This window comes from Schistocerca serialis, chromosome 9 (assembly GCF_023864345.2).
Source record: "Schistocerca serialis cubense isolate TAMUIC-IGC-003099 chromosome 9, iqSchSeri2.2, whole genome shotgun sequence".
In the NCBI taxonomy this organism is placed as follows: domain Eukaryota; kingdom Metazoa; phylum Arthropoda; class Insecta; order Orthoptera; family Acrididae; genus Schistocerca; species Schistocerca serialis.
The window spans coordinates 407,509,621-407,653,799 of NC_064646.1; the positions used below are offsets into that span (position 1 = coordinate 407,509,621).

General features: G+C 41.1%; 3 protein-coding genes and 1 pseudogene across 4 annotated transcripts; 2 read left to right on the top strand and 2 right to left on the bottom strand.

Annotated features, from left to right (window-relative positions):
- Window positions 1-20,057: 20,057 nt before the first annotated feature.
- Window positions 20,058-20,175, top strand: LOC126420314 (5S ribosomal RNA; annotated as a pseudogene).
- Window positions 20,176-41,397: 21,222 nt separating this feature from the next.
- On the bottom strand, window positions 41,398-76,531 carry LOC126418629 (trafficking protein particle complex subunit 3). Of its 2 annotated transcripts, none has more exons than XM_050085473.1 (4): window positions 76,382-76,531; window positions 64,140-64,334; window positions 63,879-64,061; window positions 41,398-43,233 (listed from the first exon to the last, which is right to left on the bottom strand). In XM_050085473.1, the coding sequence occupies exons 1-4, from the start codon at window positions 76,418-76,420 to the stop codon at window positions 43,114-43,116; spliced, it is 537 nt and encodes a 178-aa protein (XP_049941430.1). In that variant the 5' UTR covers window positions 76,421-76,531; the 3' UTR covers window positions 41,398-43,113. The 2 variants fall into 2 exon arrangements, with proteins under 2 accessions (XP_049941430.1, XP_049941431.1); XM_050085474.1 differs by lacking the exon at window positions 76,382-76,531 and adding an exon at window positions 76,278-76,372.
- A 24-nt stretch (window positions 76,532-76,555) lies between these two features.
- Window positions 76,556-116,356, top strand: LOC126418627 (uracil phosphoribosyltransferase homolog). Its single transcript, XM_050085472.1, has 6 exons — window positions 76,556-76,843; window positions 76,932-76,974; window positions 77,064-77,213; window positions 77,377-77,521; window positions 77,790-77,920; window positions 113,799-116,356. The coding sequence occupies exons 1-6, from the start codon at window positions 76,701-76,703 to the stop codon at window positions 113,871-113,873; spliced, it is 687 nt and encodes a 228-aa protein (XP_049941429.1). The 5' UTR covers window positions 76,556-76,700; the 3' UTR covers window positions 113,874-116,356.
- Window positions 116,357-120,159: 3,803 nt separating this feature from the next.
- On the bottom strand, window positions 120,160-120,567 carry LOC126419658 (c-Myc-binding protein-like). The gene has a single exon (XM_050086848.1). The coding sequence runs from the start codon at window positions 120,565-120,567 to the stop codon at window positions 120,160-120,162; it is 408 nt and encodes a 135-aa protein (XP_049942805.1).
- Window positions 120,568-144,179: the final 23,612 nt, after the last annotated feature.

Consider the following 144,179-nt stretch of genomic DNA (forward strand, 5'->3'; position numbering starts at 1 on the left):
TAATGTTCCTTACTGTCAAAATTGTTGAAGAGTACTAGGAATTTAAGCAGATGAGAAAGTTCCGCTTAGAGTATGCCTTATCTACACCTGTTTCCTCAGGCTCACATACATCTCAGCACTGTGTAACACGAATGCTTGTGGTTGGTGAATCACAAAGGCATAGCAAGAGGGGAAATACAGAACAAGCGAAGCTGCTCACTGAACTGACCCAACTGTGCACTGCAATGAAATAGCAGTTCTTAAATTTAAAAATTCCTTTTGAAGTCTTTGTTAAAATACGTAATCAAAAATTACTGTGGGGGTTCCCCTCAGAAGCCAAGTGGTCTCTTGCTCCAACTGATGTAAAACATTTGGATATCTATACTGCACTCATTTCTAAAAGACAGCCTTTGGTGCGACGGCCTCACTGCCCACAAAATAATGTTATTCATATCGTCATGGCAGTAGTAAAGTATGCTGGTAACTGGGTACTGTAAATTTTGTAGGCCTGCCACACCATGATGACTTGCTGCCTTGTGGAAAGTGCCATCTTCAACCCACAGGGTAGGACCTGGGTTGCTCGTAAGTGACTGAGTGGAGCTGCTGCGTGGCAGTAGCAGTCGTCATGGGCCAGCACAGTGCTGCCACTACTGCAGTATTGGTTAGTCTTCGTGTTTTGCTGTCCGTGTTAATACATATTGATAAAACAAATATGGCGCTAGAATAACTTGGGACCGCTCTCTTGAATGGACACGTAAAATTTCACTTTAAAAATAATTTTGTTTGTAACGGGCAACCAACAGATGCTTAGCGTTGCATGAGAGACGTGTTGAGCAGTATTTGTGGAGACTGACTCAAGCTACAAATTGCAAATATCTGCCGAAGCACAAGAGAAAACGACCCTGGTGACTTAGTGAGACATCCTGTGTACATATATTCATTAAACAATTGGAAGACCAGTTTGGAATAACAATATTATGAAAAGCACAAGTTGTACTCACCAAATAGAGGAGACATTAAGCCACTGAGGGATAGCAAGATAGGGGTGGGGGAAGATGATGTGCTGCCTCGAGGGCATGCTGGAACAGGATAAGGCTGCAAAATGCAGAGTTGGATTGCAGAGTAGGAGAACCATATAAATCAGGCCCAAACTTCCTTCTATTACCTCCTCCTCATCCATAAAATATTCCTGCTCTTCAGTCCAAAATACCTGCTTTCCATCTCCCCAATTAAAGCTCTCGCCCTCCAAGAACCTGAGCATATGTACAATTCCACCACAAAAAATTCTACAACCAGTACACCTCCTGCTCCTGCCTTGGACTCCTACTCTCGCATCATCTCTACAAGAGCCTCTATCAAACCTTCCCCACATCCCCTCATAGCCAACAAACCTTGCCTCTCAGACCTATCACATTTATCACAGCCTGAAAAACTCCCCCTCCCCACCAGAATACAGAATCCAGACCTAAATTGACCCAAAACACAGTCATGAATCTGTTTGGGTCCAAAACCCTCAGTCCCACAGAAGCGGGACTCAGTCCCACAATCCGAAGGCCTTACCTGTTGTCCCACTCCCATATTCAAATTTGCTACATGCTGAACCTGCAAAAACCTTCTTTCACTCCCTATGGAGAAACACTTTTTTGCCAATCCTACCAATCAGACTCAATCCAAAACCAATTTTGAAGTCTGCTTTGACTCAGTTCACTTCTCCATCCAAATTTGATTCACCACCATTGCCCTGAAATCACTCACCTTTAACTGTCCAGAATTTCCTAACCTCAAACATTACCTGACCACCATTCCCCAAATTCTTCAACATGGAAACTAGCCTTACCTGCAGAAACTAGCCTTACCTGCAGAAACTAGCCATACGTGCACAGAAAAGAACAGCAATTTCTTTGGCGCTGACATCCACCACAAGGATGGCTACATCAGAACCTGCATCCACATCAGACATATCACCCACCAACAATACCTTCACTCTGGCTGCTGCCAGTCATGCCATACCAAGGAGACACTTCCACACAGCCTAGCCATTGATGATCATAACATCTGTTGTGACGATCAAAACCTCTCCAAATATGCCAGGGTTTCGCTGAGGCCTTCACAGACTGAAATTACCCTCCCAAACTCATTCAGAAACAGATTTTCTGTGCCTTGTCTCTCCAGTCACCTCTCACATAGCTCATATCTAAGGAGCACTCCTCTCATGACTCACTACCACCAGGATCGGAGCAACTGAATCAGAGACCAAGCGAGGTGGCGCAGTGGTTAGCACACTGGACTCGCATTCGGGAGGACGACGGTTCAATCCCGCATTCAGCCATCCTGATTTAGGTTTTCCGTGATTTCCCTAACTCACTCCAGGCAAATGCTGGGATGGTTCCTTTGAAAGGGCACAGCTGACTTCCTTTCTGTCCTTCCCTAATCCAATGAGACCGATGACCTCGCTGTCTGGTCTCCTCCTCCAACAACAACCCAACCAGCTGAATCAGATCCTCCACCAAGGTGCCCTACAATGAGGAATACCTGATGCACTATCCTCCACACCCCTCCCACAGTGGTGTTCCACTGCCCACCTTGTCCATCCTACTCCATTCCGGCTCCCAACACCTTGCCTTCTAGCTTATATCAACTTCAACAGGGTTATTACAAATGATTGAAGCGATTTCACAGCTCTACAATAACTTTATTATTTGAGATATTTTCACAATGCTTTGCACACACATACAAAAACTCAAAAAGTTTTTTTTAGGCATTCACAAATGTTCGATATGTGCCCCTTTAGTGATTCGGCAGACATCAAGCCGGTAATCAAGTTCCTCCCACACTCGGCGCAGCATGTCCCCATCAATGAGTTCGAAAGCATCGTTGATGCGAGCTTGCAGTTCTGGCACGTTTCTTGGTAGAGGAGGTTTAAACACTGAATCTTTCACATAACCCCACAGAAAGAAATCGCATGGGGTTAAGTCGGGAGAGCGTGGAGGCCATGACATGAATTGCTGATCATGATCTCCACCACATCCGATCCATCGGTTTTCCAATCTCCTGTTTAAGAAATGCCGAACATCATGATGGAAGTGCGGTGGAGCACCATCCTGTTGAAAGATGAAGTCGGTGCTGTCGGTCTCCAGTTGTGGCATGAGCCAATTTTCCAGCATGTCCAGATACACGTGTCCTGTAACGTTTTTTTCGCAGAAGAAAAAGGGGCCGTAAACTTTAAACCGTGAGATTGCACAAAACACGTTAACTTTTGGTGAATTGCGAATTTGCTGCACGAATGCGTGAGGATTCTCTACCGCCCAGATTCGCACATTGTGTCTGTTCACTTCACCATTAAGAAAAAATGTTGCATCATCACTGAAAACAAGTTTCGCACTGAACGCATCCTATTCCATGAGCTGTTGCAACCGCGCCGAAAATTCAAAGCGTTTGACTTTGTCATCGGGTGTCAGGGCTTGTAGCAATTGTAAATGGTAAGAGATTTTCCAAACCGTCGGCTGTGGTACGTTTAGCTCCCTGCTTGCTTTATTTGTCGACTTCCGCGGGCTACGCGTGAAACTTGCCCGCACGCGTTCAACCGTTTCTTCGTTCACTGCAGGCTGACCCGTTGATTTCCCCTTACAGAGGCATCCAGAAGCTTTAAACTGCGCATACCATCGCCGAATGGAGTTAGCAGTTGGTGGATCTTTGTTGAACTTCGTCCTGAAGTGTCGTTGCACTGTTATGACTGACTAACGTGAGTGCATTTCAAGCACGACATACGCTTTCTCGGCTCCTGTCGCCATTTTGTCTCACTGCACTCTCGAGCGCTTTGGTGGCAGAAACCTGAAGTGCGGCTTCAGCCGAACAAAACTTTATGGGTTTTTCTACGTATCTGTAGTGTGTCGTGACCATATGTCAATGAATGGAGCTACAGTGAATTTATGTAATCGCTTCAATCATTTGTAATAGCCCTGTACATCTATACTCTGTAAACCACCGTGAGCTGCATGGCAGAGAGTACATCCCACTGTACCAGTTATTATGGTTTCTTCGTGATCCATTCACATATACTATGTGGGAAGAATGATTGTTTGAATGCCTCTGTGCATGTAATTATTCTAATCTTAGCCTCAAGATCTCTACATGAGTGATACACAGGGGATTGTAGTATGTTCCTAGGATCATCATTTAAAGCCGGTTCTTGAAACTTTGTTAACGGACTTTCTTGAGATAGTTTATGTCTGTCATCAAGAATCTGCCAGTTCAGTTCCTTCAGTATCTCTGTGACGCTCTCCCATGGTCAAACAAATGTGTGACCATTCTCAGCGTCCATTTGATACACCCTGTTAGTCCTATTTGGTATGAGTCCCACACACTTGGGCAATATTAAAGAACCAATCACACAAGTGATTTGTAAGCAATCTCCTATGTAGACTGATTGCACTTCCCCAGTATTCTACCAGTAAACCCTGCTTTACCTGTGACTGAGCCTACCTGATCATTCAATTTCGTATTCCTAAAGAGTGCTACACCCAGGTATTTGTATGAGTTGGCTGTTTCCAACAGTAACATTGATGTCATAGGATACTATGTTTTTATAGTTTTTTGAAGTGCACAATTTTACATTTCTGAACATTTCAACCAAGCTGCCAATCCTTGCACAACTTTGATATCTTATCAAGATCCGACTGAATATTTATGCACCTTCTTTCATATAGTACTTCATTGTAGATAACTGCATCATCTGCAAAAAGTCTGTGGTCATTATTAATATTTTCTTTAGCTCATTAATATACAATACAAACAGCAACGGTTCCAATACACTTCTCTGGGGCACACCTGAAGTTACTTCTACATCTGATGATGGCTCTCCATCTAAGATAACATGCTACATCCTCCCTGCAAAAAAGTCCTCAATCCAGTCATAAATTTCACTTGACACCCCATATGATAGTACTTTTGACAGTAACTATAGGTGTGGTACTGAGTCAATTGGTTTCGGAAATCAAGGAATACTGCATCTACCTTGCCATGATCCAAAGCTTTCAGTATGTCATGTGCAAAAAGTGAGAGTTGGGTTTCTATTGATCAATGTCTGTGCAATAGATCTAATTGCACGACCTATCCCATACATCCTCCCACCACCACCTACTCCAGTACGGTCGCAGGCACCTCCTATCCCGCCAAAAGCAGGGCTATCTGTGAAAGCAGACATGTGATCATATGACTGGTTTCACAGGTAGTGCTTTGATGGAATAGGTGATGCTTGTGACTGGACTGGAGTAGATGGTGGTGGGAGGGTGCATGGGACAAGTCTTGCAGCTAGGTTTATTACAGGGATATGAGACAAGGGGTTGGGAGCAGGAGTTTTGTACAGATGGACGAGCATATTGGATAGATTCGGTGGGTTGTGGAATACCACTGTGGGAGGGGTTGGAAGGATAGCGGAGTGGACATTCCTTGTTTCAGGGCACAACAAGAAGTAGTCGAAACCCTGGCAGAGAATGCGATTCAGTTGCTTCAGCCTTTCATGGTACTGAGTCATGAGGGGAATGCTCCTCTCTGTGGCCAGATGGTGGGGCTTTGGGAGGTGGTGGGTGACTGGAGAGATAATACATGGGAGATCTGTTTTTGTAAAAGGTTGGGAGAGCAATTATGGTATGTGCAGGCCTCAGTGAGACCATCAGTGTGTTTCGAAAGGGACCACTCATCACTACATATGTGACGGCCATGGGTGGCTAGGCTGTATGGAAGGGACGTCTTGGTACGGAATGGGTGGCAGCTGTGGAATTGGAGGTACTGCTGGTGGTTGATAGGTTTGGTATGGATGGAGGTACTGATGTGCCATCTTTGAGGTGGAGTTCAACATCAAGCAAGATGGATTGTTGGGTTGAATAGCACCAAATAAGGAAATAGGAGAGAAGGTATTGAGGTTCTGGAGGAATGTGTCCTCACCCTCGATCCAGATCTGAAGATGTCGCCAATGAATCTGAACCAGGTATGGGGGTTGGAATTCTGGGTGTTTGGGAATGATTCCTCTAGATGGCCCATGAATAGGTTGGCATAGGATGGTGTCATGCGAATGCCCATAGCTGTACCCTGGATTTGTTTGCAGGTAATGCCTTCAAAGGAGAAGTAATTGTGGATGAGGATAAAGTGGGTCATGGTGACTGGGAAGGAGGTTGCAGGTTTGGAATCTGTCAGGTGTTGGCAAAGATAGTGTTCAATAGCAGTAAAGCCATGGGCATTAGGGATGTTTGTGTAAAAGGAGGTGGTATTGTAGTGACAAAACAGGACACCATGTTGTAAAGGAACAGGAACTGTGGAGGAAATGGTTAGTAACTTTTATGTAGGAGGGTAGGTTGTGGCTAATACACTGAAGGTGTTGGTCTACAAGAGCAGAGATTCTCTCAGTGGGTGCACAGTAACCAGCCACAATGAGGCATCCTGGGTGGTTGGATTTCTGGAGTTTAAGAAGCACGTATAAGGTAGGAAAGTGGAGAGTGAAAGGGGTGAAGAGAGAGAGATAGAGAGAGAGACTCTGAGGAGAGGTTGTGGGATGGGCCTAAGGGTTTGAGGAGAGACTGGATATCTCTTTGGATTTCTGGAATGGGGTCACTGTGGCAGTGTTTGTAGGTGGATGAATGTGACAGCTGGAGGAATCCTTCTGCTAGGTAATCCTTGTGATTCAAAACAACATTGGTGGAGCCTTTGTCAGCAGGTAGGATTATAAGGTTGACAGCAGATTTTAGGTGGTGGACTGCCATTCTTTCTGTGGATGTAAGATTAGCTTACATGTTGAGTGATTTGGTGAATGATGGTGAGGCTAAGTTCTGGAAAGTTAGCAGGGGGTGATTTTGGAGTGATGGTGGTGGATCATGGTTGGATGGAGGAGTGAACTGAGTCAGAAGGGGTTCAGCACTGGTCTTGATTGAGTCTGATTGGTGGTGTTGATGGCGAAAAAGTGTTTCCACTGTAGGGACCAGAAGAAGTAGAGAAGACCTTTAACAAGTCGTGCATGTTTGAATTTTGGAGTGGGGAAAAAGGTGAGGCCTTTGGAAATGACTGAAACTTCTGCCGGGCTAAGGCTTTTGGAGGAAAGGTTCATGACTGTGTTTTGTGTCTGTTTAGGTTCTGGATTCTGTATGGTGGTGGGAGGGAGTTTTTGAGGATGAGGTAAATGTAGTACATCTGAGAGGCAAGGTTTGTCCACTATGAGGGGATTTGGAGGTGGCTTGGAGGCTATTTTAGAGGTGGTGGGTAGTGGTGGTCCAAGGTGGGAGTAGAAAGTGAACAGGCTGGAGAGTTTTCTGAGGTGGTGTCATGCATGTTGTTCTAGTTCCTGGAGAGCAAGGTTTTAAATGAGTAATATGGATCCAGGAACTTGGGATTGCTTAGCAGGAGAATTTTATAGATGCAGAGGAGGTTTGGGACTGATTGATATGGTTTTGCAGGACTATGTTGGTGGGGGTTAAGGACAGGCAGAATCAGAAAAGATGGAGGTCATTGTGGGAGGAAGGGTGGCAACTAGAAATGGGTAATTTGATGGTAAGGCCATTTGGATGGATTCTATGAGCCAAGCAACAATACAGGAACAGTATGTGGGGCTGGGTTCTGGCTAGGGATAAGGAAATTTTTCTGTATTGACGCAGATGGAAGGAACAAGAATCTGTGGTGGAGGATAAAAACATGTAAAATACATAAATAACTTAGAAATATGTCCAAAAAATTTCTCAAAAATACACCCAAACATGTAGGAAAATTCACGAAAAGGATTAAATAGGCAGAGGGGGAAACAAGATGACATTTGAGGGAGTAGGCTGACAGTGATTCGTAAAAACCAACTGAAATTGGCGAGAAGACAGTGAGAAATAAATAAATAAATAAATAAAAAGATAGTAATGAGGGTTGCTGGTGGGTAAATATGAAGAAGGGGGGCAGCAGATTTGACTAATTAGGTGAAGATAGTATGTGTACTGGAATAGAAAGGAGAAGAAGTGGGGAGTGGGAAAGGGTTATTAGGATGATATATAAGTTCATGTGGCACAGGAAGTCACGAGAAGTAGCACGCGAAAATACGTGAGAGTGATGCAGGAAGAAATCAAGTTGAAGGTATTGGATGAATGGTAACGGTAGGAGTAATGTGGGACATGGAGATGGTGCCCCAGCAATCAGTGCAAGCCATCTGTTGCATGTGGCCCATAAGTGGAGCATGCATTGTGGTTTGTAAGGCAACAAGGGAAACACTGGAAAGAAGAGAAAGGAGGAGGGATACTAAGTATAGTAATACATTAGAAAATAGTAAAACAAGAAACCAGCTCTGAATGAAAGGAAAGCTGTCAGGCAAAATTCAATACTGGAAAATCCAGTACGGAACATAACAATATTATGAAAAGGATAGTTGCTACTCACCATGTAGTGGAGATGCTGAAACGGAGATAAGCACAACAGAAATACTGTCAGAAAATGAGCTTTGGCCAACAAGGCCTTCCTCAGAGACAGAACACACACACTCACACAAATGAAACTCACACACACACAACCACAGTCTCTGGCTGCTGGGCCACATTGCGAGCAGGGAAACACAATCGGGTGGGGGTGGGGGGGGGGGGGGGAGGGGGGGGGGGAAGGAGGAGGTTGTGGCGTGTAGGGGGAGGGATAGCAGGGTAGGGATGGAGGATGGTAAAGTGCTGTTAGTGGGAGCATACAAGGACAAGATGGAGAGATTGCAGGGCACCTAGGTGTGGTCGAAGGGTTAGACAGAGGGGGAGAGGGGTGTTAGCAGAAAAGGAGAGAGGTAGGAAGACTGTGGGTGTGTTGGTGGAATAGAAGTCTGTGTAGTGCTGGAATGGGAACAGAGAAGGGGCTAGAGAGTGAGGACAATCAGTAATGAAGGTTGAGGCCAGGAGGGTTACAGGAATGTAGGATGTACTGCAGGAGATTTCCCAGAAAAGCTAAGCTGGTGTTGATTTGGTGGGAAGGATCCAGATGGCACAGGCTGTCAGGCAACCCCTACACTGTCTGTCTAACCTCCCAACTGCACTTAGCTGCCTTACCCTCTCTCCACCTCCTACTTTTATGCTCCCACTAACAGCACTTTACCATCCCCCACCCCTACCCTGGTATCGCTCCTCCTCCTCACCCCAGCCTCCTCCTCCTCCTCCTCCTCCTCCTCCTTACCCCCACCATCTAGTTGTGCCTCCCATCATGTGCAACTGCTTGCAGTGTGCCCTCAACAGCCGGAGACTGGTCATGTGTGTCACAGTTTTCATTCATTTAATGAGCCATTTGTTTAAACAAAATCGTTTCTACAATCGATACAGATAGTGCAAGGATATACTTGTCAAGTGAATATAACCATGACCCTAATTATTAGAAACGGCAGTAAGACTTCAGTACTCATTATATGTTTACTATTTTTGTTTGTTTAATGTAAAATGTACTAGAATCATCTGATAATGCTTGTTGACCTCAAAAGAAAGTGAAGGAAGGAGGTAATAAGGTCAATATTGGATTTTTGTGGAATCACGAGTTTCCTCAAGGGTAACACCATGAGAGTTCATTCAGTGTGACACTGATAGCTATACCTTTGTAAACTGTGTCTACATCTATAGTCTACTTGAAAAACTGCTTTTCTTTTTGTTGGTGAGATTAATATAGATAGTTTTTATTGGCCATTGATAATTTTGATACTACTGTTGTACTAATGATGATTATCCAACACTACATTTTAATTTCAGACAACAATTTGTGGTGATTGTTTGTTTTCTAAGTGATACAATGTCACCTGTATCAACTGTAGAAAATGTATCCTTTAAGGCTCTTATTGAGGATACACAACAGTTACCTGTCCCATTAAAAATTGTGTGCTGGAAAATGTAATAATAAAAAAAATTTCAGAACAATACACAGAATACAAAAGGAGCTTCGAAAAAGGTTGATTTTCTATGCATCATTGCTGTATATTCAGTCATTGTCTAAGAGTAGCTACCTGTGTGTAACCATTCATTGGATTGATTTTGAAACATTTGGATGAAAAAGTTTAGTTCTGGCTTGCAGGAGATTTAAGGTAACATTCAGTTACGATAAAGTAGAACAGATTGTGGACATTCATTCTGAATGTGATTTAAAGCTTACAAAGATCTTGAATACTATTACCAACAGTGGCTCAAATAGAGATAGAGAAAAAATTCATATAGAGGAACAAGTGAGAGAGATTCAGCTCCTATTCAGAACACTGAAGTTGTGCATGGTGATGATGATGATGATGATGATGTGATGATTAAGACAATGATGACAGCAGTTGTGTGTTAAGACTAAGGGAATTTCCAGAGACATCTAAAGATTTTGAAGAGTTGCGGCTGCCTAATCATGAGAAGTGTACCATACAAACACATTATGTTTAATAGAATAGAGAGAGATGAATAAGGCTAGATCTTTAAAGTACTTCATACAAAAAAACTTTATGATGCAGCCATGTCAAAGTGATGAGCATTTTAGAAGTTGAGTTCAAGGTCTCCTAAAACTTGTGAAGCCTATTTAGAATCAGCTTGAAAATCCCCTACTAATCTATTTAAATGTGATGGAATTCAAACTACTGTTTTATGCAAGATCTACTCGCAGTCAAGGATACTCTAAATGAAACTTTAAGGAAACTCAGATTATCATCTTTGAAAGAAATTCAAATACAGTTTCTTAATGAATACATAAGTTGTTCAGAACCTATTGCTGACAGCATCAGAAGTTTACAAGACACCTGCTATGGATGTTTTCTGCCAGAACTAATGATAATGCTAAACAGCTTGCAGATGGATAGCCGTACATACTGTGGTGTGGTGATGGAAGGTATGAAATAAAGTCTTAAGAGGTGTTTTGGGAGATTCTAAAAATTAGTGGAGCCTAAAACAAAGTCTGGCTTATAAGCATCCATATCCTATCCTTTTTTTCAAAATGAAATGGGTTTCTGGATCTGAAGGGTGATGTCTATTCAGATTTTGCACCAATCCCATAAAAGTGATGCTAGTAGCACCAATACGAAGATGCAAAGCAGGTTTGCTTTAAATACACACTGAAACTGTCATGAGTACTAGTTGCCTTTGAGATTGGACATGGTGAGTTGTGTTACTTAAGAATCCCTTTTGAGGCAACAAAGATACCATTATCAATTCCTCCCCGAGTTTGAATGAGGGAGTATAATATGGCCACAAGAAGCTGGATGTTCCTTCTGTGATACTGCAGAAAGGCTTGGCAGGAATGTAGCCACTTACATGATCCTGTCAGTGTTGGTCACAAGAATGTGTTGTCGCAAAATGACCAGGCTCCAGATGGCCACATGGCATTACTGAGAGGGAAGACCATCGTGTTTGGCGTATGGCTCTGGCACATCATTCTGCATCAGCAGCAGCAATTTGAGCAGCAATTGTCACCACAGTGATACTAGAACTGTCACAAATTGGTAACTTCAAGGATAGCTCTGAGCCAGATGCCCTGTGCCGTGCATTCCACTGATCCCAAACCACTGCCTTTTGCGACTTTAGTGGTATCAAGCAAGGGCTCATTCGAGAGCAGGGTGGAGGTCTGTTGTGTTTTCTGATGAAAGCTGGTTCTGCTTCTTTGCCAGTGATGGACATGTGTTGGTTAGGAGGAGGCCAGTTGAGGGCCTGCAACCAACTTGTCTGCTTGCTGTACCTCGAGTTATGATCCGGAGTGTGATTTGGTATGGCAGTAAGAGCACTCTGGTGGTTATCCTATACACCTTGACTGCAAATTCATATGTCAGTCTGGTGATTCAACCTGTTGTGCTGCCATCCACAAACTGCATTTCAGGCAGTGTTTTCCAAAAGGCCGCCCACATAACATTGTTGTAATCCAATTTGCTCTACACAGTGTTGACATGTTGCCTTGGCCTGCTTGATGTCCAAATCTGTCTACAATTGAGCACATATGGGACATCATTGTATGAAAACTCCAGTGTCATCCATAACCAGCATTAACCATCCCTGTATTGACTGACAACAGGCACGGAACTCGATACCACAAACTGATATCCAGCACCTGTACAACACAGTGCATGCAAGTTTGCATTCAACTCAACATTATAGATTTCATGTTTGCAATGCCGTATCTCGCGCTTACATTAATCTATTATTTTGCAATGTTAATCACTTAGGTATCATACCTAGACAAATGTGTTCCCAAAATTTCATTACTCTGCACTAATTATTTTTTGGTGTTGCAATGTTTTCCCTCATTGTATTTATGTTGAAGCCTCTGATTCTTCTGTAGCCAGAGATAGTGTTCACACTACAATACATATGAAAACACTACAATATTTAAAAGATAATGACAGTAGTTTAGATTCCTTGAGCATATATCCAGCTGAAAAAAAGACACTTATCCTTAAATATAATACTTGTTTACCAAGTTATGCTCCTGTTGAACAACTGTTTTCATTCAGTGAAATGATAATGAGAGGTGAAGGAATTGAACAATTAATGGTGAAGTAAATGGCATGTAAAATGTTCACTAATTAGAGGTATTTTATTTGATTAAAGGTATTTTGAAAATACTTATTTTGTATTTTATATTTAAATACTTTTATTTAAAACTATTTTGTATTCACATTTGAAATAGAAAAAATAACCAAGTATTTCCAGTTTGAATTTAAATACTACCAATAAACCATTTTGCACACCTCGGCCCACCGCTCACTCCCAGCTTGTTGCTCATGTTATACACAGTTGGACCAAAGCAGTCAGACAGTTGCTTAAATGTTTAGCAGTCTTTTCATTGTGTCTGTTGGTGAGTCAACACTTTCTATATTTTTATTAATGAATACTGAGTATTTGAAATTCCTTGCAGCTTGTTCACATGAACAATCCACCTAGCACAACAGTAAGAAGGATTCAATCTCTGGTCTGATCAGCCTGCCCACTTCTTCTACAGGTTGTGTGGCCTTTACACACATGCTAAGTGTGACTGAAACATAAGCATTTATAGCAGTGCCCAGGTTTTGGAATATACGGCTGCACTTAATAATGTAGGAGATACATCTGGACATATTGCTGCAATATAACTGAAACAAAATGTCATCATATAGGAAGCTGTTTTCTCCTCTTTGCTGTTCACACTTCTTATTGTATTTCATACCTCTTGGATAACCTCCTTGGATTAGTCCCGCAGTTTAATGGTTTCTATTGACACCATATTATGTTAATGAAATTATGTTATATCTCCTGATGATGACAGGAAATTGGTCCATATTATTGCGCTTCAGAAAACATTCTGCCAACAGATAGGATGTCTACTCAATTACAAGGGTGCCATTATGAAGTCATATTAAGGAATTAAGGTGGTCATTGCTTACAATGCTTTCAACATATAAAATGAGGACAGGTGTTTAAATTTCTCCACCACTTTGCTGCAAATATGCTCAGGTTTGGCTCTGGAGAACTATTCAAGAACTAGCTTGCATTGTTCATTTGGTGCGAGTGCTCATCAGCAGCTTACATGATACACTGGGAGTTCTTTTGGTTGAATTAGTAAGTTCTATTTTTGTCCCACAAGATGCTACAGGATTAAAAATTAACTCTGCCATTGTTCCACATGCCTGAGCAAGCCTAATACAGCTGAGATGTGGCAGTTTCCCTCAGGTTACCCACAAACGAATCATGTCACGTACCATACTTGCACATAGCATACCTCAAGAGAGGCGTGGATTGTTGTTTTTTATTTAATTTTATTTATTTAAACAATGAAAAAACCAGGATGGAATGTGTGCCTATCTGTGACTCAGCACCTCCACTATTATTTTGTTTATTTATTTATTTCTATATATAAGTGTAACAGCGTGGTGACATGATCAAAAGACCATGTGTCAAAGGGTCACTTGCAAGCACGGCTTTGATTCTTAATGAAAACAATCTACAACAGGAGCTGAGCTCATTTGTCATACGGAGGCATGCTGACTCTGGTAATAGCCATATGAAAGAGGGCGGAGGAGCACACAGAGGTTCAGGGCTAGCCTCTTCTTGTCTTTATGGGGGAAAACTGCAACTCAAGGTAGAACAATCACCAATGATTAATTGGATAAGGATGCAAAAGGTAATGTAAGCCATTGCATTAACTGTTAACTGCTAGAGTCAGCTCAATATGAGCTCAAGAGTATTTTCTTCTTTTGCTGATCTTTGACATGGTGAGCAATGAAGGTAGCAAGTTCCATGTAAATTCCTCTGTTATGTAGCTGCCTCTTGAGTTCCATTTAAAACCATTGTTGCCCTCATTGTTTCCTTACAATGCATGTTTTGACCTGCAGCAATTAGAATTATTCCATATTTCAGCAATGTGATCCCATGCCGAACACAGTCATTGTCATTCATGTGTATCAACCTGTAAGTAAATTTGCTGTTTTCACTTACGAGATACAACTTGTAGGAAGTGCTTGTTGTATACATAGAATGTTCTCACATTGTTTCTCAATTCCTTTCAGAAAATGTCTAAGTATCTCACAGATGAGGAAATTATGTTGGAGCTGCTACTCGCTGATAGCAAATAGTCACTGTCTGAGGAATGTTGAGAAGATGAAGAGAACAACATTGAAATAAGTGAGTGTGATAAGGATTCAGGTGTGGTTGCCTCTTCAAGTGATGAAACTTCAAACTCATTTGTTACGATAGATTACTATGTGAGTAAAGACAGGCAAACTGAATGGCAGAAGAAACCAGTCATGGGGAATTTCTCATAAGCCAAGTGCTTTAGCAGTGGCTGCAGCAGCAAAGGCTCAAGGGAAGTGTTTTCTCTCAATTTTGATGTTAAATTGATGGATGACATTGTTATTTACACTAATATGCTCATGATGAACATTCATGGACAGTTTGACAGTTCTTGTGATGTACAAGATACAAACTGTGTGGAGATGAACATCTTTCTGGGCCTCCTGTTATGTGCATTTCCATGTCGAAGACCTGTGGCTGTAGATAGGCCTGATGTATTTACAATTGCTATGCCATATAGTGTTTCATGTTTATACTTTGCTTTGATGAGAAAAACACTAGAGATGAGAGAAAAATTACTGATAACTTAGCTGCTGTGTATGAACTTACCACACCACTGCAAAATAAGCATTTGAAGTTGTATAGTTCTGGAGAATAAATGACAGTTTACAAGCAACTCATTCCATTGTAAGGACTGTGAATGTTCTGACAATATCTGAAAAAAATAAAGAAAGAAAAAAGGAGGTAGACTACACAACATTTTATCTTATGAAATTTGAAATACTGTTATGTATATAGGCACACAGCCAGGTGGACTGTTGAACAAACCAAAAAAAGCCTTCAGAAATAGTGCAATGTCATGTTATTCCTCTAGTAAGTGCTGGCATAAATATAACTACTGACAAGGTATGGTGCATTTATGTGCCTCTTGCAAGAAATCTGTTGGATAAAAGGCCAACAATAATCGTAACATTACGGAAGAACAAACCAGATATTACCTCACAATTTGTGTCCAATAAACAAATAACTGTTCAGTTTTACAAAAAATGTAACTATGATGTCATATGTTCTGGCAAGTTGCTAACTATCTTCACAGAGCATAATCATGGAAAGATTGATGGAAGATACAAACTCTCAGAAAAAGCCAGAAGTTATAACATTTTGCAATGAGACAAAGGTGAGGTGGACATTGTGATCAATTACATAATAATCATGGCCTAATAAAGTTGCAAGACATTAATTTCCAGAGAATGTGTTTAATGTCTGACCAATCCTCCCTATACCTGCATGTTAAAGTTCGCCGATCTGAGAGGGTCCAGACCCCTCAACCCTATGTATGGTCTCCTCTCTCTCTCTCTCTCTCTCTCTCTCTCTCTCTCTCTCTATGTTAGCATGGCAAAATTTAGGATATATTCACCTTTGTTGCCGCTACTAAAGGAGAATTTTTCTGCTGGTTCACATCTGTTCTCTTCTATTGCCTAACTACAGCAGAGCGTGCTGTTCACATGAAACAAATTCTGTTGGTCTGTAAAGTTTTGACACTTTGTTTATATACTTTGATAAATATCAAACAACAAATAAATGTGCACAATAGAAGGATAACACAAAATCATTAGCTTTACATTTTTTCTGGATACTTTGCTCATCAATCACAATTTATCGAAAACACCTGGCTTACTACTCATATCTAAAAGAGCAAAATGTTATTAGAAATGTTGTACTGAATTTGCAGTCTTTCCAGTCTTACATAATATTTGGCAGTCATTTTAAGTTCTTTTCAGGTATGTCTAGACCCTTTTTAGCCCATTTCTTGTCACTGCAGTACCACTTTGGGCACGTTTGTATAAGCTTGAAGTGCACATTATACCAAAACGTGCGTCATAAAATTTTATTGGTGACCTCAGAACCCTCGTGATGATGCTACAAGTCTTGTTATGTGTTCACTACATCACTTAAAATTGCACTTACATCTCAGACCAGATATTATGTCCACTGTTTTATGTGCATAAATATGGTACCTTTAAAGCTCTAGATCTTAGTAACAGATAATGAAACTGAAAAATGTTTCAAGATTTCTTGAGAACATCATCTTAAAAACATATGGTAATAATTTTGATGATCTGCCAGGAATAGCAATTGTAGAAGTGACCAATCTACAATTGGTACTTTTGGTACCCAAAAAATTGTAATTTGATAATGGATACAGATTTTTGAAAACAGAAAAAGTCATGTAAATCTGAAAAATCTATTGTCAAAAAGTGGTCCATTTTCTGTAGTTAGTGACCTAAATAGTGTGGTCCTTGGTGCAAAAATAGTTGAAAACCCGTTTTTGTAGATATCTGCGTAAGTGTGGTAACATTGAACCTCTAAATCTCGGTAATGGACAATTGTATCGAAGAAAGTTTCTGAGTTCCCAAGAATATCATCTTAATAATATATGGTAACATTTCAACAATATGCCATGGATATAAATTATAGAAGTGGCCCTCCACACAATTGGGATTTTTCGTTCAAAAAATCATGGTTTTTCAGGGGTTTCTCAGCAATTGTCCATGAACAAATGGTACTTTTATAAGATAGCTGAAGTCCACCGTAGACTACACCTCATTGGGGGGGGGGGGGGGGGGGGGGACCAATTGATTTGCTCAATTTGCCTGAACTGGAACAAGTATGTAAATTTTTGACTCTGTACTACAATATGTCCATTGTTCTGATAGCTATACAAATGGCCAGTGAGCCAAGGGCTATCCAAAATAGTTGACCCTTTATCTCTGTGATCAATAGAACCTGAGACACTACCCTCTAAAAGGTCCTTGTTTTGGATGGGGCTTTTTACAACATATTAGTACTATTTCAGTCAATGAAGACTGAAAAAAAGGTCAATTAGAGGAAATAATGGTATAGCAACAAATTTTTGCACACTGCTAGGAAGGAGTGTTCTGAACAACATACTAAAAACCCTGATGGATGGGTTTTGAATGTTGGGATATTTAAGGGTCACATTTTTGTGTTTTACTGGAATAACTCGAAATCCACATCTCCTATCAAAAATGTTTCCCAGTACAAAATCAAACTACATTTCATTTTCTTCCTAGGACTAATTGCTTCCACATTGCAGGGAGGAGGAGGAGGAGGAGGAGGAGATGATTAACATCCTATTGACAATGAAGTCATCAGAGACAGAGCACAAGCTTGATTTAGGGAAGGATGAAGAAGGAAAGCAGCCATGCCCATTCAAAAGAACCATCCCAGCATTTGCCTTAAGTGATTTAGGGGAATCACGGAAAACATAAATCAGAATGGTTGGATGTGGGTTTGAACTGTTCTCCTCTTGAATGTGAGTCCAGTGCCAACCACTGCACTACCTTGCTTGATCACACTGCAGGGGATGGAAAAATTGCAGATTATTAAAAACAGTGTTTTAACAGGATAAAATTGATGTTTATTGTTAAATGATGTAGGTTAAGACCAATATTAAATGTGTGTACCACACCTTTGTGCAGTAGAACCATATTAAGTGATAAATTGTGTTTTGGGGCTCTTATACTGTTGAAAGCTGGTGTGGAGGTTAGAAGCATGAGAGAAGGCAAGTCACTAATTTATGGTCACACGCTTCGCTCCTTCGTACATCTGCAAAATGAAGAGTGAGCAGGAAATTCCCCATTCTTCCTATCACACTACATCACAAAAAGCAACTACAGCATATTTCACAAAGTTATATAGAGCCTTCTGCTGCTTGCCATATGAATTACTGCCTATCAGAGTATGCAGACATGCCCATGGGTGTTTGTTTTCCACAAAGTGCATTAACTAACACTATATGCAATAAAGATATCAATTACTAATAGTACCAATTCAAGAAATGCAAATGGACAAAATCTACATAGATGTCTGCACAGTTTTTTACAATGCTAGGGAGAAACTGAATCTGAGCCACCCTGTACAGCAGCTGTAGCATTCTCTGGGAAAAGGCAACTTTCCTCATCATGGGAGTTCTTCACTTTTCAGTTTACAGACAGACTGTACCTCCCCAGCCACTTCTTTCATGTGAGTAGACAAAATAACTTCACTGAGCTCATGTTTATATAGTAGAATTTGTTTCAGTGTATTAAATGGTGTAGTGTCTATTTGCAGTAGTTAAATGAGCTGTTATGTAAAAAAGCTCAACAGCTGGAGATACCAACTATCTACCACAATCAAGAACCTCCCCAAATGTAACATGCTACGAATTTGTATGTGACAATATCAGTTCCATTGTCTCCACTATCAAAGGCTGAAAAACTTTTTGCAGCTTGAGGGTACCACATGCATCACCCCAATCTCAGCTCTCCAAAAATCTGAAGAGGTCCAAAGACGTAAATTGGCCCCCTCTGTGGCAAAAGTAGGTCACCTAGATGTTATGAAATTTCAGATATTTCAGCACAAATCAAACAACACATTACAGTATATTACTGTTCTAGATTTAAACATGATCAGTCCTATTCCAGCAGATATTTTGAAGCCAACCTTGCAAGATACACCATAGACGTGTGGGAAGTGGCTCCATTAGGTGAAGCCCACTAAACAAGTGCCAGGAATTCCTGAATGGAAGAGATTTATGAAGTGTATCAGTAACACAATTAATGACAAGAAACATACAAACTTTCTAGTCATTCATTAATTCACTACCAGGTGAGTACTACACAGAGTGTGTGCAGAATAAAGTAGCCAGTAGATGTGCAATTGGCAGAGCATGCGTGGGGAGAGCTGTAGTGGTGGGTGCTGCAGGAAGATGCTGTAGGGGAAATGCCATTCTAAACTGAAGTCCCCCCTCATATTTTTTGTAAATATTAAGAGGAGCCCCTCCACCCCACATTTGCATGGTAACCATTCAAAAAGATTGCTGTCGCTTCTGCTTTGGTTTTCTGCTGAAAATGCAACAAAAATACTGATTTATTTTCATTTGGCTTTTTAACCTTTTGTATCTTTCAGAGAAGCATCATAAGTGGTGAATTTTGAGTAAAACCTACATTTCTCTTGTTGATATTTTAAAATTTGCTTCTTTTGCCAAAATGCTCTGCATTAACAGTGCACTTACATGAAGAGGGGCACAGCATCACAAGCCTTCCACAAAATTTAAAATTGAATAAATGAATGAAAATAGCCTGTGTTGTCCCATTGAGGGCAAAGGCCTCCTACAACTTTTAAAGACTCATTCAGTGAGCTAGTCCACATAAAAGGCTACTGCACTTAATGCACATTACACATTGAATTACACTTGATCACGTAGTTGTAGTTCTAGCTCTTTCCATCCCTTTCTGTTTCTGGCTATGCTGGTCCACGGTCTTCCTGCTTGTTTTCTGAATAAGTCTGACCATTTGTGTCTTCGTCTTCCTGAGAGTCTCTTGCTGATGTAAGGGTCCCATGTGGTAGTTCGTGCCGTCCATGTGTCATCTTGCAGACTCTCCATGTGGCTGCCCCATTTTCATTTTCCTTTAGCATACTTATACCGTGTTTCTCTCTTTGGCTTTGAGACCCCATGTCTGACTTTCATATAATAACACTGGAAAAACGCAGCTTTCAAGTGTCTTCATTTTGAGCCTTCTATTCAGGGTTCTAGGCAATGGCCTTGCCGCAGTGGATACACCGGTTCCCGTCAGATCACTGAAGCTAAGCGCTGTCGGGCGTGGCCCGCACTTGGATGGGTGACCATCCGGGCCGCCATGTGCTGTTGCCATTTTTCGGGCTGCACTCAGCCTCGTGATGACAATTGAAGAGCTACTCGACTGAATAGTAGCGGCTCCAGTCAAAAGAAAACCATCATAACGACCGGGAGAGCGGTGTGCTGACCACACGCCTCTCCTATCCGCATCCTCATCTGAGGATGACACTGCGGTCGGATGGTCCCGATGGGCCACTTGTTGCCTGAAGACGGAGCACCCATTCAGGGTTCTGTATAGCAATATGAACTTTAAGGCCCAGAGACCTTGGGCTTCTTTTAAAAGCTCTTTGTATGTGTTGTCTTCTCCAGGTGACTTTCCATTTTTCAATTCAAGAAAAAAAATTTAAAAATACTTCACAAAAAAAGCCATATTTTGATTATGTTAGAAGAAGTGTGAAAAAATTTTAGACATGAAAAAGAAAACACACAGTTCATGTTGAATAACCAGCTGGAATTAAAGCACCATAACATTCTGGCTAATTTCGATTGTTTGTACGATTGGGTACTAGTATGTAATAAAATACTGTACTATTCTTGCTTGTAAAGGCAGCGATCCAGCACCCCTAGTCATAAGTATATGACATCACACTAAATTTCGTTCTGCCTGTTAGCCAGTCTCTCCCTGTTGTTCATGCGGGACACTTTTGCCTTGCTCTGCACTGAGCTGCCCTGTTCTCATACTGATAAGACACTGTCACTTGATTCTTTCCACAGTGTGATTTGTGTGTGCCACAACTAATTATGTTAGCATTGACAATTCTTTATTGCCAACCCAACCACATTTTTTTAAAAAAAATTATCATCTGCTCACTATAAAATATTTTCTTTTTTCTTTTTAGATGCAGGCAAATTTTAAAGAATGGGGCACTTCTACTTTATCTATCGCTCACCATAGTACTGATGACGATCTCTGAGTAGCAAATTTTCACATGCCCATGATCTCTTAAGGTTATGAATATATTTTAGACATTCCTTTACTAATTTCAATACACACAAAATGTGGTGACACTGTACTTTGCTCTTTACCATGTAGGTTCACTTGATGATGCGGCTTAAAGTTGTGAAACTGGCGTGTTTTAATGAACAAAAATTTTACCAGCTGTAAGCAAATTTCTTCCTAACATCATGCTCTTCAACAGCTGTGGTTGCCCAGAATATAAAATAGTTTGTGAGTTTACACAATGTCAGTTCACTAACATTTTGTGCAAATCCAATTGCAAGAGAATTCTGGAACTGTAGGTTTAGTAAGCCAGGAAAAATAAGGTGAATAACTTGTGGAAAAGCACATCCTCGGTACAAAAATAAACATGTAATGTCTTCACTTATGATGTTCCAAAACCCGCAGCATTTCTCATTTCACTAGCTATTGATGGCCCTTAAAAGTTACATTCTTTCACAAAAAAGTTTGCAGTTAGTGGAATGACAAGGCAGATGGGAGAAGTTCTGCATAATATCCATATGGCAAAATACTCTCCTCTTTGCCTGCTATCATTTGCCAAAATCTCATTTCAGTATGTCAAACTGTTTATGAAATGTGAGGAATGTGGATATTTCTTTCTGGCTTTATGGGTGGTTGGCATGATCACAAATGAGTGTTCTGCATCAGTTCAGTATTCTTGAGATTGGTGATAGATAGAGACTTCCACTTGATTCTAAAGAAAAATATAATATCTTAACCAAATTTAATATGCAACAACTTATTATGTAATAAGCACCAAACACAAAATCAAAGCAACCCCTATTTTCCATTGCAAACTTTTTCAAGTTTTGCACAGTGCCTTACTTACATGCAAATATCACAATAACTATGACCATTAATGAAATGATGGGCATGTCATCATGAAGCTGACATATAAAGCTATAAGTAATGTAAAAATGAAATTTTTATTCAGAATAATTCCTGCAAAATCATTTCAGAAAGATTGCAGGGTGTACGCCTTGATTCTGTCATTGCAGTGTGTCACTGGCTGGCCAAAACTGGGCACATGATGTTGGCCTCCTCTTCTGAACAAATGAATGAACTTGCTCAATGCTTTGGATGAAAACTGGACACTGCACTTCAGCCACTGTGTACTCAAAATGGTTTACCAATGTGCTGTCAATGACATGGTGGCAAGATGCCACATTTAACAATCAAATTGCTTTCCCACCAACAAGATGTGTCGCTGACAACATCACACTTACAAATCAAGCACTTCTCAGCCATTCTTTGTAGGAATGTATTTTAAATAAAAATTCACTTATCAGCTGCAAGTACTCACTGAAAATAAATCCCCTATATAAAACGAGCTCAGTAAAGTTATTTTGTCTATTCACATGAAAGAACTGGACAGGAAAGGTTGTGGAGGTATAGTCTGTCTGTAAACTGAAAAGCGAGCTGCCCTTGTGGTGGCGAAGTTGCATTTCCCAGAAGAGTGCTACAACTGCCATACAGGTTGGTTAAGAATCAATTTCTCCCGCAATAGTGTAGAAAAGTGTGCAGAGATTTATGTAGCATTGGTCCATATGGTTTTCTTGTCTTTGTATTATTAGAAACTTGTACCTGTATTCAATGTATTATTAACACTCTTTGTGGAGAATAAACACTCCTCGGCAGTGTATGTGCAGTGCATTACCAGTGATTCATAAGATGAGCTGTGTCCATGTCAATAAAACTTCGTGAAATACCCTGTAGTTGCTTTTTTTTATGTAGTGCAGCAGAGAGAATGGGGAATTACCTACTCACTCATCATTTTGTAGATGTATGAAACAAGGAAGTGACTTATCACAATCTGGCAACCTACATTTCTTCACATTTCTAATCTTGACTTCCGCCTTTTCACAGTATAACACAATTTATCTCTTAGTATGTTCTGCTGCCCTTAGATGTGCTACACTCTTTAAAATTTGTTCTTAACCCACTTAAGGGGATACGGAATCACCTATCCCCGCAATGTTAATATATGCCTACTATAGGGAACATTTTCTCACAAACTACTGGAGACAGAGAGGTAAAAATTTTACTGTATGTGCATTCATATGTTACAACAATACTGAAACAACAGTTTATTGTCAAAGTATTTTCTTACAGAGATATTGTACATTTATTTTTAAGTAAATTTTTTCCATCGCTTTTTACTAGACTATCACCCCTAAGTCTTTTGTAAATCAAGTAATTAAAAAATCGTTGTTTCAGTATGTAATACGGACCTATGTCACTACGTCATAAAAATTTCAGACTTCTAGGTTGACCAGTACCTGAGATAATGTTCCTAGATGAAGTAAAAAGTAAACTTACGGGAAACGGAGAAAGAAGATTAAAACATTCCTGATCCGTAGCTAATACCCCCTTCACAGTCTTCATAATCATCTTCAAGTCTTCTTTTGGCACCCCTCTGCACCTGTCTTGCTTTTTTCACTAATGTCTTGATTATATTATCAGCATGCCTTAGTCTGTGCTGATCTAAAAAGAACATAGCACGTACCGTACGGGAACCAACACACATACCCAACTTTTGAAGGACCTGGCATTTAGTTATATTTCCAAGATTGAAGGTTGCCACAGCATCATACACACCAAAATGTAGTGTATTAATTCCGACAAACACTGTTTTTGGGAGACGATGCCATATCACACTATTCAAGCACTCGTTGGGGTTCTGCGTTTTTCCGTGAAGACATTTCATCAGAAGACTTCTGTCAGCCAGATCTCTGAAAATGGGCTTTATTTCTGCCATGATGGCTGATGGTAGACTGTGGTGGTGAATGTATTTCTCTCCTGTTGTTAGTCCCCTATTGTATTTACACCAGCTGTTTTCACCTTTGGGGCACAAACCATGTTGTGGATGCTCATCCGTGGATGCGGTGTGGAAATATAAAGCCCATATAGCTCTCCTCATTACTTCAAGATTGCCTGTATTTTGCCTGATTGCAAGGCCGTAGCAGTTCTGAATGTGGTCTATTATGGAATCAGTCAATCTTCCTCTGCCATCCAAGGTTTTCCCATCATCTAGTTTTTTCCCTTTCATAACTGATTTTAACCTTCTCAGCCTGGCACCCATTCTCTTCTGCACATGTCCTATACATTCAAGTTTGCTTATATTTACACTGTTCCCATATGGTTTGCTTTCCAAAACTTCTTTGAATGCTTTAGAGTCACCATCTCCCAGATATTTGACATAGCGAACATTATACCACTGTGAAGAGCGATGAAAAATTTTCTTCACCCCAGCAACCTCCATGCCACCACTACTACCATAATAATTAGCAATACAGTCATCACTGTGTTCATTTTTCAGCCTGCCTGTGCACCTACAGTATTTAGACATTATTGCAACATCAATAACCTTGCCAGTATCAACACTAGTTGCTGTTACAACACCATTGTTGGAGGTGTGGCCCCTTTTCTGCCACGTGCCATCAAACGCCACTGTGAGGTCACGACTGCCGTCATTTTCTTCCACTGCTTCTTCCACAGCAACCTGCATTGACTTCTGTGCTACATCTTCAACTGCAGATCCTAGTACATAATTGTAAGCTTCAAACTTTGAAAGTGCACTTGGAAGATTTAGAACACCACATAGCATATCACCAGCTGCTTTGCCCTTACCAATTGCTCGCAATCCATAAACTAACCTAATATTTACACTATAAAGTTCAGTTTTCTTGTATCCATTATTTACAGTTACTGAAACCGAACTTGGAAACTTACAGCTGTATTTACAAACACTGCATATTAAATTAAACTGGGCAGCCAGGCCAACATGGGATTCTACTTTCAGAGAAACGTTTCCATGACATTTTTTGCAGCACAAACTGTTTTCAAGAGCTTCACACAATATATTCGTATCAATGAGTTCAAAAACTTCATTCCCTCTATCAAGTAAATTATATTTCTCTTCCAAATCTCTTAGTTTTTTATGAGAAGCACTGTTTTCATTTGGTGTAAGTTCGTTCGGCAAATCAGTAATAAGTGGATTCACATTTTCCAACAGTGATGATGATGAACTGCTTTGCTTTGCTAATGAATCATTATTTCTTTTCTTTTGCCAGTTCACACGCTTTTTAAATACTTTTGCTTTAGCTCTAGGCATTTTCACTGCGAAAAATGAAGCACTAAATACGAAATAACTCAACAACAACTACTTTCTTATATCACACTGTTTACAAAACAGTCCCGCCACAAAGTCAAAGAGTAACTTGAGGAAACCAGAGAGAAACATTTTCGGGCAACTAGTGTATAAATAGTCGCTGGAAACCGGGATATTTGAATTCATGTCACTTTAAAGGTACTGCCAAAAAGTTCATGGTCAGCCACGAGAGACGTGTATAACTAAAGCGCAATACCCGATCTCACAAATATATAAAAATAAAATAGTTTTAATTGTAGTAGAGCTATGTATGATACGTCATTTTAAAGAGGAAACATGGCAGAATATAATACGCCAATAAAAAAAAATTCGATTTTTTAACCCAAAATCCGATTCCGTATCCCCTTAAATTGACAATGAAAATAAATTTTATCGCATGAAAACACTATTTTTATAACCTGTGGTTTTTCCATCCCATGCAAGGCAGGAATTATTAGTGCTACAGAAAAAATGAACATGACCTTTTTTGCAGGAAGTTTAATGTAGTTTAACATTGTACTGGGAAGAATTTTCACTAGGAGGTGTGGTTTTTGATTTATTTGAGAAAAGCATTAAAAAGTGAACTTTAAAGAACCTCCAACCCCATCCAAACATTCACAACTCTCCAATCAGCATTTTTGGTATGCTGTTTGTGACACTCCCTTCTAGCAGTGTGTAAAAATTTGTAACTACATGATTTTTTCCCGATTTTCCTTTGTTGACTGATCTATACTGTTCACTGTCATGCATGGATCAACTAAACACTTAACTCTGTACACAATTTATAGTCCCAGTTGTGAGCCAACAAAAATGTTATTTTCAGTATTTCATGTAATTATTGATTGAATTTAAAAATTTAAAATGCTGCCTTAATCTGCTCATTAAGAGGTATAGTCTTCTGTTAAAGGTTCAACACAGTAAGACAAGTATTACAGTTAAAAACTATATGTCTTAAGGTAGCGTAATTCACAATGTGCAAATTACTCAGACTATATTCATCCAGCAATGACTTCCAACTAAACATAATTTCAAACCTTATCCAAACTTTTGCTCACTTAGTTGCTTAACGTCAACTATGTAACTCATTTGTAATTAGAAGTTTGAAGCCATTTTATACATGGGCATTTGATTCTGTAACTGGTTTTGTCTCAGGCAAGAACAATTCTTATATACACACATCAAAAAAAGTTTTGCATCACCTTGGTTCCCAGAGTTCCAGAACTTCTACAGAAAATTGGAATAGAGATTGACATAAACACCATTTCTGCCCTTTTTATTGCTGCTCTTGAAAACCACACATTGTATGTTGTACCACCACACAGCAAAACCTTAATAGGTGGTGGTCCAGATTGCTGTACACACCGGTATCTCTAATACCCTGTAGCATGTCCTCTCCCTTTGATGAAAGACTGTATTCATCGTGGCATACTATCCACAAGTTCATCAAAGCACTGTTGGTCCAGATTGTCCCATTCCTCAATGACGATTCAGTGTAGATCCCTCAGAGTGGTTGGTGGGTCACGTCATCCATAAACAGCCCTTTCCAATCTATCCCAGGCATGTTTGATAGGGTTCATGTCTGGAGAACATGTTTGCCACTCTAGCCGAGCGATGTCGGTATCCTGAAGGAAGTCATTCACAAGATGTGCACGATGGGGGCATGAATTGTCATCCATGAAAATGAATGCCTCATCAATATGCTGCCGATATGGTTGCACTATCAGTCGGAGGATGGTATTGAGGTATTGTACAGCTGTTACGGCATCTTTCATGACCATCAGCAGCATATGTCGGCCCCACATAATGCCACACCAAAACAGCAGGGAGCCTCCACCTTGCTGCACTCGCTGGACAGTGTGTCTAAGGCTTTCAGCCTGACCGGGTTGCATCTAAACACATCTCCAACAATTGCCTGGTTGAAGGCATATGTGACACTCATCAGTGAAGAGGACATGATGCCAATCCTGAGCGATCCATTCGGCTTGTTGTTGGGCCCATCTGTACTGTGCTGCATGGTGTCATGGTTGCAAAGGTGGACCTCACCATGGATGTTGGGAGCGAAGTTGCACACCATGCGGCCTATTGTGCACAGTTTGAGTCATAACACGACGTACTGTGGCTGCACAAAAAGCATCAATCAACACGGTGACGTTGCTGTCAGGGTTTCTCCGAGCCATAATCCATAGGTAGCGGTCGTCCACTGCACTAGTAGCCCTTGGGCAGCCTGAGCAAGTCCTGTCATCGAAGGTTCCTGTCTCTATATATCTCCTCCATGTCCGAGCAACATCGCTTTGGTTCACTCTGAGACGTCTGGACACTTCCCTTGTTGAGAGCCCTTCCTGGCACAAAGTAACAATGTGGATGTGATCAAACCCTGTTATTGACTGTCTAGGCATGGTTGTACTACAGACAACACGAGCTGTCTACCTCCTTCCTGGTGGAATGACTGGAACTGATCGGCTGCCGGACCCTCTCCGTCTAATAGGTGCTGCTCATGCATGGTTGTTTTGCATCTTTGGGCGGGTTTAGTGATGTCTCTGAACAGTCAAAGGGATTGTGTCTGTGATACAATATACGCATTCAACGTCTATCTTTAGGAGTTCTGGGAACCGGGGTGATGCAAAACTTTTTTTTATGTGTGTATATACAAATCTATTATAAAATAATAAAAGTTTAACTGTCAGAGATAGGAACTGGTTCCAGCATACAAGGATGTGAAGAACAGGACCAGCTACCAGTGCCAACAAGTGAAGAAAGTGTTATATGTGCCAGGTACAAATGGCAGCAGGCATTCCACAGCATGTGTGATTTCCTCCCAACATACGCCCTGTGTAGAAAGCACAATAAGGTAATTTGCATGTCTTTTGAAAAGGGATGAACATATTATACCATGTAGCATGTAAAAATTATGCTTCTGTCTTAAAAGGTTACTGAAACTTCATGTTCAAAAATAAGTTATTTGAAATAAAAAAAGATCAAAATATCACCAAAATTGTTGTCATCCTTTAAAAGTGAATGCAAAATGTTCATTTTAAATAAATGGAATGATGGAGTATCACATTCTTCCTTGTGTTTTAGTTTGAAGTCAGCTAGACCCAAAATGAGTGCATATCAAAGCACCATGTGAGTACTGAAGGGTACAAATCAGAATGTGTATACACAAGAAATGTGGCCTATAATTGAATCTCTCCATTGGTTAAAAATTCCAGATTAGTCCCTCATTCAGGAAACGTCTAGTGGCTAGTGTTGTGTTCAATTACCGGCCAGGATGGGGATTTTTCTCTGCCCGGGGACTAGGTGTTTGTGTTGTGATCATCATCATCATTCGTGACAGTGGCTAGATTGAACTGTGTAAAAATTGGGACTTTATACAGGCGCAGATGATCACAAGGTTGAGCGCCCCACAAACCAATCATCATCATCATCATTCATAAAACCAGGAGGTGACTGGTGATGGAGGGTTACCTTGTGAAAAAAGATTGAAAACCGAGCAAAATAGTAACGTTCTATGAGTTGTAGCATGGAATATCGGACGTCTGAATGTGATAAGTAAGCTAAAAAAGTCTGAAAAGGAAAATGCAATGCCTCTATCTCAATAGAGTACAACTCAGTGAAAAAATGGATAGAAATTAAGGATTTCTGGTCAGATGAATATAGAGTAATATCAACAGCAGAAGATAATGGTATAACTGGAAGAGGACTCATTATGAATAAAAAGCTGGGGCAAAGAGTGTGTTACTATAACAGTTCAGTGGCAAGTTTATTCTAATCATAACTGACATCAGACCAACACCAACAATAGTTCAGGTATATAGGCTGACATTACATTAGATGAACAGGCAACTCCATTTATAAAGGGGAGGGTGGGGGTGAAAAAGTTAATAATCATGTGGGCCTGAAGTAGCATGGTAGGGGAAGGAGTAGAAGATAAGAGTTATGGGATGTAGTAGGAATGAGAAAGAGTCTTTGAGTTTTACAATGAAATTCAGCCAGTAATAACAAATACACTGTTAGAGGATCACAACAGAGGCAGGCAACTTGGAAAAGACATGTAGACATGAGAAGATACAAACTGGATTATGTCATGGTGAGACAAAGATTCTAAATCAGATATTGGATGGCAAGGTATACCCACGACCACAGAAGCCTCTAATCACGTTTCAATGATAATGTAGAGTGGGCTGAAGACATTCGACATACGAAGTCATTCTTGTTCTGCCAACAGTCTTGTCAAAGAGGGTATAAGAGTGGATCGAGGTATAGGGCACGCTCTTGCCCTTTGGATGTGAAACAGCCCCTAAAAGGCAGAAGGGTCAACAATGATCAATGGCATGAGGATGCAGAAGACAATGGAAACAACAGCATTAAAAACTCATAATGTGTGTCCACAAGACATGACCTGTAATTGAATAAAGTGTCATGATAATCTCTCCATTGACAAATGATTCCAAACTAGTCCCCCATTCAGATCTCCAGGAGGGCCCTGTGAAGGAGGAGGTGACCATGAGAAAAAGACTGGATAACCAACAAAAGGAAACATTCTGCAAGTCAGATTTTGGAATGACAGAAATTTAAACTTGGCAGAGAAGCTACAAAATCTGATAAAAGAAATGCTAAGTGTAAATCTAGATACAGTGGGAGTCAGTGAAGTGAAATGGAAAGAAGGCAAGGATTTCTGGTCAAACAAGCATAGGGTAAAATCAGCAGGAGCAGAAAATGGTATAAGAGGCATAGGATTTGTTATGAGTGGGGAAGTAGGAGAGAGACAGGTTTACTGTGAACAGTTCAGTGATAGGCTGTTTCTCATCAGAATCAATATCAAACCGACACCGACAACAATAGTTTAAGTATATCTGTCAATGTTCCATGCAGACGAAGAAGAGATAGAGAAAATATATGAGGATATTGAACAGGTAATTCAGTACATAAAAGAAGATGAAAATCTAATGTCATGGGAGACTGGAATTTGGTTGTAGGACAAGGTGTAGAAGAAAAGGTTATGGGAGAATAGTGTTTGGTAGTAGGGATATGAGAGGAGAAAGACTGAGTTCTGCAATAAATTTCACCTAGTAATAGTGAATACTCTGTTCAAGAATCACTAGAGGAGGATGTATACTTGGAATAGTCTGGGGGATATAGGGAGATTTAAGTTAGATTACATCCTGATAAGACAGAGCTTCCAAAGTCAGATATTGGATTGTAAGGTGTACCCAGGATCAGATACAGACTCACATCAAAGCTCAGTAATAATCAAGAGCAGGCTGAAGTTTAAGAGACCAGTCAGGAAGAATCAGTACAAATTGTGGAAGTACAAAGGAATGAAGATAATGCACTTGAAGTTCCCTGAAACCGTAGATACTGCAATAATAAATAGCTCAGTGGTAGTTCAGTTGAAGATAAATGGACATCTCTAAAAAGGGCAATGACAGAAGTGGGAAAGAAAAATATGACTACAAGGAAAGATCGGAAAGTAATGCACAATAATTTTATTACCAAAAAGTTTAAAAGGTAGCAAAATGAAGAAGAACCACAAATGACCTTATATATTTTACCTACATTTCTACACAGCCACCAACATTCTCAACACATTTCTCCCATCACGGTACCAGTTTCAATATGCCCTGTTTGTAGAAGTCCATTTGGTTGGAGTATAGCCATCTGTGAACTGCTGATTTCACTTCCACATCTGTTGCAAAGTGTTGGCCAGCCAGGAATTTCTTCTTGGAACCAAACAGATGAAAGTTCGATGGTGCATGGTGGATGCTGGAGCACCTCCCACCCAAATTTGGCGATTTTCTCACGAACAGGAGCAGCAACATAGGGCCAAGTGTTGTCAAGAAGTAGTTTGACACCATCAGCATTAATGTTGTGACGTTTGACACAAAGGGCATGATGCAACTTAACCAAAGTTTTAATGTAGGCTGCAGTATTCACAGTGGTCCTGCGTTCAGCTAAGTCCACCAATACCACAACAAGCATATCCCAGAGCACTTTCTTAAGCATTTTCCTAGCAGACTGAGCCACTCTGAATTTTTTTTTTTATATGGGGGAACCAGCATATTTCCACTTCATAGAAGCCTGCTTGGTTTCAGGCATGTAGTTGTATGCCCACAACACATCACCAGTGAAAATCCCTTGCACAAAGCCATGCCCTTCTGTGGCATAACATGTTAAGTAATCCAAACTCATCATTATACACTGGCCTGCTGACCCTTGTGGTTGGTTGTCTGTCAGGTTCTTAGGCACCCCGCGAGCACTAACTTTACAAAATATAATAATGTATGTCATGAGCGAATGAAAAATAAGCAAAGTAGACTACTTTTTGTGTCAAACTATCAATTACTTCAGATACCATAGTAAAAATGGCAGCATTAAGTCTTTGGACAAGATCCCAAATGTGGGCTTCCATTAACAGTTTACTATCTATCTGAACACTTAGAAATTTGAACTGTTCAGATTCACTAGTCATATGCCCATTCTGTGAAATTAAAATGTTGGGTTTTGTTGAACTGTGTGTTATAAAATGTAAAAACTGAGTCTTACTGTGATTCAGTGTTAATTTATTTTCCACATGCGATGAACTTACATCATGAACTGCACTTTTTGAAACAGTTCCAATGTTGCACACAACATCCTTTACTACCAAGGTTGTGTCATCAGGAAACATTAATATTTTAGAATCATCTATAATACGGAGGGCATATCATTTATATAAATAAGGAACATGGGAGGCCTCAGCACTAATCTGTGGGGCACACACTATTTGACCATGCCCCTCTCAGACCCCACATCATAGTCACTCTCAATAATGTGGATAATGACCTTTTGCTTTCTATTGTTAAAGTAAAAGGGGAACCAGTTGTAAGATACCCCCGTATTCCATAATGGTCCAACTTCTGCAACAATATTTTGTGATCTAGACAATCAAATGCCTTAGTTAAATAGAGAAAGATGCCTAGTATTCGAAACCTTTTGCTTAATCCATCCAGTGCCTCAAAGAGAAAAGAGAATATAGCACTTTCAACTGATAAATCACTTCTAAAACAGAACTGTACATGTGAAATATAATGCTCAGCTATCCTTATATACACACAGCCTTTTCAATAACTTTAGCAAACACTGATGGCATAGACATAGTCTACATTATCCCTTTCTCTCTTTTTATAAAGCGGCTTTACTACTGAGTACTTTAATCGTTCAGGAAACTAACCATTCTTGAAGGAAAAATTACAAATATGGCTAAGTATAGGGCTAACATGAGTAGCACAGTTCTTTAATATTCTGCTAGGCACTCCATCATATCCATGAGAGCCCTTAGTCTTCAGTGATTTAATTATTGACTCAGTCTCCCCTTGTCAGTCTCTCAGAGATTTCATTCATCAGTCTCAGAAAGGCATTTTCCAAGAGAGTTATATGATTCCCTGTGGAAATTAAGTTTTTATTTAATTCACCAGCAATTCTCAGAAAGTTATTGTTAAATACTGTACATATATCTGACTTACCAGAAACAGAAATATTTTTACTATGAACTGCCTTTATACTATCGACCTAGTGCTGCTAACCAGACACATCCTTCACAACTGATCATACTGTTTTAACTTTATCCTATGAATTAGCTATTCTATTTGCATAGCACATACTCTTTGCCTTCCTAAAAAAAAACATTTTTAAGCACCTTACAATACTGACTTGTGACTATTTCTAACATTTTGCTACAATTCCCACTTTGTTCTACATTTCCGTATCCCACTAGTCAGCCACCCAGGCTACCTTTTACTGCCAGTACCCAGTTTAGAATGTTCTAATGGAAAGCAACTTTCAAAGAGAATGAGAAACGTGTTAAGGGAAGCATTATACTTCTCACCTATGTTATCGGAACTATAAACATCCTGCCACTCTCGTTCCTTAACAAAGTTTTAAAAACACACTACATATACATCTACATGGTTACTCTGCAATTTTCACTTAAGTGCCTGGCAGAGGGTTCATTGAACTATTTCATACTACTACTCTACAATTCCGCTCTCGAATGGTGCATGGGAAAAAGGTACACCTAAATCTTTCCGTTCAAGCTCTGATTTCTCTTATTTTTTTATGATCATTTCTCCCTACACAGGTGGGTGTGAACAAAATATGTTCACATTCAGAACAGAAAGTTGGTGATTGAAATTTCGTAACTAGATCTCACCGCAAAGAAAACTGCCTTTGTTTCAGTGACGGCCACCCCAACTCGCGTATCATATCAGTGACGCTCTCATCCCTATTGCGTGATAACACTAAATGAGCTGCCCTTCTTTGCACTTTTTTTATGCCCTCCGTCAATCCTACCTGGTAAAGACCCCACACCGGACAGCAATATTCCAGCAGAGAACGGACAAGTGTAATGTAGGCTCGCTCTTTAGTGGGTTTGTCACATCTTATAAGTGTTCTGCCAACAAAGCGCAGTCTTTGTTTCACCTTCCCCACAATATTATCTACATGGTTTTTCAAATTTAAGTTGCTCGTAATTGTAATTCCTAGGTATTTAGCCGAACTGGCAGCCCTTAGATTTGTGTGATTTATCGTATACCCAAAATTTATCAGATTTCTTTTAGTACCCATGTGGATGATCTCACACTTTTCTTTGTTTAGTGCCAATTGCCACTTTTTGCACCATACAGAAATTCTCTCTAGATCATTTTGTAATTGGAATTGATAGTCTGATGATTTTACTAGACGATAAATTACAGCAGCATCTGCAAACAATCTAAGGGAGCTGCTCAGATTATCACCCAGATCATTTATGTAAATCAGGAACAGCAGAGGGCCTATGACACTACCTTGCAGAACGCAAGATATCACTTCTGTTCTACTCGATAATTTATCGTCTATCACTACGAGCTACTCTGAGAGGAAATCAGGAATCCAGTCACACAAATGAGATGATACTCCATATGCATGCAATTTGATTAATAGTCGCTTGTGAGGAACGGTATCAAAAGCCTTCTGGAAATCTAGGAATATGGAATTGATCTGAGATACCTTGTTGACAGCACTAATTACTTCATGGAAATAAAGAGCCAGCTGCATTGCACAAGAATGATATTTTCTGAATCTGTGTTGGTTATGTATCAATAAGTCATTTTCTTCAAGGTGATTCATAATGTTTGAGTATGTATGAGCTCCAAAATGCTACTGCAAATTGAGGTCCGTGATATGGGTCTGTAATTCAATGGGTTGCTCCTATTTCCTTTCTTGAATATTGGTGTGACCTGTGCTACTTTCCAGTCTTTAGGAACAGACCTTTTGTCAAGTGAGCAGTTGTATATGATTGCTAAGAAAGGGACTATTGTGTCTGCATACTCTGGTACACCTTCTGGACTGGAAGACTTGCCTTTCTCAAGTGATTTGAGTTGTTTTGCAACACCTAAGATATCTACTTTTATGTCACTCACGCTAACAGTTTTTCTGGTTTTGAATTGCGGAATATTTACTTTGTCTTCTTTTGTGAAGGAATTACGGAAAACTGTATTTAGTAACTCTACTTCAGTGGCACCATCATCAGTAACAATTCCATCACTATCGCGCAGTGACGGTATTGAATGTTTTTTTGCCACTGGTGTACTTTACATACGACCAGAATCTCTTTGGGTTTTCTACCATATTTTGAGACAATGTTTCATTGTGGAAACTATTAAATGCATCTCGCATTGACGTCTGCACTATATTTTGAAGCTTCTGTGAAACTTAGCCAGTATTGGGGATTTTGCATTATTCTGAATTTGGCATGCTTTTTTCGTTGCTTCTGCAACAGCGTTCTGACATGTTTTGTGTACCAGGGTGGATCAGTCCCATCTCTTATTAACTTATACGGTATGAACCTATCTATTGCTGTCGATACTGTATTTTAGAAATTGAGCCTTATCTGGTCTACACTTACATAATTAGCTAGACTCTCTCTTAGGAAGGCATCAAGAAAATTTTTATCTTCAGTTTTAAAAAGATATATTTTGTATTTATTTTTAGTGGTTTTGGTTGATATGGTTTTGACCCTTGCTACAATGACCTGGCGCTCACTAATCCCTGTACCTGTCATGACACACACTATTAGATCAGGATTATTTGTGGCTAAGAGGTCAAGTGTGTTTTTGCAACCATTTACAATTCGTGTGGGCTCATGAACTAATTGTTCAAAGTAATTCTCAGAGAAAGCATTTAGTACAATTTCGGAAGATGTTTTCTGTCTACCATCGGCTTTGAACATGTATTTTCACCAACAAATCGAGGGTAGATTGAATTCTCCACCAATTATAGCTGTATGAGTGGGGTACTTATTTGTAATAAGATTCAAGTTTTCTTTGAACCATTCAGCTATTATATCATCTGAGTCGGGAGAGTTGGTAGAAGGAGCCAATTATTATTGTTGCTGTTGGATTAGCTTTCATACACAGTTTGTAATTATATATAACAGTTGTTTGAGTACAAAAACCTGTTAGTGTTAAAATTTGTGCGTCACAGTCTGAAAGGCCATTCACCCTTTTACTACTATTAGAAGCTTAGTTTCACTAAATTCAACTGCCCCGGCACAACATACAAATACCTGTTCAGTGCAGTGCCAAGATACATCTATGGACTCAAATAGAATACTGTTTTTTACGTACACGGCCACTCCTCCATTCTGCAAAGAACTCCTTGAAAAAAAGCCAGCTAATCTGTATCCTGGTAAAGGTGGCCACTAAATTATCAAATTATTTAAGTGGTGCTCTGATATACCAATAATGTCAGAGTCAACATCAATGAACTTCACTAATTGTATCTGTAATACCTCTTAGATTTTGATGAAATACGCTAATTACTTCACTACTTGGATAATCTGGCCTCCTTTGAAGGTGGTTCCTCTGTTGAGGGACTTCCTTTAAGAAGGGATACCTATCAGCTGACTTCAATAAAAAAAAAGTGCAACTCCAACACTTTATTTAGCGTATGGTTAATACAGACATATCATGAAATTAAATTACATGTACATATTGACACACAAGAAACTTAAATTTGTCTTCAATCCAGCGCACTGCATCTGGAGTTGCTAGCAGGAAGTCTTCTTTGGCGCCGTGATAGGCTCGAATCCTGCATTCAATGACAATGTGGTGAACAGTCTGGTATGGAGCCCCACAGTCACAGGCTGGATCAGGCAGCTTCTTCCACTTAAAGAGAGCATCCCTGCATCGCCATGGCCGGTATGGATTCTGTTGAGAGTAGTCCAGGACTTGCATGGTAGGTCGAATCCACTTGGAAGTTTAGCACCTGAGAAAATGCTATGCAGGTGCACATCTGTCACTGCCTCCCACCGATCTTTCCTGGACCCTAACACTAATTACTTCCATCAGACTTTCAGAAAAACACCATCAACACAACTTCAAAAATAATAAGTCAACAAGTGCGAGAATTAGTGCACAATCAGCGTAACAGCTCATGCATATAAGTTGCTGATAAGAATAATATAAGCAGGAATGGAAAAAAAATTGAGAATCATTACGGTTTCAGAAATGTAAAGGCAACAGAGAAGCAGTTCTGACATTGTGGTTGACAACAGAAGCAAGACTGAAGAAAAATTAAGACACACTCTTAGGATTTATCGATATATAAAAGGTGTTTGACAATGTAAAATGCTACAAAATGTTTGATATTCGAACAAAAATAGGAGCAAGCTTCAGGGAAAGACAGGTGATATACAATATGTGCAAGAATCAAGGAGAAACAATAAAATCGGGAAGACCAAGAATGAACTGCTCAGATCAAAAACGGTGCAAGACAGGGAAGTAGTTTTGTACCTACTGTTCAATCTATACACCAGAGAAGCAATGGCAGAAATAAAATAAAAGTTCAGGAGTGAGGTTAAAATTCAGGGTGAAAGGATATCAATGACAATTCGCTGATGAACTGCTATCCTCCATGAAAGTGAAGAAGAATTACAGGATCTATTGAACGGAATGAAGTCTAATGAGTGCAGAATATGGACTGAGAGTAAACTGGAAAAAGCAAAGTAATGAGAAGTAGCAGATATGACAATAACAAGAAATTTAACACTGAAGTTGGTAATCACAAAGTTAAGGAACTCTGCTAACTAGGAAGCAAAATAACCAATGACGCACCACAAAGCAAGGAGGATATAAAAGGAGACTAACACTGCAACGAGAGCATTCTTGGCCAAGAGAAGTCAATTAGTATCAAACATAAGCCTTAGTCGGAGGAAAAAAAAAAGTGTGTGAATGTTTCAAGCACAACACTGTATGACAGTGAAACATGAATCACAGCATTTGCGAAGTGGTTCTACAGAAGAATGTTGACAATAAGGTGTACTGATAAGGTAAAAAACGAGGTGGTTCTCCGTAGCCTCAGTGAGGAAAGAATATATTGAAAACACTCGCAAAAAGAAGGGACAGGATCATAGGAAATCTGTTAAAACATCAAGGAATAACTTCCACGGAACTACAGGGAGTTTTAGAGGAAGACAGAGATTAGAATACATCTAGCAAATAACTGAAGATGTAGGTTGGAAGTGCTACTCTGAGACTGCAAAGACTGGCACAGGAAAGGAATTCATGGCGGGCCACATCAAACCAGCCAGGAGGCTGATGACAAAGAAGAAGAAAGAAGGAAAGAAATACTGGTACATATGCAACCCAAGGTGCCACACCACATACTCTGTATTGGCACTTGAGCAAAAAAGTTTGACGAACACTGATCCAGACAAATACAAATCTATCAAAGGTCAATAAATGTGAGAACTATCATACAATCTACTTATCAGCTCATGCCTCCAAAAATAACCTACAAGAAAAAGAAAAATAACATACAGGAAACAGGAAAATAACATAAAAATCCATCAGATGACTACCAGTTTGGCTTTAGGAAAACTAAAAGCACCAGAGGGGCAGTTCTGATATTGCACTTGATAATGGAGGCAACACAAGAAAAATTAAGACACCTTAATAGGATCTGTCAACCTAAAAAAAGTCTGAGTATGAAATGGTGCAAGAAGTTTGTCATTCCCAAAAAAATGAGTACAGGGTAGACAAGTAATGTACATAAACCAAGAGGGAACAATAAGAATGGAGGACCAAGAAATAAGAGCTTGGATTAAAAAGGGCCATAAATTAGGGATCAAGACTTTCTTCTCTCTGCTGTTCAACGGGTACATTGAATAAGCAATGACAGAAATAAAAGAAAGATTCAGGTGCAGGATTAAAATATAAACAATAAGATTCAATGAAGACATTGCTATCCTCTGTGAATTTAAGGGAGAATTATAGAACCTTCTGAATGGAACAAACAGTGTAATGAACACAGAATACAGACTGAGAATAAACCAAAGAAAAACAAAAGCATGAATAGTACTAGAAATGAAATTAGCAATAAAATTAACAGCAAAATTATCACCATATAGTAGATTAAGGGAAGGAAGTCTGCTATCTTGGAAGTTACACAACATGTGTTGGATGAGGTACGAGGATATAAGAAGCAGACTATCAAAAGCATCTGTTCCATGTGGCCACATCACAAACGTGTCAAACATATACTGATAGAAATTTGTGGGTTCTACTGCCTTTGCTTAGTGTTTCACCTATAGGTTTTCCATGCCAGGTGATACTGGACTACCCATCACCATCGGCATCGGCATATCCAGAAAGATTGTCAGACTCCTATGGAAACATGGCATTCAGTGTAGTTTGTTCTCTTCCACCACAATAAAAAGTATTCTTTGTAATGTTAAAGATGATCTCAGTTTGCAAAAGCCGAGTGTGTATTGTATTCCATGCGAATGCAGCATGGCTTATGTTGGGCAGACTATCAGAACAGTCGTGGAGAGATGCAATGAATATCGGTGGCACAACCAACTAAAACAGCTGACCAAATCGGCTGTTGCTTAGGACTACCTCAAACATAATCGTGAATTGAAATATGATGAGACCAGTGCTGTGGTGCGAAGGCCAAGTTTCTGGGACAGCATAATTATGAAGTCTATCAAAACTAAGAAGTCAGAAAACATAATAAACAGGAATGGAGGTCTCAATTTAAATAATGTTTGGAGTCCAGCACTCAATTTATTAAAACCTCACTGATCATCACATTCATCAGAGTTGGAAAACACCGAGGGAATTTACATTTTACCTAGTATCAGTGGGTGCTATGTAAAACAAAAGAGCATCAAAGGGCACAGTGGACATCGGGAACATCACTCTGTTATAAATAGGGGCATGAGACCAACAATATCTAAGAGCTCATTGGAGTACAGCCAGCAATTGCACATAAAAGCAAAACTCATAGCACCTGAAGACTGCTGGGTCAGTCAGTCAAAATATTCTGCAAAAAAATGGAAAACAGCAACTTAGCTGAACACCTGGAAGCACACTATTAATCAATCATGCCAAGAAAAGCTGAGAGATCATGACACAGGTGCTATATTATGCTGACAAAAATTGCTCATGTGAGAGCTGCAGAAGTGTTTTTGGAAACTATACATGTAGACATTTATTTTAAGTTCTTTATGTCAACGGCGATGTGAGTAACCACAACTGCATCATACAGACAATCCTCATGAACTAAGAGGTCACGCTCAATCCTCTCCAAAAGTTAGTGTATGGTACTGTATTTCGAAGTTTGGAGTACTTGCCCCACAATTTTTAAATGATCAGACTGTAATATGAGATTCTTACCTAGGCATGTTGAAGGATCTGGTTGTTGATAATCTTCCCCTCCTTATCGCAACATAAAGTTACTTCTAGCAAGATGGTGCACCACCACATTATTCCTTAAAGGTTCAAACTTATTTGGATGAAACATTTGTAGATGCTGGACTGAAAGAGGCTGACCTTTGTCGCGGCCACCTAGGTCATCTGATTTGACTCCATGTGATTTCTACTTATGGGGAGTGGTGAAAGAACACGTGTATGCCACAATACCTACTGACTTTAATGTCTTAAAGAATGCATAACACCAGTTGTATACTCTGTACCTAGGGAAACGTGTGAAAGAGCTATGCCCATTACGATGAAAAGACTTCACACATGCACTGACAACCAAGGATTACAAGGTCGAAGAAGTGCACTAGCTTCATTTGGACTTGTATACATAGTGAGTGATTTTATATTACAATAAATAAAATAAAAGTCAATCCGAAATAAATGATAACATCTTTCTGGACAACACTATATAAAATATTTAGTGTAGCACAGTAATTCCAAAACTCATACAATGTAGGATTTCACGGCCAGTATTTGCGATATTGCTGATATTTGATTTACTGGTGTAAGGCCGTGGTCCAAGTCATAATTCTCAGGCTTGGCCATAAATCAAATATCAGCAGTATCGCAAAATTTTTCATAAATGCAAGAATTTATATAGTTTGAGTTACTTTCTATTTCTTTGATGACATATATGTCTCGAAGCAGATAACACTATTATTTTCTTGCACTTCCAAGATTTTGTTTCAAATAATATAAACAGAACCTGAAACAATCTTCCTGTACCCTATGGCTTCACCCACATACACGTTCCACACATCTCCTCATCTCCCCTCTCTGTGGTCACTTCTTCCTCCCCGTCTATCTGTTCACATCCTCCCACCTCCATCTTTCTCTTCATCCCTTCCTCCCACTCTCTCTGTCCATCTCCTCCTCCCCCTTCTCCTTCTCTCCATGTCCATCCCCTCCTGCCACTCTCTCTCACTATCCATCTTCTCCTGCTCCGCTCTCTCCCTGTCCTTCTACTAGCCATGCTCATCCACATGCAAAACAGGCCAATAAAGCACCCTGATACTACTCAAACACAACATGCCTGCCATGTTGGGCAGCCTCCACATCAGGAGCTGGAAAACTGTTTCTTGCCCTCTGATGTGCAAGCTTCCACGCAAAGCAATTCGATAGGGCAGACCACATTCCTATCAGAGCTAGGAGGTTATAAACCCCACAGCGCTGACACTTGCGAAGTTTGCTGTTTGTGTGTCAAACTTTGTTGAAATCAATCCAGAGATTTGGGCAGTGATCCTGGACACACACACACACACACACACACACACACACACACACACACACACTTGTTTACACATATACAGATTTCCATACTATCCTCAGAAATAAAGACAGTAACTGAGTACAAGTCTCCAATTTTATTTTACACATTTAGCCAGTCATTTGCATTGTATGTATTAACAATAAACAAATTAACATACAATTGGATACAAGAAATTTATGACTTTATGGTTGTATAAAAATGTACCACAAACACGTCAATGAAATGAAAAAATGACTGCCACTCTTCCTTTTCCAAATCAAGGAGGGAAAAAAAGATAATTATAAAGTACTGCAGCACAGAAAATGGAATTATGCCTCAGGCCAAAGTTCTCAATCAGTTAAGCAGCAAGTCGCATATTAAGCTGTTTATAACCAAGTGGACCTGCAAGAGTCAAAGTTGAGGAATTACTGAGAGCCTTTTATGTTTACACATACTACACACAAAGCTGACTGACTATATATATATATATATATATATATATATATATATATATATATATATATAAATAAAAACAAAGATGGCAGGTCGATAGACCATCTTTGTTTTTATATATAATTTTTCCCACGTGGAATGTTTCCTTCCATTATATATATATATATATATATATATATATATATATACAACAAAAATCACTGATATAATGACAGAAAAATATTTCAAATATTTTCACAATCTGTGGAAAGAAAGATAATTGTGGTACATCATCATATAAAACTCCATTTAAATTTTAAAATATATTGAACAAAATCATACAACATAAAATAACAAATAAAACATTGTGTTGGATGCATCCACCATCTATCAAAGGAAGAATTGCCAGGTTTCAGGAGAATATAACATGCAAAATGAAGCCAACAATTTATTTCAGAAATTTTCCACCTTCCTCCCTATACAAAAAAAGCACGAAATCCTCTGGAAACTCTGAGTAGCTACTGCTCAAATAAAGACTATTTAAATTTTTGATGAATTTGCACCATTCCACTCCCTTTTTCTTGTTATACATCAACAGTGCTTGCAAAAATATTTATTTAGCAAGCTCCTTGTTTAATTTTGGTGGTGAAAATAATATGTGGAGGAAAGAAGGAGAACATGGAGGGAGGGATTTTTATAATTTTATGTACATATGAGATAGATAGATAGATAGATAGATAGAGAGAGAGAGAGAGAGAGAGAGAGAGAGAGAGAGAAGGGAGGGAGAACGTAAAATAAGTTGAGAAAGCCTAATGACCTCAATTAATTTCGTAAATTCCTGGAAGTTCTTTCAATACTTAGTTATAAACAACATTTGTTACTGCACCATACAAAATCTATGTAACTAAAATATTGTGGAAACATACAAATCATTAACTACTTAATAAGAAGTCCTGCAGTACTTGCCTTTAAAGTAAGGTGAAAGCACATATATTTGAATTCAATATCTAACAAAGTAACATACTTCTTGCATCTCCCAAAAATGACTCTAAACTCCATAAATACTGTCATACAGAATACAGCGCTTCAAGGACAAAAAGAAATAATGCTGACGGTTGTCTCAGACAAACAAAGAAGGATAGATGTTCCAATATAACACGATTACATCAGGTTTGCTTTCCACACAATACAAACATAATAGCACACGGGCTTCTTATACCACACATATGTGGTTCTCTCGCCTCGTTTTTGGCATTACAGTTTTGATCCAAACAATGACAAAAAAACCAGCACTTCCACTCCTTCCTGCAGGACAATGGAATGTTGAATATCATGAGGTTTTCTGATGCCTACTGTAATTTCTCAAAAAACTCAAGAGTTTCATTCAGTCTTCTCCTGCTGGTATGGCATCTTCTAGTCTCTTCACAAATTTAATGCGCAGTTCAGTTACATTGTCACCCTTCAGCTGATCTTGTACAAACCAAGAAGTAACTTCCATTTGCACCTATAACAAATACACATTATCAATATATAGTTTGCAAACTATTCTATTAGCATTCAAAAGAGCAAAAGTAAGTAAGTAAAGAAGCGTGTGTGTGTGTGTGTGTGTGTGTGTGTGTGTGTGTGTGTGTGTTTTGTTCGGTATCAAATATATGTCATCAATAACAATCAAGGCAAAGTGTAATAGAAATTAATGGTTTAAGTTCTTGTAGTATTGTATCACAGTGTTTCATGAGGACACACTAATTATTCCTAACATGTCAGCCTTAATGATGAAGAGACAAATACTGAGAGTGAGAATATCCACTTGTAAAAAATAATGTAGAATGGTTAGTGACAATGAATTGCACTGCTGTTGTGGAAGAGGGTAATATAAAGGAAACTAATGACAAATCCTTGTGTATCAGTAACAGATGCCAGGAGTAGATGGCCCTCCCATGCACTCAAACTCATGTCCAACTGCACAAAGCTTACACCATTTCAATATGTTGCTCACATTTTCATCTTACTGATTTGTGTATACTATTTAGGCAGCTGTTTTATAGCTGCAGGTGATACATGGTTTTACTGTAGACTACACATCCAGTGAAAACTCGTCTAGCTAATGACAACCTGCACGAATTTGACATTACATACAGAGGGTTTTTAGTAAAAAGTGTCATATATTCCTACAAGAGATAGTATCAATCAAAATTAGAAGAAAAGTTCCTGTAATGATATATCTGGAAACCAATACCTGTTAAGATAGGGGCCAATCTGTCCACTCATTCCCATTTGTCTGTTACACAGGACTAAACACTATTTGCAGAACCATATGTCATCACAATGCATCCTGACACATCCTCCAGCCCTTCTTTGCAGTGAATCCTAAATACACCTGGCTCCATTTGAACTGCATCGCATGCATTGCTTACACACTCCTGTAATATCTACTCACTATTGATGTTTGTGTATAGACCAATACCTTTAATTGTCCCTATAATTAGAAATCTAACAGTCAGTTCCAATAAACAGAGAAGCCATGCTACTGGACCTCACCAACCAATCCATCACCCACAAAATGTTGTGGTGAGGTACTGTTCCATGATACATGAAAATGCTGTGGTGCCCAGTAGGGTACAAACCACAGTCAGTTCTGTCTGCAACAGTAACGTTCCCCAATAGTGCTGGTAATTCACTGTGTAAACTGGTGTTACACAGCACCTGTTAATCTGTTTGGTAAAGTGTATGGCCCAATGAGTATGTCATAGACAGTTCTTGCCCATAAATTTTACTGAAGTGATCCTGATGACCCATGACAGCTCAATGATTTGCATTTGCACGTATGTGCGTACTGTGATAATTTACTTGCCATCTCTTGTGAATCCTGCTTTATCTCACCACTGAAAACTGCTCATTACTTGTCACAAATGAAATAGCCACTACCTCAACAGGTATTGGTTTGCACACACATAACTACAGGAACGTTTCTTCTAGTTTTGACCAACACTATCTCCTATAGGACTATGTGACACATTTTTCCAGACACCCTGTATTTGAAGATTTTGCAACCCATAAAGCTGTACTTGAATCATGTGCAACTAATGGCACTGACATCTCAACTCAATAATTACCAAATGTAAATGTAAACAACAGTGGAAAGCTTCAGAACTTCTTAACAGTTGGTGTACATTTTTGAACGTTTATGGAACATTTGTGGAAGAAACAACAGCCAGATGTCCCTGCATGGTCATTATTCAAGGGGGGAAAAAAAGGCACTTCCATGAGATTTACCTTTCCTTGTAGATGAAAACTGGTTGGTTGGTTCAGGGTTAAAGGACTTAACACCAATGTCATTGGTGCCTCGGTCAAGAGATAATTCATCTGGAGTTAGTGACGTCAGCCAGAAATTTGACTGTATTATAAAAGTATGTAAGAGTGGTAAAATAAAGGCCCTGAAAACAATATGCATGCCAAAGCTGAGAAATAATTTAAAGCGAAGGGAAATTACTGAGGGGTCTTCCAGAGCTAATCCGTGGTGAGAGAAATCCTACCCACATCTGGCCCTGCATCAACCAAATTAAATACGAAGACAGTTACAGATTAAAGGATGCATTACAGCCAGGAGATTCATAACAATAAAGCGAAAAGGCTAAAACTGTAATGGATATCAGTAGGACCAACAATAAATAATAAAATAAGGTGAGAGTAATAATCAGGTCAGTAGGGGGGTAAGGCCAGGTGAGAGTCACCCGCGGCTTTGCATGCAATGGTGGCCATCGTCTCCCACAGCCAGTCACACTGCAGATCTGCTAGAGTCAAAGTGTTACATATGGGTAAACCAAACATTACTTATCAGATTGCTATCCCCATTCGCCAAAGAGAACCTTGGGCAACTAATTGCTGCTGCAGCCAAAAAGTTCGTCAGTTCACCAGCTCATTCCTTGCACTATTCATATTATTCATATAACTTGGGACACAGACAACTGAGCAGGCAATACAACTAAGGTCAGAGAGAGAGAGAGAGAGAGAGAGAGAGAGAGAGGAATAACTTACATCATTGGGTGACAACAATATCTTCAATCAATAGCCTGCAGGCTGCTCATTCAGTCACTACAAATTAAAACATAGTCGAGCGAGGTCTGTTTGATAAAATGCATGGCTGTGTCAATTGCTGTCAGTCCCACCATAAAAAAACACTACATGTTACCAGCAACAGATGCTGTCCCTGACTGGTGGGAATTGTAAAAGCATATCCCATCCTACCCATGGTTTTAAAGACCATATGACAGCAGCACCCAGATTTTCCTGTAGAGGAATGGATGTCATAAGGTCATAGTGGCACTGAAACTTATGCTTTGTGAAATAGATCAGTCCTGATTCATGGACTGAGTACTAACCAAGGTGAAACATCAGAGGAAACACCGGGAGCACATTTGAAAGAGATTAGGTGAAGATTCTGGAGAGGGCCTCGAAGTGCATTCCACCTGGGACATCTCATTCACATGCATGTGTCAGGTGGTCAATGCCCCGTGTATGCAGAAAGAACTTGATAAGTTTGATGATAAAGAAATTGTCAGATAGTGATTGCATAAGTGAGCAAGATTGGTTGGTTGGTTTGGGGTATAAGGGGACCAAACTACAGGGTCATCAGTCCCTTTTTCCTGACACAAGCAAGGCTCAAGGTACAAAAACACCCAGCACCACACCTAAAAAGAAAATGAATGGAACGAAGAACAAAACAGGGAAAACATACACCACAAGAAAAAGTGGATGAAGGTACTGAACCATAGAGCATATGGTCTGGGTTGGCTGATCACAATAATAAAACAGGATGAGCTAGCCACTCTGCAACACATTAAAATGTCCACCCCAAAAAGACAAGGTGAGATAAACAAATGTAGGGAAAAGATGACCACGACGACAAACAAATGCAAAGAAAGTGTGACAGAGTTAAAATGGAGGAAGAGTGGCGACCTCTGAGAGAATGCTAAATGCCCACCCTTATATGGTACAATAAAAAAAAACCTCACGAATAAAACATAAAAATAAATCTGCTGTTGAGGCATTGTCGCTTAACACCAAAGGTAGGATGCTGGGAAGGTTAGAAGTCCACCGCAGAGTGGCTAAAAGTGGGCAGTCCAGAAAGATGTAGACGACAGTCATATGTGAGCCACAGTGACACCAAGGTGGGTCCTTGCGACGGAGGAGGTAGCCATGTGTTAGCCAGTGCGGAGCCGGCAGAGAACCACAGAGTCCCTGCAAGAGGCCTGCATGGAGGTCTTCCACACATTTGTAGTTTGTTGTGCATACTGAGATTATGCTATTCTGTCTCCCAAAGCTGAAAAACCTTGCGGCGTAATAATGATCGCAGATCGGTTACAGGGATGCCTATCTCCAGAAGCGGTTTCCGTGTAGCCTGTTTGGCTGGCCTGTTGGCAAGTTCATTTCCTGGGATTCTGACATGGCCTGGGGTCCACACAAACACCACGGAACGACTGGACAGTTCCAGGGCACAGATGGACTCCTGGATCGTCACTACCAAAGGGTGGCAGGGGTAGCACTGGTCGATAGTTTATAGGCTGCTCAAGAAGTCACTACAGGGAAGAAACGACTCACCAGAGCATGAGCAGATGCGCTCAAGAGCACGAAAAATGGACACCGGCTCTGCAGTGAAAACACTGCAGCCATCTGGTAAGGAGTGCTGTTCAATATGTCCTCCAGAAACAAACATGAAGCCAGTGTGACCATCAGCCATTGAGCCGTCACTTCATGGTCCAGGTACATGTCAAGAATTGAGAGGAAGTGACAGGAGAGAGCTGCGGGTTTAGCTGAGTCCTTAGGACCATGTGAAAGGTCCAGGCGAAGCTTCGGCCTAGGTGTACACCATGATGGTGTACGTGAAGGTCCTTGAGTATAGGTGGTAAAGGCAAGGACTCCACTTAAGACAGAAGAGATTGGACGCAAACTGCAATCTTAAGCCCTGGCCTGGGCCTCTGATGTGAGAGATGAACCACCATGGATGGGAAAAGGAGACAGTAATTCGGATGCTCAGGCAAACTATGAATTTGTGCAACGTAACTGGCAAGCAGTTGTGCATGCCTAACCTTCAATGGAGGGACTCCTGTCTCCACCAGGATGCTGGTCAGTGGACTCGTCCTAAAAGCTCCTGTTGTCTGTCAACCGCCACAGTGGTGTAATGGGTTGAGTAAACGCAACTCTGAAAAGCGCCGCCGAACCACAGAGCGATCTGCACCCCAGTTTGTGTTGCTCAGGCAGTGGAGGGAATTGAGGTGCTGCCAGCACTTCTGCTTCAGCTGACAAAGATGAGGAAGCCACATCAATCGGGCATCAAAAACCAGTCCTAAGAACCGATATGTCTCCACTACCGTGAGTGGATCGTCATTAAGGTAAAGTTCTGGTTCCAGATGAACGGTAAGATGCCGACAGAAGGGCACGACACATGACTTTGCGGCTGAAAACTGGAAGCCGTGGGCTAGAGTGCACATGACTGCACCTTGTGGATGGCTCCCTGTAGGCACCGCTCGGCAACACCAGTACCGGAGGTGCAGTACGAAACGCAGAAGTCGTCTGCATACAGAGAAGATTAGACCAATGGTGGTGGTGGTGGTTGTTGGGATGTTTAAGGGGGACTAAACACCTAAGGTCATCAGTCCCCCATAGACCAATGGCCCGACAGCTGCTGCTAGACTGTTAATGACCACTAAAAATAGATATACACTCAATACAGAGCCCTGCGGGACTCCATTATCCTGGATACGGGGGGAACTATGGGAGGCACCAACTTGGACATGGAAAGTAAGGAGCGATAGGAAATTTTGGATAAAAATCGGGAGCGGGCCCCAGAGACCCCACTCAGATAATGTGGCAAGGATATGATGTCACCAAGTCGTGTTGTAAGCTTATTGTAAATCAAAAAAGATGGCAACCAGGTGTTGGCACCTGGAAAAGGCTGTTCTGATGGCAGACACGAGGGAAACTAGATCACCAATGGTAGAGAGACCCTGGTGGAAACTGCCCTGGCATGGAGCCAGTAGGCCACGTGACTCCAGGACCCAACACAACCACCTACTTACCATACATTCTAACAGCATACAAAGAACGTAGGTGAGAACGATTGGCTGATAACTATCCACATCAAGTGGGTTTTTTACCGGGTTTGAGCACTGGAGTGATGGTGCTCTCTCACCATTGTGATGGAAAGATGCCATCGCACCAGATCTGGTTGGAGATGACGAGGAGATGTCACTTGTAGTCGGACAAGAGATGTTTGATCATCTGACTGTGGATCCAATCTGACCCAGGAGATGTTTAATCATCTGACTGTGGATCCAATCTGACCCAGGAGCTGTGTCGGGGCAATGTGCAAGGATGCTAAGGAGCGCCCACTCTGTAAATGGAGCATTATAGGGTTCACTGTGACGTTCAGTAAACGAGAGGGCTTTTCTTTCCATCCGCCATTTGAGGGTGCGAAATGCTGGGGGATAATTCTCTGATGCGGAGGCGCGAGCATAGTGCTCAGCAAAGTGCTAGGCAATTGCATTTGTGTCAGCAGATAACCTGCCATTGATGTTAGTGACAGTAACACCTGTCGGGGTCTGGTACCCACAAACACATCTGATATTCGTCTAGATTTGGGAAGGTGACATATAGCACCCAATGGTTGAGATGTACCTGTCCCAACACGCCTGTTTCTGTCTTTTTATAAGCTGGTGAAAGCGGGCAAGAAGCCAATTAAAAGCTGTTAGGTGCTCTAGGGAAGGGTGCCACTTATGTTGTTGTAGAGCTTGCTGACACTCTTTAATGGCCTCAGTGCTTTCTGGCAACCCCCAAGGTACTGACTTTCACTGGGAGCACCGTAAAGAACATGGGACCATGTTTTCTGCCACAGAAACGATTGTTCTAGTGACCTGCTCAACTACCACATCGATGGTACCATGTGGGGGAGATTCAACGGTGACACCAGAGGTGAAAGCTTCCCAGTCTGCCTTGTTTAAAGCACATTTTGTAGACTTTGGGGGAATGGTGCTGTGGGAGTGACAAGAAGATGGGAAAGTAGCCACTACCACACAAGTCATTGTGGGCTCTCCAGTGGACAGATGGCAAAAGTCCTGGGCTGCAGAGGAATAAATCAATGGCCGAGTAAGTGCCATGAGCCACACTGAAATGTGTGGGGGTCCCAGAATTTAGGAGGCAGAGGTCGAGTTGACACAGGAAAGTTTCGACATCTCTACCTCGGCCAGTAAGCACAGCACCACCCCACAAGGGGTTATGGGTGTTAAAATCTCCCAAAAGTAGGACGGATTTAGGAAGTTGATGAATCAGTGCAGCCAATGCGTTCAGGGGTACTGCACCATCTGGAGGAAACATTGCAGTCAGTCATTTCCTACGTCATACTTATCTGACAGCCACAGCTTCAAGAGGGGTTTGAAGGGTAACAGGTTTAATGCATACTGAGTTCAAGACATAGACACAAACTCCACCTGGCATGCTAATATGGTCGCTACGGTTCTTGTAATATCCCCTATAGCCGCGAAGCGTAGAGGTCCGCTTTGCTGGGAACCAGGTTTTCTGGAAGGCAATGCACTGGAGGATGACATTATCATGAGGCTAGGGAGGCATGAAGCATGCAAGGAGGCAGGTTATGCCTCAGGGTCACCTGCTGTCACCGACTGAGTATTTGTATCCATTCCTATGGAGGATGAGGCATCAGTGAGATCCAGGGCCTCAGGGGACGCCAAGATCTCCACCTCATCCACGGATGTAGAATTTGTAGGGAGTGGTGGTGCTGGGCCCACTGGAGGGTCCTTTTTCTTAGCAGACTTCCTTGTTTGCTTGACCTCTTGCTTCTCTTAGTGAGCAAAAGTTGGTGACATCAGGACTAAAGAGGGAAGATTCAGGATTTAGCAAGGAAAATGTCTCTTGAGCTAGTGTGGAACATGCCAGTGACCAGTCATACTCTATGATGATGGACTGGATCCAATAATTTCAAAGCTGAATATGCTGCTGAGCCATAGACCTGCCAACCATAATCTAACTGTGGCAAGACCAGGCCCAGTAAATATGGAAGATTGTAGCATGATCCACAGCCGTGTCAGATTTTTTTTTTTCAATCAGAAGTCCCAAAACTCAGGACTTTGCAACAACATTCAAGCGTTGGGTAACCTGGCTGAGCTCTGGATTGGGATGGGTCATTGTACAATGACAGCAATGCATGTCATGTGTTTTTGAAACAGAGAAATGGAAGCTATTGAAAAGGGTCCAAGTGCAGGCAGATGGCACCTGGGAGCTAATGTAAAGCTAAGGCTACATATATGAGCTTTGCCAGATTTAAAAGTTGTTGACATACAGAACAGGAGTGATCACTCATTGTCAGTGATTAGGAAGAGTGTAACACTCAGCACAGATCCCTGCAGGATACTATTCTCTTGGACCCCTGGGAAGCTGAGTGATACACCAACTCTACACCAAAACAACTGGGGATAAAATCTGACTAATAAAGTTTAAGTCCCAGTCATGGAGGGTAAGTAAAATGTGATGGCGCTGAGCCGTGTTGTAAGCCTCATGTAGGTTAAAAAGTGTGTGCTGATGTGTTGCCATTTAGAAAAAGTCTGTCAGATTGCTGGTCCCAACCTAATGACATGATCTGTTGAGGCCCCACAATCTGAGCACCCAGCACAACTGTCAGACTACCATCCTTTCAAGAAGATTACAGAGCAGTGAGGCTAATCAGTTGATAGCTGTCAATGGACATTGGGATTTTGCCTAGTTCAAGGACTGGGATAACAATACTGAGAAGTGAAAGCAGCTTCTAACCAAATAAGCTGAAGACCCTGAGAAGGAGTGTTTGAGTAAAATTCAGATGTTGCATCATTAATTAAGAATCGATCAGGGCTGGCACCATGTTGTAGAATGAGTCAAGGGCCTGAAGCAGTTCCTAACAGTTAAATGTCCATTAGATAATTCAGCATGATGAGGGATAAAGTATAGAGGGATATATTTACCTTGTCTTTTATGCAGTCAAAAGATAGCCAGTAAGAAGAGGATGCCGGTGTAACAGCAAACTAGGTCATAGGTGTTCTGCAAGAATCAACACATGGGTAGATATACTGGCATGAAGGAAGTGACCAAGGACAGTATGTTTAATTAGATAGTGCACCTTAGCATAGAGCCACTTAAAAGTGATGACGGCGATCTGTGAACGATGTCACTTGAGATATTGCAGGGCTCTTTGATGATACTGAATAGCTTGCTGCAATATCTTTGGTACACCATGGCACTAGCTGACAGCTGAGTGGGCTCATAGATTGGGAGATGATGGTTCCAGCAATGTGGGTGAGAGTATCAAAGAAGTCTTCCACAACCTTATCAATGCAGTCTGACAAGGGGGGTAAAGATGATGGTATACAACTGCCAGCTGGCTCTAACTGCTAGCTGGCTCTTTGAAGAGCTCACTGTGGTTTGAAGTCCATCAAGCCACAACAAGAAAGCGACAGGATAATTTGAAACTTGTCACTGTCACAAAGATCATTGCACAGTGACCATTGTAGTATGCCATGAGGTTGGGGTAAGAGATCACAAGGTTGGTAGCTGGAAAGGTGGGTAGCTTTAAAGTGGGTAGGAATACCATAGATAAGAAGACATAGATTGAGAGTGGAAAGAAGCTGGTCAAACAGAAGGTCCCTTTCAGGTGAAGCAGTAAAGTACTGCTGAGAAAAGGGGGAGGGGGGTTGTTGGATTAAGATCTGCATCTCAAGGTAAATAAGTCACCTCCCTAGATGTAAATAAATATTATAAATGCTGACCTCTGGTGTAATTTGTACTTGCACTGCTACTGCTTCCAACGAGATATGTGAGGTCACCCACCGATGCATGACATTTATGTGAACCAATGTACAGGCCCCTCTAGGTGCTCTCTTGGGGCCAGTATCGTTCCGACAGAATACACAATAACCTCACAGAGTCAGAGAATGGTCATCAGTGAACTGTGTTTCTTTGAGAGCAACACAGATTGTGAAACAAGAGGACATTAGTTGTTGTAGTTCTGGCAGGTGACAGTAATATCCATTACATGCATTTCCACTGGACCATAGCTTTGAGTGTCTAGTGGTTAAAGGGGGCATGAAAGGGTCAGGAGGACAGGTCATGTTGCATGATCACCTGTCACCTGTCACGGAACAACCTCAACAAATATCAATTTGGAATCTAATAGCATGGGAGGATTTGGCATCTCCTGGGTCACTGGAATAGCATTCTCTTTGATTCTTCTTTTTCTGTTTCACATCTTTTGGTGGTCTCGACTCATGAGGGCATATCTGTTGTGGGTGTAGAAATGGAAGAAGAGTGGGCAGCGCTAGGACCCAAAAGTTGTGGCTCCATCAGCAAGTGGTTGGTGGTGGGTTGCTGATCTGTGGATTTTCAGAGTGAAGGTTCCTGAACGGGTGTCCTGTCACAGGTAGGCACTTGAGGAGGAGGATGCTTCTCTGACCGAGTGCAGGATACTGACGACGGTGCTGCAGGAATCATGAGAGGGGATGGTCTATTGCCCCCATGGTCAAGTTAAGTGCGTGACTACAGAGAGTGATGTCAGGGGAGTACATGCGCCAGGTACTGTCAAAGACCTGGCCACAGTGGTCGCAAAAGTCAATATCACAGAGACTGAATACAATCAAACATATTTTTGCCCAGCTTCAAAATGTGAGAGGTGATTTGTAACCTTCAGTTCCTGGATTTTATGTTCCTTCATAAAGGCAATACAGTTCTGGGTGGTCATTCGCACAACTCAATTTTCATGAGTGGCTGGCAAGTCTGCACAAGCTGGGTTGTGTGAACACAGGGAAGAAATATGCATGAAGTGCTGGCATTTAAAACATCACATCAAGGATGGGAAATATGGCTTCACATCGCAGCAGTAAACCACGATTTTGACCTCCTCTCAAAGCAAATCTATCTCTAAAACAAGCATGAATGCACTGGTGTCAAACTTGTTTTCTTGCAGGCCTCGACATACAAAGTGGATTGCTCGCTCTCCAAGTGTTTGTGGAAATCTTCATATATCTACAGTATTAAGTCCTGGTGAAAAATTTATCCTAATACCATGTTTAAGTCCTTGTTGAGCATTATGGTAAAAGGTACATCACCAAGTTGTTTCCAAGAGAGTAAAGTTGGGACTGGGTAGAATCTTAATCATCTTAATGAAGATGAAACCATTTCTTAATTTACTTAAGGAAGATAGCTCACCATACATGTTTTTAATATTCTCCACAGAGAACATTCACTTAGTAGAGTGACAGGCACAGAACAGAAACTGAGAATAGTAAATATCTGCAAGGCATTTGGTTTTGTTTCTCTTCCACTGTGTGGTCAAGGAGGTAAAGTTTCTAACATGTTAATGATTGTGGTCTGTCTGAAGAGATTTCCAGAGCCTCAAGGCCACTGGTTGATAACATTGTTTGTTTCATGTTGTTAAATACCTGCTATGATGCTGCCTATTCTGAACGAGGATTCTCCCCAGAGGTGCCACCCAGCCAGAACAAAGGCTACCTGGCTTGATGAACAGTGCCCAGAGTACCAGTGCTCCCAAATGGACAGGCACCTACTTCTTGGAAAGCATGTAGAGGTGACAGCTTGGGTATCAATAGCGTGAACCATGCATGATCTGGAGGGGGGGGGGGGGGTGGGCTTACCACCGTGTGAGTACCCGACAACCCCCCCTCCCCTTCATATGTACTGGCTACCATGCTGCGTAGTGGGAGACTTTCCTCACATGGCCCATACAGTCTGTAAAAGAATTTGAAAACCTAGATGAGGGGATCAAATATAAGTTAAACTAAATATGTCATGTAAAATAATGGGACGAGGTGCGAAAAGCCATAATAGGAATCCTAAAAGCAAGCTAGGTTGTCTCCAAGGAATCTGTCCTACAGAATAAGTCTGAGAAGGTACAGTCAGTGAGTAAAACTGCTTAACGGGAAAGGAAGAAGTATAGCAATGGCTTAAGGCCCATCACACACATACTCACAAAATAGTTATGACCCCTCCCCAGACTAATGAAAATTGGTGCGGAGTGAGTGGATGGACGCTTCCTAATGTGACACCTGTTTTATTAACTAATTTGAATCACAGCACTGAAAACACAAGCTGGCTAATGAAATGTAGTACATGATCTGTGCAAGGTTTGCTAAAGTTACAACAGGAGACTGACAAACACTTCTGTGTTAGTCGTCGTGTTGAGACTTCTGCTTAAGACTAAGCTCAAAACTGGTCCAAGCATTGATGAAAAGACTATTGGCTAAACATAGTCGAAAGGTGTCATACGAGATACCACCAGGTCCAGCCTATACCTGTAATGGTATGTCCCAGTCATATATCATGGTTCAGGCCTTCCACTCAACTTACATGCATGAGGCCAAGATCAGTTCTGGGGACAATGTTGCAGATAGTGCACTTGGTTGAAACTCTCTGAATATACTGTTCTTCTCAACCATCTCTTCCAGTCACTGGAATGATCCACTTATGATCACAGAGCCCATGTGATAAGCATTGTTTGTTTCAACGTGCACCACAATCTGCAGTAAGTTGCACCCTGTATCCCTCAATGGCTGCAGAAACAGCCTCTTCAACATCTTTAAGGGGGGATGTACAAGAAAGCAAGCAAAATTGTGACAAAAATTTTATTGAATTTTCATTTACTACATGGTGTTGAAATTTTAGTTCCTGAATATTACACTGCAATTGCACACCTAAGTGTGATAAAAATAATAATTAATGAAAGTTTGCATGGGGCCATTCCCCTTTGTTGTTCTTTCCTCATATTATTTATTCCTGGGGTGTTTTCTTCCAGTTTTATGCAGTCACAATGTGTGGAATATTTTGACGTTTAGCAGATCCAGAACTTCTACAAATGTGTGTGAAAGAAAAAAAAAAGACTGAAATCATAATGATAGGAAAACCATATTTCGACGATTGCCGATGAAGTTGCAATGTATGACATTTGTTTAGTTTTTGACTATGCTGTCCTTGGCAGACTACAGACTCTACAGTGGCTAGAATTTGATCCATGAGCTGTAACACTGTTGATACTGAAGGAAATCGGTAACGAGAACTGACACAGGTCACATTATTGTAACTCAATTTGAAAATCAGGTTAACCTAATACGACAAGCAAAGAAAAAACTATTTAAGGATGATGAGCAAAATGCATATGGTTTGCACTAGTTCACCGAGATAAGGAATGGCCTAATACACTGAAATGCCAAACAAACTGGTATAGGCATGCGTATGCAAATACAGAGATATGTAAACAGGCAGAATATGGCACTGCAGTCGGCAATGCCTACAGAAGACAAGTGTCTGGCGCAGTTGTTAAATCAGTTACCACTGCTACAATGGGAAGTTATCAAGATTTAAGTGTGTTTGAACATGATGTTATAATCGGCACATGAGCAATGGGATACAGAATCTATAAGGTAGCGATGAAGTGGGGTTTTCCCATACGACCATTTCATGAGTATACCATGAATATCAGAAATCCAGTAAAACATCAAATCTCTGACATTGCTGCAGCCTGAAACAGATCCTGCAAGAATGGGACCAATGACGACTGAAGAGAATCACTCAACATGACAGAATTGCAACACTTCCACAAATTGCTGCAGATTTCAGTGCTGGGCCATCAACAAGTATTAGCGTGCGAACCATTCACCGAAACATCATTGATATGGGCTTTTGGAGTCAAAGGCCCACTCGTGTACCCTTGACGACGGCACAAACAACACTCTACCCCTTGCCTGAGCCCATCAACACTGATGTTGAACTGTTGATAACTGGAAGCATGCTACCTGGTCGGACGAGTTTCATTTCAAATTGCATCGAGCACATGGAGGTGTACAGGTAAGGAGACAACCTCATGAATCCATGGACCCTGCAAGTCAGCAGGGGACTGTTCAAGCTGGTGGAGGCTCTGTAATGGTGTGGAGTGATACGTCTAGATACGACTCTGACAGGTGACACGAACATAAGCATCTTGTCTGATCAGCTGCATACATTTATGTCCATTGTGCATTCTGATGACTGTGTCCCCCCACATTTCCGCTGGCCACCAAACTCCCCAAACATGAACCCTATTGAGCATATCTGGGATGCCTTGCAACTTGTTGTTCAGAAGAGATCTTCACCCCCTCGTACTCTTACGGATTTATGAGCAGCTCTGCAGGAGTCACGGTGTCAATTTCCTCCAGCACTACTTCAGACATTAGTTGAGTCCATGCCGTGTCATGTTGTGGCACTTCCACATGCTTGCGGGGGCCCTACACAATATTAGGCAGGTGTACCAGTTTCTTTGGCTCTTCAGTGTATAAAGACTGTCAAATCTTTGATTCTGGTTTCCCATAACTTACATTTTCGAACTTTATGTACCTTTTCCTCGCAAACCACTGGCATTATAAAACTTAAATTTGGCATGTAATTAGCCAATGCTATAGTGAAAAACTCTCTGGAAGGAATTTTCATGTACTACAATATTATGGCTTTCATGTAACAGAAAAGCCCTAAGATTAGAATTTTTTTCACAGAAATTTGGAGAGCTGTAGAAATCTAACAAAAGAAGATATTAATATTCTGGTCCGCAGACATTCGTAATAATGGTATATCAAACTTTGCACAAAAATACATTAATTTCGCTCTGACAAATTTTTCAAGAAAGGAACATTTGTACTCACCTTCTTGAAAAATTACAATTGTTTATTATTAAAAATTTGTAACTTCAATAAGCATGAAAATGTATGTATGCTTCCATATAACATGCCTTAACAACTGTGCCAAATTTAGTTACACTGCCGCCTTGAAAACTTTGGATTTTATAAGGGTCCCTCCCCCAAAGTATTGCAACTTCGCATACATCCCCAGGATCAATGGGTGCATAAGGTGATGCTTGCTAGCTACTGCATTTCCCTAACGGGTACATTTCACCCGACAATGATTAGACCCCTTCCCTTTTGCACTTGCCTCTCTTGACACAAGAAGTGAGCCTCACTGGCAAAGTTTCAGTTTCGGTGGAAGGCAGAACCTCAAACTTGTTGGTTATATAACATAAATGGATAGATAAAAAATCTACTCACCAAGTGGTAGCGGGAGAACACATATATAAAAAAGGTTTTACTCATGCAAGCTTTCAGAGACTGTGGCTCCTTCTTCCAGCAGAAGGGTTGAAGGGGAAGGAAGAGGGGTGAAGGGAATGGAACTGGAGAGGTTAAGGAAAAGGGGTAGAGTTCAGAAAAGTCACCTAGAACCCTGCATCAGGGGAGACTTACCGGACAGAATGAGAAGGAAAGACTGATTGCTGGGGATTGCACCGGACGAGATCCCAAGATCCTGAGAGCTTAAAGGTGGAACACAGGATAATATGCAAGACAGAGATTACTGCTAAAACATAGTGAATGAGTTAATAAGAGTGGAAAGCTAAAAGCATTGCATGTAAAGAGATGGTGAAAAATTGACAGGTCAGAAAATAAAAAAAAAGTAGAAAACAAAAACTTAGTGAAGAAAGTAGTAGTTACCGTGTAGAAATGCCGAGACGGAAGAAATTAATGTACATTATGTACAGGTGGGTGGCAAGAACCTAGGACATGTTGTAGTGCTACTTCCCACTTGTGGAGTTCTGAAAAATTGGTGTCTGGGGGGAGAATCCAGATGGCACTTGTGATGAAACACGCACTGAGGTTACGACTGTCATGCTGTAGAGCACACTCTGCAGCAGAATATTTTGAGTTGCCACTATACACCCTCTGCCTGTACCCATTCATCCTAACTTGGTGGCAGTCATGCCGATGTAAAAGACCAAAGAGTGTTTACGCAACAGCTATTATATGACTTATGTCATTTCACAGGTGGCTCTCCCTCTGATAGTATATGTTTTTCCAGTTGCACAGCTGGTATAGGTGATGATAGAAGGGCGCATAGGGCAAGTCTTGCAATGGGGATGGTCACAGGTAGAAGCCATTGGGTAAAATGCGTGCAGAAAGAGCGTAGGCTCTGACAAGGATACTGCGGAGATTGAGAGGATGACAAAAAGATATTCTAGATGTGGCGCGCAAAATCTGTAACACAATGGATCTCATTACAGGGCATGATTTTAGGAAGTCACGGCCTTGTCGCAGTAGCTGATTCATACATTCAAGACCAGGATAATATTGAGTGATGAGTGGCGTGCTTCGAATTTGTTTCTTAGAGGGATCAGCAGTAGCAGGATTGGATGTGATGGCCCAGGAAATCTGCTTTCAATCTAGGCTGGTGGGGTAATTGAGCCCTGTGAAGGCTGAGATGAGACTAGTGGTGTACTGCTGTAAAGTCTGCATCCGAACAAATCCATTTATCTCTAATGCCAAGGCTGTATTGGAGGGAACATTTGACACAGAAAGGATGGTAACTGTCAAAACGCAAAAACCGTTGTTTGTTAGTAGTTTTAATGTGGACAGAAATGTGCAGCTGGTCTTCGGTGAGGATGAGATCAACATCAAGAAAAGTGGCATAGGATTCAGGATAGGAACATGTGAAATATAATTGGGAAAAAAGCATTTTTAGAGATTCTATGAATTTTAAGAGGTTAGCCTTGCCATGAGTTCATATGACACAGACATCATCAATGTAACTAAACCAAACCAGGGGCTGAAGGCTTATGGATTCCAGGAAAGCCCCTCCAAGCAACCAATGAAATGAATGGCATAGGATGGAGCCATCCTGGTTCCAAAAGCTGTACCCCTGATCTGTGTATATCTGCTCCTCAAAGGTGAAGTAATGCTGGTAAGTATAAATTTGATTAAGGTGAGCAGGAAGGACGCCCTGAGTTTGGTATCAGGTGGGTGCTGACTGAGGAAATGTTCAATAGCAGACAGACCATGCACTGGGGGATGTTGGTATAGGGGGAGGTGGCATCAATGGTGACAAGCACGATGTGTGGTGGCAGTGGGACGAGTCTGCATTTCAGATGATTTAGGAAGTGGTCGGTTATCTTTGATGTAGCAGGGGAGTCTTTGTACTATGGGTTGCATGTGCTGATCAACCAAGGCAGATATATATTCGGTGTGTGCATGGAAGCCAGCAACTACAGGGTGGCCAGAATGATTGGGAGGGAGGGAGGGCGGCTGAGTGGGCGGGTTGGTTGGATTGGAGAAAGGGACCAAACTACGCGATCATCAGTCCCTTCGACCTTGGAATAACTAAAACCAATAAAGCCTCACATTATAAGAGGGAACTACAATGGCTATAAAATTACAAATTATTGACAGAGAAGGACGGAAGAAGGTGGAAGAAGAGAGGAGGGAAAGAAAGTGTCTAATGACAGGGGCATGAAGAAAGAAGCACAGGTAGACAAGATAGATACTCACGATAAAACAGACCTCATAAAGAAAGGAGTGGGAAGGCAGAGGGCGGAGGGTGAACCACCAGGCCCAGTCGAAGCCAGTCCAATCGGGGCGAAGGGGGAAGCAAGACGGCCTGCCATCCCCTCCACCCACTAAGGTTGAAGGTCCCACCCTTAAATAAAATGATAAAAACCCTCATCATGAAGAAATCTTAAAACTAGATCAGCCGCTGAGGCACTGTCAGCTAACGCCAGGGGTAACTAGTCAGGAAAGCTAAAAGTACGGTGCAGGGCAGCTAGGACAGTCCAGTAACAGGTGAACCACAGTCAACAGTGATCCACAACAGAGGGAGGGGGGGGGGGGTCCTCACGATGGAGGAGATAACCATGAGTCAGCCAAGTATGGCCGATGTGGAGCCAGCAAAGAACGACAGAGGCTTTATGAGAGGCCCGTAAGGAGGACCACCACATAGTTGTAGAATCCTTTGTCGCCCTGAGCTTGTTGGGCAAAGATGGGTGTCCACCACCTCGAGGGATTGACCATTGAGGAACAGGTCCGGATGGGGATGGACTGTACGGCGACGGCAGAAATGCATGACACACAATTTGGCCACCGAAAAACTGAGCCATGGGAGAGAGTCCAAGATTGCGTCCACTAGATTTCCCCCTGTAGATGATGCTCTGCAGCACCCATGATGGAGGAAGTGACGTAGATACAAAAATCGTCAGCATATAAAGTGGGGGACACTGTTGGCCCAGCAGCCGCCACCAGTCCATTAATGGCAACGAGAAAGAGAGGGGCACTCAGCACAGAACCCTGTGGAACCCATTATCTTGCCAATGGGAAGTGCTGTAGGACGAACCAACTTGGACCTGGAAAGAGCAACAAGAAAGAAAGTTACGGATAAAAATGGGCAGAGCGCCACAAAGGCCCTATTCATGAAGGGTGGTGAGGATGTGGTGGCGGTAGGTGGTGGTGTAGGCTTTTGCAGGTCAAAGAAGACTGCAATGAGGTGTTGCCGATGGGCAAAAGCCAACCGGATAGCAGACTCCAGGTGGATTAAGTTATCCACCGTAGAGCGGCCACAGTGAAAACCACCTTGAGTTGATGACAAAAGGTGCCGAGATTCAAGGATCCAAAAAAATCGCCGACTCACCAGGCGTTCAAGGAGCTTGTAGAGGGTGTTGGTAAGGCTAATTGGACAGTAGCTATCCAACAAGAGGTGGCTTCTGTGGCTTCAACACCAGAATAACAATGCTTTCCTGCCAATGGGTAGGAAATACCCCCTCACTCCACAATCTGTTGAAAAGGGTCAGTATATGACGGTGGCCAGCCACCAAGAAGTGTTGGGAGCATTTGGTTATGTATCCGGTCCGGTCCAGGAGCCATGTCGGGACAAAGGGCGAGGGCGCTGGCGAATTCCCACTCGCTAAAAGGGGCATTATAAGGCTCCAAGCAGCAAGAAACGAAAGACAAAGGCAGTCTTTCCGAGCGCTCTTTCAGGAGGAGGAATGTGGGCGGATACTGAGTCAATGTAGAGGCCTGGGCAAAGTGTTGAGTGAAATGCTCTGTGACAAAGTCCGGATGGGTAAGAACAACACCATGCACAGAAATTCCTGCAACACCGGTGGGAGGACGATGGCCAAAAATTCACCTGGGTTTCGCCCAGACTTGTGAGGAGGGGATGTGCGGTCCTATGGCAGCTACATATTGTTCCCAGCAAATCCGTTTCTAAAATTTGATTAGGTAATGGGCCCAGGCACGGAATCATTTAAAGACCAGAAGGAGAGCAGTAGAAGGGTGCCACTTGAAGCAGTGAAGAGCACGGCGGCAGTCTTTTATGGCCGCAGCAATTTCCAGAGTCCACCAAGGAACCATCTTCTGACGGGGGGGGGGGGGGGAGGGGGGGGGGGGGGGGGGGGGAGCCCGAGGAAGAAGGGACCTGCGGAAAGAATGGCAGCAGTCAAAGTCTGTGTAGACTCATCAATACTACTGCGTGGTAGTACAGGGAGGATGTTAGCAGAGGAGAAGGCACCCCAATCAGCTTTAGAGAAGCCCCACCTGGGAGGGTGTTGGAGCGAGATATACTGAAGGAAGGTCAAAACAATCGGGTAATGATCGCTGTCACATAAGTCATCGTAGACACCCCACTGAATGGAGGGAAGAAGGCCGGGACTGCAGATGGAGAGGTCAATGGCAAAGAAAGTGCCATGTGCCACAATAAAGTGTGTGGGAGCGCCAGTGTTTAGGAGACTGAGGTCAAGCCCTGCCAGAGCAGCTTCAACTGTCCTGCCCAGCGCAGTAGTCATGTGACTACCCCAAAGAGGGTTGTGGGCATTAAAGTCCCCTAGAAGAAGGATGGGAGAAGGGAGTTGTTGAAGAAGGGGGATTAGGGCAAGGGACGTGGGCGGCCTCTTAGGCAGGAAGTAGAGATCACAGATTGTGATTGGAGTGGCCAGATGGACCCTGACAGCTATTGCTTCCAGAGTGGTGTGGAGGGGAATCCATTTACTAACAATGTCCTTGCGGACCAAGGTGCAAACACCACCAGAAGCCCCCAAGGGGCCAATTCGGTTTCGACAGAAAGCATGGAACCCAGGAAGGGTGGGTGAGTAAGAATTGACAAAATGGGTCTCCTAGAGAGCAATGCAAGCAGCACTGTAGGATGAAAGAAGAGGCTGCAAATCTGGGAGGTGACTCAAATAGCCATTACAACTTCACTGGAGGATTCTCAAGCTGGAGTCCAAGCGGAAAGCGAACGGACCGGAGCCGGTCATGCCCCCAAGCTGCCATCTGTCTCCGATAAGGATGGGGTAATGTCCATATAGGTGGGGTCAGACTGTTGGTTCATTGGCTGGAGGAGGGGAAGGCGGCACCTCAGGGGGTACCAGTGGGGCTTTGCCCTTGTTCATGTGTTTCTGCTTCTTCTCTTGTCAAGGAAGAGAAGGGCAGACTGCAGTGAGGTTGGGCACAGAATTACACCAGGCAATCTTGGTGCCCACAGGACATGGATCACGTGGCCGATGTGAAGCTGCAGATCGCCTAATATACCTCAGGGTGCTGCCATGGCTTTGAATGAAAATAATCATGTTTTTGTCTTTAAATGGATTGGCCATCTCAGACTTCAGTCAATGCATATTCATTGTTCTATCAACACATTTTGTCTCATTCCTGCATAATGTGTGCATTATACACTAGAGCACCCATATGAGAGTTTGAAAGGAGGGGATGGAGGCTAGAGCCTGTAAGGAGGGGATTGGGGCTAGACCTGGCAGTATGGAGTATTTTGAATTTTTGGAGGACCAATAGTGACTTTTAAGTGGCCATAAAAATGTTCTAGATCTGATCTGCTAAAAACCTGTGTAATACAGACTTTTAATTCTTTATTTCAAAAGAAAAACACCAGACTACACTCAATTTTTTTCATTTACCTGACAGCTGCGGACAGGGGGAAGGGGGAGGGGAGTGTGGGCCCCCTTTGCCCCCATGTGTGGGTGCCCTTGTTAAGATATGAAAGTATTTCATATCTTAATTGTGTAAGTTTTTTGGGTATCGCACAGTATCAGTTCTGAAAAGCTATTACTGGAGAAACCTATGTTTAGGCCACAGTTACAGTCCCGAAACATTGGTTTCTCCAGTATAGTTTTTACAATATGACATGGTACAATACTCAGAAAAATTTTATGTTAACTACTTCATGTTTACTTGAGCATTTTTGCACTTGCTGATGACTGCAAACCAAACATATATATATTAAAAAAAAAAAAAATCAGTGAAAATAGTTTCTTACCATTTCACAAGCTCCTCTGATGACACCAGTGAGAATGTTTGCGTATTTCAGTGTCAGGCAATGATCTGGTAGCTCCACAAATTCTGTTAATGGATTACTTTCAAATTGCAAAGAAAACTCATCTCCGGCTGGACTCCAGTTTGTAATTACAGGGGTTACACCCAGAAACAGCCTGAAGCCCATCTAAAATGATTATTTTCTGTTACCATAACATAATAAATGTCTCCAAAATAAAAATGAAGTGTACAGATGTTGAGGTACCTGGATTTTTTCTGCTGTGTCACGGAAATCATAACACCTTCCAGATGCAGTTCGAGCAAGGAAGTCTTCTATTAACCGTACACCAATATTGTAACCCATTCTCTCCAACTGTTTGTTAACATCCTCAACATTTTCATAATCTTTCATCAACTGAGATACCAGTGCTCCATATGTGAGGGTAAACAGCTCCGAATTCTGAAATAAAATGGAAATAAACATTAAAGTGAAATTCTTTATTGGAAAGTCAAATTAATAGGCTTCTGAGAAGTGCATTTCCGTTGCAAAGCTTTACAGTTGCTTCAAGTCAGGTATCCACACTTTTGACCTCTATAATTCTGAACTCACACAAACAAATAAGATATAGGCCTCCTGATCTTAATTATGAGTTAATTAAGAAAGACATAACGACACAGTGGATTCTAATCCAGATGGACTATACCTGTATGTCCATTTTCACACACTTCAGTTGGAGTTGACTCAACATGCAAGTTTCAATATGTTTCAAAATAATCAAACTTTTCTACTTGGTGAATTATAATTTAACCTGCTTTATTCTATAAATACTTTCCCTTGTGTTTCTGTTACAGTTTCTTGTCTTAGCAAAACTGCCCTAATAATTAATGTTGGGCTTCATGTTTTCTTTGCAAATGTCTTAGCTTTCATTTTAGAGGGTATCCTGCCAATGCCAAAAGAACGGATTTTCTTTTAATTTGTCACTGATTTTGTATACATGTGTTAACTGTCATAATGGTGGGCACCCTGCCTCATTAGTTTGAGTTTTTGCATACTGTTCATTATATCCATAACACATCACACTTTCTTCTCAATATCAGTCCATGTAATTCTCCTATCTTGACAAGGTGCAGTAGAAATTTGATGTTCCAGTCACATCGGGCGTTAAATTTAACCTGGGAAGTAGGCTATTTCAACAGAGTCATCCTGACAGAGAAAACTGTGAGCAACTCCCCCTCCCCTAATACAGGACAAGCTGTTAGTTCTTTACAACACTCGGGTGACCCAAGTGAAAATAACTGGAGTTCAAGGCTTTTTAGAGGAGAGTCTGAAATGCAGCAGCTGATTCAGTTAGCTGAATTTTAACATAGTAACATGTTTTAGTATAGTAACAGGACTGACGGGAAAGCTTAACTTAATTATTATTTAAGAAGACATGAAAAATTCAGTATTACTGTCAGATCAAGTCAGAATTGCATCTCATTGCTTACATCTGATTTATTAGTAGTGTGTATTGTGGCAACAGCTGCAGGCAGTGTGGACTACACACTTTGGATTGGAATGTCACTGGCTAAGCTATAAGGTAAAATTGCAGTAACAAAGGCAAGAAATGTTTAAAAATGTGTACTATGAAAACATAAATTGGCTAGCGAGTAGCAAAAGACAGAATTAAGAACAATGACTTGTAAGAAATTCATAGGTAATGAGAAAAGAAAACTGAATGATGATGATGAAGGTGGCGGTAGCAAATGTTCTAAGAGCAGTCACAATGTATACACAAGCAGAATTGTAAAGGGTGGGATTGTAGCTGAGTGGCTGTGGAGTAGCTACCAACATGGAGGAGGGCACCAGGATGTGCATGTGAGATTCTGGATTAGCATTTGGGAAAGTTACCTGCTGTTCCAGAGACATTGTGTCACATAGATAGTAAGTGGATGGTGCTGAGTCATTTTAAAGAGTAAATACATTCAAGTAATAATTTATGTGGAACAGAATTAAGAATGTTTAAGCACACTGTTCCATGTTAATAAAGTCAAATCTCAAATGGACACCCCCTTCCCCTGAAGATCTGAGTATAAAACATTAATATCATCAGTTTAAAGAAATATGCACTAATAACAGGGTGGCAAGACTGAGAAAGACCACGGAGATGTATCAGGGAAATTAAATTAAACAGAAACAAAGAAGTCTCAGAAATATCCGACAGTCAATCTGAAGAACAAGAAAATGTGGTTAGTGACATCAATGTTGCAATTCCAAGATTTCACACGAACACTAAGATGTTCAGTTAAATGTTGCATGTGTGGCAGAGAAAAACTAGTAGCCTGATACAGTATACTACAACAAAAATAGCGATAATATTGAAAACAATCTGTGGACTGTAAACCAATGAAAGGTACAATCCACACCAACTTTTTCGATGAAGAAACAGGTAGGATTCGTGCATAAACAGTAGTAAAAGAGTAACCAGAAATGAAGTAAGTAGAAATGTTGGCATATAATATCTATTTCTTGCCTAAGGGCTAACAAATTTAAAAGTGAATATGAGAGAAAAGCATACATTTTGTGGATACACTAGCAATAGTTACGTCAAATGTAACTCACATAATAATTCTTCAAAAGAAATCTAATATTGATATGTGACAATGTTGACCATCTGGAATAAGTATGTTCTGATCAAGGTAGAGGCATATAAGACTCTTCAGTTGTTTGTTACGCAAAACCTTACCCGTTGTAGATAGTGTATTGTAATGAGAAACAAATATTGTTCGCGCAAACAATGCTGACACTTGGCGTGGTGGCTGATGGAAGTGTCTGCAAAGGCATTTCCCATTTACAGTCCCTCCCATCAGCCAGCACACCAAGTGTAAACCTTGTTTGCACATTTAATACACCATTTTGCCCTTTCATACAGAACAACTGTGCACCTCAGTGTTAAACTATTTGGAAAAAAATCAAATGTGTAAACCCAAATCTAAGTGAAAACGCATTTATCTACATATGCATATGTGTCCATATCAAAAACAGGTAATACATTTAGCTATGTTAATGTACGTACACCAAAGAAGGAATTTATGGGATTACCTATGGTAAAAATAGATAAGATAAAGTAGCTTTACACAATGGCTGGCAAGTCAGAAGTTCACATGGACAAACATTTCACACAAAATTAAAGAATGATAGTTTGTGTTACCAATTAGCAATCTTAAATATGTCAAAATTAGTAGATAAATGTTAGCCATCAATCTCCTCAAGTATAAATTGTAAATAAAAAAATTGTCATCGGATCATATGGATACGCTGGCATCATAGTGGAAAAGACTTTGTATCAATAAGACCAGCATAAATCCTCTGGTGTGTGAAGGCCTTCAAAGAAAGGCACTTCTTTTTTACATTACTACTACTACAAAAAAAGAGGAATTATCAACAAGGAGGTCACTAGAGGTGGAGTACAAGCTGAGATTAGGGAAGGATGAGGAAGGAACTTGGACACTCCTTTCAAAGGAACCATCCCAGCATTTGCCTGAAGTGATTTAGGGAATTCACAGAACACCTGAATCAGGATGGCCGGACACAGGTTTGAACCATCATCCTCCCAAACGCACAACGTCGTCTTGCTGCAGATGAAGCTGAAGAAGTGTGCCGGGAGTCTTGATGTGTGTTGACAAGAGCTGCACCGCCGCAGAGCAACATCTCACCTACGGAGAGGGTAGTCCTCCGGAACTTGGGAGCAGACCTGGATACAGTGGTACTTAAATCGGACAAAGGTAATGCTAGTGTTTTAATGCTACGGGAGGACTATATTAATAAGATTAATGTTTTATTAAGCGACTCAACATATCGCAAAATAGATAACGATCCTACTAACCGAGTGGCGAGGAAAACAGCAGAACTTCTGACTAACAGTTCCTTACCAAAGGAGGTAACTAAGAAACTGAAACCAAATAGTTCAGTTCCACCTAGGCTATATGGATTGCCGAAGATTCAGAAGGATAACATGCCATTATGTCCAATTGTAAGTAATATTGGAGCAGCCACTTACGACTTAGCAAAGTATTTGGCATCTTTGCTGAGACCAACGGTAGGAAAGTGGTCTGTGATGGAACCACAGGAAGACAATTGAATTAATATTGATGCGGTGAGTTTTCACCACGTAGGACACGCAGCACAGCAGAATAGAATGCGCTCAAGTAGCTCATGTGCAACACCAAGTAAATCCACCACGCATGTGCCCAAGGGGCCTTGAATACTAGAGCTCAGGGAGTTTTCGCCAGTATCACCTGAAGATGACTAGAAGACTCCACACCGAAATATTGTGGCAGGAAGTTGCAAACATCCGGCAGTTCGCCCGAAATTTTGTGGAACAATATGTAGGCCGGGAAAGTTTTAAATCTCACAACTGGAATTAGAGTTAAAAAAATTATCCATAGTGATTTTAGTTAGGGATATGTCATGCAGCAATACTGATTCCACAATTTCAAGAATCGTGGATTCTCTAGGAATCAACTAGTATTGGAATCAAACGATTCCAGTGTCGATTCTTTGTTATCAAATCTTTTTTATGTTAGTATTCTCATTTTATCTTCAAAGCATTGCAGTCATACAAAAGTCGACAAATAAAGGAAACTATAGTCTGTCTCTAAGTCACTACATCTGACAATAAATAATTTTTTTTTTGTTTTTTCACCATAAACAATTTAATATTTAAGAATCACATTTATCATTCAGAAACACATGCTAGCTGTTTAATATGTTCAGTAACGATTTTGTTATCAATAATCATTCTTCAGTAATACGTAATATTCAGAGGTTTGACACAGACTATAAAGCATGTTATATTACAAAGCAATGACCTGAGGACAACGTATTTTATACCGGCTTATCACTACACTGTTCAATGGTGTGTGTGTGTGTGTGTATGTGTGTGTGTGTGTGTGTGTGTGGAGACAGACAGACACAGAGAGAGAGAGAGAGAGAGAGAGAGAGAGAGAGAGAGAGGGGTGTAGAACTGGTAAAAATTAAAAGGGATTTATAAATATAAGCAGTTATCAGCAACATGTGCCCTTCCTTCGTACAGCATGTTGAGAGACTAGTAGAAAAAAACATGCTTATCTTTTCTTTTCTTTCCTTCTTAGTAATAAAGGCAGGTGTAAACATTTACTAACTTTTTATATTGGGCGTACTGTCCTATTCCTGTATTTTAATTGGTAAATTATACATTCTAGCAGTAAAAACCTTAAAAGTACTTTTGTTTACAACTGCCCATTTATGAATGTCCCGCCCACTGGCCTCAAAGAGGGCAGATCTATTTGCTGGCATTAGAGTTTTCACCAATGAGTGGGATTCCTAACAATCTCTTCTTAGTAGTTTTCAGAGAAGGCATTTAGTAATGCTTCATAGGGTGTCTTATCACGCCCACCACTAACAAAATTGTAGTTTGGATGATTAAAGTCTCCATCAATAATTACAGTATGATTGGGTACTTGGGTTCACATAAACTGAGGTTTTCTCTATAGTTTTTAGTTAAACCAGGACATGAGTATTGGATGTATCAACATGAGAAGATCTGTGTATTAGGGGATAGTCACACCCAGGGAATTTCTATAGTGTTAACGGAAAGATACAACTTCAGAGCATCTGGATTCGTGATGCCTGGGGCCTCATTATGAGAACTAACAAACCTAACAAAATCTAATGAAGTAACTAGATTGACTATGGATGATTTTGTTGTTTTGCTCAGAGGAGCTAATGATGTTTATAGAAATGAATCATACACGGTTATCACAGAACTGAGAAATTGTCTAAATAATTTAACTCATACAAACGTTCCCTTTGGAATGTCTCACAGCATCATGATTTACCGAGTTGGTCATGCATGAACCGCGAAATTAGTGTCAATAACAAGAGTTTCACGGAAATATGTTCTCATTTCAAGAATGTTGATGTAACAGACACAAACATTTTAGAGTGAAGGTTCTATACAGCTAATGGCCTTCATTTAAACACATCACGAAAAAGAGGTTCTTGCTGATAAAATATTTACTACTAACTCGCCTCACAATTAAGAAACAAGGACAAGTAGCACCCTAATGAAAATTACAAACGGTTTTTGGTGAGCAGCAAACACTTAAGCCCTCAATCAGTTGCAGATTACGAAGTGGTTTAAACCCAGAAGGCCAGAAAGGAACAATCAAATCGTAAAACAACCTCAAATTACGAAATGGTTCAAGCCAAAAAGGATGGTGGTGAATGAAGCACAAATTTTGCAAGCTCCAAAAATAACTTCACCACTTGATTGTCACCAAGAAGCAGAAGCCATACTCAACAAATACACCAAGAATTTTTTAGCCGTAATGTCACCTGCAGAAGAAGAAAAGGAAAAAGTACCACCAGCAAAAGAAGAAACCACGACAGCCAAGCAGACTGGACATGGAACAGCAAGCAGGCGGAAAGTAGTTTGCCCATTACATCTAAAATATTCTTCAACTACAGATGCAAAGAACAAGAAGCACCCAAGATAAGTGGCTCCTCTACAAACAAGTCTAACCTGTCCATCTTTCATCAAAACATTGGGGGACTTAGCAGCAACATAGATCAGAAGTCTGTTAATACAGGCCTAAAAGACAGAAATTCTATAAACAATGTTCAAATATTATACTTTACAGAACATCATATCACAAATGGTATTAACTTATTACATTTAGATTCTAACTACAACATTGCAAGCTACTACTATAGAGACATCAAGGGAAGAGGTGGTGTAGCTATTTCTGTTAAAAATAAAGTCATATTTAGATCTATAGATGTACGTAAATACTGTTTAGAACAACTATTTGAAGCCTGTGCAATAGAAGTTACAGTAAATAGCTCCCCAGTAATAATAGTGGCAATTTACAGGGTACCTGGAACTAAGCCCTAAGGGCTTCTATGATGCAAATAGAATTATTGTTATCTACTCTATTTTCTAAAAATAAGGAAATAATCATTCTTTGGGGTTTTAATGTAGACTTTGTAACAGAAAACAACATGAAAGTATAGTCCCAGCATCTGATGAATTCATATAATCTCACTCCAGTAGTTGACTTTCCCTCCAAATCACACCTGAGAGTCAGTCTTTGATAGGCAACATTTTTATAGATTTAAGTAGGCACCATTGCTTCACTGTCATCCCTGTCTTGAATGGTCTGTCTGACCATGATGGACAGCTCCTCACTCTACATGACAGCACACCCCCCTCAAGAAAGTAATCTCCACCTGGAAATCTATTAGGATAATGACTAGTGATTCACTTAATGTCTTTAAACACAAACTGCAACAGATGGACTGGAGCCCACTATACAGGGTGGATGATATTAATGCCAAATTTAATACACTACTGGCCATTAAAATTGCTACACCAAGAAGAAATGCAGATGATAAACAGGTATTCATTGGACAAATATATTATACTAGAACTGACATGCAATTTGGGTGTATAGATCCTGAGAAATCAGTACCCTGAACAACCACCTATGGCCGTAATAACGGCCTTGATACGCCTGGGCATTGAGTCAAACAGAGCTTAGATGGCGTGTACAGGTACAGCTGCCCATGCAGCTTCAACACGATACCACAGTTCATCAAGAGTAGTGACTGGCGTATTGTGACGAGCCAGTTGCTCGCCCACCATTGACCAGACATTTTCAGTTGGTGAGAGATCTGGAGAATGTGCTGGCCAGGGCAGCATTCGAACATTTTCTGTATCCAGAAAGGCCCGTACAGGACCTGCAATATGCGGTCCTGCATTATCCTGCTGAAATGTAGGGTTTCGCAGGGATTCAATGAAGGGTAGTCACGGGTCGTAACACATCTGAAATGTAGTGTCCACTGTTCGAAGTGCCGTCAATGCGAACAAAAGGTGACCGAGACGTGTAACCAATGGCACCCCATACCATCACGCCAGGTAATACGCCAGTATAGCAATGACGGATACACGCTTCCAATGTGCATTCACCGCGATGTCGCCAAACACGGAAGCCACCATCATGTCATTCGTGCACCCAAGTTCATCGTTGAGTACACCATCGCAGGTGCTCCTGTCTGTGATGCAGCTTCAAGGGTAATCGCAGCCATGGTCTCCGAGGTGATAGTCCATGCTGCTGCAAACGCCGTTGCTGCAAACGTCATTGAACTGTTCGTGCAGATGGTGGTTGTCTTGTAAATGTCCCCATCTGTTGACTCAAGGATCGAGACGTGGCTACACGATCCGTTACAGCCATGCAGATAAGATGCCTGTCATCTCGACTGCTAGTGATATGAGGCCGCTGGGATCCAGCATGATGTTCCGTATTAACCTCCTGAACCCACCGATTCCATATTCTGCTAACAGTCATTGGATCTCAACAAACACTAGCAGCAATGTCGCGATACGATAAACCGCAATCGCGATAGGCTACAATCCGACCTTCATCAAAGTCGGAAACGTGATGGTACGCATTTCTCCTCCTTAACCAGGCATCACAACAACGCTTCACCAGACAACGCCGGTCAACTGCTGTTCGTGTATGCAAAATCGGTTGGAAACTTTCCTGATGTCAGCACGTTGTGGGTGCAGCCACTGGCGCCAACCTTGTGTGAATGCTCTGAAAAGCTAATCATTTGTATATCACAGCATCTTCTTCCTGTCAGTTAAATTTCGCGTCTGTAGCACGTCATCTTCGTGGTGTAGCAATTTTAATGGCCAGTAGTGTATATTCATAAATGAATTCTCACGCCTGATTTGAAGAGGTATTCCCAAAAAAGTCTGTCAGAAGCAAAACTGGTACATCACAGAACAAACCCTGGATCACAAAGGGAATTAAACAAGCATGTAAAACAAAGAGGGAACTTGACATCGCAACTAGAATGCTAAGGACACTATGAAAACTAGCCATTACAAAATGTACAGTAAGATACTAAAAAAGGTAATCCAAAAATCAAAAGCATTGTATTTTGATCAAGAAATTGATAACTCTCATAACAAAATTAAGACTATCTGGAACATTGTTAGAAGGGAGACAGGGAAAACCATAAGAACTTCTGAAGAACTCAAAATTAAACATGAAGGTAATCTAGTACACGATCCTGATAACATAGCCAATATTTTCAACAACCACTTATTGTCAGTTTCAGAACAAATAGGATGCAAAAGACAATACACACACGTAAAATTCACATTAGACCTGTCACAGCATCTGAAATTAAAAGAATAATCATCTCCCTCAAGAATTCTTATTCCACTGGGGTAGATAATATCTTTAATAATTTACTAAAACAGTGCTGTGCTTAGATTAGTGATGTACTGGGTCGACAGAAGCGTCCGATCCCACGCGTTGGCTTTGACCCGTGACGTAAGGGTGTTGTCGTGTGTGACGTCACGGAGTTTGGTTTGAGTGTGGCGTGTTTGTAGATGTCGTCGTGTTGTGGTTTGTTGTGCTCTCTGGTGGTATGTTCAGTGTTTTCGTTCGTGTGGTGTAATGGGCTCAGTTTGCTTTTACTCATTATCCAGAATTGTTAGTGTGTCAGCTGTGTTTGTAGTTGAATTCGTTTCAGTGAGTTAACGATTTTGTGTGAAGGTTAATTTAGTGTTCGCTGTACGTTGTGTAGTAATTTTAGTAAAATTAATCGGTTGTTTTTGTTCAGGAATGGATATGACGGATAAAATTAAGTGCTCAGGTCAAGGGAAGTGTTCGATCCCGATGTGTGGCAGTGTACGTTGGTATCAGGAGATGTTTTTGAGCTATATAGGCCAAGGGAAGTGTTTGATCCTAATTTATGGGATCGGGAGCTGCTGTTGAGCTATACAGGTCAAGGGAAGTGTCCGATTCCAGATGATACTGTTTAGTGGTATTTGGGGAGTTTTGTGATGTCGGTTTTTTCGTCTTTTTGTGTTGTTTTGTATGGGGGTGGGTGTCTAAATTAGTTTATATTTAGTTTTCCCCCCACCCAAAACACCCCATTTCCCGCACTTGTCCCGTTAGTGTGGAAAGTGTGTGTGTTTGTTTTTCTCTGTATTTTCGTCCTCACAATGTGTACATAGCGACTTTATATGCGCCATATTGGAATCGTGGTTTATGGTCGTTTCCGCCATATTTGTGACGTCATGGGTCAAAGCAGACGGGCGGGATCGGACGCTTCCGTATTTCCGATGTACTTAGGCAAATTTTTAATGCATCCTTACAACATGGAACTGTGCCTGACAGACTCAAATATGCAGTTTTAAAACCCCTTTTCAAGAAAGGTGACAAAACCAAAGTCACAAATTACAGGCCAATTTCTCTTCTAACAGCCTTTTCTAAAATACTGGAAAAGCTTATATACACGAGAAGTTTGGAACATCTAAATAAATATAACATTCTCAGCAAAAGTCAATTTGGATTCCGAAAGGGATGGTCAACTGAACAAGCAATTTATGCTTTCACAAATAATGTTCTGTAACCAATTAATGACAAAATGGTAACAACTGCATTATTTTGTGACTTGTCAAAAGTGTTTGACACTGTGAGCCACCAAATCCTATTACAGAAAGCAGACCTATTAAGAATAAGTGGCTTAGCAAATAAGTGGTTAGAATCATACCTCAAAGATAGGAAGCAGAAAGCAGTAGTATATAGTACCAAGAGATCCATAGTGGCCTAGTTTCATCTGAATGGAGAACCATTAAATGTGGAGTTCCCCAAGGATCCATTGTCTCCTACTATTCCTCATATTTATAAATGACCTATCTCAACGTAGCCTACAATGTTACAGTGCTTTTCTACCATTTTTTGCAGATGACACCTACATTGTGATTGATTGTCATACATGTGAAGATCTTCAAGGATCTGTCAACAATATTCTTACTGATTTCGTGAAATGGTTTAGCTTCAATGGACTCTTGTTGAACTTTAATAAGACTAATTATTTTCAGTTCACTGCAACTGCTAAAATGGAGGATGAATTAACTGTGAAATATGCAACAGAGTCAACAGAAAGAGTTGAGACGACAAAGTTTTTAGGCATTTTAATTGACTCCAGATTAAACTGGTCTCATCATATAACAAATCTTCAGAAGAGATTCAGCTCGATTTTTGCCCTGCGCGTTCTCTCCAAGAGCGGAAACATACATGCAATGAAAAAAGCATACTGTGGATATTTCCATTCTCATATAACATATGGTATTATATTCTGGAGAAACAAAACACTAGCAAGGAAAATACTCTTGGCCCAAAAACGTGTTATAAGAATAATGAGCAGCGTAGACTCCAGAAGTAGTTGTAGAAGCCTTTTCCGGAAACTAAAAATTCTTACTATCACGTCCCAGTACATATTTTCTCTTATGGGTTCCATCGGCAAACATACTGAGTTCCATAAAAGAAATAGTGAATACCATGCATATGATACCAGGAGAAAGCACAATTTCCACAATGAATGTAAAAACCTGACTATGGTGCAAATGGGTGTACAGTATTCTGATGCAAAAGTTTTTAATGCTCTCCATCCAGATATTAAAAACAAATTTGATAACCATTCCTCTTTTAGGGAGCATCTGAAGCAATTTCTACTGGAAAGGTTATTTTACAGTTTAGAAGAGTTTTTTAGCCTAGGTCTGTGGACCAGATATTTTGAGTATGATATGCCATAGTTTAAGTTTGAGCAATGATGTAGGTACCATACCCATGTAACATTCACAGTCATTTTCACTGGTTTTTAATTTGTTTTCACTTTCTATGTGTAATGTTTGATGTAATCTGCCACTCTTACCACATATGTGTATAGCAAACATGTAGTATTACTTTTGTCTGATTGACTGCTTTACTACTACCTTTGTATTGATTGTTTACTGGCACACACTATATCCTTGTGAGTTTATCACAGTTGGATCGATGGAGTAAGAAATAAATAAAATAAAGTGTATGTGCTCTGTGGTTTGCAAGAAGTAGCCTCGTTTCTAGGGGGGAAACAGTCCCCACGTTTCAGAAGCACTGAAGGACAAAAATAATCTACACATGCCGTTTACCTACATCATCCAATAATTTTCACACATTCCAGGGTTGTATTGCATTGTATTAACTTCGGCACTGGCATGGATAGCAGTAGGAATTTTATAACTGTGGGTTAACAACTTGCCTACGTAATTTGAAAATGTTCTATGCAGGGAGTGTTTTTTCAATAATTTTCTGATGCAGTGAATTAATTTGTGGTACTCAGAATGGCTAACTGGTTCAACAACTAATGGCTTCTGTGCCGTAAAATAAACTGTTACTGCCCTATTCATGCAAACATAATGGCGTGTCACGAATACAATTTTTTAGTTCAATACCCTCATCCAGTTATAGCTAATGACAACAGGAATTATTGAGAGCATAAGATTGAACGGGGGATGAGCAGCTACAATTTATTAGTTACCCATTCGTTGTTTTTCTGTCATCGATCAGCTAACGGGTCATCTTCGACGCAACTTGCAGTTGTGCTACTACATTACTCCTACCGTTTGTCTCGTAATTACTTACCACTTTTTTGGCATCCAACCGAGTTCCTTGCCTGGACATGATCACTTCACTTGTTCAGGTTGTTCACACTTCACTGTCACGGGCCAATGTTCTCCAATCGAAAAAACATCCCACATGTCAAAACAAAGCACAGCAACTGTAAACATGGCTAATTTATTATCTTTGACTCGTGATTCGCACCGCGAATTGCAATGTGGATGTACGACAGTGTGGATCACACGATTTTTTCGCTATTTACGTAGGCGCTTACGAGAGTCTGTAAAGTGCTGCTCTCATCATAATCAGATTACAAGAGAACAATATTATCCCTCGCAATATTATGGGAAGTGCCGGTGAATTAAGTGGTTTAATCAGTAGATTACCTGAACATAAAAATGAAATAAAAGAAGATTACGGTCCAAATTTGAAGATACTGCCGAACAATGATCAAGTGAAGGAATTGCAGACAATACTACGAGACAGGTTAAAAACGAGTGGTTTTTGGAAGTTATTTTTACGGCTACTTTAAGTTGTAGAATAATTTGTAATTTTACACGTACCTTTTTTCCAGAAATACCTCCAGAAGTGATTTCAAATTTTATGCAGATCGCTTAGTAAGTTCATCTAGCGCGCAAGGCTAATGAAGACACAATTTTCGTAGTACCATGGGTAGGCCGCGTGTTCAACAGTATGCGTTTTTCAGATCCGGCTCGTAATTGAAGAAAGCCTGAATCAGTTACCATTCACGAAATGTGTTGTCACGACACCGACAGGGGCCAAGTACGAAGGACTAAAGTATCAGAAAGGAAACTGTGGAGTTAGTATAGTAAGAAGCGGAGAAGCTATGGAACAGGTACGGTAAGAGTAGAATTATAAACTGATGGTTGATATTTAAAGCCTGATGCAAGTGCATGTACTTACACAAGAGTTGTTTGCAGACAAATCGATTTACTTTCTCAGCTTCCAGTTGACTGGAAAATATTTGAAGTCACGTAAATGTTTGGTCGTTCCTTCAGGGGCTTCGCGATTGTTGCCGTTCAATTCGAATTGGGAAGATACTGGTAGAATCGGATGCAGAAACTCACGAAGCTCGTGTGGTGTATGCGCGCTTTCCAGAGGACATCGCAGATAGAAAAGTTCTTGTGATGTACCCTATCATGAGTGAGTAAATCATTAGAAATTTAGCATTGCCTTTATGCTGTTGCTTAGTTGAAAACAGCCTTTGCTCTTAAGTATGTACAGCAGCTTCCCGAAGTTTATTCATGTCAAACCACTTATGGTGTAGGAGTCTGTTAAGGACTTCAGAGACAAATTAATCACCTTGCGAATATAGGCTTTCTTTACATTTAATACAGTTGTTGCAGATCAAATTACCAAGTCTTTCTTGTCTATTTCAGTGAGTAATGCTCAGCGTTATCTTCTTCTACAGGTACAGGGAACACGGTGATTAAAGCAGTTGCTGTCCTCAGGGAACACCATGTACCAGAGGAAAATATAATTCTCTCAAATCTATTCTGCACGCCATTTGCAGCGAAACTAGTGACTGCAGCATACCCACAGGTACTTAGTTTGCATACAAGGCTCATCTCGTGCTTGGTCTCTAGTAAGGCAGTGTCTGCCCCACAAAAAATCTTAGTTGTAGGCAGATTGATGTAGCATAGCTCAAGATATGAGTTAGGTTGGAAGATTACAGTTTGTTAGTGAGAAGGCAAAGTCAGTGAATGAGGAGACAATAAAAGTAGGCCTAGTTGCAATAAAGAGATCTGTAGTGTTTCTAGAGTTCTGTGTTCAATTTATATTTAACGCATTTTTTATTATAACTGTAAGATAAATTCAAAAAATTACATGATACTCCTAAATTTCCAACAAATAGTTTACTGAACATTATCTTCATATAAGTGAAAGTGGGGTGAAGATATTAAATCTTACCAATCCTTTTGAAATGTGAAATTACTTAAAAGTACTTTCTACAAAAATAATCTCATAAATTACCATGCTGTATCTCATTCCAGATACCAAAGTTTTTATTACACAAATTTCATTATATGTTGTTCTTTTTTCTTATCTGCTTTTACAGCCAGTAGCATCATTTTGTATCCTCTGCATTTAGACATTAGTAGTGAACTGCCCCAGCTTTGCACAGGTAGTGGAGCTCTAAGTATCTTCTGCCAGGTTACTTGCCTGTCATAGTGGTAATAAATAATATGCACAAACCTGCCTTGTAAATGAGCCCATTAGTGACACCCATGTCAAAATCTCTACAGAAGTTCTTGAGATTAGCCTCCACATACTGACAGAAAGACCCAGCAGCTGACTTAAATTTATAATATGTGTATAGATATGTACAGATTCTGTTCAAACTTGGTTGCTCTCTGGAGTTGTGGCAACTGTTTACTGCTTCTCCTACCAAATACCACCTCTGTAGCTGATCAACTTGCAACTCCCATCATTGCCAAAAGATGTCACTTCAGATGTCAATTAAATGTGGAATGGACAACAATACATATATTACACTCATCAGTTGTATAATTATATACACAAACCTTCTTCGCGAATCAGTCTATCTATTAGTGAAAACTATATCTAAATCCCTACAGTAGTTCCTGAGATTAATCTCCACATCTAGACACAAAAAACATTGTGGGAGACTTTAATTTAGTAATATGTGTAGATACACTAGTGCTAAACTCTATGGCTTAATAACATAAATTCCACAACAGCATTTGTGTTAATAGCTTTTTAACAAGCACGTCAAAGTGGTATGGAAAAAGTCAAACACCCAACAAAAGTTTAAGCACGTGCATGTATAATGTGCAGTAATACTGTGCCCACCAGCATACTACACATAAATCTGCATCTAGACTCTGCAAACCACTGTTAGGTGCACGGCAGAGGGTACATCCCACTGTACCAGTTATTGAGGTTCCTTCCTGTTCCATTCTCATATGGAGCATGGGAAGAATAATTGCTTGAATACCTCTACCTCTGTGCTTATAATCTTTCCTGTTCATGAATCCTCTCAAATGCCATCACGTAAATTGTCTACGTGAAGGCATTTTTGAAGACCATTCAAATTGGCACAAAAATTGCTGCTATTTACCTGCTGTGATGTGGTCTTCAGTCTGAAGGCTGGTTTCATGCAGATTTTCTCACTAGTCTATCCTGTGCAAGTCTCTTCATCTGTGCCTAACTGTATCTGTAGCAGAATAACAAAGTGATTGTAAGGCACAGAAAAAGGCAATAATGTTTGTTTCCCATAGCCTGCATCCCCAGTATGACTGCAGCAGTTACAGCTGTACATTCCAGTATCGAATTCCTTTATATGTTTTCGGTCACCTGCAGCACTAAGTTAGCTGTTAGCTGTATACATTATTTTGTGTGCTATTAAAAAAATTAGCATGAAGAAAAAAAAAGCACATGAAAAAAACCAATTGCATCAGTTGTGTTATGGTGGTGACTGTCATCCATAGAGTGATGTAACAACAATGGTTGGTTGGTTGGTTGGTTGGTTGGTTGGTTGGTTGGTTGGTTGGTTTGTTTGGGGAAGGAGACCAGACAGCGAGGTCATCGGTCTCGCTGGATTAGGGAAGGACGGGGAAGGAAGTCGGCCGTGCGCTTTCAAAGGAACCATCCCGGCATTTGCCTGGAGCGATTTAGGGAAATCACAGAAAACCTAAATCAGGATGGCCGGACGCGGGATAACAACAATGAACAAAACAGAAGCATCAGCATATTTGCTCTCAGGTTCATTATTGCTGTGATAGCTCTTTTATAAATAGGTAGCTGTCAATCACGGATCAGGAGGAATATTCAATACTGCGTCATCAACTTTGACCTGTGCTGTAATCTTTATGACAGCTGTGATGTCATTTTTTGGTACATATTTTTGCAATTTGCTTGTTATTTGACGAAGTCAGTGAATGTAAAAGTGAAATACTTGGTTGTGGCAACAAACTAATCTGTAGCTTATCCCATTTGAAGAAAACACCACTGATACTGCGTTATAACCCCTGTGTTCTTTGCGATGTTTGAAAAAGTTGCTGCAGATATCACATTGTAGTTGCCATGCCATTTACGAAGTTTGCCATGTTTCCTACGTCACTGGCCAAAACCAACAGCTAGTATTGAATATTCCTCTTTATCCTCTTCTAACTATAATCTAACACAGATCCCTTGAACAAAAATCCATGCCCAGTAGTTGGAAGAAAACACAGGTAACATCTGTCCACAAGAAGGGTAGTAGAATATCTTCAACATCAATTTGTTGTAGAATCCTAGAACATATTGTAGAATCCTAGAACATATTCTGAGCTCAGACATAATGAGATATCTTTCAGAGAATGATGCCTTCAGTGCCAGTTGGCACAGACTCTGGAAACATCAACTGTGTGAAACTCATTTCACACGACATTTGGAAAGCTTTGTATCAAGGCAGTCAGGTATATGCACTATATCTTGATTTCTGGAAAATATTTTACTCGGTATCTACTTTCACTATTTTTAAGGTATAGTCCATATCAATTCAGGCAGGCTAGGAAAAAATCTTACCTTCATAGTATCAGATGTTATTGAATTTAGCATATGTTAAAATGAAGGACTAAGTAAGGAACACGTATTCTTTTGTTTTCTCCAAAAAAAGTCTACTCTGAGATACAGCCCTCCAATAGTGTGCATACCATTTTGAAGATCCGAATTTTGGGAAAGTTTTTAAAATGCTGTATCTCTGGAGCAGTTCTAGATATTTTGTTGGTTTTTCTTTTATTTGAAAGGTAATTGCTTTATGATTACAAAGAAATCCTCCATTTGGACTTACTGTCAAAGTTCTTGTACTATAGAATTCTGAACTTTTTTATAATTTATGGAAAACAATTTTTTTTCGTAAATGCCAATCCATAAAATTTTGGTTAGTACCATATAGTTCTCCATTCTCGGAAAAGGAGAGCTTCCACTTTTAGGTTGAACAGGTTTTATAAACAATTGAAAATTTTGCCATCCATAAAACCTGTTTTGTTATCACATAAAAGGCTCATAAAAATCAAAACCTAGCCTTATTTAACATAATTTTAGTTTTGAAAGATGAATAAGAGACTCATTTTTCAAGCATTTTAAGTGGTTCATAAATGTATGTGAAAGCCCCAACGACTTAAAGGTTTCAATTTATACAACATCTGTGCACTCTGTTTTGTACTGAAATTAGCCAGTCAATGAACTAAAAATGTGTTCCACTGCTTCAGTGTCTTCCTTTGATATAGAGTGATGCCTTCCTGTTGAACCAATACGAACTGGAGCACTTACAATCTTCAAATCATTGTGAACAGGGAGCGAGCATTGATGGGGTTGTTGCTGTCCTTCGGCTGGAAACCTATATCCAGCAGCTGATCCATGTGATAGCATAAAATCCACTACAATTTCATTTAACTCATAAGTCATGTCTATAATCTCTGCAATCCACTAGTCACAGTCATACACACACACCACAAACCTCCCCCTTCTCAGGTTGTGAATCTGAATATTATCCTGCTGTTTCTGAGGTGTTGGCCGAGCGAACGAAATGTCTTATTTCTTGCTCTTTAAAGTGCGTGCTATATGAGTTTGCCCATCATTTTGAGCCCAAAAAGGTGTCTGCTGAATTCCGTTCACAGGAATAGTTTGGACCATTCTTCTTTTTTTCTGCTCAGTTGAAGAATTTTGCGAATTGCTAGCAAAGTGTGTGCTGAGTCATCTCATATGTCATCACTTATAACTACAATATTTGTGTCTTATTTTAAAAATGTCACTCCTGTAAAAATTGAAACCTGGTCATTACTCCAATGATACCCTTGTACTTCTTGTGGGAGAATTACAGACCAGTTCTCAGCAAAATCACAATAAAGCACTAAACATAGTTCTTCAGCCTGTACACACCCTTCCACATTTGCACTGTGTTGTTGCAACTTCTTCAGATGCTGGTGTGTTACTGCTTTCACTTACCATTTACCAACTTCATCAATGAAACTGTGAAAGGCAACAGTGTTCTTAATTAGTTTATTTTCCTCCCACATTGCATATGTAATTTCTGCAGAGTTATCTACTATGTCTTCCAGACCAAGTGTCTAAAAAGACAGTCCTCCCTTTCCAGGGCAGTCATCAAATTCTTGAAATAAAGAAGTCTCTCGCATTATGTCACAGACTACTAATGACTTCACACGCCCAACGAAGGTGTCATATGTCACGCGCTCCAGTAAGTTACCACACATAGTTCAAAATTCACGCAGTACACACATGAACAGGCATCTCTAGCTGGGTGTGGAACTACACACTTAGGTTGTAGCCCATAAAATTTTGATCTTCCAATATGTGAAGTTGTATAGTTGCTCTTATAAATTACAAAAGTTTCTTTAATACTGCGAGCCATGTACCTCTTCACTTTCACAGCTTTTTGAGCTTCAAATGTTACAGTTATAGTGTCTTTTCTGTTGGCACTCTGGCAAGAACAGTCCCATTTATCATCCAGATAAAAATGACTGCACTACTTGAACCTGAGCTGCTTCTACAGGATGACCATAATAATGATCTGGTCTTCCAAAGACTCCTTTTACAGACCTCACATTTCTTGATTTGTCACACTGAAGTGTCTGCACTCTCATGTATGCTTTTTAACATGACATTAAGAGAATGTTATGACAGCTCAAACTGACACAAAAGGGACAATATGCAATACATGGCTCAGATTCTGGCAAATGCAGATGATGTCAATATTATTACAAGACCAGAATTGTTGCCAAAGAAACATACAGACACTGATGGCAGCAGCAATAGAAATAGGTCTGGAAGTGATCATGAATAAAACCAACTAAATGTGAATAACACAAGCAGAAGTAAATACAATGCTAGAAATTGGCCAGGCACAAACAAAATCTGTTAGTGATTTAGTCTATCTGCGAACACTGGTAACATCATAGAATGATGTGTATGAAAATGAAGCAGCACACCCATGTAGGTAACAAGTGCTATTATGGGCTGGCCTCACGACTTAAGCCCAGAAACCTGTCCAGGAGAACAAAGTGTCAACTATATAAAACTTTAGCACATCCAAGTATTAACATATGGCTCAGAAACCTGGACACTGACACAACAGTGTGAAGAGCTAATAGGATATTTTGAATGTAGGTGTTATGCAAAATCTATGTGGTGTCTAATGAAGGTGAAGTGTCACACAGATGATATAATTTGGACCTTTACTGATCACATAAAGATCTTGAAATAATGAAGTTCATGAAAATAAACTACCTGAAATGGGTTGGCCAAGATTTTTGCATAGAACATAAGAATCAAACTAAAATAGAGTTTGTACAAAAGCCAGTATGATGAAGAAGCAGGGGAAGACCAAGGCTTCGATGAAATGCAACAAGGTCTAAAAATTATTGGTTTCAAAGGATGGTGATGCAGAACATTGTACACAAACAGATGAAATGATGATGTCTTAGAACAGGCCAAGGTCCATCAAGGCTACAGAGACAGGAACAAAGAAGTGCTTAGCAGAGGGATCATCGAACCACATTCAGACTATTTCTCTACTGTTCCACTCCCAAACTGTGCAAGGGAAAAATACACACATTTTTCCTTGCAAGCTTTAATTTCTCTTACTTTATAATAACGACCATTTCTCCCTATGTAGTTGGGCATCAACAAAATATTTTCACATTCAGGAGGAGGAAGCTAGTGTGTGGAATTTCATGAAAAGATCTCACTGCAGTAATAAACACCTTTGTTTTAATGATTACCAACCCAATTTCTGTATCATATCCACGACACTCTCTATCCTATTTCGCAATAATACAAAACGAGCTGCCCTTCTTTGAACTATTTTGATGTTCTTTATGAATTCCAACTGGTAAGGATTCCATACCTTCAGCAATACTCCAGAAGCAGATGGACAAGTACAGTGTAGCCACACTCTTTAGTAGATCTGTTGTATCTTCTAAGATTTCTGCCAATAAAACATAGTATTTGGTTTACTGTCCCCACAATATTTTCTATGTGAGTTTTCCAATTTAAGTTGATTATAATTGTAATCTCTTGATATTTAACTGAATTGACAACCTTTAGATCTGTGTGATTTATCATGAAGATGAAGATGGCTAAGGACTTGGAAGAGTAGTTGAACAGGATAGATAGTATCTTGAAAGGAGATTATAAGACACACACCAATAAAAGTAAAACAAGAGTAACAGAATGTAGTCTAAGTAAATCTGGTGATGCTGAGTGTATTATATTAGGAAATGAGACACTACAAGTAAATGAATTTTGTATTTGAGCAAGAAAATAACTGATGATGACCGAAATAGGGAAGCCATAAAATGAGGAGTGGCAACAGCAAGAAAAGCATTCCTGAAAAGGAGGAATTTTTTGACATCTAACATAAATGTTAAGGATCTTTTCGAGAGGGTGTTTGTTTTGAGTAAAGTTGTGTATAGAAGTGACACATGTACGATTAACAGGCATGCTTTGCTCAGTCTTCAACACTGTCTCCTCAGAAATTGACGGTCTCCCGCTCCTTTGTTCGTCGTGAATTTTGGTCTGATCAGCTGCAAACTCTCTACACCACTTATGAATATTTTTGACATCCATGCACGCACTCAACATACGCTTCAGTCAATTGGCAATGGATTTCAATCGGCGCAGTACCCTTTGCGTTCAAAAACCAAATAACTGCGCACAATTTGCACTTGGTGGTAACATCCAACGGGAGCTCCATTCTCAACAGCTGCCAAGCCAAGACTGAGTGCCTCAGCCTGTCGTGTGCATGTTTACATACAGCGCGTGAAGCACTCTTCATAACAGTGTGACAAACTGCCACACAAACAGAATTCTGTACTTAAAAAAAAAATCTCACTATTGGGATTACCCTCCTATATAAGTAGTACATAAAGAATCCCCACAACAAGAACCCAAAACATCAATTATAGACAAGGGGAGGCAAAAAAGAGGGGGGAGGGGGGTGCCACTGCCATTTGTAACATAGTAAAGACTTCTCTCACTAGGTGGGGTTAGTAGAGACCATCATGAAACAACTCTGCAGACAGTGTCAGTGTGTAGGCGAATGTGTGAGTGTAGTATTGTGTTTCTCTGACTGTTGGCATGTTCTGCTTGCAGAGAATAAAGAGTGTGTGTGAAATTTTGTTTCCTGCTTAAGAAATTGGCAATGGAGACGCACCAAATGCTGTGAGGCTATCATGGAGGATGCTATGAGCCACACACGTTTTCGGCTGGTTTGGGCACTTCCAATGTGGTGAGATGACCAACCATGTTCCAGATGCCCTGCAACACCCCAAAACGAGGAAAACGTTGAAAAATCCGCCAAAAACTCAAGGATCATTATTAAACGATCAACCAAATTTCAACAGAGACGTGTATCCGCTGGGGCTCATGCCAGTGTATTCTGAGTCAGGATTTGCACATGAAGTGTGTTGCCACTAAATTTGTTCCTCGCTTTCTCACCCAGGAACAAAAAATGATGCGCTTGAATGAGTGCCAGGACTTGAAAACAGAGATGGAAAGTGATCCCAGACTTTCTGAACAAAATCGTGACAGGTGATGAGAGCAGGTGTTATGGATATGACCCAGAAACCAAGTAAGTGTCAAGCTAGTGCAGGGCACTCAACTCTCCCAGACCAATAAAAAGCAATTCAAGTGGGGTCGAATGTGAAGACGATGATCATTGTCTTTTTTATGTTCATGGAAATGTGCATTGGGAATTTATACCGCCTGGTCTGACATTCCCCAACCCTCTGTATTTGTCAGACTGAGCCCCATGTGATTTTTTTCTCATTCCTGCAAATGTAAAAAAATGCTATAAGGGAAGTGTTATGATGATGTGGAAGCTGTAAAAACATCTTCACAAAGGACACTGGACGAAATGAAAGTTGAAGAGCTCCAGGTGTGCTTCAAACATTGGGAAAAGATACTTGACAAGTGCATTGCATCTAATCAAGAGTACTTTGAAGGTGACTGAAGGAATTTTTGTGAAAAGTTTCACAAATAAATTTTTTATCATGGTGAGTCTTTTGGGGGGTGGATATCCTCCTTAGGGCTCTAACTATTTCTCCCCTTAGTAGTTGCATTTTGCATACATGATGAAACACACAAGTCCAAATGTGATGTAATACACATAAGATTTTGGGATGAAATATTGTACTATCTATGCCACAGCACATTATGGGATTTACTTTGATACTACACCTAGATTTTGCCAAAAGCTGAGAAGCATATGCATATGTTAGGTATATTTTTGCTGTGTATTATCTTTTGAGCTATGTGGCTTCGTGTATATATTTGTCTACACTTGCTTTTTAGTAGCTGTTGCATATGTGCCACCTGTACAGTGGTTCTGTGTGGATAATGGGGGTGGGGGGGGCGGCGTGGCAGGAAGGGGATATTTTAATATAATTATGGTGCATATAGAATCCCATTAAACAAAGCAAGAGTCCAAAAGATCAGGACATTCATAAAGATTCTGACCATACCTCTCTTCAATAAACTAACAGTTCAGATTGCAACACACACACACACACACACACACACACACACAGTACTGGCCGCTGTTTAGTGTGAGAGATTGTATTGGATGAGGTGGGTAGAGGGAGAACAGAGACAGAAAGTGGGGGGGGGGGGGGGGGGAGTTGGGAAGGGCGGCTGACAGAATGGAGACAGGCGGCAGGTACACAGAATAGGACTGCAGGAGGGAGAGGCAGCAGGTGCACAGGATAGGACTGCGACACGTGGGTACCAGAGAGCTGGCGAGTTCAGGCCACACGAAGATGATGATGTGGAGGGGAGTAGATTAGGAGGGGATACAGGACAGAAGAAATCGTATAGTGTGTGCAGATAGTGGGTTAGTGCAGATTTAGACCAAGAGGGTTGTGGGAACGAAGGATATGTTGCAAGAATAACTTCCAGCTATATAGTTCAGAAAAGCTGCTTCTGGTGGGAAGGAGCTCTTGACCAAAGTTTGGTAATGACCATTCATTCTGGTAGACAGCTCATTGGTGATCATGCCCACATATCTACATGCACATCTGCTTCTGTACTCTTCAAACTGCTGCAAAGGACATGGCAGACACTATGCTCTATTTATTCTACTCTTGTCTTTGTGATCCCTGTAGGAGTCACGTGCTGGGGGTTGTAATATGTCCCTAGATTCAGCATTTGAAGTTGCTTCTAAAAACTTTATAGGTAGGTTTTCATGAGATAGTTTGTGTATTTCTTCAGACATCTGCCACTTCAGTTCTTTCAGCACCTTCGTGACATTCTTCGTGGGTTGAATAAACCTTTGACCAATCATCCATCCTTCCTATGTATCCCTTCAATATTCCCTGTTAGTCCAAGCAGTATTCTGGGATGGGTCACACAAGTGTTTTGTAAGCAGTTTCATTTGTAGACTGATTGCATTTATCTAGTATTCCATCAGTGAGCACTGCATCCTGCCACCTGCTTTGCTTATGACTGAGACTATCTGATCATTCCATTTTATATGCCTATAAATCATGAGAGTTAATTGATTCCAGCTGTGACTCATTGATAGTATCTTCAGTACCAACTGTGATTCACCCCTATGACCCCCAAACGAGCCCATTAACTTTCCAGAATTTCTTAACCTTGAACCTTGCCTTGCCATCAATCAACACATCCTTCTTTTTTTGTTTTTCATGCATCCTCTGACTAGTTTGTTGCAGTGCACCATGAATTTCTCTCCTGTGCCAACCTCTCAATGTGTTCAGCTCAGAGTAGCACTTGCAACCTACGTCTCAGTAACTTGCTGGATGTATTCCAATCTCTCTTCCTCTGCAGTTTTTGCCCTCTACCACTCCCTGTAGTACCATGGAAGTTATTCCCTGATGTGTTAATAGATGTCCTGTCATCTCCGATTCTGCGCAGAACCACCTCATCCCTTACCTTATCAGTCCTCCTACTTTTCAACATTCATCTGTTGCACCACACCTCAAATGCTGCGATTCTCTTCTGCTCTGGCTTTCCAACAGTCTATGTTTCACGTCAATATAATGTTGTGCTCCAAAAGTACATTCTTAGAAATTTCTTCCTCAAATCAAGGCCTATGTTGGATACTACTAGACTTCTCATGGCCAGGAATGCCCTTTTTTGCTAATGCTAGTCTGCCTTTGATGTCCTCCTCGCTCCATATGTCACTGGTTATTTTGCTGCCTAGGCAGCTGAATTCCTTAACTTCACCTACTGCTAGTTGTAATATTCTTCCACATAGCCCGTCCGCAGATCTTTAGGCCCGTCCCAGAACCTGTGCTCCTACTCTCTCTCTCTCTCTCTCTCTCTCTCTCTCTCTCTCTCTCTCTCTCTCTCACACACACACACACACACACACACACACACACACACACACACACAGAGAGAGAGAGAGAGAGAGAGAGAGAGAGAGAGAGAGAGAGAGGTTACTGCACTCCCATTTAGAGAATCTGCTCTTGCGGACCTGTGCCTTCAGCCTGTTACCAGTAACATGACTTCCTATATAAAAGAAACCATCCATTTCCTCCACTGACTCTCCACCTTCCCTATTCATTTACCATACTGCACCCCTCTCATCAGCGTTGATGCCACCTCCCTCTACACTAACATATCCAGTGGACACAGTCTTGTTGCTATGGAACACTACCTTTTCCAGTGCCCAACTGACTCCAAACCTACGACCTCCTTCCTGGTCACTGGGACCATCTACATTCTCACACACAGCTGCTTCTCATTTAAAGACAACACCTACAAATAAATGAATTGTACATCAATGGGCAACCACATGGTATCTTTCTATGCTAACCTAATCATGAGCCGTTTAGAGGAATCCTTCCTTGAACTGCCCAGAATCCCAAACTCTTCGCCTGGCTAAGATTCATTGATGATATCTTTGTGATCTGGACAGATAGGGAGAAAATCCCATCCACATTTCTCCAGAGTCTCAATGCCTTCTTCTCATTTGCTTCATCTGGCCCTCCTCAACCCAGCATGCCACCTGATGTCGACCTCCATCCATATCAAACCTACCAACCAGCAACAATACCTCCACTTTGACAGCTGTCACCCATTCCATAATTCTCTCCCATGCAGCCTAGCCACCTTTGGTCATTGCATCTTTAGTGACAATTAGTCCCTTGCCAAATATGCCAGGGGTCTCACTGAGGCCTTCACAGGAAGTTGCAGTCACTGTGCTGCTTTGTATGTGGGCAAGAAAACTAACAAGCTGTCTGTCACTTGAATGCCAGCGCCAGGCATGTGCCATCTGGATCCTTCTTACCAGCACTAGCTTTTCTGAATTGTACAGGTGTGAACTGTCCTTGCAATATATATCCTATCTTCCCGTAACCTACCTGGCCTCAACCTTCTCTTAACACAACCACTAGTTCTTTCCTCCTTCATTTCTCTCCTCCCCCCCTCCAAACATCCCAACTGTGCCTGGTAGCCCTATCCTGTCCCCTCTACATCTGTGCCCGCTCCCACAAGCAGCCTATTCTTTCCCCCATCCCTGCCTCACAATCCCTCCCCCTCCCACCCCATGCCTCCTCTTTACCATCACCACTCACTCCAGATTGCTGCTCCCATCGGGCATCACTGAAATTTACAGTCCAGCCACAGCGGCCGAAGACAGTGATCATGTGTGTGAGTTGTGCTTTTGTAAATGTGTGTGTGTGTGTGTGTTTTCTGTTGCAGAAGATCATTTGGCTAAAAGCATAAAGGTATAGCAGTCTCTTTTTTTTAACTGCACAATATTACATTTCTTAAAATGTAAAGCAAGTTTGAAATCTTATAAAGATCTGACTGACTATTTGTTTAGCTTCTTTCAGACAGTACTTCATTGTAGATAACTGCATCATCTGCGAAAAGTCAGAGACAATTATTAATAAATGAGGGTTGGACCTTAAATAGTGGCAACTATTTATTCACAACCGATACAAAAGAGTTTTATGTTTGCACCTGTTTCTGTCCTTCAAAGTAGTCACCAACATTGTGTAGAACCCGTTGTCAGCAATGTGGAAGGCGTAGTATGCCGTTAGCAGAGCCTGTTCTGTTGATGGTGCGAATGGAGCTGTCTACTGCCTGTTGAATCTCTGGAAAAGTTCTGAAGCGAATGCCATGAAGTGGTTTCTTCATCTTTGGAAACAAATCAGTCACAAGGACTTAAGTCCAGGGAGTATGGTGGATGATACAGTACTTCCCAGTCCCATCGACCGAACGGAGAAGCCACAGCTTGAGCTGTATGTGCCCATGCATTGTTTTGCAAAATGATGCGTGGGTTGCACAGAAAGTGTCGCCGCTTCTTTCGCAAAGCTGGTTGCAGGTGATGCTCCAAAAATGAACAGTAATACTGTGCATTGATGGTCTGCCGTGCAGGAATGTAATGCGTTAGGATAACACCTTCACAGACGTACATGAGAATCACCATAACTTTCACCATACTGGGGCTCTGATGCACTTCAGACTTTTGCGGTGACCCATAATGACGCAATTCGCTGGATTGACATTTCAGTTTTGGCTCGTACGATCCTATTATTATAATCACGTCAAATACTATTTAGTACTTGATTGCTTGTCCTCTCCCCCCTCCTAATTTATGAGGTGACTAAACACACACACACACACACACACACACACACAGAGAGAGATAGAGAGAGAGAGAGAGAGAGAGAGAGAGAGAGAGAGAGAGATATATATATATAATTTTTAAATTTATTTATTCCTTGATTATATTTCTCTAGATATTATGCTTTCGGGTGTGGACTATCCATGATCTTAAATGGTCCTGTGATTCCTTTTTAAGATTAGAACTATGATGATCTTCTTTTACCAACACAAGATCGTTCATTTCAAATGTTGGTTTTATTGCTGACATATTATAATTTTGTAATCTTTATATCAGCTGATCTACACAATTGATTTTCTACTATTTTGTCTAATTTAGCACTTTCTTCCTGCTGTACCTCTCGCCATATGAAGAATTTTAATAGCAGTTCCCCTATAAATTTTCTTCATAGTATTTCTACAGGAGACAATCCCATAGACAAATGGGGTAGTTAATTAAAAACCATTTGAAATTCTGGCACTAATTTTGCCCAAGTTGTATGTCTCGGTGAACAGTAAGTTCTGCATAAACGTCCTATCTCCTTCATAACTCTTTCACATGGATTTGATTTTGGATTATATTTTGATATCGCGGTATGCCTTATGTTCTCCCAAGCTACAAAGTCTTTAAATGATTGACTCACAAACTGTGAACCATTATCCATTAATAATCTCCTAGGTTTTCCTACCTCTACAAAATATTTGCACATACAGTTTATAACTGTCTCTGTGTTAGCTTGTTTAATTGTATATAATGTAATATTTTTAGACCAACGCTCTAATAGAACTTAAATATAACTGACACCTCCTTGACTTGTTGGTAATGATCCATAGACATCTGAAGCTGTTAAATCATGTAAAGCTCTAGGTATTATAGGATACATTGTGTTATGTGTTCCTTTATTATTTTCCTTCACCTTTTGACAGACTTGACAGGTTCGTAGTAATCTTACAACTTTCTTACGTAGGTGTTTAAAATGGTAAAACTTCATCATATGTTTTATACACTTCCTTACTCCAAAATACCCATAACCTTTATGCATAAACCAAATTAAATCATTTTGTGCACACTCAAGTACACATAATTTCCTATATGATGTATTTGTATTCTTTCTCCAAAATCACCCTCTCAAAACCTTCCAGGAATTTCTCACTTCCAGCCTTGCCTCTCAATCCTTCTTAAAAAACCTTAATCCTACTCCCAACATCACCACTGCTGAAGCCCAGGCTATCCGTGATCTGAAGGCTGACCAATCCATCGTCATTCTTCCGGCGGACGAGGGTTCCACGACTGTGGTACTTGATCGTCGGGAGTATGTGGCTGAGGGACTGCGTCAGCTTTCAGACAACACCACGTACAAAGTTTGCCAAGGTAATCCCATTCCTGATGTCCAGGCGGAGCTTCAAGGAATCCTCAGAACCTTAGGCCCCCTACAAACCCTTTCACCTGACTCCATCAACTTCCTGACCCCATCGACACTCCGCACCCCTACCTTCTACCTCCTTCCTAAAATTCACAAACCCAATCATCCCGACCGCCCCATTGTAGCTGGTTACCAAGCCCCCACAGAACGTATCTCTGCCTACATACCGAGCGAGGTGGCGCAGTGGTAGCACACTGGACTCACATTCGGGAGGACGACGGTTCAATCCCGTCTCCAGCCATCCTGATTTAGGTTTTCCGTGATTTCCCTAAATCGTTTCAGGCAAATGCCGGGATGGTTCCTTTGAAAGGGCACGGCCGATTTCCTTCCCAATCCTTCCCTAACCCGAGCTTGCGCTCCGTCTCTAATGACCTCGTTGTCGACGGGACGTTAAACACTAACCTAACCTAATCTGCCTACGTAGATCAACACCTTCAACCCATTACATGCAGTCTCCCATCCTTCATCAAAGACACCAACCACTTTCTCGAACGCCTGGAGTCCTTACCTAATCTGTTACCCTCGGAAACCATCCTTGTAACCATTGATGCCACTTCCTTATACACAAATATCCCGCACGTCCAGGGCCTCTCTACGATGGAGCACTTCCTTTCACGCCGATCACCTGCCACCCTACCTAAAACCTCTTTCCTCATTACCTTAGCCAGCTTCATCCTGACCCACAACTTCTTCACTTTTGAAAGCCAGACATACCAACAATTAAAGAGAACAGCCATGGGTACCAGGATGGCCCCCTCGTACGCCAACCTATCGTGAGTCGCTTAGAGGAAGCCTTCTTGGTTACCCAGGCCTGCCAACCCAAAGTTTGGTACAGATTTATTGACATCATCTTCATGATCTGGACTCACAGTGAAGAAGAACTCCAGAATTTCCTCTCCAACCTCAACTCCTTTGGTTCCATCAGTTTCACCTGGTCCTACTCCAAATCCCATGCCACTTTCCTTGACGTTGACCTCCACCTGTCCAATGGCCAGCTTCACACGTCTGTCCACATCAAACCCACCAACAAGGAACAGTACCTCCATTATGACAGCTGCCACCCATTCCACATCAAACGGTCCCTTCCCTACAGCCTAGGTCTTCGTGGCAAATGAATCTGCTCCAGTCGGGAGTCCCTGAACCATTACACCAACAACCTGACAACAGCTTTCGCATCCCCCAACTACCCTCCTGACCTGGTACAGAAGCAAATAACCAGAGCCACTTCCTCATCCTCTCAAACCCAGAAACTCCCACAGAAGAACCACAAAAGTGCCCCACTTGTGACAGGATACTTTCTGCGACTGGATCAGACTCTGAATGTGGCTCTCCAGCAGGGATACGACTTCCTCAAATCCTGCCCTGAAATGAGATCCATCCTTCATGAAATCCTCCCCACTCCACCAAGAGTGTCTTTCCGCCGTCCACCTAACCTTCGTAACCTCTTAGTTCATCCCTATGAAATCCCCAAATGTTCTTCCCTACCCTCTGGCTCCTACCCTTGTAACCGCCCCCGGTGTAAAACCTGTCCCATGCACCCTCCCACCACCACCTACTCCAGTCCTGTAACCCGGAAGGTGTACACGATCAAAGGCAGAGCCACGTGTGAAAGCACCCACGTGATTTACCAACTGACCTGCCTACACTGTGACGCATTCTATGTGGGAATGACCAGCAGCAAACTGTCCATTCGCATGAATGGACACAGGCAGATAGTGTTTGTTGGTAATGAGTATCACCCTGTGGCTAAACATGCCATGGTGCACGGCCAGCACATGTTGGCACAGTGTTACACCGTCCGGGTTATCTGGATACTTCCCACTAACACCAACCTATCCGAACTCCGGAGATGGGAACTTGCTCTTCAATATATCCTCTCTTCCCGTTATCCACCAGGCCTCAATCTCCGCTAATTTCAAGTTGCCGCCACTCATACCTCACCTGTCATTCAACAACATCTTTGCCTCTGCACTTCCGCCTCGACTGACATCTCTGCCCAAACTGTTTGCCTTTTAATATGTCTGCTTGTGTCTATATATATATATATATATATATATATATATATATCTGTGTGTGTGTGTGTGTGTGTGTGTGTGTGTGTGTGTGTGTGTGTGTACCCGTCCTTTTTCCCCCCTAAGGTAAGTCTTTCCGCTCCGGGGATTGGAATGACTCCTTACCCTCTCCTTTAAAACCCACATCCTTTCGTCTTTCCCTCTCCTTCCCTCTTTCCTGACGAAGCAACCGTTGGTTGCGAAAGCTAGAATTTTGTGTGTATATTTGTGTTTGTTTGTGTGTCTATCGATGTGCCAGCGCTTTCGTTTGGTAAGTCACATCATCTTTGTTTTTAGATATATTATATTCATAAAATTTATATTAAAATCATTGCTTGTCCAGTAGTTCTCTGAGAATTACTCATTCCTAATGGATATCATTATAAAACATCTGGTATGCAATTTAATGTTCTCTTGATGTATACTACGTGTATCTGAAACTCCTCATGAGCCTCTTATGTAATAAATGGCTTTCCATTTAGTATATCGATGCTCGATGATCTGTATAAATAACAATTTCTGAACCCCAAATCAGTGTTTCAAATTTCTTTAAGCTCCATACCACAGCAAGTAATTCTTTCTCCATTGCTGTATAATTCAGCTCATGTTTGTCTAGGCTGCAACTAGTGAAAGCAATGGTTTTATGTTCTCCCTCTTCTGGGTCCCATTTCCCTTAAAATACTTCTGCTGCTATGCCATATTCTGATGCATCTGTTGTGATGCCAAATGGTTTACGAAACTTGAATGGTTTAAAATAGGAGCATTGACTAGGGTATCCTTTACTTCCTGGAATGCCTTTTCTGCATTTTCATCCCATACCCATTTCACCTTTTGCCTTAATAGCAATAGTAGATATAGATTATTCATGACTTTTCCTTGTATATACTGTCTATAAAATCCCTCTAATACTAAAAAGGAATGCAACTGTTTCACATTCTGAGGACGTGGACAGTCTTTAATCCCCGTAATACATTCTGGATCTCGCTTAATTCCTCTTATTCCTACAAGATGTCCCAAGAATTTTAGTTCCTCTTGCCCATAATGTGATTTAGCGAGCTTAATAGTTGTTCCCTTGGTATAAAATTTCTCTAGTGTTCTTGCAAGTAAATCACAATGTTCCTCCCAGGTTTCTGAAACAATAAGTATATCATCTACATAAATCAATAGCTCTTGTAACAACTTTCTCCCTAATGCCTGATCTAATGCTCTTATAAACACTGATACTGATATGTTTAACCCTAATGGCAAAACTTCAAACTGTTATTACTTTCTGTCATATAGGAATGCAGTATAAGGTCTAGATTATTTAACTAATTTCACCTGCCAGTACCCATTGTAAGATCCATGGAACTAAAATAATTTTCTTTTGCAAAATGAGCAAGTAGGTAGTCTATGCATGTGGGACGATCTTTCTCCGGTTCACTGTGACAATTCAAAGTTCTTGCGTCTAGTATTAGGCACACAACTCCTGTTGCCTTTGATGACTAACAGTGGATTGTTGTATACGCTTGTACTTCTTTCTATAACATTATTATCTACCATTTTATCTATTTTTTCCTGTTTTACGTTGATAGTTACTGTGTAAGGTCTACAGAAAATAGGTTCCTTGTTTTTTATCTTAAAACTACATACATAATTATCTATATTCCCTGGTTTGTCTGAAAATACATCTGAATATCTGCATAATATTCCATATAGCTCTTCCTTACGAGTAAGGGTTAACAGTTCCCATTCGTAAGCCTTTGCATACAAATCAGCTTTATTTGCAGTTTGTTGTAGATTACTTACATCCTTCTCCGTTGAACTCATATTTGCTATTAACTGTAAATAATTACTCCCATTTAGTCCTTGACAGCCATCTGTCTTAAACAAGATCTCTTGATTACAGTTATCTAGATTGCACTTAAAAGAACCACTCTGAAAGTCTCTTACCACTGTGTATTTCATTAACCAATCTACTCCTAGTAATACTTATGTTATTTATTTTAGGGACTATGAGCATGGTTTGTTCAAACATCAGTTGATCTGTTCCAAAAGCAATCCTTGTTTCCCATTTCACTACATTGCTCTTAGTACCTGCAATACCTACAATAAGCACTCCCATAACAGGTAACTTAAGAAATTCCTTTAGTTTTCCACTTAATGGCCATTCCTCCAAAATTATTGATACTTCGCTTCCTGAATCAATGTAAATTTCCACTCCTTTATTTCCTATTCTTCCGATTACAATTGGTTTGCATTGCACCTTTTCTAAATTTTCCTCTTCCGCTAATAACCAATCATTAATAAGTGATATTTTACTATTAGTGATCATTTTACTTATATATGGGCCAAGTATTGTTCTGTGACATACTGGAGTCTGGCCCTTGACCCAGGATTTTTCTTGTTTTCCATCACAGTGACCGAATACCAGTTGGAACTTACTTCAATAATACGCTGATTTGCTTCAGTGTCATTATTTCGTTGCATATTTATTTGTTGATTTTTGAGTTTTAAACACCTGCGAGTTTATCAGTCTGATTTCTTCCCCCTCTAGGTTATTGTGATTTAGACCGTTATCCCTGCTGTGAACAGTTTCATTATTGCTTACTCTACAATAATTGGATTCCTTCACCTGCGGCAATGAATTTCGGTCATTCACTGAATAATCTTCATTTTTTTCAGTATTCAGTGTGTCTAAACCTTCAATAAATGTTAATAACTCGGTCATGGTTTTCCATCCTCTATACAATATTCCTTGTCGAGCGTGGTATGGTAAATGTCTAATGAATACTTTTACTAAGTGCATTTCATGTATTGTATCATCTAAATATTTCGATTTCGTCAAATGCCATTCTATGTACTTTTTATATGTGCCCCATGAATTATTGTATGGAGTAGGTTCTAATAACTTTAATTTTTCCTGAGTACTTGACGACCAGTACTTTCTCTTAAAGCTTCCTCAAAATCTTTTAAGACACACATTCTTCTGCATGAGAATTTCCCCATTCTGCAGCATCTCCCATTAAATATCGTAATGCAAAATCTATTTTCTTCAAGTCATCCCTCTTTTTTGGTAAAGTTCTGGCAAACACTCGTAAAAAATAAATTGGGTGTACATCACTGTCTGGTTTATACTTTGGAAATTGCTTTGCTAATTTAAACCCATTTTCCTGTACATAAATCCTGTATTACATCTTTAGTTACTCCCGTCATAATTTCAGGTTTACTGTTTTTCTAATTTCCTTTTATTATCGTCTACTGCTTTCCATATTCTATTAAGTTCTTGTTTACCGTTAATTGTACCTTCCCCAGAGGTGATTTTGTCATTATTTATTTCTGTTTTGTCTTTTACTTCTTGTTCTACGAGTAACTGTAAATGATTTTCCAAATGTTTTATAGTATCAGGTGTCCCTATTACAGCATTTCTCTGTATGGACGTGATGCACTTATTTGCATCGGAAATACTAGTCGTACCGCATGGAATTGGGAGTTTACATTATCTACATAGCCCGTCCGCTGTCGGGTTGTTGTTCTGTGTACACTTTCTTGTAAATCATCTGTTAATACTAGTTTAGCTACTTGCTGTACCTCTACTGGCATTGATTCTCATAATTCATTTACTCTAGAACTTATTTCAATTATTTTAATGTTTTGATCATTAATTCCCCCCATGAACCATGGACCTTGCCGTTGGTGGGGTGGCTTGCGTGCCTCAGCGATACAGATGGCCGTACCGTAGGTGCAACCACAACGGAGGGGTATCTGTTGAGAGGCCAGACAAACATGTGGTTCCTGAAGAGGGGCAGCAGCCTTTTCAGTAGTTGCAGGGGCAACAGTCTGGATGATTGACTGATCTGGCCTTGTAACATTAACAAAACGGCGTTGCTGTGCTGGTACTGCGAACGGCTGAAAGCAAGGGGAAACTACAGCCGTAATTTTTCCCGAGGACATGCAGCTTTACTGTATGATTAAATGATGATGGCGTTCTCTTGGGTAAAATATTCCGGAGGTAAAATAGTCCCCCATTCGGATCTCCGGGCGGGGACTACTCAAGAGGGCGTCATTATCAGGAGAAAGAAAACTGGCATTCTACGGATCGGAGCGTGGAATGTCAGATCCCTTAATTGGGCAGGTAGGTTAGAAAATTTAAAAACGGAAATGGATAGGTTACAGTTACATATAGTGGGAATTAGTGAAGTTCGGTGGCAGGAGGAACAAGACTTTTGGTCAGGTGATTACAGGGTTATAAATACAAAATCAAATAGGGGTAATGCAGGAGTAGGTTTAATAATGAATAAAAATATAGGAGTGCAGGTTAGCTACTACAAACAGCATAGGGAACCCATTATTGTGGCCACGATAGACACAAAGCCCATGCCTACTACAGTAGTACAAGTTTATATGCCAACTAGCTCTGCAGATGATGAAGAAATTGATGAAATGTATGACGAGATACAAGAAATTATTCAGGTAGTGAAGGGAGACGAAAATTTAATAGTCGTGGGTGACTGGAATTCGTCAGTAGCAAAAGGGAGAGAAAGAAACATAGTAGGTGAATATTGATTGGGGGGAAGAAATGAAAGAGGAAGCCGCCTTGTAGAATTTTGCACAGAGCATAACTTAATCATAGCTAACACTTGGTTCAAGAATCATGAAAGAAGGTTGTATACCTGGAAGAATCCTGGAGATACTAAAAGGTATCAGATAGATTACATAATGGTAAGACAGAGATTTAAGAACCAGGTTTTAAATTGTAAGACATTTCCAGGGGCAGATGTGGATTCTGACCACAATATATTGGTTATGAACTGCAGATTCAAACTGAAGAAACTGCAAAAAGGCGGGAATTTAAGGAGATGGGACCTGGATAAACTGAAAGAACCAGAGGTTGTACAGAGTTTCAGGGAGAGCATAAGAGAACAATTGACAGGAATGGAGGAAAGAAATACAGTAGAAGAAGAATGGGTAGCTTTGAGGGATGAAGTAGTGAAGGCAGCAGAGGATCAAGTAGGTAAAAAGACGAGGGCTAATAGAAATCCTTGGGTAACAGAAGAAATATTGAATTTAATTGGTGAAAGGAGAAAATATAAAAATGCAGTAAATGAAGCAGGCAAAAAGGAATACAAACGTCTCAAAAATGAGATCGACAGGAAGTGCAAAATGGCTAAGCAGGGATGGCTAGAGGACAAATGGAAGGATGTAGAGGCTTGTCTGACTAGGGGTAAGATAGATACTGCCTACAGGAAAATTAAAGACACCTTTGGAGAGAAAAGAACTACTTGTATGAATATCAAGAGCTCAGATGGCAACCCAGTTCTAAGCAAAGAAGGGAAGGCAGAAAGGTGGAAGGAGTATATAGAGGGTTTATACAAGGGCGATGTACTTGAGGACAATATTATGGAAATGGAAGAGGATGTAGATGAAGATGAAATGGGAGATAAGATACTGCGTGAAGAGTTTGACAGAGCACTGAAAGACCTGAGTCGAAACAAGGCCCCGGGAGTAGACAACATTCCATTAGAACTACTGATGGCCTTGGGAGAGCCAGTCATGACAAAACTCTACCATCTGGTGAGCAAGATGTATGAGATAGGCGAAATACCCACAGACTTCAAGAGCAATATATAATAATTCCAATCCCAAAGAAAGCAAGTGTTGACAGATGTGAAAATTACCGAACTATCAGTTTAATAAGTCACAGCTGCAAAATACTAACGTGAATTCTTTACAGACGAATGGAAAAACTGGTAGAAGCAGACCTCGGGGAAGATCAGTTTGGATTCCGTAGAAATGTTGGAACACGTGAGGCAATACTAACCTTACGACTTATCTTAGAAGAAAGATTAAGAAAAGGCAAACCTACGTTTCTAGCATTTGTAGACTTAGAGAAAGCTTTTGACAACGTTAACTGGAATACTTTCTTTCAAATTCTGAAGGTGGCAGGGGTAAAATACAGGGAGCGAAAGGCTATTTACAATTTGTACAGAAACCAGATGGCAGTTATAAGAGTCGAGGGGCATGAAAGGGAAGCAGTGGTTGGGAAAGGAGTGAGATAGGGCTGTAGCCTCTCCCCGATGTTATTCAATCTGTATATTGAGCAAGCAGTAAAGGAAACAAAAGAAAAATTCGGAGTAGGTATTAAAATCCATGGAGAAGAAATAAAAACTTTGAGGTTCGCCGATGACATTGTAATTCTGTCAGAGACAGCAAAGGACTTGGAAGAGCAGTTGAACGGAATGGACAGTGTCTTGAACATCAACAAAAGCAAAACGAGGATAATGGAATGTAGTCAAATTAAATCGGGTGATGCTGAGGGGATTAGATTAGGGAATGAGACACTTAAAGTAGTAAAGGAGTTTTGCTATTTAGGGAGTAAAATAACTGATGATGGTCGAAGTAGAGAGGATATAAAATGTAGACTGGCAATGGCAAGGAAATCGTTTCTGAAGAAGAGAAATTTGTTAACATCGAGTATAGATTTAAGTGTCAGGAAGTCATTTCTGAAAGTATTTGTATGGAGTGTAGCCATGTATGGAAGTGAAACATGGACGATAACCAGTTTGGACAGGAAGAGACTAGAAGCTTTCGAAAAGTGGTGCTACAGAAGAATGCTGAAGATAAGGTGGGTAGATCACGTAACTAATGAGGAGGTATTGAATAGGATTGGGGAGAAGAGAAGTTTGTGGCACAACTTGACTAGAAGAAGGGATCGGTTGGTAGGACATGTTTTGAGGCATCAAGGGATCACAAATTTAGCATTGGAGGGCAGCGTGGAGGGTAAAAATCGTAGAGGGAGACCAAGAGATGAATACACTAAGCAGATTCAGAAGGATGTAGGTTGCAGTAGGTACTGGGAGATGAAGAAGCTTGCACAGGATAGAGTAGCATGGAGAGCTGCATCAAACTAGTCTCAGGACTGAAGACCACAACAACGATCATTAATTTGTGCATTGAAGTTAGATTCTAAGTTAGCTTTAACCTCTTGTATTTTATGGCTGAGTATGTCATCTACTGATTCAGTAATTTGTTCCTTAATGGACTTAATTCTACTTGTTCCACTTTCTATCCTTCCTTATCCTTCTCTGCTTCTTCTTTAATTATACCTTCTAGTATTGATCGTAATTCCTCATTTTGCATTGTCATCTTTCTTGTGATCGGCATACACTATTTATTACCAATCGACAGTATTAATATTAAACCCTATATTCACGGAACTGTTTCTACTATTTAAAAGTTCACAGCTCACCTTTCTTGGGAACTGTGAACTGCATACTGGTTGTAGAACAGCCAAAGCTGGCAGTGAAGCTGAAGCTGACATCTGCTCTCATGCTGCTGCTGACTGGACAACACACCTCCCCGTGCTCGCTGCTCTGCATCGATAATTCCTGTCGTATTAACGTCCACCATATGCATTACCCAGTCAAAACAATTTTGTTAAGTTCTGAACTAATTACGTGCACTCACTGCTTGTAATATGGGTGCACTTTCTGCTGCCACTGTATTCTTCTTTCTTTCTGTTTCAGTTTTGCGACAGTAAATTATATTTTGGATTCATTATGTGTTTACTATTCTTTCATAGACAATTCATTCAAAAGAAGCTCTTAATTATTTTTTATTTCTTGTTATGTGCTTTATAAGGCAATGTTGTTGATCACTGGTTGCCAGGGCCAACTTCTCTGTCCTCTATTCTTTGGAGCCGTAATTCTAACTCAAATGAATTTTCTGCACTTGTTGGTGCAGTCTCCTTCTGCGTTTACCAGTGTCGCCATATGGGGTGTATTTTTCCGTCTTTTCTTGCTGTTGCTTATTTTGTAACATATGTGGTGGGTCTTATACGAGCACTACTGGGAAGTTGCGTCCATGGCCAATGTAACAGGGCAATATTGTGCCGATCCCAATAGACTGCCAAATGAAAGTGGTATTACTTTTATCCTTTCGGAACAGAGTAGCTTTCTGGTGGTTCTGAACAGAGTAGCTTTCTGGTGGTCCTGAACATAGATATCACCACAAATACACATACTTTCAAAATTTACAGAAAATCCACAACAACAGACACAGTAACACCCTCATGTTCACAACATCCAGTAATACACAAACGTGCAACCTTCCATTCCATGGTGCATCACCTCACATCCATATCAATGTCAAAACAAAATGTCCAAACAGAAGTAGACACCATTAAATATATTGCATATAACAATGGCTATAACCCTGAATTAGTTGACAAAATCCTGCACAAGAAACAAAGAAGGAAAATCTTGCCCTACATTTATGCCCCCTCTGCAATAACAACCACACTATAAACCAACTGGTGTACTATTCCATATCTAGGTAAGCTATTGTTCCCCTTCCCTGGCAACACCATGGGAGGAACGTCAGGCTAAGGATGTCAGCGGATCTTATTCGCCCCGGTACCTTGTATGTTCGAGAGCTGATGGGGAGTTTTTTCATGATGAGGACGCCTCAGTTTTTTTGTTGAGCATTTAGAGAACAAGTTTGGGGAGGTGGTGGACTTGTCCAAAATGAGATCTGGGTCAGTCTCGATCGAAACAGCATCCTCTGCCCAGTCACCGGAGTTACTCGCTTGTGTGTGTGGGTGTTTTTTCTCTCCAAGCTGGGGGATATTTCTGTAACTATCACGCCCCATAAGAGCTTAAATATGGTCCAGGGTATCATATTTCACAGAGACCTTCTTTTGCAGTCCAACAATGAGCTGCGCGCCAATTTAGAGCGGCGAGGTGTACATTTTGTCTGGTGTGTCCACCAGGGTCCGAAGGATATAATCAGGTTGCCACCGGTGCCTTCATCTTGGGCTTTGAGGGTGAAGGTCAAGGTGATTGTCTACTGGTGTGATGTAAAGCCGTATATCCCACCCCTGATGCAGTGCTTTAAGTGCTGGAAGTTCGGCCATATGTCTTGCCGCTGGACTTCCAGCATCACATGCTGAGATTGCGGACGCCCATCACATCCCAATACCCCATGTGCCCCACCTCCCATCTGTGTCAACTGTGGAGAGCATCATTCGCCTTACTCACCTGACTGCAGGATTCTCCAGAATGAAAGGAAACCTATGGAGTACAAGACCCTGGACAAATTGACCTACACTGAGACTAAGAGAAAATTTAAACGCCTGCATCCTGTGTGTATGACATCGTCTTACACCGCCACTACAACAGTTCTGGCACTATCAGCTTCGCCAACCCACGTCACCTCTCAGAGCCAGAAGACTAAACCTGCCCCCTTGATGGTGGCGGGCATTTCCCTCCCTGTTGCCCCCGCACCACCCACTTCAGGAGCAACACCCCCCCACCCCCACCCCCAACCATCGGGGACATCCGTCCCCACTTCTAAGCCGGAGAAGCATAAGTCTTCTTTGGCTTCTCTCGCTAGAAAGGGGTCCCTTGGGTCGTCCCCTTTCCAGGTTTCTTCTAGTGGGGAAGACGACACCCGCCAGTGGCTGAAGAGCCCAAAAGCAGCTGGTCGTATGGCTTCACGCTCATCCTCAGTCCCGGAGACTGAGCCAGTGAAGTCCTCCCAGCCAGGGAAACCCAAGGAGCAGTGAGAGAAATCCAAAAAGAAAACCCCTGAGACCAAGGAAATTGTGGTGGCACCCACACCATCGCTACCTACAAGCTCAGCGGCTGAGGATGGGGTGGAGATTTTGGCGTCCGCTGAGGACCTAGATCTCGCCAGACCCTCCGACACAACGGATATAGACTGCTCAGGCAATAAATCGGTGGCAGCAGGTGACCCTGAGGCGTAAACTGCCTCATTGAATGTTCCGTGCCTTCCCAGTCTCACGATGTCAGCCTCCAGTGGAATTGCGGCAGTTTTTTCCAGTGCCTGGCAGAGCTATGGCTACTTTTAACTCTTTGAGGGGCAGTGGCTATCACCAGGCATTAACACTGATAACCACTGCCCTTGAAAGAGCTAAGCTTTACACCTGCTATCTGCATTGCCCTCCAGGAAACCTGGTTCCCAGCAATGCAGACCCCTGCCCTCCGCGGCAAGGGATATCACAGGAACCATAGCCACTATAATCGAGTGTCAGGTGGAGTTTGCGCTTATGTCCTAAACTCGGTCTGTAGTGAACATGTGCCCCTTCAAACTCCTCTTGAAGCTGTGGCTGTCAGAATGAGGAGGACACAGGAAATAACTGTCGGCAATGTATATCTTCCTCCAGATGGTGCAGTACCCCTGAATGTATTAGCTGCACTGATTGAACAACTCCCTAAACCTTTCCTACTTCTGGGAGATTTTAATGCCCATAACCCATCATGGGGTGGTACCATGCTTCCGAGGCAGAAGTGTCGATACTTCACTGTCGTACGGCCTCTGCCTCTTAAATACTGGGGCCGCCACACATTTCAGTGTGGCTCATGGTAGTTACTCGGCCATTGATTTATCGATTTGCAGCCCAGGACTTCTCCCATCTATCCACCGGAGAGCACATGACGACCTGTGCGGTAGTGACCACTTTCCCAGCTTCCTGTGACTGCCCCAGCGTCAAGCACACGGACGCCTGCGCAGATGTTCTTTGAACAAGGCAGACTGGAGAACTTTTACCTCTGTTGTCACCGCTGACTCTCCCCCACACGGTAACATCGATGTGATGGTTGAGCAGGTGACTAGCACAATTGTTTTTGCGGCAGAATACGCGATCCCTCGCTCCTTAGTGTGCCCAAGGCGTAAGGCAGTCCCTTGGTGGTCGCCGGAAGTCGCTGAAGCAATTTAGAAGTGTTGGTGAGCTCTACAGTGGCATAAGCAGCACCCTTTCCTGGAGCAGCTCATAGCCTTTAAACGGCTCCGTGCCCGTGTTCACTACCTTATCAAACAATGGAAGGAGTGGTGTTGGGAGAGATACGTCTCCACCATTGGGTGCCACACAGCGCCTTCCCAAGTGTGGGCAAAGATCAAACGTCTTTCCGGGTACCAGGCCCCAACAGCTGTCCCCAGTGTTCCCATAAATGGCGAGTTATGTACCGACGTAAACGTGATTGCAGAGCGCTTTGCTGAGCACTTGACTCAAGCCTCTGCGAAGGAGGATTATCCCCCAGCCTTTCACACACTCAAACAGCAGCTGGAAGGGAACGTCCTCTCATTCACTACACGCTGCAGTGAATCCTATAATGTCCCTTTTACAGAGTGGGAGCTCGTCAATGCCCTTGCACACAGCGCCAACACAGTTCCTGGGCCTGATCGCATCCACAGCCAGATGATTAAACATCTCTCATCTGACTACAAGCAAAATCTCGTCATCTTCAACCGGATCTGGTGTGATGGCATCTTTCAATCGCAGTGGCGGGAGAGCACCATCATTCCGATGCTCAAACCTGCTAAAAACACGCTTGACGTGGAAAGCTATCGGCCCACCAGCCTCACCAACATTCTTTGTAAGCTGCTGGAACGTATGGTATGTTGGCGGTTGGGAGTCACGTGGCCTGCTGGCTTCCGCCAGGATCGCTCTACCACTGATAATCTTGTGTCCACTGAGTCTGCCATCTGAACAGCCTTATCCAGACGGCAACACCTGATTGCTGTCTTTTTTGACTTACGTAAAGCATATGACACGATTTGGCTATGTCATATCCTTGCCACATTGTATGAGTGGGGTCTCCAGGGACCACTCCCAATTTTTATCCAAAACTTCCTGTCGCTCTATACTTTCCGTGTCCAAGTTGGTGACTCCCATAGTTCCATCCATATCCAGGAGAATTGAGTCCCGCAGGGCTCTGCATTGAGTGTCTCTCTATTTTTAGTGGCCATTAACTGTCTAGCAGCGGCTGTCTGGCCCTCTGTCTCACCTTCTCTGTATGCAGACGACTTCTGCATTTTGTACCGCTGCTCCAGTATTGTTGTTGCTGAGCGGCGCCTCCAGGGAGCCATCCACAAGGTGCAGTCATGGGCTCTAGCCCACGGGTGCTAGTTTTAAGCCGCAAAGTCATGTGTCGTGCACTTCTCTCAGCATCGTACCGTTCATCCGGAACCCACACTTTGTCTTAATGACGATCCACTCACTGTAGTGGAGACATATCAATTTCTAGGACTGGTTTTTGACGCTCGATTGACTTCGCTCCCTCATCTTCGTCAGCTTAAGCAGAAGTGCTGGCAGCACCTCAATGCCCTCCGTTGCTTGAGCAACATCAATTGGGGTGCAGATCGCTGTACGCTGCTGCAGCTCTACAGAGCCCTTGTCCAATCCTGAATTGGCTATAGGAGTGTGGTTTATGGTTCGGCAGCGCCTTCAACATTGCATTTATTCGACATTGTGCCCCACTGTGGGCTTCGATTAGTGACAAGAGCTTTTAGGACGAGTCCATTGACCAGCGTACTGGTGGAGGCTGGTGTCCCCCCACTACAGATCAGGCATGCGCAACTGTTCGCCAGTTACGCAGCACACATCCATAGTTCCCCTGAGCATCCGAATTACTGTCTCCTTTTCCCGCCTGCGCCAGTCCATCTCCTGCATCGACGGCCCAGAGGGGTTAATGATTGCGGTTCACGTGCGATCCCTTCTCTCCAAACTGGAGTCCTTCCCTTTACCACCTCTACTTGTTGTCCGTTCACATACGCCTCCATGGTGTATGCCTCAACCGCAGCTTCGTCTGTACCTTTTGCATGGCCCTAAGGACTCCGTTAACCCCGCCACTCTCTGCTGTCACTTCCTCTCGATTCTTGACGTGTTCTGGCGCTCTGAAGTGGTTTACACCGACAGCTCAATGACTGATGGTCACGTAGGCTTTGCATATGTTCATGGAGGACATGTTGAGCAGCACATTTTGCCAGTTGGCTGCAGTGTTTTCACTGCAGAGCTGGCGGCCATATCTCATGCTCGTGAGTAGATCCGCCCATGCCGAGGCAAGTCATTTCTCCTGTGTGCAGACTCATTGAGCAGCCTACAAGCTATCGACCAGTGCTACACTCTGGTAGCATCCATTCAGGAGTCCATCTAAGCCCTGGAACAATCCCACCGTTCCATGGTGTTTGTGTGGACCCCAGGACACATCGGAATCCCCGGCAATGAACTTGCCGACAGGCTGGCCAAACAGACGACGCGGAAACGGCTTCTGGAGATAGGCATTTCTGAAGCTGACTTGCGTTCTTTCTTACACCGCAGGGTTTTCCGGCTTTGGGAGACGGAATTGCATAACAGCACGCACAGCAAACTGCGTGTCTTTAAGGTGACTATGAATGTGTGGAAGTCTTCCATGCAGGCCTCTCACAGGGAATAAGTTGTCCTCTGCTGGCTCCGCATTGGCAAAACGTGGCTAATGCATGGTTACCTACTCCATCACGAGGACCCACCTGTGTCGCTGTGGCTCCCAAATGACAGTCGTCTACCTCTTGTTGGACTGCCCACTTTTAGCCGCTCTGCGGCAGACTTTTAACTTTCCCAGGACCCTGCCTTTGGTGTTGGGCGACTGCCTCCACAGCAGCTGTGGTTTTACGCCTCCACAGCAGCTGTGGTTTTACGCTTTATCCGTGATAGTGGGTTTATACTTCTATGTAGGTTTTAGCGCATTCCTTTGTCCCTCTGTGTCCTCCACCCTAGTGCTTTTAGGGTGGAGGTTTTAATGTGTTGCAGAGTGGCTGGCTTTCCCTTTTTATTCTCGTGGTTGGCCAGCCACTGTAATCTGCTTTCATGTTTTACTCCCTTCTGTTACTAGCACCTCTGTCTTGTTTTCTTGTCCTCTTTTGTTCCTTTTAGTATTTGTTGCCTTCCCTTTGTTCTTGTGGCTTTTCCTTTCTTTTCGTTTTGTGTTATATGTTTAGTCCGTTTTATTCTCACCCTTGTGGCATTGTTTTATTAGGAACAAGGGACCGATGACCTCGTAGTTTGGTCCCTTCTCTCTCTTTAAACCAACCAACCTAGGTAAGCTATCAGACAAACTAGCCAAAACACTGATATCCCAAAACTAAAAACATGATTTTATGTAAGAGGCACTACAGCTAATCTCCTATTCAACAGCAAGGACAAAACAGATAAACTGAGCAACAGTGGGGTCTACAAAATAACCTGCACTGACTGCAATAAACTGTACATTGGTCAAACGGGCCGGGCCATATCAACAAGACTGACCGAACATGAACGCAGCTGGAGATTAAATAAAACAGACTCCACATTTGCTGAACATGTGCTCAAAGAAGGAAACAAATATCTAACACACACAGAAGTGCTACATATAGCCAACAAAGACAGAAAACTCAGCCTACTAGAAGCACTTGAAACTAACAAATGCTTAGCCCTAAATCCCCAGCTGGTTCTAAATAAACAGTTGCAACTGAGCACATCACCACTCTTAAATTTTACATAATAAAGTAAACCTGCTACTAACCACTAAGTGTCCCAATAGTAAACAAATTCACACCCCAGTATAATGTAATGTCCCTTATGTGTTCACATTTTCAACTGTAACAATGTAATATTTGGTATTTATTAATGCACAATTTTTTTAATAACAAAATGTAACCCCCAAAGAAAACATTGCTGTTGTACAACCAACAATTAGTGTCCAGTGCAACTGTTCACAACAAATACAAAAGATTGTAATTTTGAAATAATGTGTATTCTACATAATTCTAATTGTTTTCATACATGGTACTGGCAAACCATAAAATGCGATTTATTATGTTAAAGAACAGTTTTACAGAACAAGAAGTCAAAACACCCGTTTGAGAATTCCATAGACAATACCACAACTAAAGATCGTATGTAAGTGCATTGTATCTTAGTCCAGGATGTTTGGTTCGTAAGACCCCAAGCTCCTTGTAAACAATAGCCAGTACTTATCCGAAGATGGCCTAATAAGCCGAAAACTAGTTCATACAAATAAAAGTCAGAAGAACAAAAAACCGCCTAAGTGTTATTCAATCCTCAATATGGAATTGTTCTATCAAGAAGCGACGGAAGATTCCATAAATAATTTTATTTAGTCTCTCGGCAAATAAATGTTTTGACAGTGTAAAGCACTTTTCCACAAAAACTGTCGGATTGTGTAGTTTCTGATAGCTCATTGTCCTTTCAGTTTTCTTACTGAAAAAGTATTGTTAAACTTCAATCATTTATGCATTTGTATTGACATTTTTCGAATTTGATCAAGTAAGTGTGATACGCAGCACGCACAATGTATAAAATATCGGCCTGACCATATCTTACTTTGTTCCAGTTCTGTTTAAATAAAGTAGTAATTATTGTAAAATGCCTGAATGTTTAAATTTTTCTTTTATCAGGTCTGTCTGGTGTAAGGAAAATGTTTGTTTTGTCATCAAATACACTCTTGACATTTTTCTACAACTACAGGGAATAAACAAAGTGTTTCATTGTTAAGAAAGTACACATTATCCAAAAGCTATCACAAGAACTATGCTTCTGGAATTGTTATAGAAGATTTGATGTCAACAAATTAAAGTCCTGACTGATAGAAGTTGTGCATAATGTAACATCATAATCGTCCTTGATTTTTTTATCCTCTGCTAATCACTCATGTAACAATTAGGTTTACAATAATTAAGATGTTGATATAAAAGGTGGAGACATTTTTGGTGTGGTTTAACTGCTTAAAATTCACATGTGTGCACTTTGGACTTTGCGCTATACAGCACTATGTCCTCTAGTAATGGTTGCATCTGCCAATTTACATGCTAGGCAGGAAAGAGGAAAGGCTTTACAAACTGCTGTTTATAAGTGATTCATTGTGAGGCAAAAATTACCAACTTTAACAGTTCTTTAAAAATACTTATAGTGCACCTTAGCAGCTAAAATTTTGACAGTGCACTACTACTGGCGTGAAAAATTTCAGCATTAAGTTTTGCCATGTCAGATTGGGGCCCTGCTCACATTAGAGTTTACCTATCGTCATCAGTCACAGTAGCTTACAGTGTAAGATATTTTTCTGGATTTAAAATTATCTCAGCTCATTGTTGTTACAAAGTAGACTGACCAGTTTATTTTTGATTAGTACTGTACATGATATATTGAAGATAGCAAATTTCTCCAAGATATGAAAGCTCATAAAGTAGATGTTCTGTAAATATTTTGGTTATTTTAAAAAGTAAGTGACTATAGTGTTGTTTGTAGGATGATAAAAGCAAATTCTATAAAAATTTGTCTTTATTTGAACCCTAAAACAAAATTAATATTGCATTAAAATTTTTAATACTATGGCTAAACAGGTGGCCAGTCTAACTCCAGCATCAGGTGGTGGCAACAGATAGGTTAGGGCTGTCTTTGGTCTGGGCTTGCCAATGCTAACACAATTACTGGGGTCCAGTTTTCACATGTGTGCTACCTTTCTGAAACTTAATTATACTTTTGTCATCAGCCACATATAAATTATACACTGAACAATAAGATTTAGAAAATTACAGCTTAACTTTCGACTGAGCTGACCTGTAAAGTGTGCCAACCCCAAATAAATTGTCTTGTACAGTTCCATTGTTGGTTTACAATTGCAAGCGTGTACATATTTCTTAATCATTGCTTAATACAGTGATACGCTGTATCATATGTCCAAGGGAACAGCAGTAATATAATATAAACAGCAAGCTAGGTGAGGAAAAAATTTGACTCACACAAGAAAATGCCCCAGATTCTGAGCTAGCTGCACAATCCCACAATGAGACAGTTGTCTATGAGACAATTAGTAATCAAATAAGCATTTGGCAGTGGTCTGATGCAATTTAGCTCATATAATATAAATTGATTTTATTGTTGTTTAGTTACACTTAACATAAAACTGTGATTTTGCTCCTGTGCCTGTGGTGAGCAGCAATATAGCTGGCATATGTAGTGGAGGTATGGAAGAGGTGTGGGGTGGGATAACAGGGAAGGGATAAGGAAGATACTAGTTCTGCCTATGGAAGCATACAGAGACATGATGGGGCAAGATAGGGCTGCTAGGTGCAGCATCAAGTGGTAGTATTGTGAATGGGGTGGGGAGTAGAGAAGGAGAAAGGAAAGGACTGTATACGCCAGGGTTGGCAGGTAGAAGCAATGTGTATTACTGGGGTGCGAGTAGGAAGGGAGGGAAGTGGAGGACAGCAACTAAGAAAGGTTGAGGCCAGGGGTTACAGGAATGAATAATATGTTTTAGGGAGAGTTTCCACCTGCACAATTCAGAAAAAGCACTTGTATAGTCCTTTCCCCCCTCTCTAGCTCTCCCGTCCGCCCACTCTTCTTTCCGAAAGCACAGCCACTGATGCGCCTAGAAATTCCATCCTGTCCCCACCGATGTCCCTACATGCCCCAACAAGCATCACCCCTGCCCCACACCTTTTCCATACCTCTAGATTCCTGCTCACCTCAGACACAGTTGCAGTTGGGCCTTAGCACACACGGAGATGACTGTGTGTGTGTGTGTGTGTGTGTGTGTGTGTGTGTGTGTGTGTGTGTGTGTGTGAGAGAGAGAGAGAGAGAGAGAGAGTGTTTTGACTGTCCTTATACAGGAGAGGAGAGGGTATCAGCTGGAGCCAGTCATAACTTCACTTCCTTTTCCTCATCTCTTATCTTCTTAGTGTGTCAACCAACCACTGACCAGCATGACTCTGCTCATCTGTTATTACCCTGGCATTGAATGCTGAACCACATCCTCCAAGGGGCTCTGACTACCTCTCATCGTGCCAGGAGATGAGGGATATCCTATGCAAAATGTGTAGTTCAATGGACTCATCTCATCACCACAATTTTTGTGGTATACAGGTTTTCTGTAAAATTTTTGTAGAGCCTGTAACATATTTTTTGTTAAAATATATTTCATCTTTTCATTTCAACCATCTTCAACTTCAATTGTAGTGCTTCCCCTCGCAGGTTTATGAGTGGGTTCTTCACAATTCCACACCTAGTTGCAGAATTTGCCATTTGTGCCACACCAAATGTATTCAAAATGCTTATGAAGTTATTATCAATTTCATCGTCATAAAGTCTGTGCTAATGTTCATTTGTTAACAAATTGTTATGTTCGTTTTGGGGCTGGTGAAGAAAAGTCCACATTACCACTACGTGAGTGGTACACACAAACAGAATGATTAATTCCTCATGGATGTTAATTTAGTTGTTACCAGTTCAAAATGCTTACCTACACTAATTGTAATCAGACCTTCTCTAGCTCTAAACTGTGTGCCACCTCTGATATAAAAACAGGATCACCCCACCCTATAATGTAGTTCTCCAGTAGCAAGTTGCACATTCATATGGTGATAACAGTATATGCTATATCTCATTGCGTCTACACCAGTGCTCTGTAATGCATACCACCATGCTGTTCAAAGACTAATTCAGTTGCAAGCTTGTGTATTTTTAATAGACTGTCAATTTTTTAAGAGTAGATAATTCTGAGCAACTTTCTGTGGTGTTTGTGCATTCCAGAGTGATGAATTGTATCTTTCTCTACACATTGAAGAAATTTCTAAACTGGTTGAGTTACTTTTAAAGTAGGTAAGCCTGTTGTCACGATTTATCCTATGAAAGGCCTAGTCCATCTGACCACGACAACACATACTGCCCAACTCCCGCACCTACTACATTCTCATTAACTAATTCCACCAACCTTAAATGAAGGCGTACATTTTCACTTTTTCCTGCGGGATATACTGAAGAATACGATACAACCTGTCAGCTTGAACAGTGACCCTATTAATCAGTATGGAGACTGTGATGTCATAACTATCGCAGTAGCAGGATCTGAGTAGGAATATGGAGTTTTGGGTGGGGATGTTCTTACACTTTAAAATAAATTAAAAAAATTGAAAAAAAGCAGAATGGCTGTTTTGCAAAATTCATTATACCATTCCTGAAATAAATTGGTCCTTAGATTACATTTTATTGAGATCCAGAATTTTATAACATGCTTATGTGAGACATAGATAACTTGCATTACTTTTGTACTGTAGGTGAATGTTACAGGCATTAGTGAAGCTGATACTAAAAGAATGGTTAGCTAAAGGGAGTACGATGTTAGAATTTTTTTTTTCTAATTTTTTAAATTCAAAAACTGGAGTGTATTTAATGATCCTTGGAATAGTATGAACATTCTTATCTGTTCACAAATTTTAAATGCTTTGAATCCCGAAATCTTTGCCACAGAGTAAAAATCATTCACAATAACTGAATTGGAATTGCAGCAGATGACAATCAGTTGGTGGTTCTGAAAAATTTATATTCTTTGTAGTGGAAGGTACTATCTTCTGCCAAGTTCATTCCGTTTTGGCAATGTGTTTTTGATTATTGGAAAGGTTACCGAATGGTGATGATGGAGCTGGTGCTTTGCTTTTATTTGATTGTTTTACAAAAATCATAGTACATGGATTTAGAACCTTTTGTTTTGCATAAAACAGCACTTATTCATTGTTTCTATTGTGTTACAGATGAAGATATTAACATCAGAAATACATGCTGTGGCTCCAAACCATTTTGGTCAAAAATACTTTGGCACTGATTGAAAAATCACAGATATCCTCAAATTAGAAGTGCTGTAATGAAAGCAAAAATTCGGCGATACATGTCATCTTAAACATTGTCTTCTGAGAGAATACTGTGAAGCATTCTTGAATGAATTTTTCAAATTGGGAAACCATTTCCCCCCCTCATAGTATTGTGTTCTTTAACGATACAATTTACTCGAGAAAGTGCTTTTCCTATAAATTTAGTAAGGTTGGTTACTGGTGAGTCAGTTGTTTTAGTTTCCTATGAAAATAGCACAACATATTTTTACAGTGTGTAAGTTTCCAAAGAATAATGAATCGTTTTTTATTTAGTATTTCCGTAGAGCATTAATTTTCTGTTTTTTTAAACCTCTCTCTCCAAATTGATGGTACTTATTAGATGTGTGTGCCCTGCACCACATTTTTCCAGTATTGATTGTATACTTAACATAACACGGTAATTAACTATTATGTTAAACATTTTTTTAATGTGCAAACATAGGCTTAAAACTGTTCTTAGTTAGTACACATGCTTATTAACAGTAGAAGGAGAAGCTACCAAGATACAGTGAAAAGCAAAAACCTAAGGTTCTATTTTTTTATATTTGTTGCTTTTTTCATTACCAGCCTTTATTTAAAATTGAGCTGAATTCACACCAGTGGAGACACATGCAAATGTTCAATGAAGGGGGTACTGAGAAATATTTAGTTCCAAGGATTTGGTGGTTGATGCTTTTTGCTAGACACCTTTAATAGCAGATGAATAGTTTCACCAAAACTTGAAACAAGAAAATCAAGTATTGAATGAAACTATGAGTTTTCAACACAACGGCTGCAGCATGCATAGTTGTGAATGTTTCACCACCAGGCCACAGCGTCATGCGCGTGGTGTTGCTTTTGCTGCCGGCAGCCTCGTGGCAGTCAGCAAGTTAAGCAGTGTTTCAATTTTTTTTGTCATCCTTGTTTTCTCAAGAGAAAGGTGTTACATGTGTACTAGTACATTATCACTTCCATTTAGAATAGACACACACGTTAATTTATAATTGCATTTTTAGATTTTATCAGCTGATGTTTATACTTATTATTGTGAATGTAATATGGGTATTCCTTTTGGCTAGTTGTCCAAGTCTTTAATAATCTTTATTGATGTACACTGTGGCTTTTTATCTGTCATTTAAGTGTCAGGCTATCAATCCAAAGGTTTGGTGTTTAATGTCTGTTTGGTTCAGGAATTCCATATGGTACTTAATATGTTCACCTGTGATGATAATCTGTGTGATGAAAGAGTAAATATTGCCCTGCTAAATGAGCATGTTCCTAATTCAGAGCAAGGCTAGGGCTTGCTCCCAATAACATGCATATAATGCCAAGTGATTTTTTTTCCAATTGCCCTTTAGTATGTTACTAATTTATATCACTTCTGTATTTATTGAATTTCATATATTACAATTCTGCTTAAAACTAGGTGGCTGATGAGATCAAAAGGGCTATATGTCCCTTATACCGGTGAACCAGTTTGTATAATCATATTTATAACAAACATTTTATAATGAGAAGCATTAGTTGAAACTGAATTGTGATAACTTAAGTTTGTACCTGCTGTTGCTAATGGTATTCTAGTAACTTAGTAAGAATTAAACAGAAATTCATAGTTGTGGTGATCTTTTACATGAAGAAATTAAAACTAGTCAGGCAGATTTTGTCAGTGTCAGGATGTGTAGTAATTACTGCAGGGTACTGATGTTGTTAACTGCAATTTACTAGTGGACTGCTAAATTATAGTGAAATGTCTTTTGGTATAAGAACTCTGCGATGATTATGGAAATATGAATCTCTTGATTCAGTTTAAATACTAGTCGTGTGTCCAAAAATTTTACTTCCTATTTTACCTCTTTTGTGTAAAAATCATTGTACAGGCATATTCAGAGTTTTAATTCTAACTTAGTATTTATTGGTTAATTTTGTTCCTGAAAGAGCTAATTCTTAATGTTAAATTTGCTGCTTGAAATTCTGATACCGCCATTGTTACATGTACACAGTTTTTTAGAATTCTCTTAATTTGCAGATGACTAGAATTTCTTTACTTTATTAATTGTACTTATATGTAATTCTAGTTCAACATGTGATAAATTATGTTTGATAGCCATTGTTCCTTAAGCAGTTGATTATTAATGTTAAAATCACAGTTTGAAATTCAGAGCCTTCCATTGTAATGCATTTATGTCATAGTGTTGTGAGATATTTTCATGAGTTGCAGGTGACTACTTGTTTCAGCACATGAATTTCACTTATGTATCTGATCTTTAACTGTTCTGATGGTGTGATTCTCTTTGAATATGTGATAACTTGATAGTCATACTTCTTTTGAGAGTTCAGATGTGTATGTCTATTGAGACAGTGATGTAAAGGTAAACTTATGCGAAAGTAAACACATTTAAAATTTTTCTTTATTCTTACACATTTGAAACTTCATAAATACTTGTCATGTTACTAAATGTTTGTACCTGTATTGTGTAATAAAGTTATACAATGTTTGTTAATTGGTTGTAATGCCATTTATTTTCACATCCCCACTTCCCTCCCAAAATACTATTCTCATAATTTTAAGTACTCGTATGTGCCCCTCCTCTCTTCAAAAGAACTAAAGAATAATTAATACTAGCTGAATACTCACACTTCACTACAGAATTTAAAGAAACACATGCACAAACCATTACTCTGGTAACACATTCACCCAATCACCACGTTCACCTACAGCTACAACTTGATACCATTACCCAATTATGGTGGATTCATTTCACAAAGTATGGGCATTAGCTGCTCAAGTTATACTAGCTGGTATATCATGAATCAACAGCGACTTATGGAATTTGTATGTGGAAAATCCAAGTTCAAAATCATCCCTAGATTTTACACCAGTGTCCTGGATTAAATTGCAGGTATCTCGGTAGTGGCCCATATAGTCAAAGCATATGATGCTATTGTTGGTGATCATCTGTATGTGTTAAGAGACGTTAAGCTTATTTGCTTGCCTTGGTGCTTTGGAGAGTAGAAAACTGTATGCAAGTATTGGGCTTTACCTTCTCGTTCATTGGCATCTCCAACACTGCTCATATCCATTCATTATTCCCTTACATTCAAAATGTATACTTACAGAAGTTTTCATATAAAAAGTGCCTATATGCACAAAGAAAGAAATCCTTCCCAACTAGGTAGCTGAACCTATCCTTTGGGATGTCACAGCTAACAGCACCATGACTTTACTGTTGACCGAAGTATTAGTTGCGACCAAGTGAAGATAGCGACAAATTTGTGTAAGTGTTTAGAAAATAGTTTAGCTGTATCGTGAAGTTAAATAGGTCATCAGATGTTTTGATAGTGATGGTGATAGATAAATGATAAGTTTGTGTAGGTAAATATCACTTTCCATTTTTACAACACTTCTGTTGACAATGGTCATTATTTTGCAGGGTGGCACCAAAACAATTTAGCTGTGCTGTGATCTTACACACAAAGATGATATATATAACTTTCTGTGTTTTCTAGTCTCAGATCAAATCCTGTGAATTTGAGTGTTTGTCCCTGCGAAATACATTTTGATGGGAAACTGCAGTCTCCTGAAATCAAAAGGCAAGACACTGAAGGTAATGAAATAGGTGGCATAAGCACTGTTTCTGACTGATCAGATTTAGAAATTCACAGTTGATCTGAAGTTTGGGCAGAAATAAGGCTGTGAGGGTGGGCCATGTATCATATTTAGATAGTTCGGTCAGTAGAGTACTCCAGTCAGTTATCGCCTCTGAACATTAAAGGTTGGCACAGAACCATCTTCAGTCACTTGCTTTGCACCACATGATGTCATTCAGAAGCAGTTATATTTGCAGGCATTAGCTTCACAACACTGTAAAAAAACAACCCATAATTGCCATTTCACTCCTTAATTTACTAGAACCCTGTCTACTTAGATAAGGAAAAAAAAATCATCTTGGTGCACAGCAACAGCCTGCAAGGTAGTCATACTAGCATGCAAGATGCATAGGTCAACCAATGGCAGCAGCAAACTTACTTGAAGCACCACCAATTAATTAAAATTCCCAGGGAGTGACTAGCAGTTTTCATGTAACTGACGACACTACTACATATTGAATCATATCAGAACTGACCAGGACGGATGTGGAGCATTGCTACACCAATAGAGATAGAATCTCCACATGGATGTGACAGCAGTGAACAGTACATCACGTTGCATTTGAATGTTTCCTCAGAACCTTCAAAGGGACAACGGACGACCTTCACAACTAGTCTGCAAAAACTTCTGAATGGATTTAAGACCTGAGCCTATGGCTACGTGCATCCATTACAAAATCAGGATAGTGATCTATGTAAGAATGTATAGATTTGTTGAGAATAGTTGTGACATATTTTCTCCTGTCATCATACAACAAAAAAATAAATAGATTTTTGTCCCACTCAGCTGCGTTTTCTATTGTTGCAACATAAATCAAAACAGTTACTGTAACAACTTCACAGGCATTTATTGATGTGTATTACCATGCATTTATATTTTTCTGACATTAAAGAATTCCTCAAAATGTAATAAGTCTGTGTCTAAAACTTTTGAGGTTAGACTGGTGGTAGTACAATATCAAGTCATATTTGCAGTATCTTGAACATCAGACATATTCCCTTGGGCATAATCAGGATGTGGACCACTGTCACCATTGACATCCTTGCCAAGCATCCATCTCCCTACTCGATAACAATATTTTGACATCACTGCCATATTGATACTGTGGTGTGGCAAGATTTCATTCGAAGGTAAGAACATAAATATGGCAAGGCAAACCAATGTATACAGTAACAAGCACTTCCTATACTTCACGTAGAACTACTTTCTGCCAGCATGTAGTGCAGCTGAAATCATAACAGACTGTGTGAGCAAGCCAGTTTTCACTAAATTGAGCATTAGTACTTATTTCCACTGGCACCTTCAATCATAGGAAAAACGTGCAAATGTGAGCACTGTAGAAGTAAAAACTTTATCAAGTAAGTAGTTCACTAGAACAAATTGCAGTCTTTAATGTCCAACTCACCCGTGTTACCAGTGCATACCATAGCTGGATTTATCTACCTCAAAAAGTTTTTTGATTGCCAAACATCTGAACGCAATACTCTTGGTTTGAAAAATTGAAACTGTGTGTGATAGATGGAGATCAAAGACATATTTTGTACAGCTCACCATCTGACTACCAAGTGTTATCACTGCTCGATGGCAGAGTCAGTGTTGTAAACTTTGGTGTCCCACTGGATGAATGAAAAACTTGTGACTACTGATTCCCTTATCATCTCATGGACACCACCACAGGGGAGAGACTACTTATCTATGGTGCCATAAATCATTGATTCCTCTGTGCTAGGGGCCCAACACCACATGCAAACTATTGCGCAATTAGTCTCCTGACACAAAGATATTTGAGAGAATCCTAGATTATCACAGCCACAGTATCATTCAATTCATGACCAACTAGTATGATTTTATAACATATATGGATCTGTGCCATTTTTTCAGGCTGTTCAATGCCAAGATAAAGCTATACACAACTGCGCATCATTAGATCATGTTCCACAAAAACTAATTTGAAACACACTCGGTAACTAATTTAAACGTAAATGTATCTTCCACTGGGTTATAATGCTGTATAGGTAAATCTAAAGCTGTTCCTGTTGTCCTGTTGATTTGTGTGACATGTTTCCACATTGACAGTTGGGCAGCATCAGTAGTCAACACTGTGGACCTTGCTGTTCATCACTGTCAGGCACCATGACAAGACTTAGAATTTGCTCTATGCTGATGTTGGCCTGCTTAACAGTTTCTTTGACAACAGTGCATTAATTGTGTATAATTTGAATATTAATGACAGAATCAGTTGGATGACCTAACCAGAAGAGAGAACAGATTGGGAAAGTGGCATTACAAGATCTGTTGCAGTAGGACTCCTGCCACACAGAAAAAATAGAAAAATAATAATTTGATTTTATTGCTCTGAGAGTTTGACAGTTTATTCACATCATCACTTGTAGTGTTTGTACTGTTTCACGCAGTCTTGCTGCTCCTCCATAATGTCGTTTCTTTTTTCTGGTACTGAATCATAGTTTTAAGCTTATTAAATAAACTGGTATTTTTCTGTAACAACCATTTATTACTTCTTTGTATGCAGTCATATATGCGGTACAAACCCGACATGTTGAACCGCCTCCCAAGCAGTGACACCTTGTCAAGGTGCTGGCTTGGCCACACACGACACTACTCCGCAGGTTGTTCCTCAGGTGGTGGTGGTTCCTCTCCCTCTGCAGGTGGCTCCTCTCCTCCTTCCGTTTGCTCAGCACCTTCCTCTGGTGCTGCTCCTTCTTCACCACCCTCTGTCACCGGCTCCAACTCAGCAATACGTGCACGTAGAGCTTCATTCTCAGCCCGTAATTTCTCGATTGCATCACTGTTACGTGCCAGCTCTGCTTGTACTGCTTCATACTCTGCCATATCTGGTACATTATCACCAATATTGCAACGGACAAACTCTAGCGGGTCCGTTGGCTTCTCAGGGGCCTCATACAATGAGATGAATACCTTGGTCAGCGCATCCAACACGCCAGCACCCTCCAAATACTTTCGGAATTCCTCACGCTTTGCATCTATCGGCCTGTAGTCCGACATTATTTCTAGAAAAGTGCAAAGAAAAAACATTACCAAGTTATTTTAACTTCAGCATTTTGGTTATTAGTAGTAGTGCAGAAATAAGGGGTATTATGTAGGAAAACTTTTTATAGAGTTTACAATAGAGACGCAAAATGTACCAATAATTTACAACAGCTTAAATTTATAAGACCTGACACGTCAGGTGGAGGAGAGAGAACTATCTGTATTATAAATTTAATGGTCTTGATCACACTACAATGTAATGACAAACTAGATGATTACTGGTGATGGTTGACTAACAACCAGCCCCATGTCTACGGAAACAAACACAAAAGTCGCATTTCAGTTTATGTAAAAACCTCTTAACAATTTTTAAAATCATATAATTTAATACAGAGGTATTAAAACCTTAGAGAGAACCAAAAAACCTACCGTGCTTACACTATAATCAGTACCTTAACACATGCTAATTGCTGTAACATCATTACTAAGTGTAACTTGTCAATATCCAAAGGCTGGTCTGATCACGATTGTTATAATTAAAAAAATGAAAACAATTAATTATTGACAAAATTATTTAACTGGATTGATAAAAAAAACCTACTCACCAAGCAGCAACAGAACACAAACATAAAAGACAGTTGTAACTGGCAAGCTTTTGGAGCCAGTGGCTTCTTCTTCAGGCAGAAGGGTTGAAGGGGAAGCAAGAGGAGTGAAGGAAAAGGACTGGAGAGGTCTAGGAAAAGGGGTAGATTCTGTGGAAGTCACCCACAACCACGGTTCAAGGGAGACTTCCCATACAGGATGAGAAGGAAAGACTGATTGTTGGGGAGTGCATCGGACAAGATTTGAAAACCTGAGAACTTAAAGGTGGAAGACAGGGTAATGTGCAGACAGATATTAGTGCATAAACATCGCACGTGAGTTAATAAGGGTGAAAAGCTAAGTGCACTGTGGGGAGGGGGGAGGGGGGGGGGGGATGGTGAAAAGTAGACGGGTAAGACAATGAAAGATGTAGAAAACCCAAACGGAGTGAAGCAAAGATTAGTTGCACTGAATAAATGGTGAGACAGAAGAAATTGATGTAAATTAAGGCCTGGTGGGTGGTGAGAGCCAAGGACATGTAGTTCTAGTTCCCACCTGTGCTGCGCGTCACATGTTAATGTGTGCAGGTTTAAATTCAGTATGTAGATGTGGTGGTTTAACGGCACCGACAAGTACCTGTTGGGCGATCCATGGAAGTTTCAGTGAAAGTACATACAAGAGAACCATGGAGCTTCTATGTTATTCTGTGCTAATAGTGTCAGTGACTATTGTTAGTGAAAAAAGAACAGTTGAGAAGGTACTCTTGAGAAAAACTTGTGTCTTAGTCTAGTTGAAGGGGAGACATGTATCCTGACTCATGCTGAGAATGGACAGGGTGTTTAGGCCACCGTTCTCTTATATGTAAATTAGTTTGTTTCTTCTCTGAAGTATGCTGCTAGGTACAGGAATCTCTCAAGACTCTTTCTACTTATAAAAATAAGTAGCCATACAAAGTTTCGTTTGCTTCAACTAACGATGTATATTTGAACTGCAGACATTTTACAAATCCCACACTCCACATAAATTCATACTGTTTAGTAAGTCTCTCGTGTCTCCAAACGTCAGAAACAAACTAATTTACAATAAGAGAATGGTGACTTAAACACCCCGTCCATTCTCAACATGAGTCAGGATACACATCTTCCCTTCAACAAGGCTAAGACAAAAGTTTTTCTCAAGGGTACCTTCTAAACTTTTCTCATTGTTATAACAATGGTCACTGTCACAATTAGCACAGAATAACATAGAAGCTCCATGGTTCTTCCGTACACTTTCACTAAAACTTTCATGGATCACTCGACAAGTACTTGTCGTTGCCGTTTGACCGCCGCATCTACATTCTTCTCGCGACTGAATTTCAAACCTGCACACACAAACATGTGACACGCAGTAGGTAGGATTCTACCATCCCACGCTTACATCTAAAATATCGTGTGTTCGAGATGGTAGAAGGCTGAGTGGTTCTAGAATTTACGCAGAAATTCTCGGAACACTACACCACGCAGCCCATATTGTGTGGGATCAGGATATGACGCTACCTCCATCAGGGCTTTCAGCTGCTCTGTGGTCCGGTTTCTCTATAAACAACTATACCAGTTGCAACACACAATGTCAGCAGCAGACCCGTTGCCCCACTGTAAATATTGTTTCCTTCCTCACACACACAGCACGTGTCCCCATTGGCTTGCAACGTGGTACGACCGTAGCAAAAAGTGATTCATTAAAGATGTTTGTTGTAGCAGTTCCACTGCTGATATGCCCCAACCTGTGGAAGTGGACCATATGAGTGATTTGTCTGTGGAAATGTACACTTCTCAGAACACAGCACAGAAAATGTATGTTGATGCATTTGTTGGCAAATACCCTGTGAGGTCATTCTGAGATGGGTGCTTCTATGTCTTGCTAAACCAATGTAAGTTACCTAAGTTTAGTGTTGATGTCTTTGCTGGTGCCTAAGACAAAACTTTTGGCCAATGGGCATTATTGTGTACCTATGCCAGGAATGTTTCCAGTTTTACTTACTTACAACAAGTCACTTGTCCAGTAAATTTTTTGGCGGTAGCTTAGCCCAAAGTGGACAGTGTTTTTTGGATAGTCCTAATGGTTTTGAATTTACGTTTCATGAAACATTGCATGCCATGCAATCCAAAGGGCCTTGCACCTCCTTAAAAAATTGCTTGACTCCCTGATGAAATGCCTATTCGCCATAGTCAATGGGCAACTCCCCTGGTAACAGCATGCAAACTCAGTGGCTTCTTGATACTTTTTGCTGATTTTAGAGTTACAATAAAAGCACAAGCTGGAGTGGAGATTCATCCTCCAGCAACCCCAAATGAACTTATCTGCAAATTTACATCAGTTAACCTCACAGATACATATTGTCAAATCTTACTAGATGCAGTATCACAAGCTTACCTAATGCTAAAATGTCATACAACATTTATCATTATACTGTAATCACTTACCTTTTGGATCTTCTCAGCCCCCTGTCATATTTCAGCACTTTATGGGTCAATTACTATGAAATATTCCCAACTGTGCAATGCTCCATGATGATATTTTTGTCACAGAGTCAACTTTGGATGATCATTTTACAACCTTGAGCTGACAGTAAAAGAACTTAATTGCAACCTGTACAAGTATTCCCTTATTTAGGATTTAAACTCTCAGCAAGTAGACTGGAACCAATGAGGAATTATGTTGTTGCGACCGATAAAGTGTAATGCCCCCCCCCCCTCTCCTCCTGCCCCCATTCCCTGTTATAAAAGGTGTACAAGTATTTCTAGTTAAGATCGATTATTATGTCCAATTCATTGCAAACCTATCACAGAATCCACTTACCCAATGAACCACATATGACATCAAGGCAAATATTGCAAATGGTCACCTTGCTGTCAACAATCTTCTCAGATTTTAAAAGATTGCCATGAGTAGATGTTGTGTTTGACAACACACTCCTCTGGTCCACCTCTGACAGCAACTGACACTTTCCCCCACAATAGTGGCACAGTTCTGTACCATAAATACCATATAGCACTGAGCGTCCTTTTACATGTGCTTCTAAGACTTGGTCAATTCTCAGCTATTCTCAGACAGAGAGAGAGAGGTCCTCACTATCATTTATCCAGTTCAGAAATTTAAATTATTCCTTAACAGGCAGAAATTTCATCTTATCACAAATAATTGCCCTCTACTCACCATAGTTGGCCTTACGCATTTCTTATCAGCACTTGGTGCTGTACTTGTCTAATTTTCATTAATCTCTCTGTTATCAAGCAGCAGCATTACACATAAACAAGGATATGTTGTCCCAGATCCGCACCAGACCAGACCCATTGTCTGACCAACTTAAATGGTGTGTTTCCAGGCTGACTCCAGTATGTGTTTGTCTGTTTCATCCTTTCCCTTAACATCCATGGCTGCAATCGGAAGAGTTCGATATCATATAGTGTTGCTCACTTTATACAACACAGGCAGCTAGAACATGCCTCCCAGGCCTGAGTTTTGTCCCTACTGGCCACCACGAGATCAACTACATCTAAATCAAGGGCTTCTGTTGTAGGTCTTGGATGAGGACCTCTGCCACATCCTGATTCCTTCCTCTTTCGGCCACGAGTGTTACACCTCCTGCACACTGGCGCTTGTCCTGGATGAAATGTGTGGCATGATAACACATATTTTGCCAAATATATAACATATTTTGCCAAATATTAACACCGACAACATGGACCTGGTCTGCCACTATTCTGCTTGTCAAGCTCATCAAGCTGCAACTACTCAGCAGTTGGCTCACTGGCCTGATGCTGTGAATCTGTATCAACTTGGATTTTGCTGGCCAGCTTTTTGGATACATGTGACTGATTCTTTCTCTCGCTTACCTTTTGTGTTCTGCGTTTCTCAGAACACTAGTTCTGCTACTACCACAGCCTTGGAAAAATATCTTTGCCCTTGAAAGCACCTGATTTCTGATAACTATGACTCCAAACTGATAACTCTGACTTCAAAAGATTTGCACCTGTAATGGTATTCAACACTTTCTTGCCACACCTTTTCACCTGGCTTCCAGCAGTCATGCAGAATGCTTTGGCTGCAGGTTAAAAATCAGCTCCACCAGGAAATGATGTCTAGCGGGTTGCCTATCTAAAGGCCTCCAGGGTAAACAAAAATTTGATTTTCAGTATGTCGCGTGATTATTAATCAAATTTAAAAATTTAAATTGCTGTCACAGTCTACTGATAAAGAGGAATAATCTCAAGTTAAAATTTTAACACAGTATATCAAATATTACAGTTAGAAACAGTGCTTTTGTCTTGTGGCAACGAACATAACGGAGCGCGATTGCACTGACTTTATTCATTCAGTATTTAAGAATAACAGCACTCAGCGACTTCCATCAAAATTCACACACAATTTCAAACCTCTTAGATTATTTTCCTCGCTGACACCCCCTATAAAATGATGAAAAGAAAAAATGGTTCAAATGGCTCTGAGCACTATGGGACTTAACATCTGAGGTCATCAGTCCCCTAGAATTTAGAACTACTTAAACCTAACTAACCTAAGGACATCACACACATCCAGGCCCGAGGCAGGAATCGAACCTGCGACCGTAGCGGTCGCGCGGTTCCAGACTGAAGCGCCTAGAACCTCTCGGCCACAACGGCCGCCGATAAAAAAAAAAAATATATCGCTTACTACATTTTCCTCTGTTCATGCACGACGTTTTAATTTATTACTTGTTTACTCTTAAGGATATTCGCAACACAGATTGCAGATAGTATCCACATATAACACTAAATGTATCTGCAAAATTATATCATTGTACGACACATAGTTCAGGAGTAATAAAGTCGTAACATTTAAATGCTTGAAAAGCTAGCGTTCGGTTGAAATGGCGCGCAGTAAGACTTGATGTTTTAATTTATTACTTCTTTAGTACTTCCTTTATTCGCAACACTTTGCAGATAGTATCTACATACGCCACTCAATGTACGTGCACCATTATATCACTGCTCGACACACAAACCAGGAGATACGACCTCATAAATATTTAGATGCGTAAAAAACTGGCTTTTCCTTATTATGGAGCGCAAACTATCCAGTTTCACAATAATATGAGAGCACTTAGCGACTTCCAACAAACTCATATCCTAATTTCAAACCTCTCCTAAAATTTTTGTCGCTCAGGTGTTTAAAGGCAAATATTACCCACATTATCTCATATGTAAAGTAATCGGACATTTGAAGCTATTTTTACTTGGGCGTTCGATTCTTTAAAGAAAGGAGGTTTAACTTATATAAATACCGCATCACCCATTGTCACGTTATACAAAGCATTTGTCGACAGCCCCACAGGAATTTAAGATTGTAAATTGAGAAGAGTCCTTTAATGAATGACAAATAAATACAAATTATGTAAAATAAATGAAACCGACAGTTTTGATTGTTGTTGTTGTGGTTTCAGTCCTGAGATTGGTTTGATGCAGCTCTCCATGCTACTCTATCCTGTGCAAGCTTTTTCATCTCCCAGTACCTACTGCAACCTACATCCTTCTGAATCTGCTTAGTGTATTCATCTCTTGGTCTCCCTCTACGATTTTTACCCTCCACGCTGCCCTCCAATACTAAATTGGTGATCCCTTGATGCCTCAGTGCATGTCCTACCAACCGATCCCTTCTTCAGGTCAAGTTGTGCCACAAACTTCTCTTCTCCCCAATTCTATTCAATACTTCCTCATTAGTTAAGTGATCTACCCATCTAATATTCAGCATTCTTCTGTAGCACCACATTTCGAAAGCTTCTATTCTCTTCTTGTCCAAACTATTTATCGTCCATGTTTCACTTCCATACATGGCTATACTCCATACAAATACTTTCAGAAATGACTTCCTGACACTTAACTCTATACTCGATGTTAACAAATTTCTCTTCTTCAGAAACGCTTTCCTTGCCATTGCCAGTCTACATTTTATATCCTCTCTACTTCGACCATCATCAGTTATTATGCTCCCCAAATAGCAAAATTCCTTTACTACTTTAAGTGTCTCATTTCCTAATCTAATTCCCTCAGCATCACTGGACTTAATTAGATTACATTCCATTATCCTTGTTTTGCTTTTGTTGATGTTCATCTTATATCCTCCTTTCAAGACACTGTCCATTTCATTCAACTGCTCTTCCAAGTCCTTTGCTGTCTCTGACAGAATTACAATGTTTTTATTTCTTCTCCATGAATTTTAATACCTACTCCAAATTTTTCTTTTGTTTCCTTTACTGCTTGCTCAATATACAGATTGAACAACATCGGGGAGAGGCTACAACCCTGTCTTACTCCCTTCCCAACCACTGCTTCCCTTTCATGTCCCTCGACTCTTATAACTGCCATCTGGTTTCTGTGCAAATTGTAAATAGCCTTTCGCTCCCTGTATTTTACCCCTGCCACCTTTAGAATTTGAAAGAGAGTATTCCAGTCAACATTGTTAAAATCTTTCTCTAAGTCTACAAATGCTAGAAACGTAGGTTTGCCTTTCCTTAATCTTTCTTCTAAGATAAGTCGTAAGGTGAGTATTGCCTCACGTGTTCCAGTGTTTCTACGGAATCCAAACTGATCTTCCCCGAGGTCGGCTTCTACTAGTTTTTCCATTCGTCTGTAAAGAATTCGTGTTAGTATTTTGCAGCTGTGACTTATTAAACTGATAGTTCGGTAGTTTTCACATCTGTCAACGCCTGCTTTCTTTGAGATTGGAATTATTATATTCTTCTTGAAGTCTGAGGGTATTTCGCCTGTTTCATACATCTTGCTCACCAGATGGTAGAGTTTTGTCAGGACTGGCTCTCCCAAGACCGTCAGTAGTTCCAATGGAATGTTGTCTACTCCGGGGGCCTTGTTTCGACTCAGGTCTTTCAGTGCTCTGTAAAACTCTTCACGCAGTATCATATCTCCCATTTCATCTTCATCTACATCCTCTTCCATTTCCATAATATTGTCCTCAAGTACATCGCCCTTGTATAGACCCTCTATATACTCCTTCCACCTTTCTGCTTTCCCTTCTTTGCTTAGAACTGGGTTTCCATCTGAGCTCTTGATATTCATACAAGTCGTTCTCTTTTCTCCAAAGGTCTCTTTAATTTTCCTGTAGGCAGTATCTATCTTACCCCTAGTGAGACAGGCCTCTACATCCTTACATTTGTCCTCTAGCCATCCCTGCTTAGCCATTTTGCACTTCCTGTCGATCTCATTTTTGAGACGTTTGTATTCCTTTTTGCCTGCTTCATTTACTGCATTTTTATATTTTCTCCTTTCATCAATTAAATTTCTATATTTCCTCTGTTACCCAAGGATTTCTACTAGCCCTCGTCTTTTTACCTACTTGATCCTCTGCTGCCTTCGCTACTTCATCCCTCAAAGCTACCCATTCTTCTTCTACTGTATTTCTTTCCCCCATTCCTGTTAGGTGTTCCCTTATGCTCTCCCTGAAACTCTGTACAACCCTTGGTTCTTTCAGTTTATCCAGGTCCCATCTCCTTAAATTCCCACCTTTTTGCAGTTTCTTCAGTTTTAATCTACAGGTCATAACCAATAGATTGTGGTCGGAGTCCACATCTGCCCCTGGAAATGTCTTACAATTTAAAACCTGGTTCCTAAATCTCTGTCTTACCATTATATAATCTATCTGATACCTTTTAGTATCTCCAGGGTTCTTCCATGTATACAACCTTCTTTCATGATTCTTAAACCAAGTGTTAGTTATGATTATGTTGTGCTCTGTGCAAAATTCTACCAGGCGGCTTCCTCTTTCATTTCTGTCCCCCAATCCATATTCACCTACTATGTTTCCTTCTCTCCCTTTTCCTACACTCGAATTCCAGTCACCCCATGCTTCTTTTACAGAGCGTAGGGGAGCGATGCGGGAGACCCGCACCACCTTAATGGTTCCTAATGGAGGAGGTGCCTTCCTCCGACCGTAATGGGAATGACTGATGATGATGAAGACGACACAACAACACGCAGTCATCTGGTGGCAGGAAAAATTCCTGACCCCGCCAGGAATCGAACGCTGGACCCCGTGCTCGGGAAGCGAGAACGCTACCGCGAGACCACGAGGGGCGGACTCTTTGTACCGCAAGCCAAACTTGAACTACCCTATTTTATGGACTATAAGACGCGACGGACGATATTAAGACTTAGCTTAATTTTTACGCAAGTCTTTAAAAAAATTACATGTTTATTATTAGATTGCAAAGCCCGACTAATAAACAATTCTTAGTTTGTAAAACCGAACTGACCTTTAAAATCCCTGGAAATCGTCACCAGAACGTTCATCTTCTTCTTCTTACTCTTACTCTTGATCATCAGTCCTCTTCATATATTAAGATGGTCTTCACTGCCATGGAGAGCGTTGCTTATGCCGCATTTCTTGGATTCAACAATAATGTCTTTTCTCACCCTAGACTACGACTGTTTTATCCAGTGACACACTTGTTTGATTGTATGTCGTTTTAAAGCTCCCTTCGTCGTGAACGCGTGTTGGGTTTCATCCATCATGCATTTGTTTCATTCCTCTCTCATATACTCTTTAAATGGTTTATTTATCGATAAATCAAGACGTTGCGTGTCCTCCCGGAATGGCGGCAAGCTTTGTATTTCCCTGTCAAACTGAGACATGGAAATACAAAGCACAGACTTTTTCAAATGACTACTAAACAGATCTAGCACAGGAAGAGAACTCTTCTTCAATAAAACACTTTTCCCTCTCTCCCACACTCTGTTAATCCATAATTTCATACCAGCCTCGTCCATCCAACCTTTGTCATGTACGTGAAGAACAACACCTGGTGGTGTTTCAGAAGGTTTTGGCACTGTTTTGTCCTTAAAAATGATCCCTAGATTAAGTTTATTACCGTCAGACTAACATGAAATGACAACACTGTAGTGCATTTTTATCGTGTCCACGTGTTTTGATTGTTACAATTCTAGCACGTTTCATGTTACTTGGTTCATCAAATGGCAGTGGAGTTTCGTTCGTCCAAATTCACTATTTGGCTTAGTTCCATACTGGTTTTCTTTCGATGCTGAATAATAAAGCGATGGAAAGATAATATTTTCTCTTCATACTCTAGTGGCATTTTTTGAGATATTTTTGTTTTGGTTCGCTTGCTAAGTCCATTAAGCTTCATAAACTTGTAGCACCCACCAACTCCGCCCTTAAGTTCCACGGTAGCGCTAGCTTACGAGCGTGTATTCGAGTCATTTTTGTATTAATTCCAATGCCATTTTGACGGTGTCCTTGAATCCATCGTATACGTCATCTTCTAGTTTGGCCATATGGCATTCAGTCGTCTATTTGCACATTTAGTGTTCCTCATTTTTTTCAGTTCTTCTTTACTAACCAGCCAATCGCGAAAGATTTTTTTCTGTTGGTATAGGGCCGAAACGCCATTCAGCTGCTCTGTTTCCATGTTCTTCTGCATACGCTGTAACTATCAAATTATAGCCCGCTTCACATGAACACCTTTTATTTTTTTTTCTATTACTAAACTAGCTCCTAACAAAACTGTTGTACTGTTACCGACATTACAAATCACTTTCAGTTCAAGTTCACTGGCACTGCAGACTACGATGACGCACACAGACGAGACTGTCAGTGGTGGTGGGGCGGAAGGGAGGCAGTGTTGGCAAGCTTGTGAATACCCGCAACTCATGTTCGTCGCATCGGTGCACTGCTGCCGCCAGTTGAATCCAGTCTTGCCAGATGGAGATACACTTCACTCGGCATCGAATATATGGCCATTTTTGGAATTTTAAATGATTCACAGGTCATTTTTACAGTAATTTCGAGTATAAGACGCACCGAATTTTGGAGTCAGTTTTTCTAAGAAAGAAGTACGTCTTATAGTCCATAAAATTCCGTATGTAGTTCAAGTTAAAACTGCGACATACAAATACAAAGGAGAATTATTGCAAAAAAAGCTTTAGCTACATAGTTCGAGTTAAAACCTGCAGTACACCCCTTAAAAAGAAAGAAAGAAAGCTGAACACTTTCATCTGAAGGAAGTCATACATGGGTAATCGCTGTAAAAAAAAAAAAAAAAAGGGCAGCAGCAGAGACGGCAATATATAGTGCGGGATAAAATGGAAACAAGATATTTTTCGTAATGAAATCAAAGCATGTATCGCATAAAGGCTATATGGATATATGTCCAGTCAAAAATCCGACCAAACGAACATTTTACCGAAACGAATAGGCCTGTCGCAACAATCAAACTATGTGTAGTTAATAGATGGAGTGGAGACGTCGATACATAGCACGAACGGAAGTAAATGATTTCTTACATGGAAATCGACGTGTGTATCATGGCATTGAGCTCTTGTGGTGTCTGTGATACAGTCAGGAAGGAAAGCTAAAAGAACAAATATAAGACGTTGTAGGGAAAAAAAACTACGGAGGGACAAGAAATGTTTGCACAGCAACTCTCTCCAACATGTCACTAGGGAAGACGACGACAACAATCGTACAGGATCCCCAAATCCTCACCTGGGCTAACTTAAGACCTCGAGCTATGCTACAGATCATTTTTACACCATGACCAAGATTTCGGATGGTTCAACTACATTCGAACCAGCTTTTCTTTATAACAAAAAGTCGTAAAGCACTAAGAGACATAGCAGATGAATGGAAGCAAGAAATATGAAACAATAATACGTAGACCAACAAGACACTGGGCATAACCTTTTTCTCTAGAAGGAAACGTACTAAAAAGAAACTACAAGGTAATAAAGTTATCTGCCACAAACCTGTCATTATGCAGAGTCCAGCCCATGGTTACTGCGACAGGAAAATTTTGTCTTTGTTTCGTCCGCAGCACAAAACAATGTATGGTATCAATGACTTTCCTAAGACAGACCTCCGAAGACACAAATCTCACACATAGAATGTTAAAACATATACTTAGCTCAAACGCAATGAGGCATCTCGAGTAAAATTGCCTTCTCCATGCAAGGATTCCGAAAACATCGAACATGTGAAAGCCAGCTCGCATTTTTCTCTCGTAACACCCTTCAAACTTACGATTAAGGCAGTCAAGTAGGTGCAGTATTTTTCTATTTGCGATTAGCAGTTGACTCAGTACCACATCTACGCTTATTATGAAAAATATGATCGTATGGGATATCAAACGAAATTTGACTAAACAGAGGCTTTCTCAGTGGGTATGGTGCAGTATGTCTTCTGGCTAAAGTCTAGATGAGGGCGAGATAAAGTGTGTTGGGACCTTTGCCGTACATTTGTATATTAGTGCCCTAGCGGACAATATTTACAGTAACCTCGGTCTTTTTATAGTTGATGCTGTTATCTGTAATGAGCTACTCTAGGAGAAAAGCTGCAAAATATTCAGATTTTGATAAAACTTGAAATTGGTGTAAATACTGACAACTTGCTTTAAATATTCAGAAATGCAAACCTACGCACCACACAAAACGCAAAAAAAACATAGCATCTTTATGAATATCACATGGAGAATCGATAAACTCACATAAATACCAGGGCGTAACAGCAGGGACATGAAAGGGAACGATCGTATTGGCCATTCGTGGGTAAAGTAGATGGCAGACTGCGGTTCATTGGCAGAATACTGGGGATGTACAATCATTGTACAAGAGTCTGCATACAAAACACTCGTCTGACAGATCCTAGAATATTGCTCAAGTGTGTGGAACTCGTTCCAAGTAGAAGTAACAGGGGATACTGAAGGGCAGCACGAATGCTCACAGATTTGTTTCACACGCGGGAGAATGCCACAGAGATAATGAGGGAACTGAACTGGCTGACACTTGACGAGAGACGCAAACTATTCTGAGGAAGCTTCCTTACAAAGTTTTAAGAACCGGATTTGAATGATCCCTCTAGGAATACACAATACCCTACGTATCGCTCTCCTAGGGAGTAAGGGAGGACAGGATTAGGTTAATTACAGCGCGCACATAAGGTTTTAAACAATCATTTTCCGCGCTTCCATAGTGAACTGAATGGGAAGGAGTCCTAATAACTGATACACTGGAACGTATCCTCTGCACTTCACAGTGGTTTGCTGAGTACAGATGTAGATGTCGATGTAGATATGGCAGATTTCCCCATTAAAATCTTCTGAAGCCGTTTTGTATGTTTACTGTGTTGTGCTAAAGATTCTCATTCTATTTTTCTGTTTGTATTAAGGTCACTGGGACTGTGAGCAATGTACTTTGGTATTAAGGTAGCGAATTATGCTAATGAAGTTCGTAATATACTTCCCCTTTCGTTTAATAATGGAATGCTACAAAAAAAAAAAAAAAATGGCAGCGTAGGAGTGTTACTTACAGATCTTAAAATGGAAACTTCCGGTAAACCTCCTCTTGATGCCAAAAAGACAGGAAAAAAACGGATACCTAAGAATACAATTGTAAATTCACGGAATACTAGGCTAAGGAGCACTGCTGTTTCTCATTTATATACCAAAGAACTTCAATTATCTTGTATAATTTTGATACATCAGGCTAAGAAGCACTGTTGTTTCTCATTTATATACCAAAGAACTTAAATATCTTGTATAATTTTGATACATCATAAACTAGATACTCTGATTTACAATCTGAATATTTTTTCATTCAGATTTTCCCACTATTAGTAATTCGACAACAACCTCTACTCAAAAATAAAAACCTCGTGTCTCTTAAAATTAGAAGCTTAACTGCAACAGTTTTTCGAACGCCATGTAAAAATACCCATTTATATATAGTAAAATTCAAAGTAAATTATTTTATAAATTAAGACCACAAAAGGTACTGCAAATCTGCGCGGCGCAGAACGCCGCAAAACTTTGCAGAATGAAGCAGATTATTCGTAGGTGAGCAGTAATGTTCCAGTGTGCGTGCGCGCTCGTCACTAACAACGACAAACAAGAAAAGCTGCCCAAATAGAATCGTGCACGATCGAATAATTTCCTTTGATGTACCGACGACACAGAGCGGAACTTGTTTGTTGTTGCGCGGCCGGTGTGGGCGCGGCTTACCGTTCCACTCTCGAATGTCGTAGTTTTAATTATTGTCACCACGATCCGAGTATCATATCCGTGACACTCTCTCCCCTAATTCACGATAATACGAAACGAACTGGCCTACTCAGAGGAGGACGGACAAGTCAGTGTAGACCCGCTGCATTTTCTGTTTTCTCCCAATAAATCGCAGTCTTTGGTATGGTTTCCTCATAACATTACCTATGTGATCCAGTTTAAGTTATTCATAACGGTAATTGTTAAGTACTTAGTAGCAGATTTTTTTTAAAATTTTTTATTTTTATTTTTTATTTTTTTTTAGCTCGTGTGGATTGCTTCACACTTTTCATTATTTACAATCGACTGCTACTTTTCACGCGTACAGATATCTTGTCTAAATCATTTTGCAATTGGTTTTGGTCATCTGATGACTCTACAAGACGGTAACTGACATCATCGTCTGCAAACAATCTAAGGGGACTGCTCAGATTGTCTCCTAAATCGTTTATACATATCAGGAACAGCAGAAGGCCTGTTACGCTTCCTTGAGTAATGGTAGATATTACTTGTGTTTTACTCAATGACTTTCCGTCTATTACACTACTGGCCACTAAAATTGCTACACCAAGAAGAAATGCAGATGATAAACGGGTATTCATTGGACAAATACACTCCTGGAAATGGAAAAAAGAACACATTGACACCGGTGTGTCAGACCCACCATACTTGCTCCGGACACTGCGAGAGGGCTGTACAAGCAATGATCACACGCACGGCACAGCGGACACACCAGGAACCGCGTTGTTGGCCGTCGAATGGCGCTAGCTGCGTAGCATTTGTGCACCGCCGCCGTCAGTGTCAGCCAGTTTGCCGTGGCATACGGAGCTCCATCGCAGTCTTTGGTAGCATGCCGCGACAGCGTGCACGTGAACCGTATGTGCAGTTGACGGACTTTGAGCGAGGGCGTATAGTGGGCATGCGGGAGGCCGGGTGGGCGTACCGCCGAATTGCTCAACACGCGGGGCGTGAGGTCTCCACAGTACATCGATGTTGTCGCCAGTGGTCTGCGGAAGGTGCACGTGCCCGTCGACCAGGGACCGGACCGCAGCGACGCACGGATGCACGCCAAGACCGTAGGATCCTACGCAGTGCCGTAGGGAACCGCACCGCCACTTCCCAGCAAATTAGGGACACTGTTGCTCCTGGGGTATCGGCGAGGACCATTCGCAACCGTCTCCATGAAGCTGGGCTACGGTCCCGCACACCGTTAGGCCATCTTCCGCTCACGCTCCAACATCGTGCAGCCCGCCTCCAGTGGTGTCGCGACAGGCGTGAATGGAGGGACGAATGGAGACGTGTCGTCTTCAGCGATGAGAGTCGCTTCTGCCTTGGTGCCAATGATGGTCGTATGCGTGTTTGGCGCCGTGCAGGTGAGCGCCACAATCAGGACTACATACGACCGAGGCACACAGGGCCAACACCCGGCATCATGGTGTGGGGAGCGATCTCCTACACTGGCCGTACACCACTGGTGATCGTCGAGGGGACACTGAATAGTGCACGGTACATCCAAACCGTCATCGAACCCATCGTTCTACCATTCCTAGACCGGCAAGGGAACTTGCTGTTCCAACAGGACAATGCACGTCCGCATGTATCCCGTGCCACCCAACGTGCTCTAGAAGGTGTAAGTCAACTACCCTGGCCAGCAAGATCTCCGGATCTGTCCCCCATTGAGCATGTTTGGGACTGGATGAAGCGTCGTCTCACGCGGTCTGCACGTCCAGCACGAACGCTGGTCCAACTGAGGCGCCAGGTGGAAATGGCATGGCAAGCCGTTCCACAGGACTACATCCAGCATCTCTACGATCGTCTCCATGGGAGAATAGCAGCCTGCATTGCTGCGAAAGGTGGATATACACTGTACTAGTGCCGACATTGTGCGTGCTCTGTTGCCTGTGTCTATGTGCCTGTGGTTCTGTCAGTGTGATCATGTGATGTATCTGACCCCAGGAATGTGTCAATAAAGTTTCCCCTTCCTGGGACAATGAATTCACGGTGTTCTTATTTCAATTTCCAGGAGTGTATATTATACTAGAACTGACATGTGAGTACATTTTCACGCAGTTTGGGTGCATAGATCCTGAGAAATCAGTACCCAGAACAACCACCTCTGGCCGTAATAACGGCCTTGATACCCCTGGGCATTGAGTCAAACAGAGCTTGGACAGCGTGTACAGGTATAGCTGCCCTTGCAGCTTCAACACGATACCACAGTTCATCAAGAGTAGTGACTGGCGTATTGTGACGAGCCAGTTGCTCGGCCACCATTGACCAGCCATTTTCAGTTGGTGAGAGATCTGGAGAATGTGCTGGCCATGGCAGCAGTCGAATATTTCTTGTATCCAGAAAGGCCCGTACAGGACCTGCAATATGCGGTCGTGCATTATCCTGCTGAAATGTAGGATTTCGCAGGGATCCAATGAAGGGTAGAGCCACGGGTCGTAACACATCTGAAATGTAACGTCCACTGTTTAAAGTGCCGTCAATGCGAACAAGAGGTGACCGAGACGTGTAACCAATGGCACCCCATATCATCACGCCGGGTGATACTCGTATGGCGATGAAGACTACACGCTTCCAATGTGTATTCACCACGATGTCGCCAAACACGGATGCGACCATCATGATGCTGTAAACAGAACCTGGATTCATCCGAAAAAATGACTTTTTGCCATTCGTGCACCCAGGTTCGTCGTTGAGTACACCATCGCAGGTGCTCCTGTCTGTGATGCAGCGTCAAAGGTAACCGCAGCTAGGATATCCGAGCTGCTAGTCCATGCTGCTGCAAACGTCGTCGAAATGTTCGTGCAGATGGTTGTTCTCTTGGAAACGTTCCCATCTGTTGACTCAGGGATCGAGACGTGGCTGCACGGTCCGTTACAGCCATGCTGATAAGATGCCTGTCATCTCGACTGCTAGTGATACGGGGGCGTTGGGATCGAGCACGGCGTTCCGTATTACCCTCCTGAACCCACCGATTCCATATTCTGCTAACAGTCATTGGATCTCGACCAACGCGAGCAGCCATGTCGCGATACGATAAACCGCAATCGCGACAGGCTACAATCCGACCTTTATCAAAGTCGGAAACGTGATGTTACGCATATTTCCTCCGGCATCACAACAACGTTTCACCAGGCAACGCCTGTCAACTGCTGTTTGTGTATGAGAAATCGATTGGAAACTTTCCTCATGTCAGCACGTTGTAGGTGTCGCCACCGGCGCCAACCTTGTGTGAATGCTCTGAAAAGCTAATCATTTGCATATCACAGCACCATAGCATCACTATGTGATCGAAAATCGATTCTGCTATCAATAAAACATCAATATTACGGCCAACGCTGACCTTCTTTTTAATATTAACTCGTCACAAAGTTTTTTCTAATGTCTGCTGGTCATAGGCAGCTGTCGTTGTCTCTGCTTGTCATAGCCCCTACTGTCCCGCCACCCACTGCCGTATCTGGGAGCAGTCTTCAGTCCACTGCGGAATCCCCGGCGGAACACGTGGTTGAGGGTGGTCAGCACCATCGAGAAAGCTACAAATATACTCCAAACAACAAAGTGAAATAAATAACCGTGTGATGTTTGTCTTAAAGTATAGCTGTGGGTGCCTATGGGGCATGCCAGTAGCAGCCACCCACAGGCACAAGCCATTCTGGGAGAGAAAACAGTGTAACAATTGTATTTAACATCAACGCACCTCTTAAAAAGGGCGCATCTATTAAAAAAAAAAACAAAAAAAACCAGCATCACGACAGTATTAAATGTCCTGTTTCCACAAAAGTAGGCGCAGTCCATTTTCTTTTAGTTTTATGAGCAAAATCGGTATCGTTTTTTACGTTCGACTGCAGGATACAATTCACGTCTCTCTCTCTCTCTCTCTCTCTCACTCTCCCTGCCTCCCATTACTTTGTGACATCCTATGACGTGAAAAAATACTACAGCACTGCCGCTGATTACAGATGAGCAAACTGCAGAGGTCATAGCTCTATAGCGATACCGTCTGACATGTATTACCTCACATCTCCTATACAAGTCCACTCTGCGGAAAATCAGAAAAACTTCCACTATTTTGCTGTGAAAACTACCGATCTCTGCAGAATGTTCTCGTTATTTCGAAACTTTCATTGGAATAAATAAAAAGCGGGAATTTAAACTCTGAAAGAAAAAAAGATACAGTCTAACGAAGCATCTACGTTCAGCGATTTCTTTCAGTTTGAAGGACAAAAGTGTCCGTAAATAAATTGTCATGCATGTGTGTATTACAAACATTCCATAAGTATTAAGGAGAAGAGTCAATGTGTTTAACAGACTTAACACATGCCCTAACATGTTCTGTATGTGACTGGACTGATGCCGCATGTATTTGCCTTAATAGTGAATTTTTTTCCCAGCAGGACAGCACCAGTTGTATAACATCGTCAATTTTTGAGCTATATTACAATTTTAGTCACTCCTTGTGTAGTGCTATGCATATGGTTGTGGAATTAAGACCAATCTTTATGATTAATGAGAAATTTAGAACCAACCTTTACTTCAATTTCCCACCCAAAATTAATAAATTACACTTACTCAAACTTCCTCTCCTGCAGTTGGAGACCGTTTTCCTGTGTAGGAGGTTCACTTGGGGTTTCTGCCCAGGAGGACAATGGTTCGTGGCCCGTAAAGGACACCCGCCGTTACGAATTTCCCGGCCGTTCCCGGGTGGTGGTGGTAGGGGGGAGGAGGGGGGGGGGGGTGCAGGACATCAGCACAGCCGTGGGACAAAGAAATTCCCGGGATTTTGGAAATTCCCACCATTTTCGAATTTCCCACCATAATTTGAAATTCTCTCAAAAATTCGAAATTCCCGCCAATAGAGTAGGTTGGGGAGGGGCCAGGAACTCACGTGCCAGCTAGGGAAAAGCCATGACGTCATCTGGGATGCGGTGCCATTAATCGATCAATTAATTAATTTGCATATCACTTTGATATCAAAACTGTGCTCGCACTGGCTGTGCCCTCCTGTTCCCTGTTTGCTGAGTATTATTGGTTGCTAAGTGGTCAAGTATTTTTTCGCGACCATTTACTCTCCGTTCAAACTGATCAAAATAATTTTCGGAGAAAGCATTCAGTGCGATTTAAGACGAAGCATTCAGTGCAATTTCAGACGAAGCTTCATGCCTACCACCGAGTGTACAGTTGTAATTTCGTCAACATATCCAGGGCAGATTACGTCACTATCAACTGTAATTGTATGAGTGGGGTAGCTGTTTGGAATGAGACTCAAGATTACTTTAAAGTGTTCAGCAACTGTATCATCTGATGCCAGGTTCGGTTAAAGCAAACAGTAACAGTATTATCTGAGATGGGTTTCGATTAAGAGAACCGATTAATAATTTATTCTGGTTGTCCAGAATAACCTATACCAAAACTAACTCACCTGGTAAGGATCCCACACCGTGTAGCAATATTCTGACAGAGGACGAACGAGTGTAGTGTAAGCTGTCTCTTTAGTGGACTTGTTGCATCTTCTAAGTGTCCTGCCAATGAAACGCAACCTTTGGCTTGCCTTCCCCACAATATTATCTATGTGGTCGTTCTAACTGAAGTTGTTCGTAATTTTAACACCCAGGTACTTAGTTGAATTGACAGTCTTGAGAATTGTACTATTTATCGAGTTTCACTACAAGATAAACTACAGTGTGATCATATAAACCTCATCTTCTTTAATGAGCCATAACATTTGAACAAATAATAGGACACATTTGCAATGTTGGGAGATGATAATACACAACTGAGAGATTACTTACATACAAAGGCCTGTCAGCAAATGTTGGAAATGCCCTCCAGCAGCATCGATGCACAATTTTACTCGTTTCACCGTACACTCAGGTGACAAAACCCTAATACCGTGACTGGGTGTTGTGTGATATCCTTAGGTTAGTTAGGTTTAAGTAGTTCTAAGTTCTAGGGGACTGATGACCATATATGTTAAGTCCCATAGTGCTCAGAGCCTAATACCGTGTTGGACCTCCTTTTCCCCGGTGTAGTGCAGAAACTCGATGTGGTATGGACTCAACAAGTCGTTGGAAGTTCCCTGCAGAAATATATAGCCATGCTGCCTCTATAGTTGTCCGTAATTACGAAAATGTTGCGGGTGCAGGATTCTGTACACGAGATGTCCTCCCGATTATGTCTACGTCTATATCTACATCTACATGACTACCCTGCAATTCACATTTAAGTGCTTGGCAGAGGGTTCATCGAACCACAATCATACTATCTCTCTACCATTCCACTCCCGAACAGCGCGCGGGAAAAACGAACACCTAAACCTTTCTGTTCGAGCTCTGATTTCACTTATTTTATTTAGATGATCATTCCTACCTATGTAGGTAGGGCTCAACAAAATATTTTCGCATTCGGAAAAGAAAGTTGGTGACTGAAATTTCGTTAATAGGTCTCGCCGCGACGAAAAACGTCTTTGCTTTAATGACTTCCATCCCAACTCGCGTATCATATCTGCCACACTTTCTCCCCTATTACGTGATAACACAAAACGAGCTGCCCTTTTTTGCACTCATTCGATGTCCTCCGTCAATCCCACCTGGTAAGGATCCCACACCGCGTAGCAATATTCTGACAGAGGACGAACGAGTGTAGTGTAAGCTGTCTCTTTAGTGGACTTGTTGCATCTTCTAAGTGTCCTGCCAATGAAACGCAACCTTTGGCTTGCCTTCCCCACAATATTATCTATGTGGTCGTTCCAACTGAAGTTGTTCGTAATTTTAACACCCAGGTACTTAGTTGAATTGACAGTCTTGAGAATTGTACTATTTATCGAGTAATCGAATTCCAACGGATTTCTTTTGGAACTCATATGGATCATCTCACACTTTTCGTTATTTAGCGTCAACTGCCACCATACAGCAATCTTTTCTAAATCGCTTTGCAACTGATACTGGTCTTCGGATGACCTTACTAGACGGTAAATTACAGCATCGTCTGCGAACAACCTAAGAGAACTGCTCAGATTGTCACCCAGGTCATTTATATAGATCAGGAACGGCAAAGGTCCCAGGACGCTTCCCTGGGGAACGCCTGATATCACTTCAGTTTTACTCGATGATTTGCCGTCTATTACTACGGACTGCGACCTTCCTGACAGGAAATCACGAATCCAGTCGCACAACTGAGACGATACCCCATAGGCCCGCAGCTTGATTAGAAGTCGCTTGTGAGGAACGGTGTCAAAAGCTTTCCGGAAATCCAGAAATACGGAATCAACCTGAGATCCCCTGTCGATAGCGGCCATCACTTCGTGCGTTGCACAAGAACGATGTTTTCTGAAACCATGCTGATTACGTATCAGTAGATCGTTCCCTTCGAGGTGATTCATAACATTTGAATACAGTATATGCTCCAAAACCCTACTGCAAACCGACGTCAATGATATACGAGGGTTATTCCAAAAGTAAGGTCCGGTTATAAAAAAAAAATCAAAACTAAAATGTTTTTTCAAAACAATTGTTTTATTTACATTCCTTACATCTTTATCTATTTTTCTACATAACTTCCATACTTATTTAAACATTTGTCACATCGTACAACAAGCTTTTGAATGCCCATGTTATAGAAATCGGCCGCCTGTGACGATAACCAGTCCTTAACTGCTTCTTTCACTTCATCATCTGTGTCGAAGCGCTTGCCGCCGAGAAACTCCTTTAAGTAACGGAACAGGTGGAAATCACTTGGCGCCAGGTCCGGACTGTAAGGAGGATGGTCCATCTGTTCCCATCCAAATTTCTTGATCAGAGCTTGCGTTTCATTTGCAGTGTGGGGTCTGGCATTGTCATGCAACAACAAGATTCCAGACGACAAAAGACCACGTCGCTTATTCTGGATTGCACGTCGAAGTTTCGTCAGGGTAGCGCAGTAGGCGGCTTTATTAATCGTTGTTCCTCTCTCCATAAAGTCGACTAACAATACTCCACGTCTATCCCAGAACACAGTCGCCATAACCTTACGTGTTGAGATTGTCTGCTTTGCCTTGACCTTGACTGGCGATGACGTGTGACGCCATTGCATTGACTGACGTTTAGACTCTGGAGTGATGTGAGAAACCCATGTCTCATCCCCTGTGACAACATTGTCTAAAAGACTGTCACCTTCCTTATGATATCGCTCCAAAAAATCAAGAGCAAAAGCCATTCTTTTCATTCGTTGGGGCTCAGTAAGCTGCCTGGGAACCCAACGGGCACACAATTTGTGAAACTTCAAATGTTCAGACACAATTCTGTACAAAGTTGTTCTACTCACATTCGGAAAATGCATGTCTACGTCTGTCATAGTGAATCGGCGATCTTCACGAATTTTTTTGTCAACCGCATTGACCAAATCGTCTGAAATCACTGATGGTCGGCCACACCGTGGTTCATCGTGCACATTATCCCGTCCTTCATTAAAAGCTCGCACCCACTTGCGCACTTTACTGTCGCTCATTATGTTAGGACCGTACACTTCAGTAATCTGCCGATGGATTTCCGCCGCTGAATTGTTTCTTGCAGACAAAAACCGTATCACTGCCCTTACTTCACAATCGGCGGGCTGATCAATTGTCTTAAACATTGTAAAGTGACACTGTGAACTACACTCAGCAACAGTAACAAAGCGAATGGCGGCGTTTGACGCGCAAGGCTTGCCGGGAGTCGGCGCGCATGCGTGTTTTGTCATTGGCGCCAAATTTCAATAGTTACGGCGAATCGGACCTTACTTTTGGAATAACCCTCGTAGGTCTGTAGTTCGATGGATACTCCTACTACCCTTCTTAAACACTGGTGCGACCTGTGCAATTTTCCAATCTGTAGGTACAGATCTATCGGTGAGCGAGCAGTTGTATATGATTGCTAAGTAGGGAGCTATTGTATCAGCGTAATCTGAAAGGAACGTAATCGGTGTACAATCTGGACCTGAAGACTTGCCCTTATCAAGCGATTTGAGTTGCTTCGCAACCCCTAAGGTATCTACTTCTAAGAAACTCATGCTAGCAGCTGTTCGTGTTTCAAATTCTGGAATATTCCATTCGTCTTCCCTGGTGAAGGAATTTCGGAAAACTGAGTTCAATAACTCCGCTTTAGCGGCACAGTCGTCGGTAACAGTACCATCGGCACTGCGCAGCGAAGGTATTGACTGCGTTTTGTCGCTTGTGTACTTTACATACGACCCGTAAATGTTCGATGACATTGATATCGGGTGGTCTGGGCGGCAAAATCATTCGCTCGAATTGCCCAGAACGTTCTTCAAACCAGTCGCTAATAATATTGTGGACCAGTTACGCTGTCACTGTCTAAATTTCATGGTTGTTTGCTGCAAATGGTCTCCAAGTAGTCAAACACAACAATTTCCAGGCAATGGTCGGTTCAGTTCGATCAGAGGACCCGTTCCATTCCAAGTAAACACAGTCCACAGCACTAAGAAGCCACCACCGGCTTGCACAGTGCGTTGCTGACAACTTGGGTCCATGATTTCGTAGGCAATACTCGAACCCTACCAACTGAAATCGGGACTCATTTGACCTGGCCACTGTTTTCCAGTCATTAGGGTCCAATCGATGTGATCACAAGTTCAAGGTGGGTGCTGTAGCCGATGTGCTGCCATAGTTCGTTAACGTCGAATGTCGCCGCTCTGTCCTAACGGATACACACATCGTACGTTCCACATTGATTTCTGCTCTTATTTCACGCAGTGTTGCTCGTCTATTGGAACTGACAACGCAAACGTGCTTGGTCGTTGAATGAAGGTTATCGGCCTCTGCGTTGTCCATGGTGAGAGGTAATGCCTCAAATTTGGTAATCTCGGCACACTCTTGACACTGTGGATTTCATAATACTGATTTCCCTAACGATTTTCGAAATGGAATTTCCCATGCGTCTAACTCCAACTATCATTCCACGTTCAGAGTCTGTTAATTCCC

Coding starts and splice junctions, on each gene's coding strand:
- LOC126418627 (XM_050085472.1), top strand. CDS start 76,701: ATGGGAAGTGCCGGTGAATTAAGTGGTTTAATCAGTAGATTACCTGAA. Junction 76,844..76,931: donor CAGACAATACTACGAGACAG/GTTAAAAACGAG, acceptor CCTTTTTTCCAG/AAATACCTCCAGAAGTGATT. Junction 77,522..77,789: donor TGTGATGTACCCTATCATGA/GTGAGTAAATCA, acceptor CTTCTTCTACAG/GTACAGGGAACACGGTGATT.
- LOC126418629 (XM_050085473.1), bottom strand. CDS start 76,420: ATGTCCAGGCAAGGAACTCGGTTGGATGCCAAAAAAGTG. Junction 64,062..64,139: donor ACACAGCAGAAAAAATCCAG/GTACCTCAACAT, acceptor TAATCATTTTAG/ATGGGCTTCAGGCTGTTTCT. Junction 43,234..63,878: donor TCAGAGGAGCTTGTGAAATG/GTAAGAAACTAT, acceptor TATTTGTTATAG/GTGCAAATGGAAGTTACTTC.
- LOC126419658 (XM_050086848.1), bottom strand. CDS start 120,567: ATGTCGGACTACAGGCCGATAGATGCAAAGCGTGAGGAATTCCGAAAG.